General features: G+C 39.0%; 11 protein-coding genes across 27 annotated transcripts; 6 read left to right on the top strand and 5 right to left on the bottom strand.

Moving 5' to 3' along the window:
- Window positions 1–1554: 1554 nt before the first annotated feature.
- Window positions 1555–6716, top strand: Sec23 (transport protein Sec23). Of its 4 annotated transcripts, none has more exons than XM_090173798.1 (18): window positions 1555–1643; window positions 1888–2120; window positions 2206–2263; window positions 2337–2501; window positions 2565–2723; window positions 2779–3036; window positions 3106–3264; window positions 3331–3446; window positions 3519–3642; window positions 3704–3981; window positions 4051–4207; window positions 4271–4510; window positions 4574–4660; window positions 4726–4881; window positions 4947–5012; window positions 5155–5172; window positions 6268–6285; window positions 6442–6716. In XM_090173798.1, exons 2-18 carry the CDS (start codon window positions 1891–1893, stop codon window positions 6529–6531), a joined length of 2379 nt encoding a protein of 792 aa, XP_090029924.1. In that variant the 5' UTR covers window positions 1555–1643; window positions 1888–1890; the 3' UTR covers window positions 6532–6716. The 4 variants fall into 4 exon arrangements, with proteins under 4 accessions (XP_090029924.1, XP_090029926.1, XP_090029927.1 ...); XM_090173799.1 differs by lacking the exon at window positions 1555–1643 and adding an exon at window positions 1663–1746; XM_090173800.1 differs by lacking the exon at window positions 5155–5172.
- Window positions 6675–8227, bottom strand: elm (calcineurin like EF-hand protein 1 elm). Of its 2 annotated transcripts, XM_090173809.1 has the most exons (6): window positions 8101–8227; window positions 7826–7922; window positions 7684–7756; window positions 7432–7622; window positions 7268–7371; window positions 6675–7204 (listed from the first exon to the last, which is right to left on the bottom strand). In XM_090173809.1, the coding sequence occupies exons 2-6, from the start codon at window positions 7890–7892 to the stop codon at window positions 7070–7072; spliced, it is 570 nt and encodes a 189-aa protein (XP_090029935.1). In that variant the 5' UTR covers window positions 7893–7922; window positions 8101–8227; the 3' UTR covers window positions 6675–7069. The 2 variants fall into 2 exon arrangements, with proteins under 2 accessions (XP_090029935.1, XP_090029934.1); XM_090173808.1 differs by lacking the exon at window positions 8101–8227 and having other exon boundaries at window positions 7826–7964.
- Window positions 8228–8280: 53 nt separating this feature from the next.
- Window positions 8281–22840, top strand: LOC149948689 (sister chromatid cohesion protein PDS5 homolog A-A-like). Of its 5 annotated transcripts, none has more exons than XM_090173804.1 (15): window positions 8281–8331; window positions 8401–8589; window positions 8651–8835; window positions 9248–9455; window positions 10267–10404; window positions 10474–10586; window positions 12373–12485; window positions 12556–12701; window positions 14948–15081; window positions 15150–15263; window positions 18167–18199; window positions 18259–18356; window positions 19870–20009; window positions 22440–22622; window positions 22686–22840. In XM_090173804.1, exons 1-15 carry the CDS (start codon window positions 8305–8307, stop codon window positions 22833–22835), a joined length of 1971 nt encoding a protein of 656 aa, XP_090029930.1. In that variant the 5' UTR covers window positions 8281–8304; the 3' UTR covers window positions 22836–22840. The 5 variants fall into 5 exon arrangements, with proteins under 5 accessions (XP_090029930.1, XP_090029929.1, XP_090029931.1 ...); XM_090173803.1 differs by having other exon boundaries at window positions 19867–20009; XM_090173805.1 differs by having other exon boundaries at window positions 19867–20009; window positions 22709–22811.
- Window positions 22841–25910: 3070 nt separating this feature from the next.
- On the top strand, window positions 25911–27401 carry YL-1 (Vacuolar protein sorting-associated protein YL-1). 3 transcript variants are annotated; one of them, XM_090173794.1, is made up of 2 exons: window positions 25911–26023; window positions 26181–27401. In XM_090173794.1, the coding sequence occupies exon 2, from the start codon at window positions 26191–26193 to the stop codon at window positions 27304–27306; it is 1116 nt and encodes a 371-aa protein (XP_090029920.1). In that variant the 5' UTR covers window positions 25911–26023; window positions 26181–26190; the 3' UTR covers window positions 27307–27401. The 3 variants fall into 3 exon arrangements, with proteins under 3 accessions (XP_090029920.1, XP_090029921.1, XP_090029922.1); XM_090173795.1 differs by having other exon boundaries at window positions 25911–26062; XM_090173796.1 differs by lacking the exon at window positions 25911–26023 and adding an exon at window positions 26083–26101.
- Window positions 27402–27555: 154 nt separating this feature from the next.
- On the bottom strand, window positions 27556–29282 carry CLS (cardiolipin synthase). The gene is made up of 8 exons (XM_090173797.1): window positions 29110–29282; window positions 28611–29043; window positions 28401–28538; window positions 28193–28322; window positions 28034–28119; window positions 27907–27975; window positions 27747–27838; window positions 27556–27677 (listed from the first exon to the last, which is right to left on the bottom strand). Exons 2-8 carry the CDS (start codon window positions 29022–29024, stop codon window positions 27590–27592), a joined length of 1017 nt encoding a protein of 338 aa, XP_090029923.1. The 5' UTR covers window positions 29025–29043; window positions 29110–29282; the 3' UTR covers window positions 27556–27589.
- A 351-nt stretch (window positions 29283–29633) lies between these two features.
- On the top strand, window positions 29634–30808 carry Gnpnat (glucosamine 6-phosphate N-acetyltransferase). Its single transcript, XM_090171130.1, has 6 exons — window positions 29634–29651; window positions 29766–29922; window positions 29997–30059; window positions 30134–30264; window positions 30325–30386; window positions 30479–30808. Exons 1-6 carry the CDS (start codon window positions 29634–29636, stop codon window positions 30636–30638), a joined length of 591 nt encoding a protein of 196 aa, XP_090027256.1. The 3' UTR covers window positions 30639–30808.
- Window positions 30779–31905, bottom strand: CIA30 (complex I intermediate-associated protein 30). Its single transcript, XM_090172390.1, has 4 exons — window positions 31571–31905; window positions 31316–31498; window positions 31067–31252; window positions 30779–31000 (listed from the first exon to the last, which is right to left on the bottom strand). The coding sequence occupies exons 1-4, from the start codon at window positions 31856–31858 to the stop codon at window positions 30779–30781; spliced, it is 879 nt and encodes a 292-aa protein (XP_090028516.1). The 5' UTR covers window positions 31859–31905.
- Window positions 31906–34015: 2110 nt separating this feature from the next.
- LOC149948684 (sulfotransferase 1B1-like) lies at window positions 34016–69194 on the top strand. Of its 4 annotated transcripts, none has more exons than XM_090173789.1 (7): window positions 34016–34358; window positions 54168–54652; window positions 60234–60451; window positions 66259–66388; window positions 66474–66574; window positions 66636–66819; window positions 67495–69194. In XM_090173789.1, the coding sequence occupies exons 2-7, from the start codon at window positions 54361–54363 to the stop codon at window positions 67980–67982; spliced, it is 1413 nt and encodes a 470-aa protein (XP_090029915.1). In that variant the 5' UTR covers window positions 34016–34358; window positions 54168–54360; the 3' UTR covers window positions 67983–69194. The 4 variants fall into 4 exon arrangements, with proteins under 4 accessions (XP_090029915.1, XP_090029916.1, XP_090029918.1 ...); XM_090173790.1 differs by lacking the exon at window positions 34016–34358 and adding an exon at window positions 51900–52100; XM_090173792.1 differs by lacking the exon at window positions 34016–34358 and adding an exon at window positions 52426–52520.
- Window positions 69195–75376: 6182 nt separating this feature from the next.
- On the top strand, window positions 75377–77141 carry LOC149948683 (TATA-box-binding protein-like). The gene is made up of 8 exons (XM_090172382.1): window positions 75377–75506; window positions 75624–75900; window positions 75966–76102; window positions 76167–76346; window positions 76410–76473; window positions 76541–76644; window positions 76714–76808; window positions 76885–77141. Exons 2-8 carry the CDS (start codon window positions 75655–75657, stop codon window positions 76959–76961), a joined length of 903 nt encoding a protein of 300 aa, XP_090028508.1. The 5' UTR covers window positions 75377–75506; window positions 75624–75654; the 3' UTR covers window positions 76962–77141.
- A 14660-nt stretch (window positions 77142–91801) lies between these two features.
- Window positions 91802–95017, bottom strand: LOC149948682 (cytosol aminopeptidase-like). Of its 2 annotated transcripts, none has more exons than XM_090173786.1 (12): window positions 94819–95017; window positions 94266–94399; window positions 94037–94197; window positions 93904–93972; window positions 93736–93841; window positions 93519–93671; window positions 93309–93464; window positions 93171–93229; window positions 92714–92868; window positions 92317–92649; window positions 92166–92259; window positions 91802–92102 (listed from the first exon to the last, which is right to left on the bottom strand). In XM_090173786.1, exons 1-12 carry the CDS (start codon window positions 94915–94917, stop codon window positions 92044–92046), a joined length of 1578 nt encoding a protein of 525 aa, XP_090029912.1. In that variant the 5' UTR covers window positions 94918–95017; the 3' UTR covers window positions 91802–92043. The 2 variants fall into 2 exon arrangements, with proteins under 2 accessions (XP_090029912.1, XP_090029913.1); XM_090173787.1 differs by lacking the exon at window positions 94819–95017 and adding an exon at window positions 94476–94698.
- A 12175-nt stretch (window positions 95018–107192) lies between these two features.
- Window positions 107193–109262, bottom strand: LOC149948681 (serine/arginine-rich splicing factor 12-like). Of its 3 annotated transcripts, none has more exons than XM_090172377.1 (6): window positions 109148–109262; window positions 108972–109079; window positions 108701–108805; window positions 107833–107936; window positions 107628–107775; window positions 107193–107557 (listed from the first exon to the last, which is right to left on the bottom strand). In XM_090172377.1, the coding sequence occupies exons 2-6, from the start codon at window positions 109034–109036 to the stop codon at window positions 107308–107310; spliced, it is 672 nt and encodes a 223-aa protein (XP_090028503.1). In that variant the 5' UTR covers window positions 109037–109079; window positions 109148–109262; the 3' UTR covers window positions 107193–107307. The 3 variants fall into 3 exon arrangements, with proteins under 3 accessions (XP_090028503.1, XP_090028504.1, XP_090028505.1); XM_090172378.1 differs by having other exon boundaries at window positions 107193–107554; XM_090172379.1 differs by having other exon boundaries at window positions 107193–107521.
- Window positions 109263–121896: the final 12634 nt, after the last annotated feature.

Here is a 121896-nt window from a genome sequence, read left to right as displayed (position 1 = left end):
AAATGCGGCAAGCATTTTTACGAACCTTTGGTTTTTGAAATGGGCTTTGGCGCCTTCACGGTAGCGATATTTGACCTTGGCTGGGTAATTTTTGGAAGGAGCTACAGCGCAGTCGCGCGTTTTCTTCCCGGCGTGAAAGCGCCATCACTTCCTATCCTTCTAAAAATATAGAATCCTTGGACTAACCCATAGATATAGGAAACGTATATAAAGGTCTAGATAAAATATTTCAAAGGGAGTCAATACGGAGGTGATAGCTAGCAGAAACGCATAATTTCTGCAGGCTATCCTTATAAGGCGCTATCTATCGGTATAAAAGTTCGTGCTATCGTCGCGAGAGCCATTGTCTCCTGCTTAAAAATTATATTAAAAGTCACCAACAGATGGTGTCTAAAGAATACGGCCTGCGGAAAGGTCAAGCACTTAGTACTAAAATGCTAAGAGAGCTCGCGCTCTTAGTCACGTCAAGGACAGTAGATACAGGGACGAGAAAGTGTATTGGCGGCCTCTGTTGGAATATATCACCTAAAACGACCTAAACGCAAGGAGAGTTAGTTGTAAACAAAAAAAATGGCGGTCACCTAATTTTAGCGGTTCTTGACAGGCTTAAGTGTTCAAAACAAATGGGCATTTTTTTATTTACGCTCGTAGTTTTATTTTTAATTTAACATCAAAATGGTAAAACCTAACTACAATAATACCACGTCTTAACAATGGCCGCGGTTTGTTTACATCTAACTCCCCGTGAATATGAAGACGTTTAAAATCGAATTTTTTCCCCCTGCTTTCTCGTCCCTGTATCTACTGTCCTTGGTCACGTGCCTTCCTCGGTGTCTGCTAGGTGTCAATTCCGTATTTTATGTTAGGCTTAGACGCCCCGAAATTTATCTAGACCTTTATATACATTTCTTATATCTATGGCTCTAACCACGGCCAACTTTGATGTCTCGCGCTACAGCGGCCATCTCATTCGTTGATGTTTCTGTGTTAACCTATGAGCAAATTGTGTATGACGTCAGTGCCCCTAGCGGATTATTATTTCTAGAATAGCTTTTACATTGAAGCCAATATAACAACCGAGCGTGGCGCTGACCTCCTACACATTATAGTACAGTTTATAGGGGGAAAATCCTTGCTCGCGGAATTTCGACGAATGTGTTGGCCGCTGTAGCGCGAACAGCGCGTGATCAAAGTTGGCCGTGGTCTAACCAAGGAGGATAATAACCGTCTAATTGAGTTGCGATCATAGAGATAGAAAAGAAATAGAGGCACTATTGTAACTGGCGAAGTTGACCGCGATTGCCGACCCCTTTTCGCCAATGTAGGAAGCCATGAGAAGGACAGATTACGTGGCGCAGTCGACGCGCGGTGAAAGGAAATACATTATGCCTTTTTGAAAATCAGCTGTCATTTGATGTAAACAAAGGAAGGATAGATGGCGTTACAAATTCTGCCCATCTCCGCTTTCATACATGCGCGGGGGGGGGTGAATTTTCCCGGTCAAAAACAGGGGTGCCTTAACGCGGTAATCTTCCCTCTATTTCTTTTCTATCTCTATGGTGTATGGTTGGGATTATGAGTAGATGAAGTCGTCTGCTCAAAAACACGTCTCTGATATCCGTAAAGTGACGTGGCTCAGCTGAGTAAGTATTTCGATTTAATTTTCTACGGTGTTTTCATTTAGTTTTACGTAAGCAATTATATTAAAACTTCCAAAATAAAAGTTATATATCATTGAATTTTGAAGTGATTATTTTTTTATACAATTGATTTCCTTAATAATTTAGATTTTCTCAAATATAGATTAAGCCTTTACCTCTTTTTAAAAAAATTCTTGATTTTGGATGCAGCAGCAAGACCAACCCTTTTAAAATGTTTTATTCCTAGAATATGTCTACATACGTTTCATATCAAGATTTCATTCAACAAAATGAAGATCGAGACGGTGTTCGATTTAGTTGGAATGTTTGGCCTTCAAGTAGGCTAGAAGCTACTCGCCTTGTGGTACCATTAGGATGCCAATTTACACCTCTTAAGGAACGCTTGGACCTGCCTCCCATCATATATGATCCAGTTCTATGTACAAGAACTACGTGTAGAGCCATTCTTAACCCTATTTGGTAAGCACATTGTCTTCATCAATGCAATTTCAGTTACTGCAAGAATGTATTAGTTATTGATTAATTTAGTCTTCAATTATTTCAGTCAAGTTGATTATAGATCAAAATTATGGGTCTGCAATTTCTGTTTCCAAAGGAATCAAGTGCGTATTTTTAGCTTGTTTCTTATATTTTATCTGGGATGTATATTTAATTTTGAAGTGTTTATATCTGTAGTTTCCTCCACAATATGCAGCAATTACCGAGTCTCATCAACCTGCAGAACTCATTCCCCAATTCTCAACGATAGAGTACACGATTCAACGAGCAACCTGCATGCCTCCTGTTTTTCTATTTGTGGTGGACACTTGTTTAGATGATGAAGAACTGACGGCATTAAAGGTCAATTTTTAAATATTTAAATAATTTAATTTGACTATGAAACTGATCAATTTAAAATTCCAGGAGTCATTGCAAATGTCTCTCTCCCTTTTGCCGCCAAATGCCTTAATAGGCTTAATTACATTTGGAAAGATGGTTCAAGTACATGAATTGGGGTGTGAAGGATGCTCAAAGAGTTACGTGTTTCGTGGCACTAAGGACTTGACTGCTAAACAGATACAAGTCGGTTATTTTATTTAAATGTTTGTGTATGAGATTCTAAACATTTGTAATGCAGGACATGCTCGGTATTGGTAAATTTCAACAAGCCCCAGCTGGTCAAGTTGCTCCAGGCCAACAACCTGGTCAACAGCCTCGTACCCAAGGACCTTCCCTTCCCCCTGCTAGTCGTTTCCTTCAACCAGTACAAAAATGTGACATGAGTCTTACAGATCTGTTGAATGAGCTGCAGAGAGATCCTTGGGCAGTAGCTCAAGGTAAACGCCCATTGCGCTCTACTGGTACTGCTCTGTCAATTGCTGTCGGGATGTTAGAAGTAAGTACCCTCTTATATGGTATTACATATTTCCACGTAGCAGTCTTTGGTTACAAGAATTTTATGTAGTGCACTTATCCTAACACTGGTGGACGCATCATGATGTTTGTTGGTGGCTCTTGCACTCAAGGTCCTGGAATGATTGTTGGTGATGAACTCAAACAAACGATAAGATCTCATCACGATATTGAAAAGGATAATTGCAAATACATGAAGAAAGCTTTAAAAGTTTGTATTTTCTATTTATATAAGCTGCAGTTTCAAGATTTAATTTCCCATTGGATTTATTATTAGCATTATGAAGGTTTGGCAACTAGAGCCTCGGCTAATGGACATGTAGTAGATATTTATTCTTGCGCTCTTGATCAAACTGGTCTTGCTGAAATGAAATCGTGCCCAAATTTCACTGGGTATGCATTAAAAATAAACTAACAAAAAATTGATTGAGACAACCTACAAATTTTTTTTTGTTTTTGTTTTAGTGGTCATATAGTAATGGGAGACTCCTTCAATTCTTCACTTTTCAAACAAACTTTTCAACGTGTTTTCTCCAAAGATTCGAAAGGGGAATTCAAAATGGGTTTCAACGCTGTTATGGAAGTTAAGGTGCGGTATTCTCCATATTTTTATAGCATTATGAAGCTTGATTTTTTGTTTTTTTTTTTAGTGTTCGAGGGAATTAAAATTATCTGGAGCAATTGGTCCTTGTGTCTCCATGAATGTCAAAAGCAGCAGTGTATCCGATACCGAAATCGGGATTGGGAATACTTGCCAGTGGAAATTTTGTGGGGTAAACCCTACTACAACGACTGCGGTCTTTTTTGAAGTTGTAAATCAGCATAATGCTCCGATACCTCAAGGAGGAAGGGGTTGTATACAGTTTATAACTCAATATCAACATCCAAGTGGTCAAAAAAGGGTGCGAGTTACAACCGTGGCTAGGAAGTAATTAAAATGGAAAACCTTTAAATTCAAGGGTTTAATAAAATATTAATTGAATTTTTTTATGTACAGCTGGGCAGACGCAACAGCCAGTATTCACCATATATCCGCTGGATTTGATCAAGAAGCTGCTGCGGTGTTAATGGCTAGAATGGCTTGCTTTAGAGCTGAAACGGAGTCTGATGGAACCGATGTTCTGCGTTGGGTAGACAGAATGCTTATACGACTGGTATGCTTTACTAATAAAGCTTTATTTTACTCTTTTAACTTTTTATTCAACAACCATTTACAGTGTCAAAAATTTGGAGAATATACCAAAGACGATCCAAATTCCTTCAGATTTTCAGAGAACTTTTCCTTGTATCCTCAGTTCATGTTTCATCTTAGGAGATCGCAGTTTCTCCAAGTATTCAACAACAGTCCTGATGAGACTTCGTATTACCGGCACATGTTAACGAGAGAAGATTTAACACAATCGCTAATTATGATACAACCCATATTATACGCTTATTCCTTCAATGGACCTCCGGAGGTGAAATTTAAATACAAATTTGTTAAATTAAGGATAAGTTAATTCACAAACTATGTTTCTTAGCCTGTTCTATTGGACACGAGCAGCATACAACCAGATAGAATATTACTCATGGACACATTTTTCCAAATTGTTATTTTTCACGGAGAAGTAAGTCTTGACTTTTGAATTTTATATTAAGGCACTTTGCTTATTATTTCCTATGTTCTTTAAAGACTATCGCTCAGTGGAGGAAAGCTGGTTTTCAGAATTCAGCTGAACATGAAAATTTCCGCCAACTACTTCAAGCTCCTTTAGATGACGCCCAGGAAATTTTACAAACAAGATTTCCAATGCCTAGGTACATTGATTGTGATCAAGGCGGTTCTCAGGTATGTCTTTACAAATATTTTAAAAATTATAAGTGTAGGTTAAACATTTCTTTTCAAATTTCCAGGCCCGATTCTTGCTTTCCAAAGTAAACCCTTCAATCACTCACAATAACATGTACAGTTGGGGACAGGTAATATATTCGTCTTAAATTGTTTTCAATTTGGGATTTAGGTGGATGGAATTTCTTCTTGATTTACTTTCTTTTAAGAAATAGTTTTAAAAATGCCCATTATTTTTGTTTTCTTTTCATGTATTTGTTTGTATTATATCAGGCTGCTGAAGTGCCAACGGTATAATTTTATAAATTTAGGGAGATATTGGTTATGGTATAATTATTGGTGAAGGGCAAGAACAATTCAAGGCAACTGTTGCCTTGAACCATTCTTGGTGAAGGGTTATTTTTTTGGTTTTCTTAAGAACAACATCTTTTTACATAGTATCATAAGTGAATAACAAACATAAGTATGACACTTCCTATTCACCCAATGCAAAATTTTTAATGATGGTCTGTTTCGCCAATTACAAAGTAAACCATTATGTACCGACGGACTGACAACTCTCCGCGAACTGCTCCTAGTATTTGGGCAACCTTTTCGGTGGACCAGAGAAGGCCTATTGAAATTTTAAATGCTTTCAAAAGTGTAAATAGTGCTTACTTTTGGAAAATAGTGATGAATTTTTGAATCGGAAGATAAAAATGACTATATAATCACTGGCTCCATTTCAGAAGTTAGTTTTTTTTTCGAATTTCAAACCTAAACGCGTGTACGCTCTTATTTCTCGCCATCAAATTAACCAACTATTTGGCCAACCGAAAGAGTAGGAAGGGAGGAGTTTCCTGTTCTGAAAGTTCCTATTTTGCAATCACTCCACGCCAGACTATCATTAACTGAATTCGTTCTGTGCCATACTTATGTTTATTATCCATTTATTACCCCCCCCCCCTCTTGGAAAGTCTAACATGATGAACACAAATTGTCCCAACATAGTCATTCTTTCAAAGTACAAAAATACATTTTTGTTATTGGTTGTTGTTTAATTCACCTTTTCAAGCAGATCATGTATTTCATGCATGAGATATATACCAAACTTATTTCTGCGTTTGTTCTAATTTACCTAAAGACCAATCTTTTAACAAATCTAATACTTTTAACATTCTTCGTATTACCAAGATAAATATTTTGTGCATGATAAATTAGAAATATAGTCTGCATTTTACAAAATATTTATCAGTCTAATATTTTGTAAGAGAAATGTTTTATATATTTTTTAATTATTCCATTCTGGACCTTATTTACTAACTAACAAGCACGTACTTTGTTTTCCGTTTTTTTCCATAATTTCCCACATGATTTTGGATCATTTTTTGCCTTTGAATATCTCAGATGCCATCTTCTGCCACGGTATATATACATTTTAAAAGTTTATAATTTTTTTAAAGTGTTGGCTGGATTTTTTTACTTCAATTTATTTCTAATGATTATCTATTTTTTCTTCCTGGGATTTTAAAATATTTTATAAACTTTGTCATAATTAATTTAATATTAATCTTTTTACAGGACTCTGGCGCCCCTGTCTTAACAGATGATGTTAGTTTGCAAGTATTCATGGATCATTTGAAGAAGTTAGCGGTTTCTAGCTCTGCCTAAATTTATTTCAATATTGTTGGTACTTTGAAACGTGCAACTGAAATAGATGGTATAGTATTTAAGAAAAACAAACTCTTTACGCGTCAATCTTACATAAATGGGTGTTTTGATATAAATACAATTATTTAAAATTTAGGACAAAATATTATTTGAAATAAAACCCACTTTATTTTATACAAGATTATCTACATTTTACACTATTTTCCTTGACTAAAATACTTTCCAAATATAGTAACTTTGTTCATTGTGGACAAGCGAGCTTGGGTCAAATTCTTTCAAATACTAAATTTTTATATTGTGAAAACTAAAAATAAGGAATGTGCATTTTAATTGTAAACTCATGATTTTCAGAGCAAAATCAAGTCAAACATTTTTTAAATTTCATCTAAATGGTATTAACATTCTGTATAAAATTCGCATTTCCTTTTTAGCGTATACTATTTATTAAAACTATATAGAAGTTAAATAACAAACAAACAGTATAAAAATACTTCTTCAAAGTGAAGGTAACTTTGAGACCTTTTTTCTTTTGTTAAATTCAATGCAAGAAACGGATACTCATTTTTTCCTCAACATCAGTACGTTCAAGAGTAGCACAAAACTCTTCAAATGAAATCTTTTGATCTCCATCCTGATCAGCTTCCATGATGGTACGATCAGCAATACTGGCTAACTATTACGTTAAGATTTTGGGATTAGTTTAGGATTGTATTAGTTTTTCTAGCAACATCTTTACTTGATCTTCCGAGATATTGGCTCCAACCATCATGTGTAAGACTGCCAGAAGTTCATCACGAGAAATTTTATCATCATCATCCAAATCATACATTTTAAATGCAACTGCATAATAAGTATAAAGATTATGAATAAATGTAACTTTGATATAATTTACAGTCGTACATCTCAGTTTCTCTTCACGGTTATTTAGCTTGTTTTCTTTGCTCTTTTTAATTGGTCTGAATCTTGATAGAACCCTCATGAATTGTCGGAAGTTTATCCGATCATCATAAGCTTCAGCAAAAAATGCGTGTACTATCCTGTCACCTAGTGGGTTTATAGCTAGCTCGGGTATCCGCAAGAAATCTTCACGGCTATAATATTAAAGGGTTGGTTAAATTATAGATTTAATGATTGCATGAACCTTCAGTTTACCTGAGAGTGCCATTATCACCTTTATCCAGACTAGTAAATCTGCTATACAGTCGTTCAATTTGACTTGGCAAAACTAGAGTGAATATGTATGTTAATACTGCAAAATTTGTATTATTACAAAATGCCTAAAATTTTCATTTACATCCAGTTTCCTGTTGGATCTCAGCGATTTCTTCAGTCTGCAACATCAATGAAGATTTGGTACCCATTTTTTTGGCGTGTTTTTCAAGGACGAAAGTCTAAAGTGGATTAAAGGAAAGTTAGCCTGGGTAATTTTACGCGCCAAGGCCTAAAATGCGAATTAGTATTTTATTAATATTACTGTTATTTGAAATTCTATTTTGTAAGAAATATTAATACACTATTAAATTAATCAAATAATTTTATCAGAACTTAATATATTTCGAAAATAATTACCTAAGGTGAGTTAAATACAACTAGAACGAGTGAGCGTATTCAATGATGCAATGGGATTATTTAACAAAACAATTAAATTTTTTTAATAGAATGGACACTAGATGGCACTTTTGATTAGTGTCATTTCAGCTACGCAATATTTTGACCTTGACACCAAAAATCAGACTATCTGCGAAATCCGCGCTATTCGAAGTGTTTCGAGTCATGGCAGATTTTCTTGAATGCCTAGAGGTAAACCTTTTAATATTATTCCACAAATATTCTATAATTTAGATTTCATTGTTGGTGTTCCCTTTTTAGACATATGCTCCAATATTTGCAGCTATACATCCGGGAGATGATATACCGGATTTAACGAGGGAGTTGGTTAATGAAAACCTAATCAGAAATGACAATTTAAAAATTCGAATGCTTGCAGCGTCTTGTATTTCTGATGTTTTCCGCGTATTTACAACGAACCATCCGTACCAGCAACCCGAAGAACTCCAAGTAGCATTATATTATAAACGGACAAGTACGGATTTTACGTTATATCTATTTTTTCTTTCAGACAATTTTATTTTTATTCGTAAAAGCTTTGAAAGAGCTAAAAGATCCGAAAGTGCCTTGGTTTAAAGATTGCTTCCATATTTTGGACAATCTCATGTCTTGCAAAATTTTCACGTACTGCAACAAATTGGAATGTCCGGAAAATATATTTTGCGAGCTCTTTAAGGAAATCTTTGATATAATAAAGTAATTTTTGCCACTAATTATCTATTTTATAAAGTATCTCAGGCGAAAAATTGAATGACGACACCAACGGTATTAAACCACAGATAAAAATACTCCACCGGTAATGGCGCACACCTCTAAAGCTACAGCTATGACGTATAGCGCGATTTAAAAACCGTAATAACTCTGAAGTCTTAATTTTTTTCTTCATACAGTAGCTAACTACACAATAGAGTAGTTTCAGTTCGTAGCTATGGCTATGGTCGCCATTTTGTGCGGGATTTTTTCTCTATGGGAAAAGCATAGGTGACGTCGTGTCACGTGATACTGAAATCACTGTATAATAATCCCATTTTTTGGTCTAAATGTATAAATAGAAAAAAGGTTTTGACTTTTTCACGTTGTATAACAATTAATTATTTAAATATTACAGTTACGTCCGAAATAAGGTTATTGAAGAATACTTAACAATTATGTTGGTCGATTTGACTAGAGGTGGTCACGCGCTATCTCCCCAAGTGCTGGATATTATCCTCGAAGAAATGACCAGATCTAGAAAAAGTTGTTATCGCAATTCCCGTGTTTTGTGTGCAAATCTGCTGGTACTAACTTTTAATTACAAGGATCCAGTTATCAAACAAGTATGCTAACCAATAGTGCTTGAGTAAAAAGTTCGCTTTCTCGACGCGGTTTTAAAATTCGGTTTTGCTTTTTCAAAAACCAATAAGGTAGTTAGGTTAACAGAGAAGATGTAGCTCTGTAGCCAGCATAGACAGTATTAGGGATATATATTGTCTATGGAGCCAGGCCCTCCAAGTGCCTCCATTAACCGAGAGAAAGGGGGAATGTTTTCCCGGGGCATCCGGGCATCACATCAGCCACAAATTATCTTCACCTAAATACATTAAAGATTGTATTTATTTATACTTATGGAAAATGACTTTTTTAAGACGAACTAAGAGCATCTTGGTCGAATTTCCCCCTGGCGTAAAACTGGAGGGGAGGAGGGGGGTACGTCACCGGGTGACCTTCAATCGCTTCGGAAGCCGTCACTTTTAGGGAACCAATGAGATACCTGGCTGATTTGATTTTTTTGAAGGGGGAGGAGCTTACGGCTAGAGCTACGAGCAACAAACACAGCACCCCACACAAGGAGAACGCGACCCGTCAAAAGTCGTGCATTTTCTTGCGTACAGTTTTCATTGGTTAGACGCTTTAGCGCCTGCTGCCGTCGGAAGGGGGAAATTCGGAAATTGTCATCGAGCGAAAAGGCTCGTCCAATGAAATTTGTACACAACACTATGTAAGCGTGTTTAAAGGCTAGCTGGGTCCTCCTTGTTTTTGTTGCTCCTAGGCTAGAGCGCTAAAAAACGGCTCAGCATAGTCATTCTTCGCAAGTATAAATAAATAGATTCTTGATAGATTTGTGTAAAAATGTATTGCTTTTTACAGGACGTAATACATTACATTTTAAATAAATCAGGGGAGAGTAAAATTGCCGTAAAACAATGCGATCTGATCGCCGAAATTACCGGACTTTGCCCTCAACTAATTGTTCCCGCTTTACCAACTCTTAAGTCAGAAATAACCGTAATTTTCATCGATTTATAGTCGCCCATATGAAGACATTATACTAAATTTCTTTCACTTTATATTCAGAACACTGACCAAAACAAACGCCTCAGAGCAACGGAAATCGTGGCACGTGTATGCTCTTTGTGTAACGTTGACCAGACTGTACTAACGCTTTTGTGGCCGCTTTACCTAGAACGGTAAGCCTTTTTCAATTTCTAGCGAATATTTCGAATTTCCAACATTCATTAATAACTAAACTATATAATATCAAGGATTGATTTATTTATACTTATTAAGAATGACTATATTGAGACTACTTTTAAAGTTGTTTGCAATAGACGCTTCAATAAAACATTTTAAAGGAAATTGCCAAGAAGTAATATATCCGAGAGCCAGGACCTGCAGGGTACTGTTTATATAATGCTTGTTGAAATAATGGAAACTTTTCAGCTGTACGGTATGCAACAAGTGTTTCCCTTTAACCAGGTTGCTTTATTTTGACATATTAAGGCTTAGCAAAAACAGGACGTTCTTTTTACAGGAAGCTTTTTTAGCAGAAAAAGTTTCCATTATTTATTATTATTATTATTATTATTATTTTATTAGAGCTTTCTCATTGCATTGACGGTTTTGTTACGAAGCGCTTACCCTTTTCCGGCACGTGACCTCAGAAAAATCGGGCTCGATCGGTTGCGGTAAGACGCAAACCATGGAGCGAATTTATTCTGAGTTCCGGCGGGAAGTGGGTAAACGCTATCGGCAACGCGCGAGAGTGTGATTTCGAATCTAGGGTACGAGTTTAAATTATCTTTGATTGAAGCGCCTATTTTTCCTCAAGCTCTAACAGTAAAAATAGTCTCCCTATTCTTGAGAGATAAGTAATAAGTATTCATATCTCTATACTACTACTTAAAAAAATGTATAAGTTATGGAATACTCATGATATTTGTTACTTAATTAGAATATTAGGCTCTTTCCATGAGCGCACCCAGAGCGACCTTTCGGTGTCGACGCATCTGAATGGTCATGAAAATTACGCGACTCGATATCGCCGCCTGTTTCCATTGTCGAATCGAACCCCCACTGATGAGTAGATCGCTCCATTTGTAGTGCTACTAACTGGCACTTTGAAGCATTTATCCTAATATCTTCTTTCTAGCCCAATGCGGTGGATTAAGTCAAACTCGACTTTCACCCAAACTAATTTGACTGACGCTTACGCCACAAATTTATACGTTCATATAAATGTAAATTTGACGGTGAAATTAGTGAAGTAGTTTGGATATATAATTCAGATTTTACCTGATCATGTGAGAAAAAGATAACGGATCGATATGTTCAGATAGAAATTAGAAGCACTAGATTTACCAGTTGTTTTTCAATTCGGAAATTGGCTAAGAGGCACACCGAGTATAGAAGGAATAAGGAGAGAAACACCCAAAATGTAGTGAGAACGATGCGATGACCGTTTCCAAGAAACAAAAAGGAGCGATATTTTCTCCCCGGAACACCTCTTTTGTCGTGACAAGAAGGTCGACCACTTTTATCGCACTAACCCGTTTCCATGACCGTTCAGATGCGTCGACACCGAAAGGTCGCTCTGGGTGCGCTCATGGAAAGAGCCCCTATATTAAAATCCATTATATATACAAAGATAAAAACGTTGTGCAAAAGAAAGCGGCATACTTGTTTATTAATTTTATACAATGTTTCTAGTTTTTATTATTATAATTAGGGGGTCATAATCAAGAGGTTTTATTTATTATTTTGATTTTAAACGTTCGTTGGAGAGGATAATCAGGAGATTATACAGTTTTCAACTTAAAAAAATATCAAGAGTCATTCCAAATTATCTCGTGAACTATTAGTTCTATATGCTAGTTATAATTAAATAATATAAGTCTTATTTGTTTTTAATTAATTAGAGAAATGTGCGCCATCACATTTTAGGTATTATAAACTTTGGTTACTATTAACTTTTAGATTTAAAGATATCAACGTCGAGATTAGACAAATATGCGTCGAGTACTCCGCCATTATAGTGGAAAATCGTAGTGAAATTGCTCAGATAAATAAATTGGTGCGGGATTTGACTGGTCAGTAGCCAATCATTTCCCCTAACACACCATTAGAACAAAATTAACAAAATAACAATATTTTCCTCAGAACATTTGTTGGCCAGAAGTAACGACTCTAAGTACAGCGTCCGATTGGAGGTCGTGGAAGCCATCACCAGTTTGGCCAAAAATAAATTTATCGGTCTGACACATGACCTGGTGGGCGTGTTGAAAGAACTCACCCTGGACCCTCGGGTAACTTAAACGTTTTGGGTTTTAATAAGTTAAAGCGTCACAGAATCGTTTGAAAAATTCGGACCAGTTTCAGGTAACTCCTCCCCTTCCATCACATGACTCAGATATACCTTCTAGCTTCCCCAGGCAGCCCAGCGGTTCTGTAATTCTGATAAAAACATACTTGTCCTATATGTTGGAGCAGGAATCCATAACGCTACTTGGAATGAATATCTCCCCATATCCCCTGTGGTATTTTGTGGCGGAACATTATGGGTTGGGCCAAAAACGCTTATACCGCCTTAAATGACGTGAAAGCTCTCGCGTTTGATTCGTTATTAAAAATATACAAGTTTTTGTTAATCGTCTGCTTGTTTTCATCATCAGGGAAAAAATGACAGAAGCCATCGGCATAGTTGATTTAGATGTTTTCCGGTATTAGGATCCGCAATAGATGAGTCATTAAAACCAATTCATGATTTAGAAAAAACAGTAGTTTAAACCAAGCTTCAAAGAAAAGAGCGATAATAATGGTCCGTAAAGACATAGAGAAAAGAGGGTAAAGATAAAGTCCTTTCCTCCAAATCCTGAACAAAGGCCTAACAGCTCAGATCTAATTGCTATCAAAATCCTGTGCGAGTTATAATAACATCCAACCGAGCGCATCCAACAAATTAAAGGCAATCCTGTTATGATAGGATTTCAAAGATGTGTTGCACAGGGCTTGGCACAAAGTTTTAAAACCATTGGATCTTTTCCTTGCAGTATTTAAACCGGCGCGGAGGGAATATTATAAATGCCATTCTCTAAAAATATGTTCATTTTCGAAACAACTTCTTTCAACCGTTTTTAAAGGGGCTCCAAAGTTCGGTGGCAAAATGTGTGTAAAGTCAGTAAAGTGTGAAAGTTACGGTTGACTCTGCCCGCCTCTGCCAAGGCCGAGTGAGGGGTTGAAAAGCATGCTCAATTTGCTTTTTTTTTGCCACCGAACTTTGGAGCCCCGTTAAGTTCTTTTATAACTTTTTTTTCTTATTCATATTTTGGTTTATCAGAACTTTATCACATTATAATCAATTCCACCAAAGACCCTAATTAGCAAGCAGACAATAGAGCAAACGACACATTAGTCACGTGGTTTTATGAGAGGAGGAGCTAACTCTCGGCTCATAAGCTCCGTCTACTATGTTCCGCCACAACGTCGGGGAATCAAAGCAGTTATTCATTCCGAGTAGCGTTATTGATTCCTGGTTTGAGTTAATATATGTCTCCGAAATAAGTTAATTTAGCGACGTAATTGGTGACCCAAAACTATCACTTAATCCTCTTTTGGTCACCGCATACCGTCAACAAATGGTTGTTAGTTTCTCACTGCCTTCTGTGTCTGTTTCGCTCTCATATATTCGTCGGCATCGTCGCTTGAAATCAAAATCCACGTATTTGTTTCAGACGTGTGTATAAAGTTATGTGGATTTTGCTCTCATGAGACTAATTTCACTTTATTTATTTTTCTTTTTTGTTGAAATTTGCATTATGATATTCAGTATATGATAAATTTTTGTCCTATATAATAAAATGTGTCCTGTATAATCCTATAAATTAAAAAAATAAACCTACTTTTCCTATAAGGAATTTAAATTCTATAGAGATATTTCACTTGTATAGGGGTCTACGTCACCAATGCTTTTTCGTATTGAGAAACCCGCTCAAAATGGCGATCATTACACTGCCAAAGCTAGGGAAAGAAGACGACGTGAAATATCTCTATAGCCCCAACCATTGAGTTGGGAATAAATAGAGGTACAACTAAATCTGGCTGGCGCGGGACCTATTTCGTTCAATAAGGAGACTTTATCAACTTTATCGTTCTACCGTGGCGGCATCTGTCTCTAGTGGTGGCAACTATATTGCAATTGAATTTTTTCGCGAATCTGATGCGAAATTGAAATGTATGATTACTCGTAACAAACAAACCTTTGAAGTTGTTTAAAAATAATTTTATTCTGTCAACACGATCCTTTTTAATTCAAGTTAGCTAATAATTTTTTTTTAGCCATATAACAAAATATAGATGGCGCTACCGCCTAATTATAAAGATGAATTTCGTACAGTCTTATCAGAACAGGTCCCGCGTAACCATGGCAACCGAAATCGTAATTGTAATTCTAGCAGTATTATTCCCAATTCAATGGCCCCAGCCTCCAGATTCAAACGATTCTCTGGCACTTTAATTCAAAGGACTTATTGTTTGTATATTTATATTTAAACAGTTTAAGACTCGCGAACGAGCGTATTGGGCCTTGGCAACGTTATATAAATGTAACGATGATGAAGAGTTTTCCACTTGGTTTTGTCGACGAGTTTTAAAATTTTATAATCACGAGAATGCCAAAACGGAGGATTTGTAAGTAGATTTCGCTCGTTTCGCTTCATTTTTTTCTTTTATAACTTCATTGGACGACAATTACGCAGAAATTTGATGGAGACTATCGTCCACACTTGTCTGATACCCCAAAGCGACTCGGTGGAAGCGAGAGTCCGCAAGATGTTCCGGATTTTGATAAACATTAATGGTGCAACGCGAAAGTAATATACATAATATAGCCCTGGAGGATGACTATGTTAAGGCGAATGTTCTCTAGGAACCAGCGTTGCCAGGTCATAAAACTGAAGTAGTATCGAAGCTCAAAAATTACAGAATTTTCTAGATAATTTTAGTACACAACTACGCCCAACTTTGATTAATCGCTATAGCGTGGTAGCACTTGATCATAGTTGGAAGTGGGTAATGTATCAGTCCCCCACTTCCAAATTCCACCAAGGACAGTATCTACTGTCCTTGGTTCCACGGCCTTCGTGATTAGTTGGCTGTATTGGCGAGTCTAAGAAGGTACAAACCAAACACTCCAAGGAGTAGAATATTTCCATTCTTAGTCTACTAGGAGTAATATAACTGACCGGAAACGGCGTTCTTAAGTTAACAGAAAGAAACTTTCTAAAATTTCTTTAATTATCGCACAAATATGGGATATACATTAAAATTATCGCAAAATGCGTACTATATAGTACGCATTGAAATTATGGTACGGAGAAAATCTAAAGGTAATATTATCGAAATATTCTATAATAGATGCTTCAATAAAACATATTCAAGGAAATTGCCAAGAAGTAATATTTCCGAGAGACAGGACCTGCATGGTACTGTTTATATAATGCTTGTTTGAATAATAGCAACTTTTCACCTTAGCAAAAACAAGACGTGTTTACAGGTGAAAAGTTTCCATTAATTCAACAAGCACCATATAAACAGTAATTTGCTAAAATTACTTCTTGGCGATGTTGAAGATGTTTTATTCAAGCGCCTATTATAGTACGGATGGCAACGTTGCAGTGGGCACGTAAAGCGGGAATAATTAAATCACGTCGGAAGACGTCAGATTTAGGGAACTAATTAGCTGATTACTCTTCAAGCCTGACGGGGATTGGCAGCAACGACAAAAATCGTAAACAAGAATGGATTTATTTATACTCGGGGAGAATGATTACTTCCCCCCTAAAAAAAACAAATCGGCCAGGTATCTCATTGGTTCCCTAACACTGACGTCTTCCGACGCGATTTACGCATACGCCGGTGACGATTATACTCCTCCCCTCTTTTGCCCGGGCAGAGTTGCCAGATGGGCGGTTTTCCCGCCCGATTAGGCTCCATTTCAAAGCGCTTTGCGGAAATAAAAAGCTTGGGCGGGAGACGGATTTTTCGTGTTTTCCACTAAATAGCGTAAAATGTGTAAACTGAGGAAAAGTCGAATGAAAACGAGGCGATAGCGGGGTTAAAATTACGCGTGACCAGGGGCGGATTTAGTCATGGTCTTTCAGGGCTGCAGCCCAGGGCAATCAAAGGGCCCCCTTCGTGGTCCAAAAATAAATCAAAACAATTTAAATTAAAAAGGGGTAAAAAAAGAAAGTTAAGACAAAATGGCGAATGAGTCGCCACAACTAACCCGTAGTTGGGTAGGCCCCAAACCGTGCTAGTCCAGGGGCCCCAAAGTTAACGGTCCGCCCTGCGCGTGACTACTCTAATATTACACCACAAATCTGCTGGTTTTGGTTTTGTTAATGTTTATCCGAGAAATTGAAGTGTTTGATAATAAATAATCTGATTAGTTTTAATGTGACTAAATCAGAAACTGAATAGTGTACAACGGTTCAATTATGCGACGGTCGGCTACGATACAAGTCATGCTTGAGCTCGTTTAACGACGGAGTTCAATTATTCTAAAACTTGTTGTCATGACAACAATTCTTACAGAAATCAGGTTCAATTAATTAACCTTCAATTTCTCGGCTTCTGATTGGACTAATTTGGTTCTATTAAAGTTATTTGAACTAATAATATGGCGAGCAACATTTTTCTAATTGGAAACAAATCCGTATAACCCAACGGTTGTTGAGTTTTTGAATGACCTTGAAGACAAGGTTCAAGGTCATTCAATTTTACACTAGTAAATGTCCCCCTGCACGAGGAAAGTCCCATAGAGATTTGAAATTTAAAAAAAAAAACGTTTTTCAGTTATTTATCATTTTTTGTTTTTTTAGTAATAGTAATTATTTGATAGAAAACTCGCGCTTCTTTAAATATTTCCGCTCTATTTAATGAAAATTTGGTTATAAAATGGGCAAGAATTTCGGCTATTTTTCGAGAGAAAAAAAACATTTTGGACGGTGGGCACTTTTTGGACTAGTTTAATTTCCGATTAGGCTGCGGGACGTCACTTATACCTGGCAACTCTGTACCAGGGGAACATTCGACAATGATGCCCACGTATCTTCTCGACATAGGCATTCCCTCTAAGTATAAACATAAGCCTATCAACCCTAAGTTTGAATCGAAAGGCAGTGTTGGTTCAAGCAAACGACTGGCGAAAGTACAGCGCTAAATCCACCCGGTGGCGGAAAAGAGAAACGTAACGCGTCCCGCAATGCATGATGCCAGCTAGGAGCAACAAACACAACACCCCACACAAGGAGAACGCAGCCCGTCTAAAGTCGTGGATTTTCTTGTGTACGTTTTTCATTGGCTAGACGATTTAGCACCTGCTGCCGTCGGAAGGGGAAAATTCGGAAATTGTCTTCCCTCCCGCCCGTAAAACGTTCAGCGTAAAGGCTCGTGACGCTCGTCCAATGAAATTCGTACACAACCCTTCGTTAGCGTGTTTAAAGGTTAGCTGCGTTCTCCTTGTGTTTGTCGCTCCTAGATGCCAGCTGCTTTGGTAAGAGAGAGGTGCGTAGAGAGAGAAAGGGGGAAGGAAGAAGCTTCAATTTATCTCTACCAGGTGCCGATACTATCGCCTGATTTCTTCTTTTTCGCCCGTCCAGTGGTGGTACAAAGGGTGCTATGCGCGTTTCAAACTTAGAGGTTATAGGCTTATGGTATAAATAAATAAATAAATAAATAAATTGTTGGTCTAATCAATAAATCGTTTCCGTAGCGGATTTGTCAAGCTCGTATATCGTCAGGGCGAGTATGTCGGCGAAATTGTTTGAGTGAACCGCGATTGTTGGTTAAAATATTTAATTCTAGGACGCGAAAAGAGCTCAAGCGGTTGATGGAATGCCTCGAAAGTCCAGTAAGCGAAGAGCGAAACGAAACTCTCGAGGCACTTTTATTAAAATTGGAAGGTATCCGGTTTGCTTATACGTCAGACGAGGTTTTTAAAACCAGGTTGAGACTACGTTTCGTAAAACAAAGTTTATTTTACTGAATGGTAATGTAAAAAATTAACTTTGCTTTACTGAAAGACCCTCCCCGGCAGTTGAAAAATTTGCTTGGAAATTAAGAAGCTCCCTCCCTTCCCTCGTGACAGCATTTCAAGCCAATAATTTTCCTGCATTTTTCCAACCCTATTATTGCAGCTCGCCCGGAAAGTAGTAAAAATCAAACGCCGGGGTGGCACGTGGGACTACAACAGTTCCCAATTTCCATTGGTTAAAGGGCAACGCAAGTGAGCTGGCAAAAAAAGAAAAGAAGCATGCTTTTCATCCCCCCCAACCCCTCACTCGACCTTGGCAGAGGCGGGCAGAGTCAACCGTAAATTTCGCACTTTACTGACTTTACACACATTTTGCCACCGAACTTGCGTTGCCCTTTAAAGAGACACTCCGGCGTTTGAATTTTAGAAGTTTCACGCGCTTGTTTCCAGAATATGATTGGTCGTATCCGCTACCACGTGGTAAATCCGGGCCGAATCTTTCGAACGCCGGTGTGGCCCTTGAAATGGGGAACCGTTGCTACGTGTAGTCGCTTCTGGTGTGGTCATTTACCACGGTTTTATAATCGTCTGAAAAAAGTATTACTGCCGTCATAAGACTATCAAGGCCCTCTAAGTTTGAAACGAATGGGATTTTAACGGTAAGCAAGTAACTAGCCAAACTGGCTACATGAATCCACCTGGTGGTAAAAAAACGAAACTTATGCACAAATCCCCCAATGCATGCTACCGTAAACTGCTTTGTAGATGGCCAAGAGGTAGTATACAGAGTTGAGGGGATTGGGAAGATTTGCTCTTTTTCTCCGCCAGGGGCTCGTCAAAATTCTAAGAATTATTTCCTTGATAGCATAGATGTTGATAGTGAGAATTCTCACTTCTCAAAATTTTGACGGTCCTTCTCAAAGGGGGTGACGTAATCTCTTCTCACGAGTTGTCTTGAGAAGAGTGAGAATGCCTCCGAGCATTCTCACTTGCTCAAAAAGGGGGGATTTTAAAAATAAAAATGGCAGCTAATATTCTAATCAGTTTACTTGATGCTGAAGAAAATAAATATTATGATATTTTTTGGATGAAAAGAAATTTCAGAGAAAACCGAATGTTAAAGTAATTTATAATGAAATATTTCCTTTAAAATTACAAATAAAATGTTTTCTTCCTTCATATATTGTTGTGAAATCGTGTAAAAATAATGTTTATTGTCAAAGGCTTAGTTTACAACGTTCGTGGCATTCTCGTAAGCCGCCATCTTTAGAAGAATCTATTTATTTTAGAATTTTGACGCGCCCCAGGTAGCGTAGATCCTAATTTTGATTTCTCTCACGCCAATCTAGTGCTGAATACATGGACCCTTATGCCCAATTCAAACTTAGGGGGCCTTGATAGTCGTATGCTATCGTAATTATTTACTTTATCGTTATTAGTAGTTCACCTACCGAAATCGCTCAATCCGAAGGTGTACTTAAAAACTTTTTGTGGTCTTCTGGAACTAAACCCTCCATTGCGACAACGCGTCCAAACGTTCCTAAGCTGCAAAGTGTCTTGCGAAGATGCTCAAAAATGCGCGGTTAGTTCATTCACGGACTGTAAATTTTAGAGGACGAGTAAAGCGTTGCCTTCCCCTGTAGAATTTTGGTTTCCCCGTGCATCAATCACTTCGAAATAGAGAGAGAGAGTCCGTCAAAGTCATTTGAACCAGGCATAGGGCTAGTCCCCCCCCCCCCCTCACGCATGTTATCTGGAAATCTGGCCGACCGAAATACAAGCGCTTTAGTTTATGACCTTGAGCGACTTCCGTCAGCCTGATCGGTGAACGGGGCGTAAAATAACTCGGGAATACCGGTCCTCTAAAATTTACAGTCCGTGGTTCATTCGACCATTTTTGCATGTATATCGTACTCGACCACGGGACTAATTAATAGCTTTGCTTATAGAATATTCAACGTCCCTTTCCCTCTATCTTGTGAAGACTCGCTTCCCCTACATTATAACGTCGTCTGTGCCATCTAGAAACAACAAACACCTGCTGCCGTCGGAAGGGGAAAATTCGGAAATGGTCTTTCCCACCGCCCGTAAAACGTTCAGCGTAAAGGCTCCTCCAATGAAATTTGTACACAACACTGCGTTAGCGTGTTTAAAGGCTAGCTGCGTTCTCCTTGTGTTTTTTGCTCCTAGGTGCCATCGTCTTCCGTCCCACCCTCAGCTTATTTACAGAGGTTAGAATTCGAAAGCGATAAGTGGGGGACCGTTACGAACTTCCAGCCCGAGACCCAGGGGAATTATGGCGTTCGACGCGCCATCTATCGATGAATTGCTTAAACTATTTTTTAGATAATTTTTTGTGTTTTTAGTGAATTAGCGGATGTTTATTTTAGTTTCTGAAGATAATTGAAATAGCAGTGTAGAGGTGTATTTGTTTCATCTTCATATTGTTCATTAGGTAAACAAGTTTTTGAAAATTAGGGGCCAGGAATGTGGCTTAGGCTTTAATCATAATAAACACATGACTATATACCGTGGTAAACATTTTTTTCGCTTTAGGAGTATAGGCCCGTTAATAGCGCCACCTGCATTCTAATTTTAATTATAGATAGTTAAAATATAATTTTTAAAGTACAAAAATAGTATTTTAAAACAGCAATTTTTGCTTTAGTTATAATTAAATTATACTTAAATTTAAAATAATAATTAGTAATTTTTCGCAATCAAGGTGGCGCTTGGGAAGCTATAATTAAAATGGGGATAAAAGCCAGCAGTACGTAACGAACCCCCTTCTTTAGTACGTACGAAAGTACACCGAGTTCTAACCTGCGTAAATGAGCCGTGCCTTAGGCTTAGACAACTTATATCCAACGCGGATAGTTTCTTCAAACTCGAATGATGCGAAATCTGTTGTCAGTTTCTATAATCATTGAAGGTGCTTCGCAAATTAGTAGTTAAAACTAATAAGGTACGATTTATTATAACTAAGAAGTTTTTAAGGTTCTAATTAAGTTAATATTTAGTTGAACTATCCACTATTTTTCGAATTATTATGAATAAAAAAGCACTTTAAAAGTTTACGGATAAATGATGGCACCACCAAAGTGTATCCACCGTTCGTAAGAATAATATTTTAATTGTAGCCTCACGGAGACTTGGAAATAGGGGGTGTACGGGCAAGGAGGATTAAGGGAAGGGGAGTTGTATTGAGGCTTCTCTTATGGCTGCATCCGTAGTCAGAGAGCGTGAGACGCCCAGTGGGTGGGAGCGGGAGGAAAACGTATGTAAAATACCGGCTCGCGTTCCTGTTTTGAGCGCCCTCTAGTTAAAACAATTGTTGAAAGTTATTTCGGTTTTTATTTTGAGAATTTTGCTGCTTCGGTGTTTCGTCGTGAATACGCTAAAAATGTATGTCGACTAGATTTACTTAGTAAATAAAATTCGAATTTTTTTATCACGCGAAGATTAATATCATATAACTAAAGTAAGAGCATTTTCCATATAAAAAATATTTTGAGTTTTGCAAATTGTTTACTAATGTACGGCATTAGAAAAACAAACACCAAAGCAGCCGAATTCTCAAAATAAAAACCGAAATAACTTTCAACAGTTTTTTTAACTAGAGGGCGCTCAAAACAGGAACGCGAGCCGGTATTTTACATACATTTTCCTCCCGCTCCCACCCACTGGGCGTCTCACGCTCTCTGACTACGGATGCAGCCATAAGAGGAGCCTCAATACAACTCCCCTTCCCTTAATCCTCCTTGGTACGGGTGTCATTGAGACTCAAAATAAATCCCGGGACACTCCAAATAAATATTTCAAAATGTGGGTTGAGTGTCGTCGGGACACCCGGTAATAATATCACTATTTCAAAGTCTGGCCTTACGAGTCCCGTCGGATGTAAGTGTCCTGAGCCTAAGTGAAGACGACGGGGGAAAATAACGTTATGAAATAGGGGTAGTGGCAAGGGTAGTTTCACCCACTGACCAAGAATAATGGGAATTTTTGGCAGGAAGTGGTAATGAATGCCTTCGAACCAAACTGCCCTCGTACAGTGGTGAGGGAATTACTTCAGAGGGTTCCGGTAATGGTGGATGCCCATGGTGCGCGAGAAATGTTAGATCACTTAAAGACAATTTTAAATACTCCAGAAGATATCAAAGACTATTTATACTCGGCCCTTATACAACTGAAAGTAAGATTAAATTTTCCTAAATTTTACGTTTTTTTTAATTTATTTTTATTTCCACTTTTTCAGCTTATGACACTAATTTATCCTAGCGCTTTTCGCGAACTAGAAGCTGAGCTTCTAAACTTGAGACATCATGCCGAGAGCAACGACGACGATTTCGTGAAAAATAAAGTTAGAAATATCCTGGAAAATCTGGGAATATCGCAATTGCCTTAACTTCAGAAATGTCCATAAAATTGTTTATTTGAATTATATATAATATAGAAAATTATATTTGTATGAAATAGGTTGACGTTGTTTAATATGAATTCAATTTGAACTTACTTTTATTTATGTATTTAGCTTAATTATTTGTAGCTTGGTTAAATTTAACGTAAATACTTCTATTCATACTGCGCAACGTTTTGTGTGTGTGTGTGTTTTTTTTTTTTTTCAGTTTACGTAGAAACTCATAAATTGCTGAATTTTCGTCTGCTAAGCGAGCGCTTGGATTTTATGGGCTGCTTAACAGACGAAATGAACTTCTCACATTGGCCGCTACGTGCTCTATTTAATCTGGAAAGGCTAATAAGTGGTGGCGCCAGCAATAATCACGACTAGACTGCTGCCTATTTGAGTTACAGAAGGGGTAAGGGGCCTATAAAATTCAAATAAAGGGCCTCAAAGTTTCAAAAAAGAGGTTAGTAAACACAAAGTCGACTGGAAAATGTTCCCCAGGGTAGGTATTATACGCGTACGGACGCTCTGTAAACGGTTTTAAATATAATCCGCAGTAGATCGACGGTAGGTAATTTAAACGGACGGACGCTCTTTAAACGGTTTTAAATATAATTAAGGGCCGATGGCAGTGTGCAACCAAGTTTCAGTCAGTGCTATTACATCAGGAACTAGTTCCCAGATCAATGGGCATAGTTCAAAAAGGTTGTTAAGTATGGATTCAGTATTGGCAGTCAACAACGACAGAGATTGAGACGGCACGGGGACGAACGGTGGTGCCTGAGGGTTTGGGCCAATCGATGACGACGCTGCAGAATGAGAAGGGAAAATTGTTCCACGGGATGGTGTTGAAGGGAACGTTGGCGATATACTATCGGAAGAAAGATTAGGGACAAACGGCAGAGCGTTAGGGTTGAGATCCGGATCATTTGAGGAGAAGACAGTTTCAAGAGCTATTGTATGGATGGCAGCTATTTATTTATAATACTTAGTTTATAGTAGGTTTTCAGTTGGCTTCTGTTAAAATTAGATGTACTTTTGTTTAGAGAAACGGTCTTTGCCAAAGGATTATATAAGGTATTAACCAGTATATTCTTGCTGGCTCTGAGGTCGGGCCCTCAAGGGGTCGGAGTGTGCATTAACTGGTGGCTTTACCGGGGAGTCGGGGTTCGGCTGTTGTAACCCATAAGGGCGGTGGCGCACTGGGAGATGTTAGCCCCGTCCAAATGGTCCTATCTCCACCTCCGACTTCGGTCAGGTGTGGGCTGGATACTGGGCTTCGGCCCTGGCTAACGGAGAGGGTCCAGGCAAACTGGCCGCCTCGGCGGATTGGGTAGCCTGCTGTTGGGTGGCGGGCCTCCATATGCGGGCACGGCGGTCCTGTTTCCCTGCCTTTTGGAACCACACCGGGATCTCCGGTGCCAGCTGTGCTGGGCTACTTGGGCTGCTGTGTGCTCGTCGTTCCCTTTAGGAGCTCTTTCCAAAGGGTTTGGCTCTCTACCTTCCTAGGTAGGGTGTCGGCCGGAGTTGCCAGAGCATCCGCTCTCATTCCCACTGCTGTGTGCGAAGTGGTGAGCTGGTCGAACCATTGCTGCACCTTCTGCTGGGTTGAGCGGCTTGCGTCGAGGGTGTGACCATCAGTAGTAGGGTTCTACTACCCATGCTGGTTTTGTCACCTCTCCGGGCTTGTGGACGCCGGCGTAGGCATTCTGATTATAGACCTCCGGTGGCGTGGTTTGAATCTTACCGGTACACCGGGCTATAAATCTAACACATGGCTCTGAGGTCTGCATTTAGCGTTGAAATAATACAATGTATATACTAATTTAAAGTATTAAATATAATTTATTATACGTTTGATTCGCTCGCGTTCTACATGTCGAACAGTCTCATCGGTGTCGTGTTTTCTTTTCAAAGCATTGATACTGATCTTGTGGATTTAATCCTTGCGGCAGTCAATATGAACTTTAATTGAAGTGACCCATTATTCCGACTTTCCCATCATTTTCTCTCACACAACCTTCACAATAGCTTCATTTTCAAGCGATTTATTGCAGAAATAACAAGATCGGGTTAGCTGGGTGGTAAATTTTAAACGCGGTTACATGAAGAGCGGTGGGCGCGTTTTAAGTCAACGAAGGCGCCAAATTGTAAGACGCGTTTCGGGTACAACGTTAAAACCGCGAATACGACACAACGATTGCTCGTATGTAAATTGTTCATAGAACATTTTTTGTAGGAAATAGCTGGGCCCTAATGTTCGTAATTGGGTTTATAGCCGTACATACAATACTAACGTAGATATTCGCGATAAAAAATTACTGTGCACCGGTTTCCCTCATAATCATTGCGGGTATAACAACTATTTCTTACAGTAACCTGTGAAAAGATATGTTTTGTTTGAGTAATTACTCCTAAAATATTTAATTAACCATTCTTCATTTTTTATTTAAACAAAACTAGCTTTCTATGATTTGGAAGAAACGCGTTTTCTAGTGTGTTCTTAGTAATTGGAAATTATGGTAAAAAGAAAACTATATCTAACACTAACCTGTGAAAAGATGTTTTCTTTTGTGTATTTACTCTTACATGATTTAATTACGCAGTTTTGAGCTATTCTTCAACTTTAATTAAATATAAGTCGCCTTAAAGATTTCAAAAAACCGCGTTAGAGTCGAGGTAAAGTTGGCCATTTAATCTTAGGCGAAAAGCCGCGAAATGGAGTGTTAGTTTACCAGTTCTTTAGTTCTTTAGTTCTTTAGTTCAGTTTACGCCCGACAAAGGGTTATAAACCCATCACGTCGAGACAAGGAGGAGCTAGTCGTACAGGTTCAGGTACGCAGCAAGGGCCTTTCGGAATTGGGCCCTGTTGGGGATATCTTTGAGATAATCAGATGGCGTAACTTTCGTTTCCAGCCAAACGAAAAGCATTTGCCAAAGGCAGGGTTTTTTAAAAGTTCTAATTGGACCTCGCGACAAAATTTCAAAAATCGTTCTAGTTTGTTATCCGATTTCTATGGGCTCTACTGGCCACAGGTCCAGTTTAAAATAATTCCTTATTTCTCAGCCTGCCCGGCACTTTGTTGGACACATGCTTGGATTTTTCGTCTGATCGTTAGTCTGTTACGCTTTCGAAATTTGGGCTTTTTTAGGATTGTACAGTAAATTAGGATTTTTGGCAATATTTTGTAAGTTGAAATTAATATAGCCAATGAAAACTATCCAAGGTTTAATATTTTATAATACATATTTACTATTTAGTATTAGTTTAGTTTTTGGTTTTTTTTACCCAATAAAATATTGCGCTTATAATGTTAAAAATTTTATATTCTAATCTTAATACAGAACACCTAGAATGGCAGCAAATAGAGATAGAAGATCGCAAGCGGGAAACCGCATGTCACGGTTACTTGAGGAGGAAGAGGAAGATGATTTTTATAAAACTACTTACGGAGGGTTTCTCGAATCAGATGAAGACAATGAATATAATACAGAAGATGAGGCTAGCGACGAAGTGGACTCAGATTTTTCCATTGATGAAAATGATGAACCTGTTTCGGCTGATGAAGAGGAAGGCACCAAAAGGCAACGACAGGTTGTCACCAAGGCTTACAAAGAACCCAAACCAAAGAAGATTAAAACTTCAAAAGATGTTGAAACCAAATCAGAAAAGAAAGAAAGAAAAAAGATGAAATCTACACCCAAGGTGAATTTCCTTGAGACCGAATCTTTTCTGCTTGGTGGAGAAAGAACATCTGTGAGGAAATCAACCCAAGCTAAATCGGAGGAAGTTAAAAGGAGAATAAAGGAAGAAGCTGAAGAGCAGAAGAAGAAAAAAAAGAAGAGTAAAACTCATTATGAAAACTTGACTCAAGAACAGCTATTGGTGGAAGCCAAAAAAACTGAAATTATCAACAATAAATCACTCGAATGCTATAAGAGATTAGAAATGGAACGCAAGAAGACCAAATTTGTTAAAACTAAATATATGGGACCAATTATAAGATACCACTCTGTGACGATGCCGTTAATTGAGGAAATAGCATCAGAAGATGGAAATACGACAAATCAAGAAACTTCAGTGTGCTCCCGAAACTTTGTTACTTTCACTGATGATAAATCTATGAAGACTTTCTTCCCGAGACAGAAACCCAAACTCATAAACAAAGCAACTTGCCCTATTACACGACTACGAGCTAAATATTTCGATCCAGTGACTCAAATTCAATATGCAAATTTACAAGCTTTCCGGGTTCTTCGTGAAGCGTATTATCAACAACTAGAGTTAAAAGGAGATTCGAGACAACCAGAAGTGGCTGCTTGGCTTGAATGGAGAAAGAAAAATAAGCCACCACCCAGGCAACATAAGACTAAGGCTCTTCTGGAACAACAGCAACAGTTAAGAACTGCGGCTGCGTTGGCAGCTGCAACTCCTACAACTAGTGCAGCAACAACGAACAATGTGAACTAATCCCGAATGTTTAATGCAAGATGGTCATTTTGTGAGTATGCCTTAATTTTATCCTGTAAGCGTAAGATAATAATAAACCTATTATTGTATCAGTCTTTACATTGTTTATCATTTCTGAATTATATTGATCTTTAATTAAATTATAAATTTGAACTATCGAGTACAAAAAAATCCGACTAGATTGGTTTTATGTGAAAATTTATCATGGCTTTGGAAAATATTAATTTATGGGCAATGAAATATAAAAACTATTTACATGTAGTAAATTTATTATTCTGCGTAATCACATCTTTAATTTAAAGATTTTGTAGGTATTTTTTGTGAATAAGTAACTAGCTCCGGATGCTATGGTACTTCCTGCTGTCACATACCTAAATATTTTTTTAAAAGTTAGATTATATTTATTAAATATTAAGTCAGTATCATTATTAGTCAATTACCATAATAATTTTAGGTATTCATGATCTATGTAGTTAAAAACTGGGGCTGCTAACGAAACTGCGACTAAGGTCAGCTGTATTGCAGTATTCAACTACGTATAGGGAAAAATATTTACAAATAAAAAGTAGTCCTGCATTAACGAATTTATAATTTCATTACTTTGCTAATAAATGTTGGAGATACACTCGCAGTTGCTAGGGTTGCGTTGAAATACCTTGCAATTGTTTTCTGAATTGAAAAAGGTTTTTAACATATAAAAAGTAACTTAATGAGATTAGTGTAATACCGGTTGAGGTAAAGAGACGTATCGGATGTAACAGCCAGCTCCCAATAATAACACGTCTCTGGTAATTATAAGGCCAGTTAATGGAACTATAAATTATTGATCATATTCATAAACCTAGTTTATTTTCACTATTTAAAATATTGTTTAATTTCAATATACCTGGGATGAGGCCAGAAACTGTAAGTGTTAGAAATAATGTTGCTATGAGGAACTTATCCGCAGCTGGATCTAAAAATGAACCAAATTTAGATTTTTGGTTCTTATAATTTCTGGCTATGTATCCATCGAGCTACATTGGTCAAAATAAAAAGAATTATTTCTATATAAATCTTATGATTACATTAGTTTTGAAAAAAAATTAACAAACCATATCTGTTAGGCCAGCAAAGACAAATATGGCAAGTGCAGGACAGTAGATTTCTTGAATGACTAAATACCCTAGAAAGGGTGTTGAGATAATTCTTCCCATACATAAAGCATTTGGTATTGTCAGGATATTTTCTTTCTATATTTAAATATAATAATTGAAACTACATGATATTTAATTGTCTATAATGTAATAAAATAAAATAACAACCATATCTCCTATTTTTTTAGTCATAAGGACTTTTGTTTCTTTGATTTTTTCTTTAGTTTTCATGATGCGCATTTTAGTTCTTGAATCTTCTTTGAACAGGATATTTGCATCGTGTATACCATCCCTGTTTCTTTCAAATTGAGACTGCCTAAGGTATTTCTGTATGCCATTCCGCCTTGTCCACCACGATCTTAGTCTTACAGATATTATTTTTGTTTCAAACTCATTGCAGGGTAAGTTTAATGACTTTGATTTAAGAAGTGAAGAATTCAAAGTAGGGCAAGTTGTTAGCATAGTGGTTAAAAATGATCTTCTCGATATGTTTACGCATTTTAAATAAACAGTGTTCAGTAATTTGCGCCGCATTCCTATTTCCCCAATATTAATAATTTGGGAGAAGCTTGGATAAAGCATAGTGGATGTGTAGTTTCACCTGTAATAAAATTGATATTTATCTACTAATTTTTGAATTTAATGTAGTATGTGAATGATAACTTACAAGTATAACAATGTTTAATTAAAAATCACTTCATTTATTAATGTTTAAAGCATATTTGGGTCGAGGTTTAAAAAAATTCGACCCAAAGGCGGCCATTTTACGTTTACAAAGACCATAAAATAATAAAATTCTCTAGAATGGCGCAACCGTAGAATCAGCCTCAGGGAGTAAGAGTTCCAGTCCAAAGTCCAACTACTCTTTGGATAAAAATTTCAAGGTCATTAAATGTAAACAGTGCAAAGGCTGGCAAAGCTATTTTGTACCTTTCAATACCACGTGGCCAAAGAGCCAAATGGAAAGGAAAGGAAAAGAATTCTTCAGTTGTCAATGTCACTCAATCTGCAAGGCAAACCAGACTACTCCTATAATATAATTGTTGGAGAAAGCGTACAAACAGAAGTATTTCATTACTGATTTGAAGCTTTCAGGGTGTGGATATAATATCAGCATCATTTTTATTGATTTCTTAGAACTAGTTTTCCATTTCGCGTGAAGCCGAGAGTTTGGTTTTAAATCCAAGAAAAATGTCCAACGTTATTGAGGTAGGTGAAATTTTATATAATACATGTAACTGCTTCAAATGTTGTAAGTCAATTTTAATGAAATGTTATAAAATATTAATTTGGTCTTATTAAAATATTATACTTGTTTTTTAGAATGGAATTCATGATGATGATTTCTTATACTCTCCATCCATTATTGACGAATTACCCGAACGAGTACCGGGAATTAGTTTAAAAGGATCAGTAACTATAAAAAATCCAGGAGAAGGCCTAATAATTCGACCTCTGAAATCGGGAGACTTTGCTAGAGGTAATGTCATAGAGAACCAGTTGCTTCAAGGCCTTCAAAGTGCGGGCTTTAACATAGATTAATTTTTATTTAAGGTTATCTAGAACTTTTGTCTCAATTAACGAAAGTTGGTAGCTATCCTAAGGAACAATTTCTAGGTAAAGCGTGGTTAATTTTTTAATTATACCCCTTCCAGAAATTCACAGCTCCAATTAATGTTATTGTGTTTTAGATACATTTTCATTAATGAAAAACTGTAAAAATACTTACTATATCACTGTGATAGAAGATACGTCTTTAGGAAAAGTTATAGGCACAGCCACATTAGTCGTGGAAAGGAAGTTCATTAGAAATTCTGGATTAGTACGTCTATTTAGTTCAAGAAATGTTTTTAAATTTTCATTTATTAACTTCTTTTTGTAGAGAGGGCGCATGGAAGATGTAGTTATTAGTGACGAATATAGAGGAAAACAGTTGGGAAAATTGTAAGAATTTTATTTTTATGGGAAGAATAGGCTTTTTCACCCTTTTGTCTTGCTTACCTTGCTTTTTGGGAGTAAAACTATTTGTTTTACAGAATAGTAACTGCAATCCGTTTACTGTCCGAGTACATAGGATGCTATAAGATATCTTTGGATTGCAAGGATGGAATGATAGATTTTTATAAGACGATGGGTTTCAATCAAGAAGATGGCAACAGTAACACAATGGTTATTAGGATGAAAGACATGAATTGATAATTTGGCCAAGTTAAGCTCATTTTATAGTGTACTGTACAGTATCGTATGGTTGTGTGTAAATTTTAAATTCTTGTTAAAAAGTACTCTCCATCTGTTGTATATATATATACTATGTATTTACAATTTTTACATTCAGTTCAGTAAATTTGATATTTTGGCGTTTGGTACATTTCGTATGCGAATTCTTCCTTATGATTTGCATCAAAATGAACTCCTATATAGTCTAGCTCTAGTTGGAAAGGCCCTGTTATATTATCTCCGCACGTAATTCCCACATTCACAATCTTGTTTAAGGGTATAGGTTGTTGTTTATCTTGGACTCGACCTTTACTTGAGAATAGAAACTTTGAAAATGGGATCTGGAAAATATTGATAAATATTACTGTTTGTTAAACCTCAAAAGGAAGTTTTACAACGATTTGTACCTTCACAAATTGCCAATAAGGTCCTCCTCTAGTGTACAATATAAAACTGTACATGTCATTCCAGGTTAAATCGCTAAATCCTGATGTTAATATATTTATCATATAAGCTCGTCCATCTCCCCTTACATTTAAGATCAAATGAGTAAAGATAGTCCAGTCCAAATAACCGTGGGCTGCAAAAGCTTTCTACAATATAATAGGGCTTTAAGTATCTATTAATGTATTTAATTTTTAATGTAGTTTACTTACTCTTGCTTTCATAGCTGAAATATTACAATAGCCAGTTCGGTATATCTCACCATCTTTAGGTTTTTGGGTATCTAGGTAACCGTGAAAAAGACCCTTCTTATTTTTGCTAAGTTCAAAAGAACAGTGACTGAACCCATCATTATTATCCTTATCAGCTGTGACTATCCATTTATTTAGCTGTTCCTGCATTCAAAATGATAATTAACTTTAAATCCTTAAAAAAGATGTGTGTGCACCCTTTTTTTATAACTCTACCTGACTATTAAAAGCCCAAATTATATCAGTATCACCAGGCACATAGAATTTGGGGTCCCCAGTGAACCTCTCCTGTATTTCTTCGGACCATACTTGAACTTCACCTTTTAGAAAATGTAGGCCTTCTTTTACTTTCTCTAAATAGGGTTTCTTCTTTTCTTCAATCAAGTATTTTCGGTCTCCTCGTCGGTGAGGTTCCCAAAATGTTCTTACACTTATAATAAACGCATTACGAGAAATATTTTGCGCTAAGATAGTTTTAAATATAATTCCTTTAAATAATGCCATTTAGGTAATTTGTAAAAGTCGGACCAACTTAAGTAGCAGAATTATAAGCAGACGACACACAAGTTATCAGTCTAGAGTCTCTAGTTAATAGATGGCGCCGTAGTTTCGAATATAAAACGTTTTCCCGAAAATTTCAAACAGTCGAAAAGGAAGGTTTTTGGAAATTTTGAAGAAATGAAAAGTAAATAGTAAAGATTTTTTATTTATAAATCGGAGATTGTTTCGCATTTGACTGAAACTGAATTTTAAGGAAATTATTACTATTAAATTTCATTCACGCGTAAAGAGGGTCTACAAACTCTGACGCCCTCGGGGGGGGGGGGGGGGGGTTATCGTATTTATGGACATGGACATAGTCTAAAAATCTAAAATAAATATCCATATTTATTTGGTAAAAATTGCCCTTGACTATAACTTAACTGCCGAGTAAGCCTTTGTTCAATTACTCATCCGATTTCGTTCCTCTATCTTAAGTGAATCGACCTCGATAAACCCAATGTAAAGAGTCTAGAAAGAAGGCAATTTTGATCCTTAAATTTTTAAGGATACTGACGATTGTGTGTTATTTTTCAAATTAGCATTGGGACTTTGTAGTTTTTATTTTTTGCTTTACTTCAAGTACAAGTAAATAGATATAGAACAGAGTTTCAAAGTTGTTTCCATCCAACCAATCAGGAGAGCGAGAGCCCAGCTCGTAATGTATGGCGGGTATTTGTGAAAGTAGTGTGAGGCATTACTAACAACACTAACGGAATTAAGAGCTTTTAATAAAACAGCGCGTCATGTTTCAATGTTAGCCGTGATAGAACAATACAACGACCGATGAAAGCCGATTTTTCGGAGGCCACGTGCCGGAAGTGGGTAAGCGCTTCGTTACAAAACCTTTAATCAGAAAGCTTTCAGAATTCGAATCTAGGGTACAGAGTTCTATATTTGCTTTAACAAAACCTTGATCACGGGATATGACGTAAATTACGGCACTTGCAACTCTGTGACAGGTGGAAACTGAAGTTAGCGAAGCGGATTTTTAAAATGCGCAGTATTCTTAGCGTGTTTCTGGCGTTCACTATCTCAATCAAGAGATTTTGTTTCCATTGTAACCTTTTCAATAACACAATACTTTCATTGAATCTTTTCTATAGAAACAGAGGCATGCTTCTGAGTGATTACGTTACATGTGGTTCCTCTGGTCAGTTATGCACTTACCTTGTTCAATGCCCTAACTGGTATCGCTCCGCGAAGGGGGTACAGTGGCGGCGGAAGGTTAATATTTTGTGTTTTGTTGTTATTTAGTCATTTCGAATGTTTACTAAGAGGGGGGGCAACATATACCTGTTCCCCACCCGATTTTTTGGGAGGGGAACAAGTACCCCGGTTCCCCCCCCCCCCCCGTTCCACCGCCACTAAGAGGGTAGGATTACATAGCGCGGGCTCCGGCTAAAATTAGATACTTTCTGATTTATTTTGTTTTACTTTTGATTTCAGTAAAAAAAAAATTATTTAATATAAGGACCAAAATACGATAAATCGATGGGTATAAACAAGGAGGATGCAGTTTTTTTTTAAATAAATTATCTAAAATGAGGACGGTCCGGGTCTATATTTGTACTTATATATCGAAACCCCACGGCTACCACAATGGCCACCATTTAAAAAAGCGGTATCCATTTTCATTAAAATAAAGATTTGCGTAATTTGATCAACGGGTAAATTTTTATCAATGTTCCTCTCTTTCAAACTTTCGAAAAGTTAATAAACTCTTCAAGGGGCTGCTTATCGCTTCCCGGCATGTCCTATTTCTCGGAATTAGAAAATAAAACGTAAAAACGTCGGGGTATAAATACCACCCGTCTTTGGTCCAAAGTTAATTTACGGCGGTATGTAAAAAATCTAGGTTAAAATATATTTTATCCAAATCTTGAAAAAGGACGTAGTGAGTTTGGCTAGGTAGGTCAATGGCCGCCGTTTCTTCTTTATAACGGTACAACTGTCTTCCCCCTTCTCCCCACCGCCAACAAATATGATATTTCACCTTCATTTTTGCGTCCAGTTACGTCACCGTTAGCTTTAAATTGATAGGAATGGCTCGGGGGAGGCGAAAATTTTAGCTCACCCCCGTGACTGCGATACGAAGAGTCCGCGCCGCGTCTTCCCAAAAAAACCTAGATTTACTTTCCGTCACAGTTTCGAAGAGGTTCGTTCGATTTCTATCGAGTCCGGCGTTCTCGATAACTTATCTGGTAAATATTGTGGCTGTGACGTCGACTCTAAGTCTGACATTGGAAAGTACGCGAGTTACGAACGAGCACCGTCATTGCCGATAAAGAACCACCTGGTTTTTTCGTGTTTAATGCCGTACTGGAAAACCAAAAATCTGGATTTTCTCGGCGTGTGCTTTCTACAATTCGCCCGATTTTTGCCATTGTGTTTGGTAGCGTTGAGACAGCCGGGGATGTGACAATATACACTTTGAAGAGCAACTTTGAAGCCTTTGCCTTAGGTAATGCCATTTTATTTCGCTTTCTTTTGGTGGCTCGATATTTATTTAATTCAGTTAATTTCAATAAATAAAATAAATAATCAGCTAGGCTAATACCTTTATAAAGTGTCTTTACATTGTTTCTTGACCCCATTTTCAATTAATTTCTGGACGCGTCACTATTTTGATTTCAATAACGATTAATAGTAAATTGTATTTTACTATCGAGAATTTAAACAAAACTACTCATTTTGTATTTTTAGTTATATGATATTCCCAAAGGATGACGCGTAATTTTATTTCTATATCGTCAATTCGCGAATATATTAAAATTTATTTATCGTGAATACCTGTATTTGTCCGTGGCATTATGCTAATTTTTATTTTAATATTAATCTATTTGGAACAATGGGAATATTCGTCTAAATTTTCGGTTATTGACGCGCCCGAAATATTAATTTTTACGTAATGCGATATGTTTTTGTTTTTACTTGGAAATCGTTTAAGTCCGACGGATGACCATTTCCTTGACCTATTTCTATTATTGACCAATTTGGTTACTCAAGCAGCTAGATTTTCCCCAAGATACTGCGCAAAATCGTTTAAAAATGACTAGATTCATTTCCGTTATTAAAGTTTAAAATAAATAAATATTTGACTCGCTTAATTTTTAATTAATGCAAATGTTTACCAGAGAAAAAGTTATTTTGCCAAGAAGGTAAGATTTTAAAATATCTTTGTCGCGGTAAAGTTTGACTAGTTTTACTTTAAAAAGACAATAGCATTTTGAAAACTAATATTGCTCTAAATTGTCCCAATTAAGCTGTTTTTGTTTGGCATATTTTTTCCCAAATCTTTGTCGAATTTAAGGTCAAACTTTTCGAACCAAATTAGTTAAATGCGCTCAGAAATTTTCTTATTTAATTTTCCCCGCCCTGATAGTAAACTTAAACAAAACATTCAGCTCGGGTCAAACTGGTACTGGTATGGAAATGACCTTGCAGGCCCAGTTTCTGAGAGTCTCGCGTTCCCAATGTCGGTAGTTGAACCGTTAATTTTTTGAGTGAGAGACTATAGGCCAATACATTCTATTTTTAGCTTAAATGAAAAAATACTCGAAACTATGTAGAAGTCATCTTCGCGAAAAATCTACGGTACCTTCAGTATAGTTAATATAATTTTTTACGGATAAGTTTTTTAAAGGGACTCTTTTAACGTGTCCCGATCGAATATTTTTCGTGATAATTCGTGATTTTTACTTAGCGGTAAAAATTATCAAATATATCGAGTCATTATCAAACGAGGAAAGGAAAAAATAAAAGGCTATATATAAAAAGAGAAGTATGCCGTAGTTAGTGATGCAAGGCTGCTTAAACATTAGCATGTTGTTATTAGAAAAATATGAAATTTATGCATTTTTATACTACTCTTAACAGAGTAATACGTAAATTATGTCGATATTCGTACACCTCGAAAGGACGTAATATTTGTTTTGCCACTAATATGTAGTAGGTTAAGATTAAGATCAAGGTTACTGATTTTGGATTTATAAAAATTGATTTGATTGTTAATTGATTTTGGTTTTTAAACCTTTATGATATCTTTTTTCAGAAATTGTTTAATAATTTGCGTGCAGCGGTAACTAATTTTTTTATTAATCTTTATTAAATTTAATCACTATTTGTAATTTAGTTTACTGTGATAGAAACTACTTTCGTTCTTTTTTTATAAATACATGGACGTATAATAATCCAGTTGATTTAAATCGGACGATGGAAGCTTCTAAGCAACAAAGAAATTGTAGGCGACACTGAAATGACGTAATGCGAATCGAAGTAAAATCAATAATAATTTAGTAGCTAGTAACCGATATAATTCGATTATGGCATGATTCCGGGTATAACCGAGAGCCTATTTACTCTACCGTCTATAAAATATTTTATATAAACCATTACTGTATAGATCTCTGAGAAAACATCTAAATTCATTGTTGTTATAGCTCTGTCATTAGCGTAAAACCCATTAGATTGTCAGCTCTATATCGGGCATTCTATTGGAATTGATTTCAAATGATAGATACTACTGTATTTATACATGTTTTATTATAAGTATTTAATGTTACTCTTACGATAGTCTTGGCCTTTAAGGTGAAACATGCACCTTTGCATGCTCGATGCAGTTTAGTGGGGTTTGGTTTACCCCTAAATCGCAGATGTGTACGTCGCACCACGCCTCGAAATGTATTACTCCGCTTGAAGATGTTAAATAGGGTTCGTGGGAAATATGGAAAAAACGGGGAATTTGGAAATGACTCCAAACAGTCAGGTATAAGTCGGGGAATTGGAAAATGGTTCCAAACAGTCGGGGAATTGGAAAATGGTTCCAAACAGTCGGGGAATTGGAAAATGGTTCCAAACAGTCGGGGAATTGGAAAATGGTTCCAAACAGTCGGGGAATTGGAAAATGGTTCCAAACAGTCGGGGAATTGGAAAATGGTTCCAAACAGTCGGGGAATTGGAAAATGGTTCCAAACAGTCGGGGAATTGGAAAATGGTTCCAAACAGTCGGGGAATTGGAAAATGGTTCCAAACAGTCGGGGAATTGGAAAATGGTTCCAAACAGTCGGGGAATTGGAAAATGGTTCCAAACAGTCGGGGAATTGGAAAATGGTTCCAAACAGTCGGGGAATTGGAAAATGGTTCCAAACAGTCGGGGAATTGGAAAATGGTTCCAAACAGTCGGGGAATTGGAAAATGGTTCCAAACAGTCGGGGAATTGGAAAATGGTTCCAAACAGTCGGGGAATTGGAAAATGGTTCCAAACAGTCGGGGAATTGGAAAATGGTTCCAAACAGTCGGGGAATTGGAAAATGGTTCCAAACAGTCGGGGAATTGGAAAATGGTTCCAAACAGTCGGGGAATTGGAAAATGGCTCCAAACAGTCGGGGAATTGGAAAATGGCTCCAAACAGTCGGGGAATTGGAAAATGGCTCCAAACAGTCGGGGAATTGGAAAATGGCTCCAAACAGTCGGGGAATTGGAAAATGGCTCCAAACAGTCGGGGAATTGGAAAATGGCTCCAAACAGTCGGGGAAATTGGAAAATGGCTCCAAACAGTCGGGGAATTGGAAAATGGCTCCAAACAGTCGGGGAATTGGAAAATGGCTCCAAACAGTCGGGGAATTGGAAAATGGCTCCAAACAGTCGGGGAAATTGGAAATAACCCCCATAAAGTCGGGGAAATTGGAAATAACCCCCATAAAGTCGGGGAAATTGGAAATAACCCCCATAAAGTCGGGGAAATTGGAAATAACCCCCATAAAGTCGGGGAAATTGGAAATAACCCCCATAAAGTCGGGGAAATTGGAAATAACCCCCATAAAGTCGGGGAAATTGGAAATAACCCCCATAAAGTCGGGGAAATTGAAAATAACCCCCATAAAGTCGGGGAAATTGAAAATAACCCCCATAAAGTCGGGGAAATTGAAAATAACCCCCATAAAGTCGGGGAAATTGAAAATAACCCCCATAAAGTCGGGGAAATTGAAAATAACCCCCATAAAGTCGGGGAAATTGAAAATAACCCCCATAAAGTCGGGGAAATTGAAAATAACCCCCATAAAGTCGGGGAAATTGAAAATAACCCCCATAAAGTCGGGGAAATTGAAAATAACCCCCATAAAGTCGGGGAAATTGAAAATAACCCCCATAAAGTCGGGGAAATTGAAAATAACCCCCATAAAGTCGGGGAAATTGAAAATAACCCCCATAAAGTCGGGGAAATTGAAAATAACCCCCATAAAGTCGGGGAAATTGAAAATAACCCCCATAAAGTCGGGGAAATTGAAAATAACCCCCATAAAGTCGGGGAAATTGAAAATAACCCCCATAAAGTCGGGGAAATTGAAAATAACCCCCATAAAGTCGGGGAAATTGAAAATAACCCCCATAAAGTCGGGGAAATTGAAAATAACCCCCATAAAGTCGGGGAAATTGAAAATAACCCCCATAAAGTCGGGGAAATTGAAAATAACCCCCATAAAGTCGGGGAAATTGAAAATAACCCCCATAAAGTCGGGGAAATTGAAAATAACCCCCATAAAGTCGGGGAAATTGAAAATAACCCCCATAAAGTCGGGGAAATTGAAAATAACCCCCATAAAGTCGGGGAAATTGAAAATAACCCCCATAAAGTCGGGGAAATTGAAAATAACCCCCATAAAGTCGGGGAAATTGAAAATAACCCCCATAAAGTCGGGGAAATTGAAAATAACCCCCATAAAGTCGGGGAAATTGAAAATAACCCCCATAAAGTCGGGGAAATTGAAAATAACCCCCATAAAGTCGGGGAAATTGAAAATAACCCCCATAAAGTCGGGGAAATTGAAAATAACCCCCATAAAGTCGGGGAAATTGAAAATAACCCCCATAAAGTCGGGGAAATTGAAAATAACCCCCATAAAGTCGGGGAAATTGAAAATAACCCCCATAAAGTCGGGGAAATTGAAAATAACCCCCATAAAGTCGGGGAAATTGAAAATAACCCCCATAAAGTCGGGGAAATTGAAAATAACCCCCATAAAGTCGGGGAAATTGAAAATAACCCCCATAAAGTCGGGGAAATTGAAAATAACCCCCATAAAGTCGGGGAAATTGAAAATAACCCCCATAAAGTCGGGGAAATTGAAAATAACCCCCATAAAGTCGGGGAAATTGAAAATAACCCCCATAAAGTCGGGGAAATTGAAAATAACCCCCATAAAGTCGGGGAAATTGAAAATAACCCCCATAAAGTCGGGGAAATTGAAAATAACCCCCATAAAGTCGGGGAAATTGAAAATAACCCCCATAAAGTCGGGGAAATTGAAAATAACCCCCATAAAGTCGGGGAAATTGAAAATAACCCCCATAAAGTCGGGGAAATTGAAAATAACCCCCATAAAGTCGGGGAAATTGAAAATAACCCCCATAAAGTCGGGGAAATTGAAAATAACCCCCATAAAGTCGGGGAAATTGAAAATAACCCCCATAAAGTCGGGGAAATTGAAAATAACCCCCATAAAGTCGGGGAAATTGAAAATAACCCCCATAAAGTCGGGGAAATTGAAAATAACCCCCATAAAGTCGGGGAAATTGAAAATAACCCCCATAAAGTCGGGGAAATTTATAAAATGACACCCAAAAAGTCGGGGAAATTTATAAAATGACACCCAAAAAGTCGGGGAAATTTATAAAATGACACCCAAAAAGTCAGGGAAAATGACCCCAAAAAATCTGGCCATCTTATTCTACATAAATGGTCAGGGAAAATTTGGCAAACCCGGAAAAGTCAAGGAAATGCATTCCGAAAATTTTGTACGAACCCTGTTAAATGCGCAGGGATAATAACTTGCCTATAACTATAATTTCCCTCTGTAAAAGCTGCAGATAGTCGCTATAATGGCGTACTACCCAGTTTATTTAATTGTGAGGTACGTGATTATAAGCGAATCACATCAGCTGTGTAGGAAGGTGGTTAATTATCTCTGAAGAGTTGTAATGTATAATTCTGCTTTTCATGAAAAGCATTAATATAAATAATAATTATCATTAGCTAGGCTAATACCCAAGGTACCTCTTAGGCCCCCAGTCATCCAGAGACTTTTAAAGCCATTAATTCGGTTGGCGGATTATAGCTCTGTAGGAGGGTTGTGGAAAGCCCTTCATGCCACTATAACCGTTAACCGATATTTTATACCTTTGCTTTTACGAAAAAGATTTTATATACCTCTGATAAAATATTAAAAATAAAATATAAAATATGCAATTTAGTTTTGAATATTTAAACCCCAATAATATTACTTCATCCTTCAAAAAGGTAAAGTTTCAAACGTAATGGTTGTAATATTATTAGTTATTATATTATCACAAGTAATATTACTCATAAGTTGGACACAACGATTCAGTGTTCCGAAATGAAAAAATCCAGGTAGACAATAGTGTAGAAAATAGTGGAAAATTCAGGCCGGGACAAAAGTGAATTTAGTAATATTCGCGATAAAATGTATTGAAAAATGTAAATATAATTAGTTTATTTAGCTTTTTAGTACAATTTTCCCTCATTATCCACTATTTTTCACTATTTGCCACTAGCCTGGACCTTACAACAAAAAGTGTCAATTTTGGTTAATGTTAAAATTACCCGCGAAAAATAAGAGCCAAAACACCATTAGGTCTCAAAAGCAAAAATTTAACTACCTTTAAAAAATATTTTATATTTAATAATTCTTTATTTACGTCATTTTTGCTTCTTGAAAGCATTTCAAATATCAGTAACCTTTTGACTTATCTGTTTAAAACGCTGGCATCGTTAGGCTAGTCGCCCACTGGCTCTCCGTTTCGTATCCGTCCTGCCTTTCACAAGGCGTTGTCTCCGTTACGAAGCAAAGGCTTGTGAAAGGTAGGACGGAGACGTTACGAAGAGCAGTGAGCGCCTGGCCTTATCCTATGACTAAATAAAGATTGTTAGTTTTACTCCTTACACGAATAATCGTATTAATCATGAAATGGTAACGGTTTGTGGTAGTATAGTGTCATACTTACGTCTTTTTGTAACTTATGGCTTAGGCGGTTTGGCCGTTGGATGCCAAGTCCATTAAATAACGTTTTATCGTAATCGAAGACGGGCTTTTAGGGTTAACCCTCCGAAGACCTCTGTTCCTGAGCGAATTAAGCCGTAGTCGATGTGGGCCAAGTACTAATTATAAATGACCGAGGTCGGCTTTAGCTCTAATATTTGCTCGCGCCACGAAATCGATAGCTTTCCGAAAATATTTCTCGGACACTGTGCGCCCTTAATAGTTTCTATAACCCCTGTCTTTCCTGATAGAAGACTTTGTCGCCTGGGCTAAATTGTAGACTAGAAAACGGCCTTTTTGATCTCCGTCTTTCCCTGCCGAAACGTTTAAGTGACAGTCTTACTGACGCCCTTGCAAATGTCTGTCAATTAGCTTTTCAACGTTAATTAGCCGATGTCAGAATTTCATTAATAGTAGTTTCAATAAAAGCTGCTCTTTTTATTCCCCCCCCCTCAGTTACGCGCATGCGCATGATCACGTGTTTGAAAGTTTGCGTACGAAATTGAACGAGCCCCAAGGTTGGTAAAATTTGGACTAGAAAAGGTTGCCTCGAAAAGGGGGCTTTGATTTACCCGTCGTCTGATTCTAGGTCTGTTACTCAGCCTTCTACTGTAGTACATGACGTCACTGGTTCGGAAAATGCTAGGCTTCTCAAAGTTACAAGTGACGTCACCTAGTTCGGCCAATAGCATTTATTTTCGTACATGAGACCCCCTTGAACGAGCCCTTCAATATTGAAATATTAAACAGCGCGCGCGCTTTAAAAGATCACGCTTTTACAAGTATGTCCGTCATCTCTGTATTACTACTTCTAGGCGAATCGCTGAACAGGTTTTATTTAAACGCCTTTTCCTGATTTTTGGTCTGCTAAGGAGACAATTTGACTATTTCTAAAGCGTGAAGCGACTGCTTAGCAGACTAAAATCTGACAGTTTGAGATTCTCGCGTTGGCCGCTACGTGGCTCTGAATAAACTGAAAAGGCTAATTGGACTTTCTATTAAGTAACGTGTCCTTGTTTTAAAGTATCTCTGTACGACACTGTCGCTTACGTTTCCCCTAGAAAATATAGAAGAGGAAGTGCAACTTCTTGCACGGATTCCAAACGTATTTTCAAGTTATAAAGCTAGTTGTACTTCCGGGTTGTTTCGGTAGACGAGGCTTAAGTCGTAATATTACCGGAAGTTAGTAGGGCTAGTTTTAATTAATATTCCTCTTCTATACTTTCTGTGATTTTGCAAGTCTGCAAACGCTTGCTAGGAATGGTTTTAACAGAAGCTATAGCGATGATTGGCACTATTTACGGTAAAAACAAGTAGTAACGCGTGTTTGCCGACGATATTTTGATTAAGTTCATACTCCCTTTAAGAGTAACGTATTATTTTTCTACTTTTTATTGAGGATAATTAATATTCAAGTTAAATAGATACTTTAATTTAAATTAGTAATTTTAAGTATTTTATACACGGTGTCAGCTAAAAAATGCTCCACTGCTAATAATTCAAAATCTATTTTTGCTATATAGGAATTGAATATTTTCAGATCGCATAGCCGGCGCCGGGGGTCATTTGATGAGAGAAAATTCAATGACATGGAACTAAGGTCATTCAAAATGTATCTCTCGAGAGCCGTTGAATTTAGAGACTCGGTTCCGATTAGAAAAGTCTTAATGACTTAATATCGATGTGAATTGACCAATTGGAAGCCAAGAAAATGAACATCCGAAACATCAAGGTCATTAAGTGAAAAATGGCCTTTGGCTATGGAAGTTATGTTGACCTTGATGTGGTTCAAGGTCATTCAATATTTATTTGGTGAACCATTGGGTTTAGAAGGTCAGTTCAAAGCAATTTTAATCTAAAAAGTGATGGCGCACACTTTTTAAATTGGAACCCACCTATAAACTCGTTATCAAATCACATCGGTCTTAAGCCATTTAGACCCTAAATGTGACGGCGCACATTTTTCTAATTGGAACCGAGTCTCTTAATTCCACGGTTCTCGAGATAAATTTTGAATGACATTGAAGACATGGTTCAAGGTCATTGAATTTTCTCTTATCAAATGATTCCCTACGCCGGTTATGCGATCTGAAAATATTCAATTCCAAGCAAAATAGATTTTGAATTATTAGCAGTGGATCTGTTTTTAGTGGAATGAATCTCGACTTATTTTCGTTTTCTGGTTTCGAAATGTGTACGAGAGCACGTGCGCAACGAACTATTTGTAAAATTGTACCTGATACTAACGAACTGGTTTGAAGGTCGTTTACGTACATACCACATGCACGGTAGACGGTTAGCTGCCGATTGGAGAACCTACAATCCAATACAATCTGTCTACTCTAGTATTTAATTTTTAAAGAACATTTTTTTATTGCTCAGGGAACGAACTTTTTTTAATAAAGTCAAAACTAAAACTAAGGTTTTTAGTAAGTTTTTGTTTTCCAAAATGAAATTCGACATTACCTAAATTTTTATAGCTTTATCTAAAGAATATAGACCCCAGGAATCGAAAGAAAAACCGTTAATATCTCGGCTCTCGAGTTGACGGGTGAGCTTCCGGCTAGGCGAATCAATAGAACCGGAAATAAGCCCGTCAACCTAGGTTTGCCTTTGGAGGCTAGAGACAAGCAAATTATACTAGATAGAGCTGCAGTTTCCATTCCTGGGGTCTAAATTCTTTGCTTTATCCGAGCGGTTTTATCCTATATTTTCAATATGTTCCTATAGCTTTCTATAATTACTCTACTTCCCTAGTTTTTCGTATATATATTTCAACGCTAGTGGCAATTGTCTTTTGATATCGAAATCGAAAAAAATTAAAAATAATTTTTGAAATTTTAGAAATCGTCGCTCGCTCAACTAATTATTAACCCGAATTCGCCTTAAAAACCATGTTATTTTTTATCCTATATTCCTGTAATTTTAATGGAGTTTATCCTATATTCCTGTAATTATAATGGAGTTTATCCTATATAAATAGACTACGAACTTTAATACGGGTAACCTGGTTAATTTGCGTAGGAGGTTGGTGGAAAGCCCCTCATGCCACACGAGCCAACACCTCCCTACACTTACTATTACCGTTAAATGTTTTTATGGAAAGGGAAAACCTAAGAACTAGGGGGGGGGGACCCTTTAAACCAGTGAGGAGAGAACTTGCAAACTTTACGTTCCGAGTTTCCACCCAGTGCAGTGCCACAAGCTGGGATCGTACCCGGCTCCTCTGTCTGCGAGGCGAAAGTGCTAACCCCATTGCCACCCCGATTAACTCCAAAAATACAGAGGGTCAGACATTCTTTAAAAATCCCGTACACTTGATTTTAGAAATCTTAAAACCAACTTGATTGTCCTGGAATCTGATCAAAAATGTCCCAAAATATTTTTCTAAAAAACCAGAAATCAACACGAAAATCTTACTATAAAAACTCGTAAACTGTTTCTGATATCTCAAATAACTATCAACGTTTGGCAAAGAAATTTCGTCAATGGTATTTTTTAATGGGTTAAAAATATTCCGTTCGCATTTACGACTCTTATGTGCTCCTTGTTTCGTCGATATCCCGTGACCATGTCCTGATCAGATCTTCCGCCTCCGACTAAATGTTGACTACCCACGCGAAGTTAAACGTACGCGACGTTTTGTTATTCTTCATTAGATATCCACCGTCGTTGACCCAGGCAGTCTTTACCCTCTCTCCCGCCTTCTAGCGAATGGTCTTTAACCGGCGCCGATCGAGAGAGTGACCCCTAAAAAGAATAAGTCTTCAATCAAACTAATGACGTCTCAAGGGAACAACCTCAATAAATAAAATAGCCACTCTCCGTAATATTGGACGAATAATTATTTCAATTAGTTCAGACAGACTCAAACCAAATCCGTAACGTTGTAAATTTCGGTATTACTTTGTTTATCGTTGTAACGCGTTCCGAATATCAAATTAGGAATTCGAAATACATTTTCTAATGGCAAAGAAGTCGTTATGGGTCCCAGATGACGTCTAACGCTTAACGTCCAAGCTAATAATATGGATATATATATTTTTTTTATTAATTTGGCCTTTAGAATAAAACTTATGCAAATTAAAGAATTTTTAATTGAAACGGAAAATCAATATAAAAATATTAAAATCGAAATAAGGACCGAAATCCGCGGGATAATGAATTTTTCGACGAAATATTTACTATATTATCCTGTCATCGCGTCAAACCCATAAAAGAAAATAATACGAGTTCTTTGAAAAATGATTTTTGTATTTGTATATTTAGCCTGCCGTTAGAATTTATGGATTTTTATTTCGAAATTGTTCTTTTTTAGAAACCACTGCAAAGAGGCTTTATATTATAAACGAAGTCTTTAATTTTTTTTTGATGTGGACAGTTTGGTGTCGATCTAAAAATAAACGATAAGAAATAACGATCTCCACAAAGTATTTTATAATAGTTCTAGTACATTGAATTATAAATAGATATTTAAACTTCAACCACCTTTGGACGCTTTATTGAAAAATAAAGTTTTTGCGTTCAAGATTATTTGATTACACCAAATAATTTGATCGAATATTCGATAAGTCAAATCGAATATACTTCGAAAATATTCGTCGTTCTTAATCAAATATTCAATTTTGGAAATTGGTTTTGGAAATTCCTAGAGCAGCGAATTGGAATTGTAAAACCAAATTCGTCATAATTTGATATTCGAAATACTATTCGACATTTGGTCAGTGAATATTTAAAAATATTGGAGCAAACTATTCGGTATTTGGACAGTTAATATGAAAAAATATTATAGAAAACTATTCGGTATTCGGTCGGTGAATATGAAAACTTATTAGAGTAAACTATTTGGTATATGGTCGTTGATTATTTAAAAATATTAGAGCAAACTATTCGGTATTTGGACAGTTAATATTAAAAAAATATTATAGAAAATTATTCGGTATTCGGTCGGTGAATATGAAAACTTATTGGAGTAAACTATTTGGTATATGGTCGTTGATTATTTAAAAATATTAGAGCAAAGTATTCGGTATTTGGTCAGTTAATATGAAAAAATATTAGAGCAAACTATTCGAAAGTTTTAATGTTCGATTTGACGTGGTTAGCGAAATATTTGATATTCAATCCCCCAAAATATTGACACACCTCAAAGAAAAACAATCGTTTTCTCAATCATCAAAAATCATCTGCCTCGTAACGTAATAAGAAAGAACTTCGAAAAGACATTTTCCAATTTATTATGTTGCCAAGAAAGCTTAAATTTCGCAAAGAGACTTTTTCTTCCGTTGTAATAGAAAAAGTGAAGATATGTTTATTGATCTGATTAGAAACACCTGCCCGGAGTAGACGGGCGGGGAGGGGTTCAATTGGGGTACAAAGGCCCTCCTCAGTCACCGCCAAGGAGATATTCCTTACCATCTTATCGGTGGGAAACCTTCGATTTTTTTGTTATACGAAGTAGTGGATTGAAAATGAACTTATCAAATCGATAAAATAATGCGTTATATCGGATGTGGGGTAAAATATAGGTTAGGATGAATATTGATTGGTTTAATATTACGAGGCAAAGGGCATCTACAGTTTTTCATCGAAAGCCGTTCTTACCGTCATAAAGGTTTTCGCGTGTCGTTTTTCGAACTGTTTATTTTCGAAAAAGGGTGTTTCTTTATTTTGACGTAACACCTTATTCATCCGTCAACTATGGCCTTTTGATCACTTTCCAACATGTTGACTTTAAACCGAAATTGTATTATTATCGAAGTGTCAATTGAAGTAAAATTTGTTGTCGCGGTTTTGCTGCCATTTTTGAAGGTTTGTTGAAATAGATAACTTCATTAATCGGTCGATTTCGGTTTTAGCTGTAGAGTGGCGTGCACATGACGCCTTATTTCAAAATCATCGCTATAATGGTCTTCTTAATTATGGTACTGACTCGCGTTCACACATTGCCTTGCTATCGATCCAAAACGTTTAATTCAGGAGTTGCGTGAACCAGGTTAAATCGTTTTACACCGATTCAAACAGTTTTCTCCCTCTCACGCGTGAACGTAGCTTTAGAATGTTCTAGGATCGTCCGGGCCGCCATAGTCACGCTATTTCTAGAAAACTAGTTTTGGCGGCGAGTTTCTCTTCCATTTCATTATTTAAAACTGGCAATCAAACCTACTTAAACTGGGACTTTTAGTAATAGTGGTGATCGGCACTTAACACATTCCAAATCAGTGTTCCTAAAAAACCACCTTTTTAAAGAAAACTTCTAGCCAGTGGTTAATAATGTCTTATAATGACCAATAATGGCTAGAGGGGAGATATTGCATTTAAAATGTTAAAAATCACTAGTGTTATAGTATTACTTAAATGTTTATTGGTTATATATTACAAAAACAGTTAATACACTTAAAAAAATATTTACAAAATTATCAAAAAAGTTGGTCTGGTGGAGCCTGCGTATTTAACTTTTTGTTACGTTTATTCTTAATCACTGTCGGTACTGTCTTCCAAACAATGATCCTTCGCAATCATTTTATCGCTAAAGTAGCCCAAATTCTGGCAACTTTAGGCGGAATGTTCGTCAAAATAGCCCAATTTGGCTATTTTACATTTATGCAATGATAAATTTCAGTTAAAATTATATTAGCCACTATTGGCCACCAAATGGACTATTGTCCAGGCCGTTAAAAACCATTATTTACCATCATTATTGGCCACTGGCTTTATCCACCTCGGAACACTGTTCCAAATATCTTACAAAATCGAAAATGCGCCTTGGACTCCGCGAAAACACCAAATCGAAAGGAGAAAATAAAAATCTCGATCGTGAGAGTTGGTTCTACTAAAATGTCCGTTTTGGTCGGGGCCCTTTTCGGAGGGTAGGGCCCGAAGCCCACCGATATTTAACCTCGGTTGACCCTACTGTGGGAAGGGAAAAATAACAGGGCCACAAGCTAATGCGAAACCGATATCCGGACGAAATTGTCATTCTGGATTCCCTCAACGAAATGACGGAAAATAATACCATTAATACTTAAATCTGAAATTAACATCTCTTAGCGGAACGAAACAAAACGGTTTAACGTAGATCAATGTCGCGAAATATATTAAATAACAAAACGCGACATTTACATTTTAATAGTCGGAAGGTTCTATCGCGCGTTTACGAAGCGTGTGTGTTATTTAAAGTTTTAAGAGTAAGTTGTAGCAGCGGCTAATGACGTTTTCAACAGCGTAGCGGTATTTACTATTAAAAGCTCTTAAGATCTAAATATCGCTTGTCGGTAACGCTGGTTACTTCCTCGTTTCTCAACATGGGCACGTATTAAAACTAATACATGATCACGGCCGCTTAACCCATTTTTCCCGATTGCTATTTGGCGGCTAATTGGAGAGCGTTTCTTAATACTCCAACTATACAATTTACGAAGTTGGCCGTTGACACGCTCTAGGTATAGGGCGCTATCGTATTCAACGCGAATTAAACGCAATCGCTTTATATTCATTCGAGAACAATATTGATCATATTTATGTTATACTCGAGGGCGGCGCCGAGTTTCGCGATTGGTTGAAAGCCAGAGTCACGCGGGTACTTTCTCCGGAATTGATTTTTCTTTCGTTAGTTTGTGCCCTGTCCTCTTTCCGGACTAGTCACGGGATTGAATGAGGCTTTTAAGTACAATTTGACCTCTGATAAGGTCTGATGTCTCGCGTCGTTCCGCTTTTGAAGTGAATTATTACTCGGACGACCATCTCCGGAAGTAAGCTAAAGCGCTTGTCTACATTTCCGTCAGAAGTCCCGTGACAGAAACAAATGAATCTTAATTTTGCCGAATAAACTTGGAACTACGTGTCTACCACGTTTAAAGGAGTGCTGGAAAATAACGTTTGGTAGAAAGGATTTTCGAAGTAGTTGGAAAAATATATAACCTAGGGTTTGGAAATATGAAAATTCGTCGCGACAATTGCTATTTCGGTAAGCGAATAAAAACCGTATTGTTCTATTGTTAAAATAGTAAATACCTGTTGTTGTTTTGGGTTCTACGTTAATAGTTAGCGCTACTAATTGGTTCGCGTGAATTTGGACCAATTGGTTTCTCGTAACATCTTCTCTGCACGCCGAAAACTAATTAGTACACCGGTTCTACGGACGTCGTTTTGGAGCAGTTCGATTAACGTTGGACGTCGTTTAGGAGCAGTTCGATTAACGTTGGACGTCGTTTAGGAGCAGTTCGATTAACGTTGGACGTCGTTTAGGAGCAGTTCGATTAACGTTGGACGTCGTTTAGGAGCAGTTCGATTAACGTTGGACGTCGTTTAGGAGCAGTTCGATTAACGTTGGACGTCGTTTAGGAGCAGTTCGATTAACGTTGGACGTCGTTTAGGAGCAGTTCGATTAACGTTGGACGTCGTTTAGGAGCAGTTCGATTAACGTTGGACGTCGTTTAGGAGCAGTTCGATTAACGTTGGACGTCGTTTAGGAGCAGTTCGATTAACGTTGGACGTCGTTTAGGAGCAGTTCCAACCATTTATCAATTTCTGAGGAACCAGTATGGAACTTCATAGTTCAGAACCAACTTAAATTTTTTAAATTCGTATATTTTTGGAGCGTGCGAATGGCACTTCAGGGTTTAATTTTGGTGTCCTAGTTCGCAGTTTGCTGGGAACTATGGGCAATCGAAATCTCCAGATGTATTCGCGAAATTAAACACGTTGTCGTTTCGTCAACTTCCCACCGAGATCCCGATTATTGGAGTTCTTCGGATAAATACGGGACAGACAGTCAAGGGTCGAGTTAATTGTGGTTTGTGGCTCGCGTAGTACTTTTTAAATCTTATTTTTAACATTTTTGTTATTATTATTATTAATATACTTTGTGAAATAAATTTAAATTTCTTGCACCTACTCACTATGACGACGCGCCAATGACTTACAAGTTAGTATGAAGTCCACCAAAAATAATGTGTTTAACAGTGGCGGCGAAAATGTTTTTTAAAATATCGATATATATATATATATATATATATATATATATATATATATATATATATATATATATATATATATATATATATATATATATATATATATATATATATATATATATATATATATATATATATATATATATATATATATATATATATATATATATATATATATATATATATATATATATATATATATATATATATATATATATATATATATATATATATATATATATATATATATATATATATATATATATATATATATATATATATATATATATATATATATATATATATATATATATATATATATATATATATATATATATATATATATATATATATATATATATATATATATATATATATATATATATATATATATATATATATATATATATATATATATATATATATATATATATATATATATATATATATATATATATATATATATATATATATATATATATATCAGCTAGGCTAATACACAAGGCACCACCTTAGGCCTAAGTCATCAAGCGACTTTTGAAGCCCTTAATTCAGGGGGCCGGGTTATAATGCGTAGGAGGGTGGTGGCAAGCTGGACGATTAGTTCAAAAATCTCGAAATCGACCTTAAAATCTGAAATAAACGCGAAAATCGTGCTCTGAAATTTGAAAAACTACTTTGACATTCAAAAATCCAGTTCGCAAAATTTGCAAATGCCGAACCCCTTCCATAGAGGGTGTTTTACGAATCTCTCGAAATTTTCCAATTGATTAAGTTTACTAATCGAGCGATAAAATACTGTAACATATATACGAGGGGTCGGACATTTACCAAAATCCCGTACACTTTGTCCAAAATCGCAAAATCTTTTAACTCTCTCTATGGTAAATTAACATTGAAATCCCAAAATCACTTCAAAAAGTAATGATAAAATCGCCAAAATCTCTACGAAATCCCGAAATCCCGTACAAAATAATACCAAGTGTCCGACCCCTCGCATATATACCAAAAATTCCCAAGTGTAGACTTTAGTTTGAAGAACCGAGACAATTCGAGGTAGAAGTAACGTGGTATCGCTTCGAGATAACGACTCGCCTAATTAGACTGCGGCGCGTTTCTAGCTCGATTTCCGTCAAATTGTACGACTCGCCGAAGCTTATAACTATAGGCATCCAGTAGCTTGTCGTCGCGTTAGATCGAGAGATTCGCAATTAGCGTGAGCTTTCGTGACGCGGCGAATTCCCAGGTAACCAAAATATTTTATTGCCCCACGCCGTTATCTGAGAATTGGCAGAACTGGCGTTCGTTAGTACACTCGCGCAATATGTTTGTTATCTCTCTCCCGAGGACAAATTTACGGAGATACGGGTGGTTTTATTGTCTTCGAATGGCAGATCGATAACGATGTCCCCGTGCTCGGAATGGCGCCTTAAGTAATTGTTTAGTACCCCTTTTAAGCTTTTAGCGTCTTATCGCGGATTCTATAAATTTTTCTCTAATTGTCATTCTAGGTAATATAACCGAGGATATTGGCGTCGGTTTACGCGCACCCATTGCTGAAATCCGTCGTTGCGCGGCCTCTACGCTGATTATAATCAGTTTGCTCCGATTATTTTTTTGCATATAATTTAGCGCTGTTGAAGTGTTACGTAGAAAGACTTATTTTTCTCGCGCGAAAGTCACCGTAGAAGTTTAAATATAGCTCTTTTTTAGCCGCGTCTAGGAAGTGGTCGCGTTCACACCTACCCTCCGAAACGTTGCGAGCGCTCCCGCAACGTTTGGATCCCGTCGTGTGAACAGTTAGGAATACGCGTTTCAGATGGCTTCGCCTGAACCGCTTCGTCGATCAGTTTGACAGCGATTCGTGACGTCATCCAGTCGGTTTTTGTAAACCGTGAGCTTTTTTTTGAGGAAATCGATCGACAATAGCGAATTGTTGATAACATTTTTGATTTCTTCCAACTTTTTCTCTTTAAAAATGCAACAAATTTCTTCCGAGTGCGTGCATTTTTATTTTACTCAAATGCGTGAGCAGACGAACTCCTAATTGAACGACTACACTACGCACGCGCAATTTTCTTCAAATCTCACTGGAAATCGAACGTGTGAGCAAACAGTTTTCCAAACGCTACGAACCGCAGCGAGATCGAAACGAGCAAAACGTTTCCGAGGGTACGTGTGAACGTGGCTTATGTCACGCTTAATCGATTTGATTCGACACCTTTTTGTATTTGAGCTCATTTCCCTACCATTATCACTGAACAAATTTGAGAAATTGTTTACTATTGGTTGAATGAAATATCCTCTCTCCCTTTCTGAGTTGCTCACCTCTAGCTAGACGACAATGAAGACCGTTTAGATATAGACGTGGTGGTATAAAACATATACTATAGTATAGAGAATTTAATTTATCGTGACGTATGTAATTGTAACCATTGTCTGCGTGGCCGTAACAACTATTTAGGCCTAACAGGTCTTTATATTATCACTTACAATTAAAATGAAACTTGTACCTTTGCTCGCGCGAAACCCTTTTCGCGGACGCATAAACGCAGCGTGGTTGAAAATTTACTACGCCTAACGATGTAAAAGGTAAAAAACAGTTGTACTTTACTTTTCCTAAAACTATTACATCGGATTTAAGTAATCGAAATGCGATGTATTTCGCCTACACTATTTTAGAAAAAGTTGCGAATGTAAGTGTTTCAAGCATCTATAATGAATACTTCGCGTAATGTATGTATTAGGTGACTTACGTGAGGGTAAGCGCGGTTATACAACCATCTTTTCGCGATAATACCATTTAGAGATTAACCCACTTCGCAGGTTGTGTTTAAAAACAAGGTCAAATTTCAGATATTTTTTAAAGATCTTGCACATTTCACAGTATTGTGTATTTTGGCGTTTATACGTCGTAGATGAACAACCTTATGATCGAACTTATCAGAACTGAAAATTGATTAAGTTTATGCAAACAATTGTAATAAAACATAACGCAATCTCATATCAAATTTGAAATATATCTTTTGTCATCTAACTGCGCTGGAGCGTCTAACAGTAACGGCGCTCAGAATCATGGGGATAGTCCCGAAGAATGCGACAGGAAATGGTGTCTGTCCATGGACAACAATACTAGATACATGTAGATGATTTTCCAAAAGAAGGTATACCACTTCCCTTCCCTTCCAATAGTTTGATGTTAGACAACTTTTGTAAGGCGTGCTACTAGTGGCGGCTATAACGGCTGGTCAAAGTCTTCTCCCGTGTTTCGAAAGTGTTCGCAGGTTTTTTGTACGGAGACGCCTGTCTAGTAAGCGAAGCGTATTTATAGTCTTCGGTTTTCATCACGGGAGGGCGTTGCGTACGTAGACTGAATAGAAAACAATCTTGGAAGCTTTTTAGATAAATAACGGAGACTTTCTATCGAATAAAAGAACGCTTTCCTCGTATCCAACGGCGGACAGGATTCTCTTCAAAAATAAAACTTGTTTTGCCGTTTTCTCCACTTTTCCTGGAAAGGCCCAAATATTTTATCTGACCCAAAAACAAAAACGTCAGGATTTTTTTTATATAATACCTCCAGTCTCGTAACCTAGAACTTGAAATTTATATTTTTTCCTTCTCATTTTTTTACCACGACCGAGAATGTTACACCCTCTGGTCATAACCCCAAATTCAATCGTTCGTGGTCTGGCCCGAGACCATGAATATCAAAATAATACTTATTTTTCAGGCTCCGCCTACTAAATATTTCCTGTCGCTCTGTGTTTGACTCTTTAAAATTTATAATAAATAGTTAATATAATTTTAAATACGAAGATGTGTATATTAATTAAATATCAAAAGTTATTTATATAAATTATATTACTATTATTTTGAAATTTTATAATTTTTTTAGTTAATATTATATTATAAATTAATATAAGGCTATAAAATGCTTAAAATAATTGATAGTTTTTAGGTTAAATATCTAGATTTAAATATTAATTACTTAAAAAATTAAAAATATATTAACATTTTTAATTTTATAATTTTTAATTAATTATAACTTAATTTAATATTAGTATGACTTAGTTTGTCGGATCGTTATTATTAAACTGTAACAATAGTTTTATATTTTTTAAAGGAACTCCAATGATATTTTGTTTGAAAAAAACAGAAGGTTATAAAAACAAACCTAAGCGTACATGTATACTAGAAAAGAAAAATTTATTAAAAATTTTGATTTTATTCTTATAGAAATTCCTTGTGGTCAGGACCAACGCCAATTCCAATCAAATAGCATTTTCGTCGTCAAGTAGCTGTTTTATCTTCGGCGGCGGTCACTGAAGGGTTGACCCACCTCCTTCGCCGTCAACTTCTCCTCCGCACCTCCGCTTCCGTCCACGGATTGACCAGTGGCGACCACTCGCCAACTCGAAACGGGCCAATCATGCTTTCCTTAAAATTCTTGTACAACAACCCGTTCGGTTCGTTGTTGACTAGTTTGAAGGACAAAATCGACAAGCAGGGCAACCATTCTTCGGACGTGGTTCCGGCCGACCGAGACCCGACCTTGGAGTCCGACCCGCTCAGGGCCGCCTACGTCATGTCCATTCCCAGGGCGCAATGGTACCGCGGCGTGCTCTTGCAAGGGTACATGGTTCCGGCCAATATTCTACGAGGCATGGAAGACTTCGAGATCCGAACCGACGATGTCTTCGTTGTTACTTATCCAAAATCGGGTTAGTGCAAGCCCGTTTCACATTCGTTTTCACGCGTTTATGCTATAAACCTTGGTTTTCCCAGGTACTGTGTCAACCCTAGAAATTTTAACTCGGACATTTGCTTGATTTTTAGACAATTTTAGAAATTTCTTGACTTCTAGACCCATATTCAAATTCGGTGACATTTCCAGGAATTCCAGGTACCGTGGCAACCCTGAATTAGCCTTTAATTTTATACTAACAAGGAGAGTACCTGAGGTGTTTATTGCCGATTTTGTTCAAAGCCGGGCGTAATGTAGACCTATATCAGATATGAAATTTCCCAAAAAGAGACGTTGCACTACCCATTCAAATTTGTCATGGCAACCTAAAATGTCGTGGCTAACGTGAGAAACCCGTAAATTGCCTGTTAAAGACGATTTGACATTTTTAAGAGCAAATCGTCTTCTTAGCAGACGTAAATCAAGCGGTTTTTGCTTCTCGCGTTGGCTGTGACGTGGCTCTGTTTAAACTCAAAGGCTAAGACAGGGCTGCCACGATACCTGGAAAACCAGGAGTTCCTGGAAAAGTCACAGAATTTGAATGAAGTCAGGAAATTTTCGAAATTGTCTAAATCCGGGAAATGTCGGAGTAATTTCCAGCGTTGACACAGTACCTGGAAAACCTTGAGTTCCTGGAAAAGTCGGGGGATTTTAATATAGGCATAAAAATGAGGAAAATGTTAGGGAATTTTCAAAATAGTAATTTAAAAAATCAGGGAAATTTCAAAATAGTAATTTAATATCGGTTACAAAATACATTCTTGACACCAAGTCAGGGAAAATTTCCGGAGATGGTCAGGGAAAACCTGGCGAAGTCAGGAAATTGATTTTGGAAAAACTGTGGTTACCCTGATTTTGGTTGCAAATAGGAAACCTTTACAAAAAATACAGGGCAGAAAACAAAATTGTGGCTCAAATAAGTCAGAAAAATCTTCGGAGATGGTCTAGGTAAACCTGGAAAAGTCGGGGATGTGATTGTGGAAATACTGTGGCAACTCTGTTAAATCGCCAGCTGCTATTCCTCTAATTTATTTTCTATTTTTGCCAACTCCCTCCCCTTCCACCTTGTTTGGTTAAACCTTTTTTGAAAAACGTAACCTCAAATATTGTTTATCAACCCGACTGCACAAATGATCTATTGTTTACTAGCGATCGTAGTAGAAAAGTCGAGCGGTCTTGTTTCAATTATAACCTGTGTTGTTGTCAATCTTGTTTCGCTACAGCAAATCGGAAATGATAGATATTTCATTGTAAATTCTATGCCACCAAAAGTATATATCTCTGACGAGAATTATTCATCGGCCCTGCTAATGTTATTCGTGTGAAACACGTACCTTCGCGCACTCTCTCAGATTGGTCAAAAACACCTTTGTCAAGAAGCTCCCTCAGATTGGTCAAAAACACCTTTGCCAAGAAGCTCGCTCAGATTGGTCTAAAACGCCTTTGCCAAGAAGCTCCCTCGGAGTGGTCTAAAACGCCTTTGCCAAGAAGCTCCCTCGGAGTGGTCTAAAACGCCTTTGCCAAGAAGCTCCCTCGGAGTGGTCTAAAACGCCTTTGCCAAGAAGCTCCCTCGGAGTGGTCTAAAACGCCTTTGCCAAGAAGCTCCCTCGGAGTGGTCTAAAACGCCTTTGCCAAGAAGCTCCCTCGGAGTGGTCTAAAACGCCTTTGCCAAGAAGCTCCCTCGGAGTGGTCTAAAACGCCTTTGGAAAGAAGCTCCCTCGGAGTGGTCTAAAACGCCTTTGGAAAGAAGCTCCCTCTGAGTGGTCTAAAACGCCTTTGGAAAGAAGCTCCCTCTGAGTGGTCTAAAACGCCTTTGGAAAGAAGCTCCCTCTGAGTGGTCTAAAACGCCTTTGGAAAGAAGCTCCCTCTGAGTGGTCTAAAACGCCTTTGGAAAGAAGCTCCCTCTGAGTGGTCTAAAACGCCTTTGGAAAGAAGCTCCCTCTGAGTGGTCTAAAACGCCTTTGCCAAGAAGCTCCCTCTGAGTGGTCTAAAACGCCTTTGCCAAGAAGCTCCCTCTGAGTGGTCTAAAACGCCTTTGCCAAGAAGCTCCCTCTGAGTGGTCTAAAACGCCTTTGCCAAGAAGCTCCCTCTGAGTGGTCTAAAACGCCTTTGCCAAGAAGCTCCCTCGGAGTGGTCTAAAACGCCTTTGCCAAGAAGCTCCCTCGGAGTGGTCTAAAACGCCTTTGCCAAGAAGCTCCCTCGGAGTGGTCTAAAACGCCTTTGCCAAGAAGCTCCCTCGGAGTGGTCTAAAACGCCTTTGCCAAGAAGCTCCCTCGGAGTGGTCTAAAACGCCTTTGCCAAGAAGCTCCCTCGGAGTGGTCTAAAACGCCTTTGCCAAGAAGCTCCCTCGGAGTGGTCTAAAACGCCTTTGCCAAGAAGCTCCCTCGGAGTGGTCTAAAACGCCTTTGCCAAGAAGCTCCCTCGGAGTGGTCTAAAACGCCTTTGCCAAGAAGCTCCCTCGGAGTGGTCTAAAACGCCTTTGCCAAGAAGCTCCCTCGGAGTGGTCTAAAACGCCTTTGCCAAGAAGCTCCCTCGGAGTGGTCTAAAACTCCTTTGCCAAGAAGCTCCCTCGGAGTGGTCTAAAACTCCTTTGCCAAGAAGCTCCCTCGGAGTGGTCTAAAACGCCTTTGCCAAGAAGCTCCCTCGGAGTGGTCTAAAACGCCTTTGCCAAGAAGCTCCCTCGGAGTGGTCTAAAACGCCTTTGCCAAGAAGCTCCCTCGGAGTGGTCTAAAACGCCTTTGCCAAGAAGCTCCCTCGGAGTGGTCTAAAACGCCTTTGCCAAGAAGCTCCCTCGGAGTGGTCTAAAACGCCTTTGCCAAGAAGCTCCCTCGGAGTGGTCTAAAACGCCTTTGCCAAGAAGCTCCCTCGGAGTGGTCTAAAACGCCTTTGCCAAGAAGCTCCCTCGGAGTGGTCTAAAACGCCTTTGCCAAGAAGCTCCCTCGGAGTGGTCTAAAACGCCTTTGCCAAGAAGCTCCCTCGGAGTGGTCTAAAACGCCTTTGCCAAGAAGCTCCCTCGGAGTGGTCTAAAACGCCTTTGCCAAGAAGCTCCCTCGGAGTGGTCTAAAACGCCTTTGCCAAGAAGCTCCCTCGGAGTGGTCTAAAACGCCTTTGCCAAGAAGCTCCCTCGGAGTGGTCTAAAACGCCTTTGCCAAGAAGCTCCCTCGGAGTGGTCTAAAACGCCTTTGCCAAGAAGCTCCCTCGGAGTGGTCTAAAACGCCTTTGCCAAGAAGCTCCCTCGGAGTGGTCTAAAACGCCTTTGCCAAGAAGCTCCCTCGGAGTGGTCTAAAACGCCTTTGCCAAGAAGCTCCCTCGGAGTGGTCTAAAACGCCTTTGCCAAGAAGCTCCCTCTGAGTGGTCTAAAACGCCTTTGCCAAGAAGCTCCCTCTGAGTGGTCTAAAACGCCTTTGCCAAGAAGCTCCCTCTGAGTGGTCTAAAACGCCTTTGCCAAGAAGCTCCCTCTGAGTGGTCTAAAACGCCTTTGCCAAGAAGCTCCCTCTGAGTGGTCTAAAACGCCTTTGGAAAGAAGCTCCCTCTGAGTGGTCTAAAACGCCTTTGGAAAGAAGCTCCCTCTGAGTGGTCTAAAACGCCTTTGGAAAGAAGCTCCCTCTGAGTGGTCTAAAACGCCTTTGGAAAGAAGCTCCCTCTGAGTGGTCTAAAACGCCTTTGCCAAGAAGCTCCCTCAGAGTGGTCTAAAACACCTTTGCCTAGAAGCTCCCTCAGAGTGGTCTAAAACACCTTTGCCAAGAAGCTCCCTCAGAGTGGTCTAAAACACCTTTGCCAAGAAGCTCCCTCAGAGTGGTCTAAAACACCTTTGCCAAGAAGCTCCCTCAGAGTGGTCTAAAACACCTTTGCCAAGAAGCTCCCTCAGAGTGGTCTAAAACACCTTTGCCAAGAAGCTCCCTCAGAGTGGTCTAAAACACCTTTGCCAAGAAGCTCCCTCAGAGTGGTCTAAAACACCTTTGCCAAGAAGCTCCCTCAGAGTGGTCTAAAACACCTTTGGAAAGAAGCTCCCTCAGAGTGGTCTAAAACACCTTTGGAAAGAAGCTCCCTCAGAGTGGTCTAAAACACCTTTGGAAAGAAGCTCCCTCAGAGTGGTCTAAAACACCTTTGGAAAGAAGCTCCCTCAGAGTGGTCTAAAACACCTTTGGAAAGAAGCTCCCTCAGAGTGGTCTAAAACACCTTTGGAAAGAAGCTCCCTCAGAGTGGTCTAAAACACCTTTGGAAAGAAGCTCCCTCGGAGTGGTCTAAAACACCTTTGGAAAGAAGCTCCCTCGGAGTGGTCTAAAACACCTTTGGAAAGAAGCTCCCTCGGAGTGGTCTAAAACACCTTTGGAAAGAAGCTCCCTCGGAGTGGTCTAAAACACCTTTGGAAAGAAGCTCCCTCGGAGTGGTCTAAAACACCTTTGGAAAGAAGCTCCCTCGGAGTGGTCTAAAACACCTTTGGAAAGAAGCTCCCTCGGAGTGGTCTAAAACACCTTTGGAAAGAAGCTCCCTCGGAGTGGTCTAAAACACCTTTGGAAAGAAGCTCCCTCGGAGTGGTCTAAAACACCTTTGGAAAGAAGCTCCCTCGGAGTGGTCTAAAACACCTTTGGAAAGAAGCTCCCTCGGAGTGGTCTAAAACACCTTTGGAAAGAAGCTCCCTCGGAGTGGTCTAAAACACCTTTGGAAAGAAGCTCCCTCAGAGTGGTCTAAAACACCTTTGGAAAGAAGCTCCCTCAGAGTGGTCTAAAACACCTTTGGAAAGAAGCTCCCTCAGAGTGGTCTAAAACACCTTTGGAAAGAAGCTCCCTCAGAGTGGTCTAAAACACCTTTGGAAAGAAGCTCCCTCAGAGTGGTCTAAAACACCTTTGGAAAGAAGCTCCCTCAGAGTGGTCTAAAACACCTTTGGAAAGAAGCTCCCTCAGAGTGGTCTAAAACACCTTTGGAAAGAAGCTCCCTCAGAGTGGTCTAAAACACCTTTGGAAAGAAAAACTATGTTCCATACGTACGCTTTTCCATATTGGCCTACATGCATTCTTCTCACGTAAGGGATTTATATACTACTGGTATCACGACGACCTTGGCTCAATACGAAGTACGTAAATTTCGGGGTAGTAGCTCAACAAAAATGAAAGTACCTCGTATGCAAAACGCTTTCTGGTCGTTCGTATATTTACCTAAGCCGTTTGCCCAATGGATACTAACGTCAAGCTCAGTTTACTGAAAAATAAGCCCATTAACTTTTTCTAGCGAGTCATAAATCGATTTATCAAAGCTATTTTGATTAAGAAGAGCAGGTTCTCGCGTAAATCGAAAACTTCGAGAGATCGAAATTGATTTGATATAGTTATGACTAAAATATTGTATCGAGAAAAACGTATTAATGTCAAGGATGTTTATGATATTTCGAACGGAACATAATTTTAATTAAACTTTCTTGTTCCAATAATTGCTTTAATATGTTTCTCTTAAATTAATAATAACCTATAACATAAATAATTTTTGGTGGGGGAAGCGATAGATTTGAGGTCTCGATCACGTATTTAATCGTAACTTTTTATCTTGTCGAAATCCCTCAGGAACAACTTGGACGGAGGAGATAGTGTCTCTGGTGGTGAACGACGGCGACCTCAGCAAGGTCAAGGACAAGTTGCTCTGTTACCGAGTGGAGCACTTGGAGGTCGGACGGCCGATCGGTCATTTGCGCCATCTCCGCAAGCTCAAATCTTCCCGTCTGATGGCCACTCACTTACCCCTCACTCTCATTCCCAGGCAACTTAGGCAAGCCAAATGCAAGGTTAGACGACAACCATTTCTCAATTGTACTTGGGACCATTGAAACGCTGACATTCGGTAGCTAATTACAAATTCCTCAACTTATTTTGAACCCGCGTGGGACCAGGTTGTCTCGGCCACTTGATCAGATTATCCAAGTCTGAATTATCGGATATCCGAAACCAAACAATTATCCAGGTCACTTAATATTCCCCTAATTAAGCAATCTGATCTCAATTGGTATTTGATTCATTTTCCCAAGTAACAGATCTAAAGCGATACGCTATAATTATTCGGATCAGATTCGGTTAACTGACGTACGTTTAGTAAATAATATTGTGGAAGCAAATCAAAATAAACAACTTAAGAATTTAATCGTGGTGAAAAGCAAAATAGATAACTGGAAGTTAATTCAGATTAGTTTCGGGTTAAACTATCTGATTTCCATATAAATGAATAGATAATCTGTATTTACGTTTAGATATTAGATCTGTTTTATTATAATTATAAACTGATTATCTGAACGTAAATACAGATAATCTGATATTGGATTTATCACGGTTACTTGCCTGGCTGAGCAAGAATCGGTAGCAATCGCTATATTGAATCAAAGTCGGGTGCTTTCTAAACTGGATATCAAATAATGAATACCCGACCAAACACCGAAGCGATCGAATATCAATCACATCACCTGTTTTTCTCATTATGCGACTGAAGTTAAAAATTAAGCGGGCCAATCAGATTAATTAGTTGAAATATTATTTTTATGTTCCCATAGACATTCGATATTGAAGTTAATATGGCGAAAATTTCGAAGCTAAAATTAAATTTTAAATCAGTGAACTTTTAGCGCGTTTACTACGATGACAAACATTCGCCCTTTGAGTGATAAGGGAGATAAACCGCTACTACTGGTCCATTAAAATAATCTAGCTGGATGTAATTGTCCACGTTTAGTAGAGTTATTATTACGATTAGGATATTGCCCACGGATCAGTAACGAATTTTATATTTCCAGGTAATTTTTTATCGCGGGGACTGAGGGAGTATTATATTTTGAGAACTGTAGAAACGGGCAGGCGTGGGCGACGGAGCGAGAGCGAAATGCTGCCATTCGTAACGAAACAAGATCCCTCGATGACGGGTTTTCGAGATATTGGGCCATCCACAAGATACGTACTAATTCTGGCGAAAGCGTGGCTCCCCGCAATTAGTGCTATATTTAATTACTTTTTTTTTAAACGTGAGCTTCCCTTCCTACCCCTTAATAGAAATGATTGACGGATGTTAAGTCCCGTCTATAGAGTAATAGCGTTGCGTACCTTTGACGGTGGCTGCCATTTTGGGTGCACATTTTTTATGTATAGGAAAAAGCGCGGGTGACGTACTGCGATATCGAAGTGCCTCTACTCTATGCCGTTAATAATTTTTTCCGCGTCAACGCATTGTTTCCTTAATGCCATTTTTATTCCAAACGCGATTGTTTTAATGCCATTTTAATTCCATATTTATATCGCTGTAGGCAGTTATCTTACATTAAATGGTAAAGGAAAATAACTACATTTTGAACTAGAAACTTCTTGATAAAAATTAATTTTATAACATCATAAGTATATAATATATAGCTTCGACGGAAGTAGCCAATACAGGGTTAATAATCAGCTAGGCTAGGCTAATACCCAAAGCACCACCTTAGGCCTAAGTCATCATGCGACTTTTGAAGCCCTTAATTCAGGTGGCCGGGTTACAATGCGTAGGAGGGTGGTGGCAAGCCCTGCATGCCACGAGATCGAGCCAACAGCTCCCTACACTAACTATTACCGTTAAAGTGCAACTGGTTTAGTCATTAAAACCAGGGCTGGCTGATTTAAATAAAGGGATTTTAAAAAAACGTTGATTTAAATCACACCAATGGAGGAAAAATAATTGGCAAAAAATAGGCTCTTAAAAAATTATATTCACAGAATCTGAACAAATTAAAATATTAAATAGTAATTAAATTTAAGATTTCATTTAATTCTAGATTAACTGATAAAAGTAAAATATCCGTTAATTGTACAATGAAAAGGTATAAAAATCAATAAATTCCATAAAATCGATTCCATTTATTTTTATTAAAAAAATCCATAAAGTGCCAACTCTGGTTAAAACAATGGGTCTTTTTCTTATTTAACCCCGGGTACAATAATCTTTTCAATACACGTTTTAATTTTAATTTACAAATCTCTAAAAAATTTAATCTTAAAAAATTTAGTTTAAAAATTACAAATATTGTAAATAGAAAACTTTTATTATTCTACATATTTATGAAAGTTCACCAGTTTTACTAAAATATCGGTAAGAAAAATAATTTTTATTACCAATATTTTTGATAATGTAATATTTATTTATAATTGAAAATAAAAATTTTGTAGTGTATTAAACTTAAAAAAATATTTTAGTTTGCCTAGAAGTAGAAGTACGCTTTCCAGGCCCTGTCTTGCGTTCTTTATGCAAAATGGGCTATTCGTCCTTGACTGTAAACAAAACTACAGTCGCGGAATCGATATTTCTAATTGTTCAAACGAAAGCTATTTCCAGTCGCACTTTACCATACGTGCAAAGCTTAGCCGGGATAGAGACGCGAAGTACGTAGTATTGTGAAAAGTCCGAGAGATTGTAGAAATATAGTTTTCTAGTTGCACGCAAGTCACTTTTGTTGTTCACATCACGTGCGTTCTAGAATTTAACCCCCCCTCCACCCCTTTTCTCGTGTCTTACAGTTAGGGATGGGCACTATTTAGAGTTAATTAACGACAAATCATACTTTTCAAAATGAGTTTAACGGAAATGAGGCAAGTTTCAATTAAGACTAGCAAATCATCATGTAAAGAACTTAGAGAAGGGCTCGTTTCTGATTAGGATTTGGGGGCGCCAGCAATGGGAAGCGCTCGTTTCTGATTAGGATTTGGGGGCGCCAGCAATGGGAAGCGCTCGTTTCTGATTAGGATTTGGGGGCGCCAGCAATGGGAAGCGCTCGTTTCTGATTAGGATTTGGGGGCGCCAGCAATGGGAAGCGCTCGTTTCTGATTAGGATTTGGGGGCGCCAGCAATGGGAAGCGCTCGTTTCTGATTAGGATTTGGGGGCGCCAGCAATGGGAAGCGCTCGTTTCTGATTAGGATTTGGGGGCGCCAGCAATGGGAAGCGCTCGTTTCTGATTAGGATTTGGGGGCGCCAGCAATGGGAAGCGCTCGTTTCTTAGTTTTTTAAAATCGCGTTTTATAGCTGTTAAATCGGCTAATGGAAGTTGGTAATTTTATTGACCCCTGCCTAGCCACTCCTTCCTCGCGAAATAGCCTTTCTTCTCTGGGAATTGCGTTTATATCTTTTGTGTTTCTAAGTTGGGAAACATATTTTCTTATAGGTATATTCACGGTAGTGTCTCCCTAGACTTCGAGCCGTGTTTGTCGTGCAAATTTGTGATAAATTTAAAAGACAGACCGTTTTCACTCCGCCCATTCTTGGTCCAGTCTTTGCTTGATTTCCTTTTTCGATATCATCTGAAATGCGCTTATATTGTTGGTCCCTCAAAAGCCTCGTTTAAAAATAACGGAAATAATATTTAATGGTTCAAATTGACATAATGGTGCTTCCGCGCTAAAAGGTCGATTCTATCACCGGACACTCGAGTTCTCTCTTAGACACTTATGTAAATTTAACTTTATGAAGGATTATCGGAGAGTTTAAACACTGTAAAAGTCACGAAGTAAAACGCGTAGGATTCTCATTTGAATAAACCTATTTTGCAAAATGCGAAAGCCATATTTTATTTTTGCACCCAGCCGTTTTCCCATTACGAAGCTAATAGTCGAATTCGTTTCTAATCATTTTTCTTTAACAACGACCTTTTAAAGTACGCACTCTTCGCTCAAAATTTTAGACCTTTTTAGTAAAGTAAGCGAGTTTCAAAAATATCTGACGCACGGGCGGACGAGGATGGCACTTTGACGTCAGATTGAGGTTCCCTTTATCATGAAAAGTACCAGCCAAATAGCGGTTTTTTAAAGTCGATAGAAGCTGATTGAAACTCGCTTATTATACATTGGCGTTGCGTATCGATAAATAAGTCTTCTGACACGCGCTAGTGACGCAAATGCGAAATTCGTTGATTCCCATAGTAAGGCTGGTTCACACGGGCAGTGTTTTCCTGATTTTCTAGTTTTTTACCTCATTTTCCCGTTGTTCTGACCAATCAGCGAGCGTTACGCTGTCACGTATTATAGAGTGATTTTGAAAGTCTATAAAAGTAGGGTTACGAATTTTTGGTTCTATCACGTGACTGCATAACGCTCGCCGATTGGTCGGGCCCAACTGAACTCTTGTTTTCTCGTTTAACGGTCGCGCAAATTATGTCAGTGTGTACAGTTGTTTTCCTGCGCGCCAGAACAACGGGAAAACGAGAAAATAGAGAAAACATATGTTTATTTTAAAATGACACAATATCGTATGCATTTCAGTCATTTCGGGTGCTAATATCACTGAATTTAATTGGTCACGTCTGACACTAACTCAGCTCCACCTTAGATTCGCAACCGATCAGATATGGGCAAAATCGCTAGTGATTTTGAGAGATTCACTCTCCCTCTAGAGTGAGAGTGGAGCTAAATAAAAATCTTCCCTTTCCCACATTCGCCTTTCGACACTCTCCGAGTTCACTCTTCCTCAAAGAGTGAGATTAGTCAAGGTCACTCATTTCACTCTTATTCTTTGCGGAAAACTTGAAATTTAAGGCGCGAAATTTTAATACGTTCCAAAAGTAAATTTTAGCCTCCTTTCCCGTTAATAGATGAAATTTTCCGCCTTCTTTTAATGGCCTTGAAAATTGATAAGAGTGAAAGAGCTGACCTTGACCACCTTCACTCTTTTCCCGCGAGCGCACTCGGCCAGTGACGAAAAAGTGAAAACTCCACTTGGGAGTTATTTATTTGGGAGTGGAGTGAGAAAAGTGAGAGGGAGAATCACTCGCTAAAAATCACTCGGGTTTTTGCCCAACTCTGGGTACTATATTATCGTGCTTCGTGGTAGTATTAGTAGTATATTTGGGCATATTTAGACACTAGAGGGCTATTACGCAAAGTCAATAGAGAAATGTATGCTTTTTTCCCCAAAACTTGTCCTTCGAGATGATTCGAGAACTATCATCACGTTTTCTAATAAATTAGGCGAGTTAAGCCCCGTGCTTGAAAACGCGTCCAAACTACAAGTTTTCTATCGCGGGGCTGAAGCCGTCCATTATCTTGTCTATAGAGACACCATCTTCTTTTCTCATTCTGATGGGCGGTGACTAGCTAAAATGACAAAAGAACCATTCCGCCCGGGTCTTTGGGCGTCACCCGCTGCACGACGGACGCTTACCGTTGTTTTGACAGCCACGTATTATAGATAGGGATCCAATTTTCTTTTCTTTCGTCAACTTTGTCAAGTAAAATTTTCGTCACCCCGGCCACGAACGGACCCTTCCCCCCCAGATGGTACATTATCGTTCATTATTAACGCCGGTAACGTAGCTGTCCACGTTGGCTCGCGTTCGCGAAAAACTGTTCCCCGCAGGAAGGCCATAAAAAACCTTGCGCAACGCGAAACCGAAGTATGGTCTCCGGAGAATACTCTTTTTAACATTGAAAAGCTTTTAATGGCGGATCGATCGATGTTTCGACATCCGCGTCGATGGCCTTTTTTTAATCTCGACGCTGTTCGGGCCTTCTTGACAAATTGAAGGGGAATGTTTCCCGATTGATGGATGGTTTAACGGGAAAAGTGACTAATGATACTTATTTCACCGTCCGCAGATGATCTACGTGGTTCGTAATCCCAAGGACAACGCGGTCAGCTACTACCACCATCACCGGATGAGCACCTACTTAGGGAACTTTAAAGGCACGTGGGAAGACTTCTTGGCGCATTACTTAAAAGGACACTGTACGTATCAGCTCGGTCCCGGCCATTCGCGTCTGGCTTTTTAGTGACGTTATCTGGTTTTAACGATTTCTTGTTTTTTGCAAAGTGGTGTACGGGTCGTGGTTTGATCACGTCCTCCCCTATTGGAAGTTTAGTCAGGAACATCCCGATAAGGTTCTCTTCCTGTCGTTCGAAGAGCTCAAAATGGTAAGATCCGTTATCTCCCCTTTCAATCGATGGTCTCCGTTGAATCAGTTTCGTCTTGCAGGATCTTCCAGGTATGGTGGCCAAGATTGGAAACTTCTTGAACCACCCGCTCAGCAGCGAAGCGATCAATACCATCGCCAACCACTGTTCCTTCGAGCAAATGAAGAACAACAGCATGGTCAACCGAGAGGTTCTTCCTTTGTCTGACCTCTTCGACATGACCAAATCCAAGTTCATGAGAAAAGGTACGCGCATCCCGGCTGCGGCCCTCGTGGCGCGGATAATTTAGCTTCGAAATCAAGTCAATAGCTCTTGCCCATTTCCTGCTAGAACTCGGTAAATATTAGCTAAACGGTTTTCGACCTACTGCCATGAAGTGATAGAAACGGAAGGTTTTTGGTGTGGAAATTATGTCAAGTATTTTTGAAAACTGATTTTTTTAACGTAAGTTGTAAAATAACACGTTGGAAAAGACACGATTTCCCCATAACTGAACTAGTTTTAGAACTCGAAAAAAGTTGTAGTTAGAAGTTTAAACTATAGATGGCGCACTACCACGACCAACGCAGCCAGATTCTGCCGATGTTAAAATAGGTGCTTAAAGACGATTTTAACGATTCAACAGTATGAGAATGGGGATTCACAAAAAAAGGGGGTAAAAACCTGTTTTGTTCCGCAACTGAAACAGAGGGATAACGTCAGAAAACGCCAACTGGAGAATCTGTGGCTTTGACGTGATCACGCTCACTTCACGTGCTTACCCCCCTTTTTGTCAGTCCCCATTCACCGGCTGGCATCACGGTGACGCGTTAAAATGCTTTTACAAACACGCCTAACTTTTTCTCCACGATTTTACCGAGGTTTCGAGCAGGAAATGGATAATAACTTCATTAATTATATATTATATATTATATATATAGGTATAATTGGGGACTGGAAGAACCATTTCACTCCGGAACAGAGCGAGGTATTCGACAAATTGTACGCCAACCACATGAAAGGGAGCGGCCTAGACTTGGCCTTCGAGCCGGACGAGGCCTTGAGGCGAATGCGTCTATACGGACGAATTATCTTGGACCACAGACGGCCCTTAAACAACAATCCGCCTTCCCCGCCGTTAGGCTCTCGACCGGAAGCCGTCCAGAAAGAAAAGGAGTGCTGGGAGGAGGTCTTTATCAACAACGAGAACAGTCAACTCGATGTAATGAAGAGTGACCCTAAAACCGACGCCAACAACAAGTTACATTTCTCTTCCAAGAAATGTCATAAGACTTGGAAGATTTCGGCCGTCAACGAAGACGCTCCGGTTTCTGGTTCGGAAAGTAATTGTCGAACCTCTTTCATCAGCATCCCTTCTTTCCAGCCTTATTCCACGCCCGATCCTCTCGTTTTCGACGTGGTCTTCTAGTCAGCGAACGTTTTACGCGCCCTTCAAAAATACGAAATTTCTTAATTAGCCCCGAGTTGGCGATCGTACGAGCCTACTTTTAATAAAGAATTAAACAAAAACTCCACAAAAACGAAAATATGAAACGGTGCGCGAGACTGTAAACATGGTCAATCTACGCGTCACAACGTCGGGTCGATTTGTACATTTGGTCAAAGATAAACCCCCCCTTAGCTCACGTATATTAACTTAGGCCTTAACCGAATCAAATGCTTATAAAGATAGGTATAACAAATATTTCTATAAATATAGTTGGTTAGTTTACTTAATAAATTCTATACAGTCCGTTCCTAAAATATATTTATACAATAAAAACAAGTGCAGTTATTTCCCGATAGATGGCGCCATTTCTAGTTTTAAACCGGAGCTTTTTCCAATTTCCAAAACCGCGCGACGGTTCTAAGGCGTGCTTCGAATTATTTCAAATTTCGCGCCATTATAGGGATAAAGTGTTAACTTAGCTTTACAAATTTTAATACCCGTTAGGCAAATGCCAGGGCCATGCGAAGAAATTATGGGGCCCGGGCCAAATTATATGGTCTTGGGCCATTCTGGATGAGGGCGCTTGCTTATAGGCCCTTTCTTACCGGGCCCCGTATATTTCCCCCCTGCCTTTACCCCGTCTGTACGGCCCTGTCAAATACTATAGAGTTTATAAAAAGATGTTCAGAGTGAGTTACTTAATATTAAGTTTATACGAGAAATGACGGAACGAAAGTTTAAAAATGTTTTTATTTAGAAAATTCACAAATTCCGGTCGTCTATGCGCAAAAAGCACTCGTTTTTATATTTTAAATTAAGTTTCCCCATTTAAATTGTTGAATTATTTTTATTTCGTTTCATTTTTCAAATAAAAATTTGAGGAAAAATAAAAACTGGGATTAAAGTAAGATTTGAGCGCAAAAAGAACCATAACCGATCAATTTGTTTGTTGTTTTGTGACTCTCTCAACGCGAGAAAGACTTTGGAACTGAAAACCACATTTTCCCGAAATTCAAAAAATTTAAATGATAAGAAAAGTTTTCTCCAAGAAGCCTTGTTTTTAAGAAAATAGTTTTTGTGAAATATGTACAATTGCAAGCTTAAATATTTTTACACTGCAGTTTCGTACAGATTGTATAACAAAACTTTTTGCACCGAGTTTTATTTGAAAATAAAGAATTTATACTATAACGTTTCTTAATATAGTAAATGTCAAAATTTATGGTTTATTAAGCTTATAACCATATTAAAGGGAGAACTCTGTGTACACTGTTGTACCTCTGACTGTGCTAATAAGAGTTCGTGAACTCTTAAAATCCGTATCTTTAACAGTACTAAGTACGCGAACTCGGTGTACAAGTCATCCGAGAGAGTCTTACCCTTCGGTTTCATTTCACCTTGGGGAAAAAATGTTGCAAACTCAGAATTACAAAAAAACTTACCTTCGACTACTACGAATAGCGGGGATTTTACGGCCATTATTATATTAAATATTAGATTAGAGTTCGGTGAAATTTATTGTCTGCCACTAATATCAGAAGTTAATGATAGTTATTGGATAGCAATAGCAATATTGTAAGAGGCATTTTTCCTAACCGTCCCAATTTTCTCGAGAATCACCCCTGCGCGTTAGGGAAAATGCATTTTAAAGATTTTAATATATCCGATAACTTCGGTGCAAGGTCCGTAAGTTATGAGATAGTGTTTTATTTGTGGGTGCTCGTATTTGAAAATTGCGCCTTTAAAAAACGGAAGAGGACTAAGGCCATCTATTAATAAGATAATGAAGTTACTCGGACGTTTATTTATGTGAAATACCGACCGCTTTAGTTGTCTCACGTAACATTGATTTCGAGTATGTTTTGTACAAGCTGGTTTTGTACCAAATTCCGTTTGATCCCCCTCCCCCAAGTTGAAGGTTATATTGACGAGACGACAATTTCAGGAAAATGTTCGTATAAAATAACAAGTCGGCCCAGCCGGAATATTAGTTTCACATCGACGCAAAGTATCAAAGGTTAAATAGTTAAGCTACCTTCGAGGTCTTACGACGTGCAATAATAATTCAATATAATTAATTTACAACGTCGAAAAAAATTCCTATTATAACATATCGAAACAAAGAAATTGTCTAATTCAAACATCCCGCCGCCCGCCAATTATAATCCTATTCTAGCATATCGAAATAAATTGTCTAATTCAAACTTCCCGCCACCCGCCAATTATAATCCTATTCTAGCATATCGAAAGAAATTGTCTAATTCAAACTTCCCGCCGCCCGCCAATTATAATCCTATTCTAGCATATCGAAATAAATTGTCTAATTCAAACTTCCCGCCACCCGCCAATTATAATCCTATTCTAGCATATCGAAAGAAATTGTCTAATTCAAACTTCCCGCCACCCGCCAATTATAATCCTATTCTAGCATATCGAAAGAAATTGTCTAATTCAAACTTCGCGCCACCCGCCAATTATAATCCTATTCTAGCATATCGAAAGAAATTGTCTAATTCAAACATCCCGCCGCCCGCCAATTATAATCCTATTCTAGCATATCGAAATAAATTGTCTAATTCAAACTTCCCGCCAATTATAATCCTATTCTAGCATATCGAAAGAAATTGTCTAATTCAAACTTCCCGCCAATTATAATCCTATTCTAGCATATCGAAAGAAATTGTCTAATTCAAACTTCCCGCCACCCGTCAATTATAATCCTATTCTAGCATATCGAAAGAAATTGTCTAATTCAAACTTCCCGTCCATAGCAACCTAGATTAATATATAAATATATATATAAAACTATATTAACTATAGTTTATTTGTCTTAAGAGAAGAGTTATACCTTGGACGAAGAAACACAGGGACGTCTCGCGCGTAGCATCTACAGCGCTTTTTTTAGCGGCGGAACTTTGTTACAGCTGCCGTGAAAAAGGGGGAGAAGTGATACAGATAGCAATTAGGCGCCATCAGTGGGAGAGAGATAAAATACGCTCTTTTTTAAAGCACGTGACCAAACACCATCTTCTAGTTTAAGCTAAAGGGTCAAAGTTTAGGAAGTTATTCAGCTGCAGTGACTTAGTTTTTCTTTTAAATTAACGTTCGTTATTTACATGTAAGAAATTAATTTTAGGCCTTGGCCAATGCCTAAGAGATCTCTGAAATAATGTTAAACTTGGATAAAATGGCTGAACCAAGCTGATTTTAATATTGTACGCGTATCCAAAAACACACGCAGGCTTGAATTTCTGATAATAATTACATATTTTAAGCCATAAAGCAAATTAAAACTTACGAGAACTTTCTTTATTGGAGCCATGCGGTTTTTTTTTTGTTAGAAGCTCGTTATGAGCGATTGTAACGGGTGGGACAATTCAGTCCGCTCGTCCATTTGATTAATCAGGTGCGAGATATGTGTTACGGCCACGCCAACGGGGGGATACTTAGGGATAGGGTTGGGACACCCGTGGCGGAAGTATGACAACCACCCGTTGGGGGATTAGTGGTCGTCCTCACACGGCCATCCACAAACTCTGCCTCCCGGACGCCTGGGATTACAGGAGTGAGCCACTACTCCCGGCGAGCCATGTGTTTTTCTCACGTTAATTAAACCTTCACAAACCTAGAGCAGACCGGCTCGGATTGGTCTAATCATATGACCGTAAATAGCCAATAATAACTGACTCACTTTGGTCGCTAGCGACACCGCGCGAGATAATTAGGAAATAGGCAACCCGCAACAAAGCTTCGCCGCGAAATATTCGCCGTGAGACGTCCCTGTGTTTCTTCGTCCAAGGTTATACATTCAATCTGTTCTCCAAGCATAGTGTCTCCAAGATTTATCAGTTTATCGACTTGCCCTATCAGTATTCTGTGGTTTGTTCACAACTTTAAAACGTTGTCAGTCGATTGTGAAACCACGGACTATTTAATATTTATTTATTTAGTCTATGAAACACATCGATTGCTAAGCTGTATTGAGCTTATATGCAGTCGTACAGAATTAAATGACTGAGTATACGTTAATGGTAATAGAAGAGATAATGAGAATATAAAAGCAACGGTAGGAAGGATAAAGTTTGGAATGTTTTAGTTGTCCCGCACAGAACGTCGGACTATCGACAAGGTCGGACAGACCATCGCGTCGCGACGTTAGCGGGTTCGGCGAAAGTTATCAATAGGCAAAACTATTCGCTCGCTTTGGGACGAAAATAATACACCTTTTACCCCAAACTACTTCTTCCATACATCAACAGCCAAACTGTATTTTGAAGTTACTCGCTATTTCCTAAAAATTACTCCAAAACTAGCAAATAGTTTTCGCATATGGTTTTCGCCTAATGAAGTATAATGGCTGCGTTTAGTAACGCTCAACGAAATATCGGAAAAATTATTTTCTTTGAGACCACGATGTCAAGTGAAAGTTAAGCAACGAAAAAATCTGCTCTTACAGCCGATCATTCCGATGACTGAATGGTTGCTCAACGTACGGGCAACGTGACGTCAAAACCGGAAACGTGATAAAGCGTACAGTATGAATCCGGACTGCGTTCAGTAACTTTCAACGAAATATTTGAAAAATTATTTTCGTTGAGACCATTGCTAACACGACGTAGGATCTTGTTGAATGCTTTTTTACGCTTGTTGTAAATTTTGTAAAATATCGTCTGTTGCGGCGTCTGCAGCTAGCCTTACTCCGTGGCTGCTGTGACGTCACGTGACCGTTGAGCAAAGGACTCTTACAGCCGATGACTTCATTGCTCAACGGACGGGCAACGTGAAGTCAAAAAAACCTTTGAGTAAAAAACCACTGACCGTTGAGTTTTAGAGTTGCTGAACGCTCTAAAAAAGCTCAGCGCTGAGCTCAATGCTCAGCGGTTTTTTGCTGAACGGGTTTTTTGACTTCCGGTTTTGACATCACGTTGATCCATAGAAATCTCATAGGTAACTAGAATGCTGCCGCCTACGGCCGAGCTTGACGTCAGTTCGCCTTGAACCTTCAGCCAATGAGAGGCCGTAGAGTGGTTCCGCCAAGGAGGATAATAATCCTCCTTGGATCCGCTACTATAGCGGGAGATAGGTGACGTCATTCTCTCTGGTGACATTAAATTCTTGGCAGAACCACTCTTTGAGCTCTGATTGGCTGAGATCTGGCTATCGTCTGCCACGGCGTTTGGCCCATTTGCCAGTTACACGGCAGCATTCTAGTTACCTATGAGATTTCTATGCGTTGATCATCGGAGACTCAGCGGAAACATCGGCTGAGCGAGATGGTTTTTCCGTTGGTCATCGGTGTCGTGACGGCAGTCGACAAAGTTAAAGGAGGGGTAGCAGACGATATTTTGTTCGTTAAGTCAGTGAACTATAAATCGTACAACAACTTTTAGATTTTTGTGACGTAGCATTGATTAAAAGAACTCTAGTACAGGCTGGGAAATAAGGATTTTTTTTAAAGTGGACATTTGACCAGTGACCCCCCTAGCCTAAAATAAATAAACTGGTCCATGACCAGTGCAGATCGTCTGCTACATTGGAATAGCGTATGTACTTGTACCAAAGATAACTCAAAGATAATTTAAACTTCGTACCCTAGATTCGAAATCACTCTCTCGCGCGTTGCCGATAGCGTTTACCCACTTCCCGCCGGAGCTCAGAAAAAATTCGCTCCAATGGTGCCATCTAGGGATAGAAACTAATTTTTTTTTTTGGAAGTTGCGGTGCGTAATTTGACGCGTTTTGCTTTCAACTCGAAGTTTTAAAACACGATGGACCACAATTATAGCACTAAAAAAGTTTGAAATCGAAAGAAAAAACCTAGACTTACTAAAGGTGAGTAATATAATCTTACAAGCGATTCAAGCATAATTTGACTAAACTTAATAGTTCATTCAATTTCATTTACCATTTTAATAGGGTTCGTGTTTAACATCGACATTCTTCAGGAATATTTGCCTGAAATTTTAGAAAATTCTTCAAGATTGGCATCATTACCGAAAGAAGATATTCAAGCACCAGAATTACCATTTGTTAAAGTAAGTTTTTATTGGAAATATATGATTTACAATTAAGCGTGTTTCTATAAATACTCTTGTTTTAAATAAAACAAATCTAGGCCTAAATATGGCGCCTTACCGCAACCGATGGAGCCGATTTTTCTGAGGTCACGTGCCGGAAGAGGGCAAACGCTTCGTAACAAAACCGTGAATGGGAAAGCTCTCAGTATTCGAATCAGAAAAATCGGGCTCCATCGGTTGCGGTAAGGCGCCATATTTAGGCCTAGATTTGTTTTATTTAAAACAAGAGTATTTATAGAAACACGCTTAATTGTAAATCATATATTTCCAATAAAAACTTACTTTTAACCGTTTTTAGTAGGGTAAATTCAAATTGGAGTGTACAAACTAACTAAACTAAACGTAAAATATCGTTTATAACTAATTAGTATTTTATAGCCTATTTATGAGCTTACAAAAAATGTATATGAAAATGTATTACTTTTTAGCAGTTTAAAGCTATATACCTATAGAAACGTTTAGGAACTATGGTATGAAAACGTTATACTTAAGGACTTGAGTGATAGACTGGCCAAAGGGACTGGCGGACCGGGCGAAGCTTCCAGAAGAAGCTAGAGCTGCCAGACACCCTTTCTCGACTTTTAATGCGGAATCGCGGTTCACTTACAAGCGGGCATTTTTCAAGGCCGCAGCCGCCGTTACCTAGACCTCTAAATCCAAAGACTAATAATATAACATTTGGAACTACCAATTGCAAAATATTCAAGCAGAACCACTAAAAAAAAATTAAAACACCTTGAATTAATTAAGTGGTCTAGTGGACCCCTAACCCCCCTCCGATTTAATTAATAAACTGGTCCGGGCAATTTTTAAACTGGTCATTTGCCCACTGCCACCGCCTTATTTCACACGCTGAACTCTACGATAACTCAACCATTGAGTTGGGAATATTAATCTAGAGGTCCAATCAAAACGTCGGATTTCAGTATTTCGCGAAACAAGTTTTTAAAAATAAGAATACTGTCGTCTGCTCCCATCGGCGTCCCGAATGACGAGAAAACGTTATCATTCTACCTGTGGCGCCGTCTATCTCTCAATGGTTCGTTCAAATAAGACGCGTTTTCAAGCAAAAAGATTTTTTTTCTTCAAAATAATGGATGGCGCCACGGGTCATATGATAACGTTTGCTCGTCATTTTAGAGCAGACGGCACATTCGTATTTTTCAAAAACTTGTTTCGCGGGAAGCAGATTTGATTGGATCTCTAGATTAATATTCCCAACTCAATGAACTCAACGGTTTTTCTCCGTTGATAGTTGAACGCAGCCCATGACTTCGCACGCAGCCGTGTCCAAGGTCAAATTGAAGATTCGGCTGCTGTAGTAGCTGCTTATTGCCAACATTTAGTTGTTTTAATCTTCAGCGAATTTCTAAAACCTTAAAATTTCATTTTATACTTATTTAATGTTAATGAATCTACCAAATTAGTAAGTTTATTAATAATAGCGAGTTAATATTTCAGTTAGACATATTTCACTTGGCAAATAAATAGATATAGAAATTAATTTTGTTACTGACCAAGGGTTGTGGCTAAATTTTTTTAGGTTTTTTGTATTAAAAACCTACAAAATAACCATGGACATCTCAAGTCCATCTTTTGGGATAAATCTGGGGACTCCCTTGTCATCCAACCAGTTGGATCCATTTGAAGAACAACACATTCGTCAACTGGAACGTCAGATGATACCTTCACCATTACCACCACCCCCACAGCCTGATGCTTTACAATCACCAAACACTAGAAATGCCAGTGTTATTCAACCATACACATCACCATCAGGTGGCCAAACTCCTCAAAGCCTCATGCAACCTCAAACTCCGGTTAATTTACTTTTAAATTACTGATTTAGAAGTACTTGCAGAATACTAAAATGAACCTTTTTCAGCTTTCATCTGGTGCTATACATCAGCCACCTTCAAACACTCCAAAGGATCCAGGTAGTAATTATCCTGCTACACCTGGACCACCAATGACACCCATGACTCCATCATCCGCTGATCCAGGGATCGTTCCACAATTGCAGTACGTTTATTAGAGACTTGAAATAAATTAAGAAATTTTTTGAGAAATACCTATATTTAATTAGAAACATAGTTTCAACTGTCAATTTGGGATGCAAACTTGAACTAAAAAAAATAGCTTTACAAGCTAGAAATGCTGAATATAACCCAAAACGTTTTGCCGCTGTAATTATGAGGATACGAGAACCTAGAACTACCGCTCTCATTTTTAGCTCAGGAAAAATGGTATGCACCGGTGCAAAAAGGTATGTTTCATACCTTTTTATAAGCTAATAATTATTTATCATTTATTAAATTTATATTTTAAGTGAGGAACAAAGTAGATTAGCAGCTAGAAAATATGCCAGAATTGTACAGAAACTGGGATTTCAAGTAAAACATCTTATTTCAAATCTCAGATAACTGAATTATGTTTCTTTAAACAATACTCTTTATTTAGGCAAAATTCTTAGATTTTAAAATTCAAAACATGGTCGGTAGTTGTGATGTTAAATTTCCAATAAGACTCGAAGGCCTTGTGTTGACGCACAGTCAGTTTTCAAGGTAGTTAATTTAACTAGGACTAAGGACATAAGTTAATTTATAATTTAATGTTACTGTTTATTTTGGTAGCTATGAGCCTGAGTTATTCCCAGGTCTTATATATCGTATGGTGAAACCCAGAATTGTACTTTTAATTTTCGTATCTGGCAAAGTTGTTCTAACTGGTAAGTATTTAAAGGTATTTTCTAATACTTGGGCTATATTGTTTGATATAACCTTAACTCATTTAAAACTTTCAAGGTGCTAAGGTAAGAGGTGAAATTTATGAAGCGTTTGACAACATATATCCTATCTTAAAAGGGTTTAGGAAACAGTAAACCAAACAGATGGACAAAATACTAAAAATTGTTAATAACTCTTTCTGAACTTTGGAAATATTGTAAGAGGTTTTCAGTCATCATCATAATCCCCTTTTGTATTTATTTGCAAATTTCGCAAGTTCAGAATTCATTGTAAAAAGCCATCAGTCATAGTAAAAATTTGAAAAACCTTTTTTTAAAATAAACTTCCAAATAGTGTTTTGTTTTCTTATTGTGTCAGAGTTGTATCTTAACCATGGCAGCGTTCAGTAACCTGCAGCAAATGCCCCATTTTAAAATCAATCAAGTGGTTTCTTACTGAACGATTTTACCAATTTCCGGTATGACGTTGCGCTGCTCGATCGATTGAAAGCATTTCAATAGGGCTGAACTCTTAACTCCATTCAGAAAAATGCAATACTCGTCGATTATCGAGTATCGAAAATTTACATACTCGGGTACTCGAATAAGCCGCCTTTCTGAATTCGTCGGGTTATTATTTTTCCCATCATGTTCGACGAGTATTTTACTATTTCGTGTTTCCGTCGCAATAATTTAAGCGCGACGTTCTCTGATATTACTATATTAGAATAGGTTTGTAACTGAAACAGAGGGAAAATGGAAGGGAAATAAACTAATTGAATGGTAAAAACCGTTTAACCCCCCTTCCATGGCCTTGAGAGAAAGTACATTCGACAATCGTTCCGTAGTGCGGCAGCGCGATTTTGAAATTCCTTGTTCGACTAGTGTTTAGTTTTAGTTTTGGTTTTGAGCGACACTTTGGCGGTTTCGGCGCCGTTAGGCTTAGGTTACTTAGGTATCAATTTAGTAGTTCAAATGTAATTTCGATGCTACTGAATAATCAAGTTGTAACGGGGAGTTTCGGGAAGCTTCAGTGGGTCTTATTTATTAGTATAGTTCAAGAATGAATGGAGAGATGGCGCCACCAGTCCAGCGGCGGGTGTCTTATCAAGGGAACCTTGGGTCTCAAATTTCATTTATTGTCTTATTACAATTTTACAAAGCAAATGTCCGTAAATTACATCGAATACGTCGTTGATATTTTTTCCAAAAATCGACTAGGATTTTCGCCGTTATATTCGTAAACGAATTTTGTAATACGTTCGTCTAACTTCAAGTATTTAGTTCTTTTTGCTGGCTGAGAAACAATATAATCTCCCTGAGTTAATTTCATATCCGTGAGGGCTTGTTCTTTGTGTATGGCGTCCAGAAACGTCCATAGAGAAGGATGGCTGCAAACAATGTTCGACTGGAAGCCACGGTGCAAAGCCTCTACTTGATTATTAGTTCTAGGCAAACCGTGAAGAACTCGCTCGTGCACACTCCAGAGTTCTAACGGAAATAAGGCTTTACGTCTCGGACTTTTTAGATGTCTTCGAATTTAAGAACCAAATCCTCAAACGCGTCAGCAACTTCGCCAACTGGTAAAAACGCTAAAGCTGGTAACTGTCGCGCCTAGTAACAAAGATAATTTAAACTCGTACCCTAGATTCGAAATCACTCTCTCGCGCGTTGCCGATAGCGTTTACCCACTTCCCGCTGGAACTCAGAAAAAATTCGCCCGATTTTTCTGAGGTCCCGTGCCGGAAAAGGGTAACCACTTCGTAACAAAACCGTCAATGGGAAAGCTCTCAGTATTCGAATCAAGGGTACGAGTTTAAAATATCTTTGCTAGTAATAAAAGGAACCTAACACGTTTACAATTTCCTTAAAAAATACGTACTACAAATATTCTTACCAGCCTTTCTTTTCATGGACGCTCTAGTTTTCAATCCATCTTTACGGTAAAAAAAAATGTATTTTCTTTATATAAGCCGTTTAAAAAATAAATTGTTCTTTAAGCTGTTTAAAAAAATGAAATGTAAATATTAATATTTTTAAAGTGCGACGAAATGACCTATTTGTAAGCGACTAAATGACCGACGACGAGTTGTCCGATGACGAATTCACCTAGGCGACGATTAGTCCGTCGACGACCTACCCGGCGACAAGTTGCCAAGCGACCACTTCACCTAGACCCGACGTAGGATGGGGGTCCTTATGGTGGCAGGTCGGTGACACCTGGGTGGTGGACTGTCACAGTCGGGTGGGTTCGGGTGATGGGAGAAGTACTAACCCCTTCCTGGCACCGCCGGTGGCACCGAATTCCAATGCGGAGGCATCATTGGTTAGTGGTCGTCGGGGTTTAAATATCTCTCTTAAGTTTCCGACATTTTCGGGAGATCGATTGGAGAATCCTCGGGTTTTTTTTGAGCGATTTGGTGGAATATGTTCCATTTTACGGGGCCGAATTGAGTGAGGTCGTTCAGTTTATGCCCCAGGCTCTCAGGGCGGACGCATTAATTTGGTTCCGGGACCTTAAAACACAGTGTGCGGGTCCGGTTTCAAGGAAGGTTTTTATCCTTGGTAAGGGAGAGTCACCTTCGTATGGGATTGTTGGGGTGTCGCCGGGTGGTGATAATGAATTCCCTTTTGGAGGATCCTTTGTCGGAATCTGAGTTGTTAAGTTTACTTTTGTATCGGGTGGATCATGGGGTACGGGTTGCTTTTCCCCGGTCTCCTTGTCATTCGATTCATGAATTTGACGCCGTGGTTCGGAATCTGGGGATGGGGGATGGAGGATGGAATAAGGGGAGGTGTCCCTCTGGATGATCCGGCTCGGTTTCACGACACCCATGGGTTTGGTTCGGTGTACAGACCGCCTGGGGTTGCGGCCCTTAGGAATCCTTCTCGGTTGTCGGTTGGTGGCTCTAATCAAAATGAGGGCCAGACTTTTCGGTAAGGGACAGGGACTATTCAGAATCCTCAGACATGTTACGCAGTGGCGGCGGAAGGTACATATTTGGGGGGGGGGGGGGGCAAACCCGCGATATTAGATTTAAGATTTATTAATAGACCCGTATAAAATACAACTCTTTTGAAATAGAGCGGCTCACCACCATATGTGGGCGCACGGTAAAAAAAAACAAAATACAATTACAGAAATTTAAAATTTAGAATTAAAAACTAAAGACGAAAACAATTATAGTAATGGTGATAGTTCATATTAACAAGTCAGCCTACGCAATTCAGCTTTGTATTTCTTCCAATAGACTAGTATATGTTTCACCATGTTCAAATGCTCGCACCCTCCCGATATATATATTTACAAATGGATGAAAGCTAGTTGTATACTTGTTGAGGATTGTCTAATAATAATCCAATTGGCTAAAGTTCAAAAAATCTATTACTTATGAATAAAAAATCCTTTTTTTGGGAGGGGCGGGGGGACAACATATGCCTGGTCCACACCCGATTTTTTTGGGAGGGGACCAAGTACCCCCCCCCCCGTTCCGCCGCCACTGATGTTACGGGTGTGGCTGAAGTAGGACGGGTTAGGCTCCGGCGAGGAATGTCACTTCTAGTGCAAACACTGAATTCGCGGGGTCGGGAAACTTATAAGGGAGTCTTCTGATGGATCGGGGGAGACTTCGTCGGTGGTGGACGACCCGGCGGGTAATTATTTAAATTCCTTAGATACTGTCGGTCGGTTGAGGGGTTTGGAAATTGGGATCTCTAATGAGACTGGGTTTGTTTTTTTGGATAATAATAATAATCAGCTAGGCTAATACCCAAGGCACCAATTTAGGCCTAAGTCGTCAAGCGACTTTTTGAAGCCTTTAATTCAGGTGGCCGGGTTACAATGCGTAGGAGGGTGGTGGCAAGCCCTTCATGCCACGCGATCGAGCCAACAGCTCCCTACACTAACTATTACCGTTAACCTCAACAAGTTTTTATGGAAGGGGAAACCGAAGAACTCGGGGTAAAACCCCTTAAACCAGTGGACGTTTGCGCAATTTCCTATGGTTTCTTAGAAAGGATAGGTGTCTCTGGGATGGTGGTACGTGAGCGAGGCCAGGTCTCTCAGGCAATGGGCCCTACAATGTCCTCGGTGGGGCGAATTTCTCTCGAAGTCGATCTAGGGGGAGATATTGGCATCAGGCCGGTGGATTTCCGTGTGATGGAGGGTGTAATATCCTCTATAACTATAACCATATGTAACATAATCACTCATAAGTATGCCATAAAAGCATTTTCTTTAATGAAACCTTGTTCACGGGATATGACGTAAATTACGTCACTTACAACTCCGTGACGAAGTACGCGTCATCAACTTTACTGATGGGAAACGGAAGTTAGTGAGAATTCCTCGCGCGTTTCTGGCTTTGCCCTTGTCAAGTTTAGCTCGTGCCTCGCGATCACATGATTTCATTTCCATGGTAACCTTTTCAATAGCGCAAGAGTTTTTTCATTTTTGGGTCCGCTTAATGTATGTTCCGTGTGAAACAAAGTCTCATTGAATTTTTTTCAATGGAAATGTTATACAGAGGCATACTTATGAGTAATTATGTTACATATGCTATAACCAATATACATGTATATAGCAGCATTATGGCTACGTTCAGTGGGACTCAGCGGACTCAGCGCTGAGGTCAGCGCTGAGCGTTGAGCTTACTGTACGCTTTTTTTAACTTCCGGTTTCTACGTCATGTTGCTCAACGAAGTCAGCGGTCGGAGGAGCAGGTTTTTCCGTTGCTCATCGGTGTCGTGACGTCATTCGACAAAGTTAAAGGAGGGGTAACAGACGATATTTTGTTCGTTAAGTCAGCGAACTATAAATCGTACAACAACTTTTAGATTTTTGTGACGTAGCGTTGATTAAAAGAACTCAACGATAACTCAACGGTTTTTCTCCGTTGATAGTTGTTGAACGCAGCCCTTGTTATAGATTCCGGATTTCATTCTTTTTCCGATGGTTTAAAATCGTTGTCGTATTGGTTTTCGTAATTGTCTTGTCTAAGTTGTAGGGGTTGATTGTTGATCTGTATTGGCTTAGCATTGAGCAATTTCTATGATAACTCAACGATAACTCAGCGGTTTTTCTCCGTTGATAGTTGTTGAACGCAGCCCATGTCAGACATTTGAAAATTGGCGCGCTCGCTAATAAATAACGTAGATTTTTACGGGCGCGCGGTTTAAAATTGTAAAAGGATAGTCGTTATTAAATAATCAAACTATACGGGTGCGTTTTATTCCAACGGAACGAATCTTACTAGGCCTAACGTAAGAAAACACGAAATTGGCGACGGAGATGGGATGAATGTAACACCAACTTTCTGACCAAAAATGACATTCCCGATTCCGAATCAATCAACATTTTCAGTGCAAGAATCAAGAGAAAATGTGGGACCTCAATGGGAAACGTTTTGACATCTTCCTGGACGCATTTGACATTGTTGATCCGCACAGAAAGAAATCGATGCTTTTGTACTATGCCGGAGGAATACAAGTTCAGACAAGCGACGCAACTATCCTGCGAGTCAATCGAAGAATATACCATCCGGCTAAAGGCCCTCGCGGTTTCGTGTGATTTTCATGATACAAACAAAGTGGAGAAAAACATTAGATTTATTTGGATTAATTAACGAGACTCTTTTTTTAAACGATAACAACTAAGTTTATTTCTTTACTACGACACAATACTTCGTGTCTTAATTCCTCTAAACTTGCACGCGGTTTACGAGGTTACCGCCCACTTTTAAAATTGTGTAGTGTTTTACTTGCGCCATCTAGTGAACAAAACGTGAACTTCCAATAAATACGGCAACTCTCTTAAGTCTCTGCGTAATGTGATTTCTTTGAAAATGATAGTGGAAAAATTCCTTTTAATATTCTGAAACCTTTTAATTTTCCAATGACTCTTTCAACCTCTATTCGTACAGTTGCGATTCTTCTGGTCTCAAACGACAAACCACATTTTAAAATTACCAAATAGTTTATATTTCTCGCACGAGATGGCGCCTGTAAAAACTACATACTCGCAATGGCAGCCCCCATAGATTTCCGTCTGTAAACCGCGTATAGGGGACGCGTTTCATCTTTTTCACACAAAGAAATCTTAGGACATATTATAAAAACTTGTTTAACATCATCGCTACGCCGCAAGGCTTTGAGAGAACCTACCATGACGCTAGAATAATTCCTTACGGTAACAAAATCCTATGAATTAGCGGAGGACCAAGCGGAATCTTATGGAAGCTACGCAGGAATTTACCGCACACGGTGTTCACCAAAATACAGCTTAACTCATGCCAACCAAACGACTACTACCCCAACAAACAATTCAACAACCAAATCAATCAACCAGAAACCAACACGCCAACTATACACACTATCAACAACCATATTACCAACAGCCACCATTTTATTCCCAGAACACATCGTTTCAACTACCATACTATAACACAGCACCACGAGGATCTTCACAGTGGCCTACACCGCGCTACATCAACCGACCAGTGCTAAGGACACCACAGCAACTACCAACCAACAATAGCCAATCTCAACTCGCGCGTACCTGCTATAATTGCGGGGACAGTTTCCCACACGTTCAAGGCCGAGAAGGCTGTCCCGCTCGAAACAAAACTTGCCAATGGTGCGGAAAACTGGGTCACAAAGAAAACATGTGCAAATCGAAAGCGAACGAAATTCGATCCAATATTTGAGCCAAACCATTGGGAAGTCACCAACGTGAGAGGAGCGGAAATAACAATTCGGAGCAACACAGGGCGTATTCTCCATAGAAATTGCTCAATGCTAAAGCCAATACAGATCAACAATCAACCCCTACAACTTAGACAAGACAATTACGAAAACCAATACGACAACGATTTTAAACCATCGGAAAAAGAAGGAAATCCGGAATCTATAACATCCAAAACGGTCCAAACCAGAAACTTCGACAAGCGATTATTAATAACAACACCCACCCCACTAAAAAACACCAGCATGCTTCTCAAAACCCAAATATACCAATCCAAACTCGCACAGTAACCCCACCGCACCAACCAGGAAGAGATACAAGAGGCCTTCCGGAAACAAGACATCCAAGAAACCGAAACAGGAACTTACGCGAAAACAGAAAAGCTCCTAAGCGCTACACTGATTGAAAAAAACAAAGCAAAGATAATATAACTACGTACCCTAGATTCGAAATCTCGGCGTTTCTCGATAGCCCGTTTTCTCGTGAGGCTTTTACTGACAATTGTGAGTTCGCGCCCCTTTGGTTTAAGGGACGGATGTAATATCCTCTATAATTATAACCAATATACATGTATATAGCAGCATTATGTCAGACATTTGACAATCGGCGCGCTCGCTAATAAATAACGTAGATTTTTACGGGCGCGCGGTTTAAAATTATAAAAGGATAGTCGTTATTAAATAATCAAACTATACGGGTGCGTTTTATTCCAACGGTACGAATCTTACTAGGCCTAACGTAAGAAAACACGAAAGAGGGCCTTTGCTTCGACGTTATTCTGGGGATAGATTTCATTGAAGAATTACGGGCGAAGATTGACTACGCGAATAATACGCTGAGCTGTGCTAATGGTTCTGTTCCGTTGTTGGGATTGTATCGGAAGTCGGGCTCGGGGTCTGATCCGGGGCTGTGGAAGGAGGGGACGGAAAACTGTGAAAGTCTTAACGACATAGGGCCTGTGGTTCCGGAGCAGAGGATGGAGAGGGGTGCTTTTCGCCACCTGGATGGTTTTGGTTACATTACGCAGATTTCGAAGAAAGGACTTCTCGGCTGCAATAAAGGGAATCCTGTGACACAATCGGGTTGTGGGGATCGGTGCGTGCGGACTAGACCGGAGCATTGGGGGTCGGGTTTCATACTTGGCCCAGAGAGCGGTTTCCGTGATGCGACTCGAGTTGGCGCGGCAGTATCAGTTTCCGGTTGTCGTACAGTGTCGAGGAGCTTATTCGGAGGTGTTCCGTTTGTTGAAAGGTTATGTCTCGCGGTCGCACCAAATTCTCCTTCATATTTTTTTTGGGTTCTCGGTGGGACGCTGATCCCGAATCTTTGGTTGGGGTATTCTCCTATGGCTACATTTCCATCGTTGGGGGTTACGGCTGAGCGGATTATAGTGGAGTCGGCTGCGCCGTTGTGTGTTCCTGGGGGCCTTCCAGGCTCCGGCGAGTTATTTTTCGGACGTTTCGGTTCCGTTGCTGGGGCTTACGGGTGTTCTGGTTGGACGGTTGGCTACTTTCCGGGGTTCTAACGTGGATCCTTTGGCGGTGGTTTTGCTGGAAAACGTTCAAAAATTGTACGGAATTTATTTGTCTTCTTAAATGACGATCGGGTTTTTTGTTTCTCTTGCCAAATAAAGTTTTTGATTGCTTTCCTTTATTCTGTGTGGTTTTGTTCCGAGGCTTCCCTTTTTTGGGGAGGGGGAAGATGTAACGGGGAGCTGTTTTGGGAAGCCTTGGTGGGTCTTATTTATTATTATAGTTCAAGCATGAATGGAGAGAGGGCGTCACCAGTCCAGCGGCGGGTTGTCTTATCTCGGGATCAAAGGTCGACGACGGCGCGCTTTTGAGCGCTATAGGTAACGTGTCGAGGAGGCCAGCCGCTACTTACTGGGATCGGATTGACGACGAGCTATTTGGAAAACCGAGTTCTTGAAATGTATTAGCTAGTGTACGGAGTCGGAGAGTTAGGACTTTGCTGTGACTTATCAGTTGGTTAATAAAGAACCTTTGCTGGACAATTGTCTAAAGACGAGGCTTTAATTTAATTATGTGCAACACAACTACTCAGTGATCGAAACTTGATCTCCTGTTCCCCTACAAAGTATACCGTTATGAATAATTAAAGAAAATAACCGAAAAAAATTTATAGAGTACCCGAACCTTTTTCTTAACTACTCGAATAAAGATTTTTTTGCTTTATAAAGTACTCGATTACCAGATTCGACAAAAATACTACCTGACTCAATGCTCAACGAAAATATTTCGGTTACTCAGTACCCGACTCGATTGCCTAAAACCAATACTCACACAGCCCTTGTAGCGTGACGTCACAACGTTGAGGAAAGTAATGGCGTCGAACCGATTGCATGAGTACAGAAAAGCCTTCATTAGTTCTTCGTACCGCTGCAAAAGATATGCAACGGTTCAGCTACCACTGCAGGTCCGATTACTCAACTGAACGCAGTCTATTTGACCCCTGGTTTTCACTGAGTAATAAAATGGCCATAGAACAGACAGATTTGGGAGGAAGGGAGCGGAAATTGAGAGAAAGTTGAATGGCCAATAGAAAGAAAAGGGAATTTAGGGAAATACCCCGGGCATACACGTGTCCCCTCCAGGTCGGATACAAGGTCAGTAGGGGTACAGTAAACGCTACGAGAGCCGCAACAATAAAATGACCTTGTACTTCTCGCTTGCTGGAAAATATTGGATTTTTTCGATTTCACCACTTTTGCGAAATATGGCCAATCCAAGGTTCCCGCTAAGGGCCACAAAATTCTTAGGGGCCACAAAATAATAAGCCCACCTGTGAAAAAACCTTAGCGCCGCTACTGATTATATGAGGTATTAACCAAGTATATTCTTGGTGGCTCTGAGGTCTACATATTTAGCGTTGAAATAATACACAATGTATATACTAATTTAAAGTATTAAATATAATTTATTATACGTTTGATTCGCTCGCGTTCTACATGTCGAACCGTCTCATCGGTGTCGTGTTTTCTTTTCAAAGCATTGATTCTGGTCTTATGGATTTAATCCTTAATAAATTCTTGATAATACCGAGGCTAAGACGCTCGGTAATACTACGAATACGATTCAGCTATAGCCACGTTCACACATATGCGATACGTCTAAAAAGGTTTCGAAGCTCTTCAAATCATTTTCGACCATAAGTGTGAGCCTAGTTAATAAGAGAGAATTTATAATATAATATTATCTCTTATCAGAAATACATGAACCGAAATTATCAGCGTCCTATTCCTCTAACACGGGAGGCAAGTTCCCCGTTTTCCCCCACCTTAGTGGCCGCGTGCCACCTTCCCCTCCTCGATAAGAGAACCTACCCACCTCCGCGGCGAAGGTTTGAATACGCTACCTGGCGACGGCCGAGCGAAACTTTCTCGAAAAACAAATAAATAAAATATGTTGCTGGGGAAAAATTACAAGTGCCGGTAGTAGTGGCTCACTCCTGTAATCCCAGGCGTCCGGGAGGCAGAGTTTGTGGAAGGCCGTGTGAGGACGACCACTAATCCCCCATCGGGTGGTTGTCATACTTCCGCCACGGGTGTCCCAACCCTATCCCTAAGTATCCCCCCGTTGGCGTGGCCGTAACACATATCTCGCACCTGATTAATCAAGTGGACGAGCGGACTGTATTGTCCCACCCGTCACAATAAAAAAAAAAAAAATTAGAAGTGCATCACGTGTCAGTGGAAGAAAGGCTGTCACTATTAGAAGAAACGTCCAAGGCAAGAATCGCTCAAACAAATATCATCGTAATCAGTTGTTATTAATTAATAAAGCCCAGTTAACGACTAATAAAAAGTAGACTTACTTGACTACGTTAAGAATTATAAACAATAAATATTTGTATTAATTTGTTAAAATAATTGTACTTGTTTTATTTGAAATATAAAACTGAATAGCAAATGGTCTGGTAAGAATAGTTAAAAAGGTTTTAATTTATCTACTTTTAGCTGCAGCTACCGCGTTCAACAGTTCCACTGACCTCTATCAAAAACAAAACACGGCTAAGCCTAGGTCTGCAGACCACGTTTCTCAAGATTTTCTTCGATGAAATAATTTCTCTTAGCCTCACTAGATGGCGGTCTAGTTACCCGTGGTGCATTCGAAATTTGCCCTGTAGTCGCGGGAGGCGGAAAATTAACAAGGCCTCCTTATTTAACCCTCCCCTGTCGCACGGGGAAATTGCCGCCCGAGAAAAATTTGTTGGCTGATAATTTCGGTTCATGTATTTCTGCTCTTATTAAATCGCTTAAAACCGTTTCAAATCTCTAAAAAACCGTTTTCGGGCCTTAAAGCAAGTGTCGGCTAGACATCAAGTAGCTCTTTTTTCAACAGATGTCGCTATCGTTGACACCAAAACAAGATAGTTAAAGGGGCTCCAAAGTTCGGTGTAGCTTAGCAAGAACAGTGGAGATGCCGACGCATAGAGAGAGCGGGAATAATCCATCCTGGAGCGAATGAGATGGGTATAAAGCAGTCTAATGACTGCTCCTTTCGGCCCCCCAGCCCTCAATAGGTTGAGACGCTCCAGAGAAGTCGATCTGGGCTGCCCATGAGAGACTGTCGTCTATATTAACCCCTAGATATCTGTATGACGTCACCCTCGACAGGATATTGCGTCGTAGCTGAAGTTGAAGAGCGTCCGGAATCTGTTTGATCTTGGATAGAACCATGTATTTGCATTTCAGCGGCTGGAAGTTTAGGCCTCATCTTACGAAACATTGAAAAGGGTGACCTTCATGGTCGTATATAGACGCTCAAAGTTCCGACCACATATCCAGGCGGCGATATCATCTGCGTGTTCACCTTGGTCGACCGCCCTGGGACATAGCAAGGGAATCCCATCCAGCATGATTCTGAAGACTAAGGGACTTACTGAGCTGCGCTGAGGGACGCCCTGCTTAACCGTAAAAGGTGCCGATATCTCTCCGTTGACTCGCACTTGGGAGGTACGATATGATAAGAAGCTTTCCACCCAGCTGAGAAGGTTGCCCTCGAGGCCGCAACGTTGGAGCTAATAGAGGAGGGCTTTGTGATTAACACCGCCGAAGGCGTCTTATAGATCCAGGAACAGCACTAGACAAATTTGGTTGGTTGCTTGGGCGCGGCACTGTGCCGCCGTAGTCAACCGGAAAGCATTATCCGTCGCCCGCCGACCCTTCCGGAAACCCGATCAGTCTTTTGAGAGAACAAGATTTTTCTCCAGGAACGAAACCAGACGGCCCAGTACCAGTTTCTCATAAAGTTTTCCCAGGTTCAGGAGGAGAGAGATATCTCTGTATGAATCAGCAGAAGTGGGGGACTTGCCCGGCTTTAAGATCGGATGGAGGATGGCTTGCTTCCACCTCGACGGCATGATGCCCACCTCCCACAGGCTGTTGTAGAAACTCAGAAGTGCTGTGCGGAACGCCGGAGTAGTATTTTTGATAATAAGGTTAGAAATGTTGTCCACGCCCAGAGCCGTATTGCGTAACCCGGAGATGTCCCCATATAGTTCCGCTGTCGAGATTGGGCCATTGGCGGGGGATGTATGTCAGCGCCAGCTGAGGATGCCAAACACTCCACACCCTTTTTCTGGTCAGTGAGTATTTCAGCCCCATTATGGAGCGTAAGGAGCTTCCTGGGGCGGATCCCGGTTTTGAACCACCTAACCTGCCTCCAAACTTGAGGCAGGGGCGTGTGTGCATGTAGCCTGTCGCAATAGGCGCTCCAACTAGCACGCTTCGTGTCACTAATCAGTCGTTTATAGACATCCTTCTCCCTTATGTAAGCAACCTGGTCCAACAGGATGCCCGACCGCTGGGCCCTGCGACGGGTCTGACGGACTTCCTTGGCCTTATTAGAACAGCGTTCATCCCACCATGGAGGCTGACGAGGTGACGAGCCTCCTCCACCCTTTTTGATAGGAATCGCAGCCAGGGTCGTCTGGCGGAGAAGATTTTCCGTAGAGTATCCAGATAACGGAGCGTCCCCCAGTGTGTCATACAAAAGGATTCTAAAACGTTTCCATTCCACCGTTGGATAGTGCCAATGCATACCACTAGCCGTAGAACTTGTAGTGTGTGCTGGGTCGCCTATAAAAATAGGGAGATTATCATTTGTTCCTCGGTTAAAGACTGTCCAGGGGAGGGAGTGAGCCAATGTGGAGCTTACGAAAGTCATATCTAGGGCAACCTCTGGCCCCCGAGTTGGGTGGCGGGTGGCGTCTCCAGTGTTGAGGCAGCGTTGCTGATCCGTATGAATACTACTCCAGAGTGTGTTGTGGGCGTTGAAAGCGCCTAGGATAATAGCTGGTGTGTCAACTCCTATGAGAAGATCGTCGAAAAATTGTCTGCAGGCTACACCACCCCAGTCATAGGTGTTAAAAAGCGTAATCCAGCCAGTGGTAAAGCGGATCTTAAGAGCCAGCACTTCCATCCCGACACATCCTGGGGAAGGAAACTGTACCGTCGGAAGAGACCTAGCAACCAGAATCGCAACGTCGCCCCTGGTGCCTTTCGCCGGGGGTGGGAGAGAAACGCGGTCCGCGCAGAACACATTATAAAATCCAAAGTGGACGTTAAAATTTAACTTCATATTTCATTAATAGATGGCACCGCGGTCTCCACTCAAGTCGGTTTTTTTCGAAGAAAAAGATAGATTCATGGCCATCTCTATTAACAGGGGCCTTTTCATAATACAGGTGGCAATGATAGAGCCGACAGTTGCTGTAAGTGTGACCGAGGCTTATGACTGTGATTCCTTAAATATACTTTAGATTCCGTGATTCACACGAGATTCCGTGATTCGTATGTGATTCATCTATTCGAGTAGGATTCCAAGATCCTGACGATTCGAATATTCTAAAGATTCCTGAGATTCGGAATCACGGAATCAAGGTCCGTACGAGATTCCTCGAAGTGACGGACCCCTCGTACGAAAAGCATGGGTCAACGGCAGGGTTCTTTAAAAGTTCTAATCGGACCACGCGACAAAATTTCAAAAATCATTCTAGTTTGTAGGGATGCAATGGTTCCACTTTTTTGGGCTATCTCGGTTCCGGTTCCTAAATTTTTGCTTTATCGGTTACGGTTCCGGTTCCGGTTCTTAAAATTTTAACTTATCGCTTCCGGTTCCTAAACGGTTCCAGTGTGTTTAGTATTAATTAAAGTTAAATACACAAGCAATTCAAATGAAGTTAAACAGAAATAAAATCCACCACATTTATTTATTTAGAATAAAAAATTTGTTTTTGATAAATTAATTTAAAAAATAGTAGCTTTCTCAGTGGAGCATTAAAAACAAAGGTTCTGGTAGAACTTTGAAGTCTGATGTACTTTCAAGTTTTGGGGAGACATTGGCTTTCCTTCCGCTCCTCATTTCAGTTGGTGGGGGCAAAGAGACACGAAACGGGGTCTAGGAGCTTAGACTCACGGATTGGTTTAATATTACTCTTGGTACCAGAGGTGAGGTGGTATGGTACAGGCGCGGGGATGTACTGCCTTAATAATAACTATGGTTTTTACGAAAGCCTGGGGTAATATGCTACCGTTTTCCAAGCAGAAATTTCTGCCATCTGCTTCTGTGCCGACTATTGTTTGGAAAATAAGCTTATTGAATACCTGGTCATAAAGGGCATCACGGGAATCAAAAGGCTGACGCCTTGGCCCGAGAGGGTGCAAGAGCTGGGTTTAGTGGGCCTGAACCTGCTCTACCCATCCCCCGTGGCCTGGTACGCAGCCTGGTCTCCAAGTATATGTCGGATCGTCAACTCAATCTTTGGCTTGAGATGGATTGTCAAAGTCAGGTCAAGGAGTTTATCCCTGGCCCCTCTAGGCAGAGAGCAAAAGAGCTACTCTCGCTCTCTAAGACGAATATAAGGTTGGTAACTGGCCTACTTACAGGCCATTGCCAACTTAACAGACACCTAAATCTTAATGGTGTCAGTGATGACTCAATTTGTAGGGCTTAATTAACCGAGGACGAAACTGCCTCTCACATTCTTTGTAGCTGTGACTATTATGCGGCTCAAAGGTTTGAGCATCTTGGTATGCAATAATGTATCGGTTGGAGACGCATGACTTCTTCAACATCCCGGCCAAACAGATTCTTAACTTTGTGTCGGAAATAGGACTTTTTACCTAAAGTCACAGGCTGGGGGTTGCACAATGGACCTAAGGTCAAAGTGCGCGGCTTTCTACCCCTTTCAATAATAATAAGGATCCATTTATGTATTGAAACACTTAAACTCATTATCAAATAAAAGCCTTACAAAATGGCTTATTTATTTTTGCATGGACCAAGAATCTAGAGGGACACAATAAGCGTTGCTTAAATTGTACACACTGCCGTTATACATTGTCAAATCAAGAAGCAGTTTAACAACTATCAACTATGCCAGGTTGTCAGAAACTTGACTGCAGCACTACCAAGTTTGTCCAGAATCAACGAAGCCAGAGCAACAGGTCCCACTTAATTCTTGGTCAATGATTTACCATCCGTATTGGGAAAATCTCTGAGCGAATTCTACTAAAGTTCGCGTTGGCCGGCCTGTATTTAAAAATTAGGAAAAATTAATACGTAAAAATTTTAAACACCATATCACAATTGTACCACTCATTCCTTTGCACAGATAAGGCACTTCGTCTTTATTCTCCATGACACCTGCTATATCTATATGCATCCAATTATCGCAAGTCACAAATTCCTATAAGAAAAAATATTATTTAATAACAGTGTAAGAAAATATTTAAATCATCTATACCCTTAGAAACGCAGCCGCTGTGCAAGCTCCACCCTTTCCAGCATATTTCCCAATATTGTTAACATCAGCCAACTGTGACTCAGTCACTTGCTTCGAGTAATGATTAAAGAGGGGCATTCTCCAAACCCGGTCCCCGGTTCCCATTCCAGCTTGTTGCATTATCATCCATAACTTTGAGGAATTAGTAAATACACCCGCAGCGGCGGAACCCAATGCCACACCCATTGCTCCTGTCAGAGTTGCTAAGTCAACTAGTGCCTTTGGTTCGAACTTGTGGGCGTAGCAAAGTGCATCGGCTAAGATAAGACGACCCTCCGCATCAGTATTATCAACCTAGAATTAAAACAATTATGTATTTATAATTCGTGACTAAAATAATATTTTTTGACATATTCACTTGTATTGTTTTCCCATTCATGGCAGTCACAACGTCACCTGGTTTGTTAGCGATGCCGCTTGGCATATTTTCACACAATGGAGTCAAACCGATAACGTTGATTGGGCATTTCAACGAAGCTAAGGTAAAAATGGTCCCAACGACGCATGCAGCACCTAGTTCCAAACATAATACTATAAATTAAGACGAAGCCCATTTACATACAAAACTAAGTGGGTATATTTTATTAAAAAAATATATTTATAAATATTCTAAAATTATGTTTTGGGATTTTTCAAAAAGAAATAGTTTATGACTTTTAAATTTTGTACAGATACTGGAACTCTATAAATTTAATTTTAGATTGACTAAGCCCTAAGAGTTTGAAAGTAAATAGAAATTTTACACCAGGGTTTATAAAAAATAAAATTTTAATTGACAATTTACGTCAATTTAAATAATAAAATTATTTACATACCTCCCATATCGGCCCGCATTAGATCCATACCCGCAGCTGGTTTTATTGAAATTCCGCCACTGAAATATTTTAAAACAAAAATAATTTCAAAGCGACAGTACTGTCAACAGACTTTTTAAATTTATAGACAACAAAAACCTGTCAAAAGTGACTCCTTTACCAACCAGCACCAATGGTTTGGCTTCTTTATCCCTGCCATTATAAGCAATTTCCAAAAATACTGGTGGTTCTTCAGACCCTTTTGCTACGCTTAAAAATGATCCCATTTTTTGGTCCTCTGCCCATTTTTTATCTCTAAAAAACAAATATCAAATCTAGAAATGAAGTACAAGAATAATAATTGTATACCTAACAGTGACAGAAACTCCCAAAGGTGTAAGCAAATCAGTAGCATTCTTGGCAAATATTGTAGGCGTCATAAGATTAGCGGGAGTTTCCATTAGCCTACGAGCAATATTTTGACCCTCAGCTTTAATCAAACCATTTTGAAAACTGTTTTTACTGAATTGAGAGAAAAAATAAATTCACTGTAAATTTGATTATTAAAGACGCATTAAAAAAATACCCGCTTTCTGGATTAAATAGCTCTAGTTTGACTTTTGGTTTTTCAGTAGATTTCTTTTTGAGTTCATCATAAACGAATAGGCTCAATGAAGCACCTTCCGTAGCGGCTAAATGAATAAAAAAATACTTGTACTTATAGTATGAATAAGATAATTTAAAAATAAAATACCTTCCACATCACCACAGTCATCTATACGAATAACTTCAGCCCCACAATCTTTCAGTTGTTTAGCACCAACTACGAAAACCATTATTGAATTTTCCCACTCAATCTTGAAGAATTACAAAATAAAAAACCATACTTCCTATTGCAGCACGGATATTTTCCCGTTTCTCTTCAAGTTCTTCTAGTTCATTATAGGTAGCATTTGATGGTCCCAAACCGACTACAGAAACGCAACAATGCTCATCCTCAAGCCCATAAAAGACTTTGCTTTTCCCCGCAGGAATGGAAGGTCCAGCACTAATATAATTAAAATATTTTCCATGTAATAAACCCAATATCTTTATGAAGAAACAAATGTTTCTCACGCTTTAATACAGTGAAGAAGGCGGCCATTGGTTCTTTCATTGTAAAGTTTGGCGTTTGGTGTCAGAAGCTGATCCACAGCCTCATTTCCATCCTTACTATCCAATTCATAAGTTCCAAATACAATACCTCGCTTCTATTGTTAAAAGCGTGGTAATATTGCTTAGTTAAGGTTAATTTGTTTAAAAAGATTTCAAATGACCAAATATTACCATGGATGAAAGATAAGTGTGAAATTTTAAATAAAAGTTCTTCTTTTTTCTTAGTATTATTAACAGTTTAAAGAAACCTTCAGAGGATTGTAATTATTTATAAATAAATAACTTTTGCAAGGAATTGCGTTAATTCAGATTTTATTGAATTTGCAAGGATAGTTAAACTCAACTATTGCCTAAGGGAGGGAGTTCTGTTTGCCCAGGCCCGTCTTTTATCTAAATGAAATGGCCACAAAGAAGAGCAATACTTGAGGATTAAGCCGATTGGGCAAGCATATCTTTCATCCATTAAATTACTACATATACATATTACAGAAAGTAGATAACGTAGTTATAGTACCATTTTAGCGGCACTTGAATAGTTTTTTATATTATATAACAAGAAACTCGGAATACGTAGACTCCCTCTTCGAACCAATATTACCCGCAATGCATTCATTTCGAGCTCTCCTCTCACGGAAACCGGCTTTGCTAGGACCCTTTTTTTTAAATATACTTACAAAGTGGTGTCGGCCCGAGCAAAGATCTCGTACCCTAGATTCGAATACTGAGATCTTTCCCATTGACGGTTTTGTTACGAAGTGTTTACCCTCTTCCGGCACGTGACCTCAGAAAAATCGGGCTCCGTCGGTTGGGGTAAGGCGCAAACCAAGGAGCGAATTTTTTCTGAGTTCCAGCGGGAATTGGGTAAACGCTATCGACAACGTGAGAGACACTGATTTCGAATCTAGGGTACGAGTTTAAATTGTCTTTGGCCCGAGGCTTTGCTAGGACCTTGGATTATAGAATCCTTGGATTGGCTAGGACGGCCAATCGAAAACTAAACTAGCCCATAAAAGCGTCCACCGCGGTCCACCGTTAAAAATGTTTTTTCGAAAAACAGCCAAATTTTTGCACATTTTATAGCCAAATTTCCACAAAATAGATATAACTATATAAATTTTGGTTTTTAGCAGAATTCTAAAATTGGGGAAGTAATCTTTAACCACTGTATTTGCCCGAGGCCGTTAAACGACCGCCATTATTGCCTCGTTTACCCCAAGAAGGACTTGTAAAAGGTATCTCAAAGTGGTGCGGCTTTTTTCAACAAACAGAAAATAGCGCGTGAAAATACTTTATTTTAAGAAATAAAAAAATACGTGCGCTTGCTCGTCTTTGTAAATTTAAAACTGCCTCTACTTGCCGTGAGATGGCGCACTCTTAAAAAAAGCCGCATCACATTCGAGACAAAAAAAATGAAATTAAAACCACAGATACATGTCCCTCTTGGTATAGATAGTCTGTGGTCCAAATTTATCTTCCTTTCAGACTTGGAAATAGTGATTATTTTCATGAGAGTCCTTTGGACTCGGACCCTTCTACCGTTCGATTTATTTTTCTTGGTTTTATCCCAAAAAAATTCAAAATCCGTGCCTGTACTCTATGCAACAAGTGTTTTCTTTTTAACCAGGTAGCTTTTTTTAATCAAAAATACAAAAACAAGCCCAAAAATCCGCCGCTGCCCATGGACTGTAAATTTTAGAGGACGAGTAAAGCGTAGCCTTCTCCTGTAGAATTTTGGTTTCCCCGAGCATCAATCACTTCGAACTAGAGAGAGAGAGTCCGTCAAGGTCATTTGTACCACGGATAGAGATAGACCCCCCCCGCATGTTATCTGGAAATCTGGCCGACCGAAAGACACGCGCTTTAGTTTTTTTTATGACCTTGAGCGACTCCCGTCAGCCTGAACGGTGAACGGGGCGTAAAATACCTCGGGAATACCGGTCCTCTAAAATTTACAGTCCGTGCGCTGCCCAAGCCTTTTTTCCCAGCAAAGCTCTTTGAAAAGGAGCCCAATCGGGTGGGAAAATTGCCCATTTGGCAACTCTGGAAACCGGCTTCAAGTTTAAACGGTTCAAAAAGACTCAGACATTATCCCCCACCCCAAATGGGTGAAGGATTCAAGGTGGTATATTTGTTAACAACGCCATCTATTTGTACGTACGACCATACGTTTCGGGGGGGGGAGGGGCATGTGCCCCCCTGGATATGCCACTGCTGGTAATATGGAGAAAAAAACCAACCGTGTGACGTCAGCTAGCTAGTCAACTGCTGCATTTAAACGGTGCCGAGTGTGATTTTTCAAAGGTTTAATACATCAAGCTAAGGCTTATTTGTTTACTTTTTACGGGGTACGTTCAGAACATAGAAATCTCATAGGTAACTAGAATGCTGCCGCCTACGGCCGAGCTTGTCACCAGTTCGTTTTGAACCTTCAGCCAATGAGAGGCCGTAGAGTGGTTCCGCCAAGGAGGATAATAATCTTCCTTGGTTCCGCTACTTTCGCGGGAGCTAGGTGACGTCATTCTCTCTGGTGACATTAAATTCTTGGCAGAACCACTCTTTGAGCTCTGATTGGCTAGAATCTGGCTATCGTCTGCCACGGCGTTTGGTCCATTTGCCAGTTACACGGCAGCATTCTAGTTACCTATGAGATTTCTATGGTTCAGAAACAGTCAACGGATGTTAAGATGTAATTATGATAAAGCGTTTTGGTACACAATAGTTTTAGTTTCTCCGTTCGCATGGGTTTTCTAAATTAATTCCCGCAGTTTTAAGTGACACAGATAGAGAGGGAGGGAGGGAGGGAGGGAGGGAGGGGGGGTTGCAAAAAGAGAACGAACGCAAGCGAAAAGGGTCGAAGGTCGTGCCATGGATTAAACACTAAAGGATGTTCCACGGGCGAAAAAACACACAAATGCCCTGTCACGTCGCCACCTAGCGGCGCGAGTCCGAAAAACCGGAAATTTATTTTTCTCTCCGCTCTATCCAGGCGCAAACAAACCCACGTGCTTTCAAATAAATAATGGTATCGAAAAAATAGCAGACGAATTCTAAAAATCACGGTATAAAAGTTTCAAAAAATAACAGATGGCGCTACAAACTCATATCCGGTGCCCCTGGATAGAAGAAAAACAAAAAATAACACCTAGCTAACGAGGACTTTGCCTTAGGAAGCTAGCCCGTGGAACATCCTTTAGTGTTTAATCCATGGTCGTGCTATGCAGCAGCTAAGTGAGGCAAGGAACTCCCGTGTCTCTTTCTTGACAGCGCCTGAATGCCAGCGTCTCTTGACAGCGTGAGGTCAGGAGTTTCGGTTTTGCGGTCACCGGTTATTGGTCCCGTGGTCAAAAACTACTAATGTTAGCAATTTCAAGACGCCCCTAAGACCTGACGGCAGGGGCCACAATGCCACAGGCCAAATTTCGTGCGAATCGGACAATTATCTTGGGCGTGCATAGAAGGTAATCATGGACTGTAAATTTTAGAGGACGAGTAAAGCGTAGCCTTCTCCTGTAGAATTTTGGTTTCCCCGAGCATCAATCACTTCGAACTAGAGAGAGAGAGTCCGTCAAGGTCATTTGTACCACGGATAGAGATAGACCCCCCCCGCATGTTATCTGGAAATCTGGCCGACCGAAAGACACGCGCTTTAGTTTTTTTTATGACCTTGAGCGACTCCCGTCAGCCTGAACGGTGAACGGGGCGTAAAATACCTCGGGAATACCGGTCCTCTAAAATTTACAGTCCGTGAGGTAACAAACATACAAATATCAGATTTTGTGCCGTGCTTTCAGCTAGTTGAGTAAATTCGGGTTTAGAAAACGGGAACAAAATGCACTTTACTTTAAATATGCAAATTAAATTTTTTTTAAATAGTAAATAGGCATTTTTTAAATTGCAAATGTTTAATAGTGCAGAATATCATATGTTGTAATATTAACATAGTTGATTTCTTCGATTAGTTTAAGATGTAATTATGATAAAGCGTTTTTGTACACAATATTTTTAGTTTCTCCGTTTGGAGTAAGTATGTATAGGTTATTTGCAGCTCCAACTCTTGAGCACGCTACATAAAGCATGGGTTTACCGCAGTTTTAAGTGACTGTCCTTGCGCTTTATTAATTGTCATTGCGAAGCTAAGATTGATTGGAAATTGCAGGCGTTTAAAATCAAATGGCATATCGGTTGGTATTATGGGTATACGTCCGGCCGTGCTTTCAGCTAGGAGGATGAAAGTGAACCTGGAGTGGTATTTACCATTCCCATAGCACGGGGCCGTTGTTCGTATGTGTGGAACCGAAATCCGCTAGAGGCGCTCCGTGTCCGCCTTGGTTCATACGATTGTAACGACTTCTAGCCGCAGCTCTAATTACTAAAAATTAAAAAAATAGCCTTTTTTATATCGCCAAATAGGTTTAGCTTGGTAAGGCGGGCTTAACAAATCTTTCAACATTATAACGTATATCGTTAATAATGGTTATAAGTAATGGCAATTAGTTGACTTTCAGCTTTCCTATTTCCAACTTTCCTTTTTTTAGTATTAATTGGATTTTTGTTATTTTCTAATAGCGTTTTCCATTTGATTGTTCGAGATTCGCTCCGAATCTGTCTCTGATGTCATAGATCTCGCCCCAATCGACTAGAGTAAAACCGCAAATAAAACATTTCATGAGCATATTCCCGCGCTTTGTTGTTCTTCGTCTGCTAGTAATTTGAACTTTCGCGTCTTGGTCTGCCATTTTGCCAAAAAATCTAAAAGGAACATGCAAAATTTTGCTCCGACCTCGATCTCGATCCGTTAATCTGCCGAAATCGGCAGATCGGTTTTGAGCGATCGCGGAGTACCCGAGAGCGGGAAATGAAACACGCGAATTTTGATAGGAGCAGATCCGAGAACGCATTAAATAGAACATAAAATGTTGATCAGAGCGATCTAGAGCGCTCGAGAGCAGGCAAATGGAAAACGCTATAAATGTTTTATAATGCAAGTTGAAGTTATAGGTTATACTAGGCCTTGGTGACATGGCCAAAATATTAAACATACAAAATAAATCAAATTATTCATATCTGCGTCTTTTTTATTAGATGCACAACAATAACTGTGCTTATTCAAAATTGCTGATATTATATTCATTTTATCTTTCAAAATCTTTCTAATTATCTACAACTATAGAAATCATAGATATAGGAAACGTATATAAAGGTCTAGATAAAATATTTCAAAGGGAGTGAATACGGAAGTAACAGCTAGCAGAAACGCGTAATTTCTGCAGGCTATTCTTATAAGGCGCTATCTATCGGTAAGAAAGCTCGTGTTATCGTCGCGAGAGCCACTGTCTCCTGCTTAAAAATTATACTAAAAGTCACCAACAGATGGTGTCTAAAGACTACGGCCTGCGGAAAGGTCAAGCACTTAGTACTAAAATGCTAAGAGAGCTCGCGCTCTTGGTCACGTGCCTTCCTCGGTGTCTGCTAGGTGTCAAATCCGTATTTTATGTTAGGCTTAGACGCCCCGAAATTTATCTAGACCTTTAAATACATTTCCATGAGTTAATGATACCTCTAAGTAGACAAATAAGCCCTTTCAAGGTGGAATCTTTGTCCAGAAAATGGGATGTCAAATCTTGTCTCTCCGATTCCCGCGAAAATGAAAGTTTTGAAAAATATCTCGGACCCAGCGCCGCTGTGCGGTCGAGAATGAAACTATATTGGGCTGAGAGAAATAAACCAATAGCAAAAAAAAACGTTCTTTTGCATCTGTGGGGGGAACGAATTTTCTAAGGGAATACCGAAATTTATCTCTTTTGGGGAGGTTCAAGCTAGCCTTGCACCAAACGGTATTAAAGAAACGTCAGCTTCGGCAGTTCCAAGTGTATGTTAAGGCTACTTTGATACGCAGTACGGAGAGACATAGGTCGATTTGGACAAGCATATCCGCCATAGGCAGCATAGCCATTTGTCTACTTAGAGGTATCATTAACTTATGACATTTCTTATATCTATGATAGAAATACACGACGTTCATCTTCAAAACCTTGCCTAGGACCTGCTTAGCTTATTTTAAGGTCACAGTTCAGATTTTGCCGTTCAGAGGTGGCAGCACATTACGATGAATCGGTCCAAAGCCGAGAGGCAGGTGCAGTACATAGTGCGCGCAAATTACCACTCCAGGACTGGTTCACTTTCATCCTCCTAGCTTTCAGCTAGTTGAGTAAATTCCGGTTTAGAAAACGTAGAACAAAATGCACTTTACACAATGCCACAGCCAAATTTCGTGCGAATCGGACAATTATCTTGGGCGTGCATAGAAGGTAACAAACCAATGTATATACAAACATCAGATTTTATTTATATAGAGAGATTCCTAATGACAATGAAACTAAACCGGTTACCTAGGCAGCGTCAGTAGCGGCGCTAAGGGTGGGCTGAAGTGGGCTTTAGCCCCCTGCATTTCTGAGAGGGGCCACATATTTATATTAAAAGGGCCACATATTCATAATTAAGAGGCCACATATTTTAATTTATGAATTTTCATTATCTCTAGAAATTTGTTTTATTACCAAAAAACGTTTTTCTGGAAAAAATCTTTCAAAATCAATTTGTTTACTCAAAAAGGTAGTAGACCATAGACATATAGATTCGGGAGGAAGGTAGCGGAAATTGAGAGAAAGTTGAATAGAATCGGCTTATGGGAATTTAGGGAAATTTCCCAGGCATGCACGTGTCCCCTCCAGGTCAGATACAAAGGTCAGTAGGGGGTCCAGAAAACACGACGAGAGCCGCAACAATAAAACGAACTTGCTCTTCTCGCTTCTTGGAAAATTTTGGGTTTTTTCGATTTTACCACTTTTGCGAAATATGGTCAATCCAAGGTTCCCGCTAAGGGCCACAAAATAATTAGCCCACCTGTGAAAAAACCTTAGCGCCGCTACTGGGCAGCGTATTTGTAGTAAGCATTTACTAGTTAAAATTTTGTACAAACATGCGCTGTGATAATAATATCAGGTGCGATTCTAGGGGGTGGGGCAGTTGGCCCGTGCCCACCCAAATATTTTATGATTTATATAACTTTCATTCGATTTCCACCCCCACCCCCCACTATTTCCTGAAGTATGGGCCCACCTATGAATAATTTTCTAGAACCGCGCCTGTGTGATATATTGTGATATTACTCACTTTATTCACTTGCTTAAAATTTTAAAAACAAATATATTAACTTATAAAGTACTTTGTGATATTTTCACAATCAACAAGTTAGCAAGCCAAAATATACCTCTCCTCGGAAGAATTGTCCCTAGTGGTATTAATTTCTCGAGATAACCCTTAAAGATATTTCTCCGCAATTTATAGTTTTTTGTTAAAAATGTTATCCCAGTTCTATCCCGCCCGGTATAAAATTTTAATTATAATAATTGAGACGAAATGACCAATTTTAATTTATTCAGAATATCATAAGTTAGGTAGTTACAACAGTGAGTTAGACGTACTATAACAATGGTGATAAAATACGCGAAAAAGTAGATTAGTCCATAATTAAAAGGGATAATATAGCTAAATCCTAAACAAATTTGAAGAAATTAAAAAACTTACTACTAACTCGTACCCAATAGGTCTTCGAGCAAAAAACGCGAAACTCGGATCAAATAGATCTTCGAGTAATAAACTAAATTAAAATTAAATAAAATAGCCAGAAATTCCAACGGTAGACCGGTTTCGTTCTATTTGGAACTCATCAGTACCGTGCGGGAAATCTGGCTGGCGACTGTCAAATCTAAAGGAGAAACTAAGCCTAAACATTTAAAATTTCAAAACGCGTTGCATATAGCAACGGAAAGCCGAAAAGGGGGGAGTGTGGTGGAGAATAGAATATACGATAAGTTAAGTTAGAAGAAACCACCTATGGACTGTGAGAAGGATGATAAAATACGCGAAAAAGTAGATTAGTCCATAATTAAAAGGGATAATATAGCTAAATCCTAAACAAATTTGAAGAAATTAAAAAACTTACTACTAACTCGTACCCAATAGGTCTTCGAGCAAAAAACGCGAAACTCGGATCAAATAGATCTTCGAGTAATAAACTAAATTAAAATTAAATAAAATAGCCAGAAATTCCAACGGTAGACCGGTTTCGTTCTATTTGGAACTCATCAGTACCGTGCGGGAAATCTGGCTGGCGACTGTCAAATCTAAAGGAGAAACTAAGCCTAAACATTTAAAATTTCAAAACGCGTTGCATATAGCAACGGAAAGCCGAAAAGGGGGGAGTGTGGTGGAGAATAGAATATACGATAAGTTAAGTTAGAAGAAACCACCTATGGACTGTGAGAAGGATGATAAAATACGCGAAAAAGTAGATTAGTCCATAATTAAAAGGGATAATATAGCTAAATCCTAAACAAATTTGAAGAAATTAAAAAACTTACTACTAACTCGTACCCAATAGGTCTTCGAGCAAAAAACGCGAAACTCGGATCAAATAGATCTTCGAGTAATAAACTAAATTAAAATTAAATAAAATAGCCAGAAATTCCAACGGTAGACCGGTTTCGTTCTATTTGGAACTCATCAGTACCGTGCGGGAAATCTGGCTGGCGACTGTCAAATCTAAAGGAGAAACTAAGCCTAAACATTCAAATTTGTTTAGGATTTAGCTATATTATCCCTTTTAATTATGGACTAATCTACTTTTTCGCGTATTTTATCATCCTTCTCACAGTCCATAGGTGGTTTCTTCTAACTTAACTTATCGTATATTCTATTCTCCACCACACTCCCCCCTTTTCGGCTTTCCGTTGCTATATGCAACGCGTTTTGAAATTTTAAATGTTTAGGCTTAGTTTCTCCTTTAGATTTGACAGTCGCCAGCCAGATTTCCCGCACGGTACTGATGAGTTCCAAATAGAACGAAACCGGTCTACCGTTGGAATTTCTGGCTATTTTATTTAATTTAGTTTATTACTCGAAGATCTATTTGATCCGAGTTTCGCGTTTTTTGCTCGAAGACCTATTGGGTACGAGTTAGTAGTAAGTTTTTTAATTTCTTCAAATTTGTTTAGGATTTAGCTATATTATCCCTTTTAATTATGGACTAATCTACTTTTTCGCGTATTTTATCATCCTTCTCACAGTCCATAGGTGGTTTCTTCTAACTTAACTTATCGTACTATAACAATGCACAGTTGAATTAAACCCTTTTTACAGTACACGTTTGTCAGGTGAATATAATACAAAGCAAATTTTAATGAAAGAAATAGCTACAGAGGGTATTATAACGACCGTTCGCTTTTTGGTTTATAATTTTAACGGAATCGGGCCGATTTTAATTAAACGATAGTTTATCGAAATTTTGTTAAAAGAATATTCCCTAAGGCCGCGAGATAAATTTACGAGAATAATTTCCCGTCGCCGTTATATCGCAAATTTAGTTGATTCGGGAGTGATTAGAAATAAAATGGCAACCAGAATTATGCAAAATCATAAATGTTTATTTTTATTCAGAACAGTCTATGTAACGTTCTAGATTTCACTTTCATCAATAACCCAACAATATATATCCCTCCTACGTAATTGTGCAGAACTGGTACTCAAGTGCCCAAGACTAGATTTGTCTTAGTTCATCGTGATTGAAAAATAAACCAAAACACACTTACACTTAAGTAAATATCATAAATTATACTGAGTAATTTTAACTAAATTCAAACTCTTGTATTAATTAACAGCTGAGAGCTGTTCGCTACTAATATCTTCCAATCTACTTAATTAGCCTCACAGGTTGAGTTGATAATTTCAAGGGTATAATTAGGTTATTCCAATTCAAAAAATAAAAACAATCAATTTTATCTTACAGCTGACTTGAGTTAGTTCACAATTACTTTAACACTTTCAGACTTAAACACGCACTGTTCATACACTTAGTCCATTCGCTTACGTTCCAAACGCGAAACACAATTAAACTCTTTCCTTGACCGAAGACCGAACATACTAATTAAAACCGCAAAGTTACCTCATAACTTTTGACCGACACCAGGACCCCGTCCTGTAGTAGTTCGTCTGACCGCCAAGAACTAAGAAAGACTAATCTTCCATATTGACGGCAACGGCTTTATATACGTTTGTTTGATGTTTTTTAGAACCGTCAAGATTTGACTAAAGTTCGAAAAATTGAAAAGATTATATTTTTTACCCGGTTTGATTGATAGTTCTCCATACGGTGGCGCTATATTATTACTTTTATATAGTTTCCGCGGGAGTTTTGAATAATTATCCTTTTTTTAGCGTTATTAAAAGGTAAAAAACCCGCCTTATCATGATGGTTTCTTTACTTTATATATTCCTAAAGGAAGTCAATGACTCGGCGGTAAACTATCTGCATTGTAACGATGCGACCCGAGTTCAATTCCTGAACACGATCAAATAAAGTAAAATACTCAGATATTTAATTAAATATAATATTAATATAATTTATAAATATCATTAAGAAGAAGTTGGAGAGAAAACGACCATACAAACACAACAGACTCAACATCCACAACCATCAAAACACAACCACGACAAACTCAACACTCACAACCGTCATAACACGAACTCAACATTCACAACCTACGCATAAACATTACAAAAACGTAATACACCAAACCGTCACGACGGTGAGCGAAAAAACACCATCCAAACCAAACCGCAAATGAATCCGTTAACGCTCACCGTCACACGGTGGTTTTGCCAACCCTTCGAGAAGCTGCGCACGCAGGGATCTCGAGAAACTGCGTACGCAATGATTAACCTTTGCACGAATAATGCGAACGCGTTCGCAGGACAGACACACAGACAGACAGACGGACAGACACGGTGATTGTATAACCCCTCCTAGGGGACTTTGTCCCCTCGGAGAGGTAAAAATGTTTTAAGTGAAACAAAATTTTAACTTTGAAAATTCCCGCTTCTTTTTTCCCCCCATATTACCGACATCTTTTGGATTTCAAAATACCGTAATGCCGCCCTCTATAATATGGGGCGCGTCAAAATTCTTCTCTTGAGCAAAGTTGGGCACTATCATATCTTTTGATTGTTTTGTTACTTGATATGATAGGGAATCAAATTTCATACTATCAAAATATCATTTTTGATAGTGATCTATCATCGATTTAAACTTCTAAATGATTTATTGAGTTGAAATCTCGGTAATGGCTTTAGTTTTTTGATAGATTTGACGAAAATTTACCCGAAAATTTATAGATTTTCACTTGAAAGGAGTACTTATTCTAGTTTAAAAAATTACGAAAAAAATGATGCGACCTGCGTTTTTGGGATAAATATTGAAATTTTGAAATATGTTTTTCACGCCATCTCTTAGTAAAAATTTCAAAATTTGATAGTTACGATATCAAAAGCTAAAGTTTTTATAGAAAAATTTATTCCTGTACTATAAAAATTTTAAAATTATCTTCTATAAAATTTATTTGACGATTTTTGATAGTTTGATTTGAAATATTTAATTTACCTTTAAAAAGAGTTGAAGCATGCAGAAAAGGCGAGAAAAGGGCAGATATTAAGGATGATGATGTGAACCATGTGACTGTTTTTTTTAACTTCAAACCGTTTCCTCCCTCCTCAAAGTGGGGGGATGAAGGAAGAGAGGGGAGGGTTACACGGATTTCTTTATGTCTCGCTGCAAACGTGAAAAGGCCGTGAGGTGAGTCAACTGAGGGGGTATTATCACGTGACGGTTAAAGGCCAATGGGACGTTTCGAAAGTTCTATCGAAAGTTTTAGTTTTGGATTTGTTTTTGATTTATAGAATGTTTGCATCGCATTTTTACTTATTACCTGATTTACCTCATAATTATCGTTTTATTAACTGGAAGAGGCTGGGGCGGTACAATGTCAAACTCCATGTGAAAGCTATTGAGCCTATTGTGATATATATCTACTAAACAAAGCATTTGTGATTATCATTATTTCGCAAACGAGGAATTAAAATTGATTGTTTTGAAAAAAATTATTTAATTATTTCGCTGAATATTATTTTATTTGATAAAATTTTAAAAATAATAGTATTGATTCGATAGGTTAATAAATAACATTGCATTGGTATGATTGATTTGATAGGCTAGATTATAACATATTTCATTGATGAGTTTGATTTGATAGGATTACAAAAAAAAAATATTTTTATTGGGGGTATGATTTATAGCTTTTTATCTGTAAAAAATTGATATGAGAGAAAAATTTATATGTAGAATGCAAAAAAATATGTAATTGATAGTTACCAATAAGTCATTAAGGAAAAAATTAATACTGATACGATCGTAAATTTTCAACTACTAACTTTACGCGAGTAAATTTATATATAGACACAAAATCTCGGAAATTTTATTTATTCATTTAGAGTTTACCGCCATCTATTGAATCTAAATCGCAAAAAAATCTATTCTTTAAATATTTGAAATAAAAAAAAATTAGAGAAAATTGATAGCGTCGCCATCTACTATATTTTGATAGGAAAAAAATTTATCTGGAAAAGTGTGCCCAACTTTGCTCTTGAGAAGAGTTCTTCCTGAGAATTTTTCTCCGCGTGAGAACTAGCTAAAAAGAGTCAAAAGTAAATGGAATGTCACAATGTTTATTTTCTTCAGCATCAAGTAAACTGATTAGAATATTAGCTGTCATTTTTATTTTAAAAATCCCCCCTTTTTTGACCAAGTGAGAATGCTCAAGGCATTCAACCAATAAAATCGGCCTGTATAAATTACTTTTGAGTATAATGATGCCACTACTACTTCTCTACAAGTTATTTTTGCCAATTCTAGGTCGCTATTGGGCTCAGCAGCCCCATAGTATTAAATAATCAGTTAGGCTAATACCCATCACCTCATAAAGAAACTGCAGTCAATTGAAAAATGAATGACTTTTAATGAACTTTAAAAACCAATACACGTAAACAAGGATCTACGAGTTTATTATTGCAAATAATACGAAAAAGGGGTACTGGTTAATGTGTTATGTTTTTAATCATCGTCTTCATCACGTAAAAGTCCATCGTGATCGTCCCTTGGGGAATCTTGTCGGTCAGATTGGGGAGACTGGTCGTGATTTTGGCGCATTCCTTTAGAATCTCTGTCGCGGCTATGCCTCATTCGTGGAGGGCTGTGAGAACCAGAATGTGATGCGCTTCTTGACCTTGGCGATCTCCTCTTATCCCTGGGGCTTCTTGAGCGTGACCTAGAACGACTGTATGAGTATCGGCTTCTTCGCCTGCTAAAACAATTTCAACAGAAGTTGAATTGCATGGCATATGTTGGTGCTTTGTAACAAAAACTAAGGAAACCTTCGGTAGCCTGGGCTTCTGTCCCTGTAATACGGAGATCGTGATCTCCTACGACTGCTACTTCCTCTGTGGTCATGGTGACGTCCACCATAATGAGGAGAACGAGCGCGACGACTAGGCCTTTCCTTAGAGCGCATATCCCCAGGTGCTAAAAATGTTAAGGTATTGTAAAAATTTGGTTATGTAAAAAAATAAATGAAATTACTTTTTCTATCCCCTTGGGCAAATTCAATTTCTAGCTCTCTTCCAAAAAAGCGAGTTCGGTCCAAAGACATCATAGCGTCCTCCGCATCTCTTACATCTTCAAACGTGGTTATTTAAGTTAAGGGTTTTAATGCTGTTTGGTTTACTTTAGAAATGTGGTTTAATTAATATTTTGATCCCGCAAAATCAACAAGAGTCAAAAATTACTTGTCTCTTGTTAAATTCAAAATTAAGACAGTGGATTTTTTTTTAAATTGTTAATTAGCTACTAAGCTTAAATCTTCTAATATAAATCTAGACGCATTTTCCCTTGTAAGTCTACCGTATCAAACATAAAAAAGCCTATCAATTTTCTTAGTTAAACGTAACTGATAACGCTTGGATATAAGACACAATTACGAAGAATACCTGCAGATCATTCTTTATCTTAAGCTTGTCTTTTAAAGTGCTTGCCTTGCTTGCTTGTATCGGAAAGTGGCAAAGGCTCACTCTTTAAACAACCCATTAAACTTTAGAAACTTGGCGCTTGAAGCCTTGTGTATCTTTTAAAACACTTTTACGTCTTTATCCAATTCTGAACCTCTCTTTATAGACAGGCTTGCTTGCCAAAGACTTTAATACCATCCATTTTTACTCGTGCCACCCTTGTAAAACCTTGTTTGACCTCTAACGGAACAAACCAAGTTATTCAGTTAGTTAAGTTGTCAAAGCAATCATTTAAAACCAACGCAACATTTACAAAATTTAATATGTTAGAATGGTTAACTGGGCCCCACATTAAATGTAGTTTCTAATATTACGTTTTTAGCCATGTTAGTATTTACTTTTATTTTACATTTTACTCGTATTCAGTGCGAGTGAAAGGATATTGTATATAAGCAAAACCTCGAGGTCTACGAGTGTAGTAATCCACTGGGATATAAACATCGGTTATGGGCCCATATTTACCAAACAAACTTCTCAATTCTTCAGGTCTTAAAAAACAAATTGAACACAAAGTTCATTTTAAATCCCTACATTTACAACCCCAGAAGGGAAGAAAAAAAGGCCCCTATTGCTAATAATTGTAAATAGATATTAAAGCTTAACACATATCTGCCTTTAATAATTTTGAGTGCGGCATTTTTTCCGCGGTTTTACCTCGATCCATCCGGCACATTTCGGACGAACAAAGAAGTATTTGGAGGCCTTGAGTACCTTGACATGATATTATCTCAAAATTCTTTAGGCCTTAGCCAATTTAAAAATCTAAAAAAAGAGACATTAAAAACGATCAACACCCACATTCTTTAGATAAAATGAACGAAGAAACCTACTTTCAAATGTTTAGTAAATAATTGTTTAATTCGGTGACAGACGATATAGTTTTTATCTATTTTGAATGACAAACAAAGATGTCTGCCCGGCACTGGCCTTAGTAAAAATAAACCGATAATGCCGATTTAGTGTTACCAGATCAAATCAAGGCTAGAAAACTATCGATTTATGAAAATAATTATTGTGGTGTAAAATATAATAAGGGGGGCGTTTTCAAATTCTTGACATAAGCAAAACGTAAATAGTAAAAAGATACTGTTTTTTTTTTAATTCTAAATTATCGTACGCTTTGGTCGTATTATTGAAATTATTGTACGAAAACAAATTGGCGTGAAATTAACGATGTGTACAATATGATCTGGCAACGCTGGGCTGATTGTGGAATTCCGATTCCGAAGCCGGTTTTTGCACAGCTCCCAGATTTTTCTTATAGACTTCAAAAAAGTTAACAGCGCCTTCTTTAGTTTATTTTTTAGTTTCAATTATGGTCAAAGGATGGCGAGACCGCATAGAAATATAATAATTTCGTTCATAATAATGTTTGTTATTATTATCGTAATGACCATTATTATTATTGTTACCAGACAGGTTATACCTGCGTCAGTTGATGAGAGTGCACAGATCATCAGATGAGTGTTCCCGCTTGGATTAACGTATAGGGATATTCCGGTTTAGCAAGAAACCTATGCTAATAGCGCTCGAGCGGCGAGAAATTGCAAAGCTATTTCTGGGCAAGCGCGAAAAACGGGGTTCAAATATATTCAGAAAGTAGGGACATCTGTCGTTTATTTTTCGAACTAGTTTGGGTGGCGTAATAGGCGCTTAAATAAATCATTCTCCATCGATATCGCCAAGAAGTATTAATTCCGAGAGCCACGACCCACAAGGTATTGTTTATATAGTGCTTGTTGAAATAATGGAAACTTTTCACCTGCAAATAGAACGTCATGTTTTTGCCAAAAAAACTACCTGGTTAAAAGGGAACGCTTGTTGCTGCCGTAAAGGTGGAAAATTTCCATTATTTTAACAAGCACTATATAAACCGTGACTTGCAGATCCTGGCTCTCGGAAATATTACTTCTTGGCGATTTCCTTGGAGGATTTATTTATTTATTTGAATACATAATATACTGCTAAGCTACAGTAGTGCATGCGCAGATATTGTCACGCCTATCTTTCTTTCCCGATAGAGTACCATTAGCACATAATTTTCCGCCAGCGAAGGGAATTTCAACATGACCGGAATATCCCTATGCGTTAATTAATCCAAGGTTCCAGAGACCCCAAATTTTGGAATAAATTCCATAAAAGATAATGTATTATCCAAAGAAAATCCGCGCCATGTCTTCGCAAGCTGTTAAATTGCCTTGCTCCCAGTGTGGTAAATTATTCAAAAGCTTAAACCACCACTACAGCTTTTCCAAATCTTGCTTTCGGCCTTCCGTCGTTCTTCCGGATCCGCTGCCTTCCTCGAACTTACTGGTCCGTGGGTGTGACAATGTCGTCAGCCTACTTGCCAATCTGAAATGCAACCGGCGCGTTCTTCGTCGTATCCCAAAGGCGGCTCGACTTATAGCTGCCTTGGCCCTGTCGAATAATTTGGAGCGTATTGTTTGTGAGAACACCCAGGAATCATGGCAAGTTGTATTCTGCTCCCGGCAGCCTCCCTACAAGTACCTCTTAAGTCCGAAGGGAAGCTAGTTTCCCTTAACACATCCGTCAAGGCCAATATCAAGTCTTTCGAAGAGTGGTTTGAAGTTCCTCCCATGGCTTAATTTGACGGAAAACATGGTTTGTTCCGCGATCAAGTCATTCCCGGCTGACTCGACCGGTGGTCCCGACTGTTTGAGCCCTCAGCACTTAAAGGACTTAATTGGACCGGCTGATGGTGCTTTTACTCAAATCCCTTAGCGCCCTCTCGCACCATTTGCTCGCGGGCCTCGTTCCAGCGGAAATCTGCTCTATTTTGTATGGCGCCTCCTTATGCGCTCTCAGAAGAAAGACGGCGGTATTCGTCCGATCGCTGTTGATTGCACCATTCGTAATCTTGTCACCAAATTAGGATGTACTCACATAATGCCAACTCTCGGCCCTTGTCTTCGCCTAGTTCAGTTAGGGTTCGGTACTTGAGGTGGTTTCGAAGCCGCCACTCACACCGCCTTTCGCATTTAACATGGTCCGCCGGGATCACTTACTGGCTTGTTTTCTCAAATAGCTTCCCAAACTATATTTGTTTCTGCACCAATGTTATCAAGCTCTTACTCACTTATCCTATGGCGAACGGTTCATTCCTTCGGAAAGGGGCGTTCAACAAGGCGATCCGTTGGGCCCAGCTATTTTTTGTCTTATTGTACAAAGCGTTGCGTCTCGTATGAAGTCCGAGTGCAACGTTTGGTATCTGGACGATTCATCGTTAGGTGACAGTCCTGACGTAGTACTCAGTGATTTACTCTTCCTCGGAGAGCTTCTTACTGAAATCGTCCTCGATTCTGATGAAGCTGACATTGTCTCGATCTTCGACTCGGCTGCCCCCGGTATCAAAGTCATTCGCCGTTCCGATTATTTCCTTCTGGGTGCTCCTCTTTCGGAGGAAGCTATCTCAAGGTGTCTATCTACCAAAATCAAAGCGTTGAATATTATGGTCGGGGATCTCAACCAAGTTTCCGCCCATCACGGTTTTTTTCTCTTGAAAAATTTCTTGGCCATTCCGAAGCTTTCCTACCTCCTTCGTAGTGGACCAGTGTGGAAGGACGCGGCTGGCCTCCACCGTTTCGATGATGCTCTCCGTTTGGCCCTTCAAGAGGTTACCAATACTTTAATGGATGAGGATCCCTGGTTGCAATCTTATTTGCCAGTGGCTAAAAGTGGCCTCGGAATTCGCCATGCTTCGAAAATAGCTCTCCCAGCTTTTCTCTCTTCGGCGAAATCATCCCTACGTATATATCCACCACTGAAGACATTAGTTTCCGCGACGCTCTTGCCCATTGGGAACTCGTAACGGAGGCTAGAGTGCCGTCGCCTAATCAACGAATGTATCAACAATCGTGGGAAGGTCCTATTATCGGCAGCTTCATCGTGCCTTTGTCTGCCCGCGCGTCTAACGACAGGGATGAAGTTCGTTTGCTCTCCGTGTGCAGTAAAGAATCCGGATGTTATTGGTTGAACGCCATCCTGGTCTCGTCTCTGGGAACCTTTTTAAACGACGACTCTTTTCGGATTGCTGTCAACCTTCAGTTGGGTTCCCACATCTGTATTCCGTATACTTGCGTCTGTGGTGGTCATGTTGATTCCTAATATGGTACGCACGGCTTAAGCTGCAAAAAGAGCTCAGGAAGATTTTCGCGCCACGCCGCAGTGAACGCAACGCAACACATCACCATCGCGGTTCAGAGGGGCAACGCCGCCTCCGTTTTAAGCACGTTCCCACCGGGTGCTTCGCTTGAATACTTTTATTTTCATTGTCTTGATTTTGTCATTTGTATTTTAATTTTTTTTTGTGATAAATTGTATTTATTTAATTGAAATTTACAAAAAAAAGGAAAGAAAAAAAAAACAAAAAAACTAGAGGTGGACCAAATAGTCTTCCAGGGAAGCACCCGGCGGGAAGGTGTGCAACACCGAAGCGGCATTACCGCGTTGAATGGCGACCGCGATGCGCTGGATCAAGTATAAAACGGAGCGCGGTTCACCAGTGACGGAACGAATCCTACGGCCTATGGCGTGGATCAGCGCCAAACCCTCGCGGCCGAAGTAGACAAGGGTTTCAATGGCCACCGGTTTAAACATATAGCGGTGCGCAAGCGCCGAGTATTTGGAGTTCTTCTTCGTTTTAGCCTGGGTAGCGGCCCAGAGAGGGGCTGCTGAAGAAGAAATCAAATACGAAGGAGCGAGAGGATCAGTACATGTGAAATCCCATACCAAGGATTTCCCTCCGGTCGACGGGATTAAAGACAAACCATCTGGCCGTTTTCCGTCGTCCCGAGACAGGCCAGACGGCTCCAAAATAGACGGAACACCCGCGGACGCGAGTGCCCGTTTCAAAATATCGTTGACGGCACTGTGGCGGGAGCGAAGGCCCGAACTCATTTTGCAGCTGAGGCCATGAGAACCGAAGGAGTCAACCAGGCTACCACAAACGCAGGAGTTCGGCGCACAAATTGTAGCTCCCAAAATTAAACAATGTAGAAATATTTTTACATATTATGGTTCAGTACACTGTACGATATACTATAAACAAGAACGGAAGCACTGCGACCCCTGGCTGCGGAACTAGCTTCAGACCATCCGATTAGTCAATTGGGACATTTTCAGCTTCTTAGGTACATTATTCTGAAGTAAGAGAAAACTCATTTTCGGTCATGTTCAGAAGAGTATTTCTCAAAAACGCCTGCAAGTGTCATCTGAAAATTGTATCCAAAATTTCAAGAACACTGTATCTAATTTTAATTCCATTCACTAAAATTTGTTGATCAAATTAAACGTATTTAAAGAAAACTAAAATCATTGCAAATAATTGCCGCAAAACGTTAAAATGTGGGCTAGAAAAAATTTAATCATACGACCTTATTTCGGTTATACTAGTTGGCAATTATTTAAAAAACTATCACAGTGTGGAAACCCTACTTTAGTTAGAAATCTTCCAAGATATAGGTAGAAAAAATTTAATTTTTAGTAACGGATGTTTTTTAAGTCGGTCCTCGGTTCCGTGTTGTTATGGATAATTTCCAAAAATATTTTTTAAATTTTTTTTTAATATTTATCTCTTTTCGACTCGAAAAACAAAGCAAACACCATAGTACCCCACGAAAATATCTCCATATTAAATAATCTAAGATAAGAAGTTCGTCCGGAACTAAAAAATTAATATTATCGCAAAATATACTTTTGTAACAGTATGTGAATTTAAAATTTGATTCTATAAAAATGATGTTTAAAGTAATAAAGTTCCGCCATTTAGTATAACTCAAAGAACTTTTAATTTGTTTTAAATTTCTTATACCTTTTCTAGCCAAAATAGTGTGGCTTTGGGCTATTTTGGTAATTCATTTAAACTTTTAAAATTAACTATTTGAGAATTTGCGCGTAGATCAACAAATTTATATATATTTCAGAATTACCAATAACTTAACTTACTGAAGTTGTTCGGGAATATAAACGGTATTTACTAAATTTGAATGTTTTTTTTAATTCAATTAAAAGAGCAGGTTCGGTACGTTATCGAATCCGACGGCGATTTTCCCTCAAGATCGTCCAAGTCTCCGAAGATGCGTTATTTAGTTACCTCAGTGACCAACTGGTGGCGTTGCTTGAGTAGACGTACAAATCGTCTATACACTCTTTTTCGCGCCTTTTACCACTCTCTTATACGCTCCTCCACCCGCTTGTCCAGGCTTGAATCTTTAGTCGGCAGATATGGAGAATGGGGGCTAAAGGGAGAAAACTCCAATGGAGGTGCCCAGCAAAATACCGCAAAAAAGAGTGTACACTCAAAGTATGGTGTCCGAGTGAATCTGACTTCGTGCCCCACCTCCTAAAAATTGGCGGCAAAGGGTGTGGCCGGACGTCCCGAAAAAAGACAGAATACACTACCAGGTTATGAAGCCAAAACCAGCCAGGTAATGTTTTTACAAAAATAGCCGGGGAAGCTGCTCTCCCGATTGCAGGTAGGGAGGAAGAGATTATTGGTGGCGACCCTCATTACAAACTCTGCGCCAACCCCACCGAGTTGGTTACCCACCTACTGATGGAGTGCCCAGCCCTAGTGGCCGAACGTGACGCTATTACCGCGACGGAGACAGTGCTCCCCGGAGAGCCAAACCCAGTACCAGATCTCCTTCGATGGCTGCGACTAACGCCATCAAACACTATAATGAAGATTACTACGGCCACCAAAAACCTCCTTGATAAATGGTGGGTGATTAGAAAACCTTACAAACGATCAACGTGGTGACACAACCGCGTTCCCACCACTGTGCCCTAGCGCGAAGCGATAGTGAGCCTCCCTGAACCAAACGGGACCTACCAGGGGTGGGAATAGAACTGAACTGAACTGAACTGAACTGAACTGAACTGAACGCACCCGGCGATCTTTTCCAAAGGGTTCTATGATTGGCTAAATTCAAATATTCTGTTCCCCCCCCCCCTCCCCTGTAACTGGCCAAAGTTACAAACGCCTACTCCCTCTATTTACTTCTGGTTTCGGTGGCTTGTTGAATTTAGCGCCACTGTAATAGGCTTTTCTATAAAATAAGCTACGCTTGCTGAACTGGTATTTATGTAGCTCATTCGTCACGAAATACGGAGAAGCTCAGTTCAGTTTATGCTTAAAAAAACAGTTTGCCTCGTCGAATTTACTCCTATGTCCAGGGCTTTTCGTTGTAAAACGTCATCGATACGTCACCCGTGACGCAGCAGCAACATCAAAACTAGAAGGCCAATGTTACTTATCGAAAGCCTAATCGGTAGCGTAGAGTTTTTGGGAGCTATGACTACTTACAGTATTTTCCAAATGATTCATAGCTTTAAAAAACGTAAAAAATTGAGTATTTTGGCGCAATCTAAGATATTTTATTTAACTGTAATTTTAGTAATTTTGTGATAAATATGACACCACAACTATAATTAAAAATTAATACACAAATTATTAAATGAAGTCAATCAAATAATGATCAGATTTTTTCAACATAGATTAATTACCTCCTGGAGATATTCCGGCTCGGGTAAATCGAAAAAAAAACTTTTGCTAAAAACTAGGCACGCCTAGATTAATTCCGTGACCGATTTTTCTGACCGCTAGATCGTCACTAGCAAACGTTTTTGCGTCAGCCAGGGAAATTATACGGGTCCGGAATATCCCTGCGCGTTAATTTTGGTTTTCATGTCAGCAAAGTACTCCCAAAAATTCAAAATTGTCTACTAGAAAATCGCCGCAAAAACGTGGGTTTTGTATGTTAAATTTTGATACAAGTGGCCAAAATCGGAGTCTCCTATTCGTGAAAATATCAACCATGAGGAAGAATAAAAGTTTCAACAAAGCAATTTCGACGCCACTGATACTCTAAGATACAGGGTGTTACGGATAAGTATGCCATAAATTTTTGGGCGTGTTCTTTGGGCCCTAATGAGTTGGCCACTAGGTGGATTTTCGTTATTAGAGAAGGCTAATTGTGAAGGCTGAAATTAAAACCCACGTAACTGTTACGGGTAAGTATGTCATAAATTTTAGGGCGTGGTCCTTGGGTTCTAATGAGTCAAAAATTTCCTATGAACATGGGTTCTAAAATGCTTTGCTTCAGAGTTTTAGGCCCACAAAAACCGGGCCCCAAAACAACGAAATAGCCAGTAGTTCGGTTTCCCCTTCCATAAACGTTTGTTGAGGCTAACGGTAATAGTGAGTGTAGGGAGCTGTTGGCTCGCGTGGCATGTAGGGCTTGCCACCACCCTCCTACGCATTGTAACCCAGCCTTCTAAATTAAGGGCTTTAAAAAGTCGCTTGATTACTTAGGCGTAAGGTGGTGCCTTGGGTATTATTTTGGAAAGCGCAGAAGAGCGACATTGTTGAAGTAATTGATTCAACAGTTCTTTAGCAATAAAACTGATTATTTAAATGACATGGTATATGAGAACAGAACACGGTACTAGTATGATTAATGGAGCAAATTATAGAGTCAAACTGATAAAGGAATTTTAAACTTTCAGGTCGCATAGAGAATGCAGGGGAAAATGTTGATGACCTTGAACAATGTCTTCAAGTTCACCAAAAAATTTTCTCGTGAACCGTAAGTGTTAGAAAGTTGGTTCCAATTAAAAAAGTATTCCCCGTCACATTTTTGGTCTAGATAGCTTTGACCCGATCGGATTTGACCAACAGGAAGCCAAGAAAGATTTTCCAAAATCACAAAGGTCGTAAAAGAGAAAATTGCCAGACAGCGCTAATAACTCGAAAACCAGTTGCGTTACGTTATCGAAATTTGCTAGACAAACTCATCGAGGTTTTAGCGCTTTCTTGCAATTTTCCCTTTTACGACCTTTGTGATTTTGAAACAAGTTGGCAAGCCAAAATATACCTCTCCTCGGAAGAATTGTCCCTAGTGGTATTAATTTCTCGAGATAACCCTTAAAGATATATCTCCGCAATTTAGAGTTATTTGTTAAAAATATTAACCCATTTCTATCCCGCCCGGTATAAAATTTTTATTATAATTAAAATAATTGAGACGAAACGACCAATTTTAATTTATTCAGAATATCATAAGTTAAGTAGTTACAACAGTAAGTTAGACGTACTATAACAATGCACAATTGAATTAAACCCTTTTACAGAACAAGTTTATCAGTTAAATATAATACGAAGCAAATTTTAATGAAATATCTACAGAGGCTTTTTGGAATTACTCGCTTACGAAATACTTGCCGCATCTTTAACGCTCATTTTATTTCAACACTCGCCCTTGATGAAGATACCGTAGATATCTGGTAGTGGACGACTCGTTCACTTCCTGTTGACGTTGTGACGCATACCACATGAAAAAGACCAATGCCGTCCAATTTCCAATATCATATAATGACTCGCACACCCAAGAAATCATTGACTGCGTTAGAAATCGTAGATATCCAAATATCCACACCAAATGTATTTACAAGAAGCAAAAACCTTACCATCAACAAAGCACAGAGAGCCACTTGACTAACCGCCAGCTTTTAAAGCAATTAACGTTAAATTATCTCCTTTGAATTAACAGAACTATATATAGGTCGTTAAGAAAGTGGACCACCCACAGGGTCTACCCTTTAACCCTCTAATCTCGGCTGACTGCGCTAAAACAAGATTTAACCTTTAAAAAATACCAGATTAGGCCTTCATAAATTCATTAATAAAAAAAGACTTTATTACCTATTATGCTTACGATGCCTGTCTTAATTTCAGTGAATCTAAGCAGCTATCGGTGGTTCTGTGGTAGAGCGCTCGACTGCCAAGCCGAATGGTCTGGGTTCGAAACCTGGGTGGCGCATTTGTTTTTAATCAATAGAGAAACGCTAAATTAGAATTTCTTCGATGCAATAATTTCAATTTCAATTCTATTTCAATTAAACCAAAATTTCGTACTCTATTAAATACGCTTCCGATAAAGCTGAAGGTCTAATTTTCAATAAGGCGTAACAAGTGTCGGTGGTTCTGTGGTAGAACGTCCGCCTGTCAATCAGGAGGTCTCGGGTTCAAATCCCGCCCGATGCGATCGCAAATTGATACTAAGACGAATACCGTGTACAACTGGTGGAAACCCTGCCATTGGACGTTGAGAGGTAGCATTACACTCAGCACTCGGTCCGTCCCAAAGTCATTAAGAAGAAGTTGGAGAGAAAACGCCCATATAAACACAACAGACTCAACATGCACATCCATCAGAACACAAACACAACAAATTCAACACTCACAACCTACGCATAAACATTACAAAAACCGTAATACACCAAACCGTCACGACGGTGAGCGAAAAAACACCATCCAAACCAAACCGCAAATGCATCCGTTAACGCTCACCGTCACACGGTGGTTTTGCCAACCCTTTGAGAAACTGCGTACGCAGTGATTACACTTTGCACCGAAAATGCGAACGCGTTCGCAGTCCTGACAGACAGACACACCCACAGACCTCGGAGAGGTAAAAAGCTTTCTCGACTTAATATTTTTCAACTCCGATCGGGTCAAAGCTATTTAGACCTAAAATGTGAAGGCGAATACTTTTTTAATTGTAACGAACTTTCTAACACTTACGGTTCTCGAGATCAGAAAATTGTTACACTAAAAATACCACACCGAACGTTTTGCTCTTAGCTATACGATATGAGACCTAATACTAGCTGTGCAGGTGTTATCTAATTTGATCTGCTCTGAACGCGTTAGGTCAGGGGGATACATTTCAATTTCGTTATTTGACTTTTTTAAAAGTCAGCGAGGCCCTTTAGACTTAGTTCTTTACTATTCCCTCAGATCGACGCACATTTGCCGCTGTTTACAGACGCTTGAGAGAACACGAACAAATTCAACCAGGACAAACTCGTGAGAGAGTGCAAAACGTACCAGAAAACCTTGAGGAGCAGGTACTTACACCAACTTAATTCAACTAGTTTTTGATTAAAATATTTTATTCGATATGATTCGTCGTACTTTACCAAAGTGGATTTAAACAATAATTACTTTAGGTTATTACCATTGTCAAAAATGATCCTGGAACAAGTAACCGGCGAGTTGGGAGACAATTGAGTGTAAATCACGTTATGGTTTGGCGAATTCTGCATGGTCACCTTCAAATGTTCAAGCTCTGACCGACGCAGTTGATAATACTTTGAATTGTCATTCGCCTCGTACAAGTTGCTTATTTCCTAAATTTCTGACCAAGTTTAACAGTGTTGATTAAACTCGATTCTTTGAAATAATGAAACTTGGCATTGAAAAATAATTGTAGGATTTAGCACACTTCTCCTAAGAGTCCTAGTTCAATAATGAACGTTTGACATTTGCTATTGTGTTTATCGCTTCACAGTTAAAAAACAAATGAATAATAAATGGAAACCATTGGATTCAAGGCTACATTAAATACCAAACTTCAGGTAACTGGCTATTTCGTTGTTTGGGGCCCGGTTTTGTGGGCCTAAAACTCTGAAACAAAGCATTTTAGGACCCCTGTTCGTAGAACATTTTTGACTCAGTAGAATCCAGGGACCACGCCCTAAAATTTATGACATACTTACCCGTAACAGTAACGTGGGTTTTACTTTCAGCCTTCACAATTAGCCTTCTCTAATAATGTAAAGCCACCTAGTGGCCAACGCGAGAAGTTAGCTGCTACAGAACTTTCTGGTTTTGTTTTAAAATGGCAAACTGCAGAATTAAAATAATGAAATCCGTTGTTGTAAATAGATTTTAAACCTTCGCGTTAAGTATTTTATTTTGATCACGGAATTTTTCCACAGTCCTACTTCGCTTCATTCGATTATTATTAATTATTTAATCTTAAAACGTCATAATAGTAACATATCCAATTAACACCATTTATTGTATAGTTTTATAAACGGTTTTTCGAAATTTCAACAAATTGTTTTTACTTAAAATATATAAAATTGTACTAAAATACTTAATTTATGTATGAAACCAACCTTGGTGAAGGAGATTCAACGCCATCGATACCTGGAAGTGACCTCGCTCGGAGTGCCAAGTTTGTGCGAACTTCTTGATGAGATCGATAATTATTTTAGATTAGGTTTATAAGGCCTTTGAATGACCCACAACCAAAATAGCAGGATTGACCAATCTGAAAATTAAGGTTTTGTGCCGCGACTATACGACAATACATGTTGTCAGTGGCGTAGCCAGGATATTGTTTCGGGGGGGGGGGGGAGGGGGCACACCATTGAAAAAAAAGGAAAAAAATAAAAATATTTGTACGTACGACCATACGTTTCAGGGGGCACTGCATGTTGTGCTCTATTAGGATCTAAAATGCGGGTAAATAAGCCTAACGGGTAGTGGTATTTTAACGCGCAAAATGATTTTTGAAATTGCTAGATTACATTGGGCGTGCACCAACTAAAAGCCAGGGCTTAAAGAAAGAAAAGAGACCGCGAATGAGGAGGCAACTATTTCGTTGATTTCGTTACAGCGTGCAGGATGGGCGAGAAAGCATGGGCCTTTAGGAGAAAACGAGATTATTCTGGACGAACAAAATATTTCCGCTTACGTGACCGGTAGATGGCGTTACGATTCCCTTTTCCTCGATACTTCTTGGGGAAGGCAAAAAAAGGGCCCAGAAGAAGGCGTAACAAGAGATATCTAATTACCGTGTTGGGACGCTGAAACCCGACTCTTGTAACATCAAGTTCAATACAATTTATAGTTGGAAAAAATCCCCTACGAAAAATAAAAAATAAACAGAAAGAAAGAATAAAGTAATTTAAATTTAGTCTAACACAATAAAAAAAGACACTTCAAAATCACCGTGTCGTTGTGGGCCCGTTCTAAATCATCCGAATAGTCCTAAAAGCAGCGTTAGTACAAGTTGGTCCTTTTACTTAGAGAATCTTCTGAATAGTCCTAATAGAACCGTTAGTAGCAGTTGGTCCTTTTTCTTAAAGAATCTTCTGAATAGTTCTAATAGAAGCGTTAGTAGCAGTTGGTCTTTTTTTAGAGAATCTTTTGTCCTAATAGAAGCGTTAGTAGCAGTTGGTCCTTTTTCTTAAAGCATCTTCTGAATAGTTCTAATAGAAGCGTTAGTAGCAGTTGGTCCTTTTTTAGATAATCTTTTGAATAGTCCTAATAGAACTGTTAGTAGCAATTGGTCCTTTTACTTAGAGAATCTTCTAAATAGTTCGCTTTCGTTACATTTATATTTAAGGGGAATGATTATGTGAAGACAATCGACGGGCATCATTCCACAGTCAAGATAGGGGAAGGAATAACGTCACCTGAGTGTGCTCCAATAGCCCCGGAAGCCGTCTGTTTTAGCGAACCAATTCAGATACCGGACTGATTTTATTATTTAAGGAGGGGGAGTTTACTCTTCGAGCATCTGGTGGGTTGGAGCAGTGGCGTAGGAACGGGGGGGTACAGGGGTACAATGTACCCCCCTTGAAATTGGAAAGGGGCGCCAAAGTGGTATAAAAAGGGCTCCAAATTGTTTTAGAAGGGGCGCAAAAAGGATGCTGATGAGGGGGCGCCAAATTTAGCATCCAAGCTGTACCCTCTTAATCT

Source organism: Leiobunum rupestre, chromosome 4, assembly GCF_980474605.1.
Source record: "Leiobunum rupestre chromosome 4, qqLeiRupe1.1.hap1, whole genome shotgun sequence".
Lineage (NCBI taxonomy): Eukaryota > Metazoa > Arthropoda > Arachnida > Opiliones > Sclerosomatidae > Leiobunum > Leiobunum rupestre.
The sequence above is the reverse complement of the archived record's forward strand: the minus strand, read 5'-3'. Positions and strand labels throughout refer to the sequence as shown.

Coding starts and splice junctions, on each gene's coding strand:
- Sec23 (XM_090173798.1), top strand. CDS start 1,891: ATGTCTACATACGTTTCATATCAAGATTTCATTCAACAAAATGAAGAT. Junction 3,982..4,050: donor GTTACAACCGTGGCTAGGAA/GTAATTAAAATG, acceptor TTTTATGTACAG/CTGGGCAGACGCAACAGCCA. Junction 4,511..4,573: donor CCTTCAATGGACCTCCGGAG/GTGAAATTTAAA, acceptor TATGTTTCTTAG/CCTGTTCTATTGGACACGAG.
- elm (XM_090173809.1), bottom strand. CDS start 7,892: ATGGGTACCAAATCTTCATTGATGTTGCAGACTGAAGAAATCGCTGAG. Junction 7,623..7,683: donor GGTGATAATGGCACTCTCAG/GTAAACTGAAGG, acceptor TTAATATTATAG/CCGTGAAGATTTCTTGCGGA. Junction 7,372..7,431: donor CCGTGAAGAGAAACTGAGAT/GTACGACTGTAA, acceptor CTTATTATGCAG/TTGCATTTAAAATGTATGAT.
- LOC149948689 (XM_090173803.1), top strand. CDS start 8,305: ATGGCAGATTTTCTTGAATGCCTAGAG. Junction 8,836..9,247: donor GAAATCTTTGATATAATAAA/GTAATTTTTGCC, acceptor TAAATATTACAG/TTACGTCCGAAATAAGGTTA. Junction 12,486..12,555: donor ATTGGTGCGGGATTTGACTG/GTCAGTAGCCAA, acceptor TATTTTCCTCAG/AACATTTGTTGGCCAGAAGT.
- YL-1 (XM_090173794.1), top strand. CDS start 26,191: ATGGCAGCAAATAGAGATAGAAGATCGCAAGCGGGAAACCGCATGTCA.
- CLS (XM_090173797.1), bottom strand. CDS start 29,024: ATGCTTTATCCAAGCTTCTCCCAAATTATTAATATTGGGGAAATAGGA. Junction 28,539..28,610: donor CTAAAAAAATAGGAGATATG/GTTGTTATTTTA, acceptor ATTTAAATATAG/AAAGAAAATATCCTGACAAT. Junction 28,120..28,192: donor AGTTTCTGGCCTCATCCCAG/GTATATTGAAAT, acceptor AATAATTTATAG/TTCCATTAACTGGCCTTATA.
- Gnpnat (XM_090171130.1), top strand. Junction 30,060..30,133: donor TCCTAAGGAACAATTTCTAG/GTAAAGCGTGGT, acceptor ATTGTGTTTTAG/ATACATTTTCATTAATGAAA. Junction 30,387..30,478: donor GGAAAACAGTTGGGAAAATT/GTAAGAATTTTA, acceptor TTTGTTTTACAG/AATAGTAACTGCAATCCGTT.
- CIA30 (XM_090172390.1), bottom strand. CDS start 31,858: ATGGCATTATTTAAAGGAATTATATTTAAAACTATCTTAGCGCAAAAT. Junction 31,499..31,570: donor TTTGGGCTTTTAATAGTCAG/GTAGAGTTATAA, acceptor TTTTGAATGCAG/GAACAGCTAAATAAATGGAT. Junction 31,001..31,066: donor CTTATTGGCAATTTGTGAAG/GTACAAATCGTT, acceptor AATATTTTCCAG/ATCCCATTTTCAAAGTTTCT.
- LOC149948684 (XM_090173789.1), top strand. CDS start 54,361: ATGCTTTCCTTAAAATTCTTGTACAACAACCCGTTCGGTTCGTTGTTG. Junction 66,389..66,473: donor GCATTACTTAAAAGGACACT/GTACGTATCAGC, acceptor TTTTTTGCAAAG/TGGTGTACGGGTCGTGGTTT. Junction 66,575..66,635: donor CGTTCGAAGAGCTCAAAATG/GTAAGATCCGTT, acceptor TTCGTCTTGCAG/GATCTTCCAGGTATGGTGGC.
- LOC149948683 (XM_090172382.1), top strand. CDS start 75,655: ATGGACATCTCAAGTCCATCTTTTGGGATAAATCTGGGGACTCCCTTG. Junction 76,347..76,409: donor GTATGCACCGGTGCAAAAAG/GTATGTTTCATA, acceptor TTATATTTTAAG/TGAGGAACAAAGTAGATTAG. Junction 76,474..76,540: donor TACAGAAACTGGGATTTCAA/GTAAAACATCTT, acceptor CTCTTTATTTAG/GCAAAATTCTTAGATTTTAA.
- LOC149948682 (XM_090173786.1), bottom strand. CDS start 94,917: ATGAATGCATTGCGGGTAATATTGGTTCGAAGAGGGAGTCTACGTATT. Junction 94,198..94,265: donor CTTCTTCACTGTATTAAAGC/GTGAGAAACATT, acceptor TAATTATATTAG/TGCTGGACCTTCCATTCCTG. Junction 93,973..94,036: donor TATCCGTGCTGCAATAGGAA/GTATGGTTTTTT, acceptor TGGTTTTCGTAG/TTGGTGCTAAACAACTGAAA.
- LOC149948681 (XM_090172377.1), bottom strand. CDS start 109,036: ATGTCAAGGTACTCAAGGCCTCCAAATACTTCTTTGTTCGTCCGAAAT. Junction 107,776..107,832: donor TGCCCAAGGGGATAGAAAAA/GTAATTTCATTT, acceptor TAACATTTTTAG/CACCTGGGGATATGCGCTCT. Junction 107,558..107,627: donor AGAAGCCCAGGCTACCGAAG/GTTTCCTTAGTT, acceptor AAATTGTTTTAG/CAGGCGAAGAAGCCGATACT.